General features: G+C 47.2%; 1 protein-coding gene across 1 annotated transcript; it reads right to left on the bottom strand.

Annotated features, from left to right (window-relative positions):
• Positions 1-52547: 52547 nt before the first annotated feature.
• Antp (homeobox protein H90) lies at positions 52548-117325 on the bottom strand. The gene is made up of 5 exons (XM_046624342.2): positions 116838-117325; positions 115586-115689; positions 67168-67392; positions 65942-66948; positions 52548-60174 (listed from the first exon to the last, which is right to left on the bottom strand). The coding sequence occupies exons 4-5, from the start codon at positions 66735-66737 to the stop codon at positions 59921-59923; spliced, it is 1050 nt and encodes a 349-aa protein (XP_046480298.1). The 5' UTR covers positions 66738-66948; positions 67168-67392; positions 115586-115689; positions 116838-117325; the 3' UTR covers positions 52548-59920.
• Between the last annotated feature and the right edge of the window lie 26854 nt (positions 117326-144179).

The following is a 144179-nucleotide window of genomic DNA, read 5'->3' as shown; positions in this document are numbered from 1 at the left end:
CGAGCTTGGGTGATGAAAAACAGGAGGAGGTGAGGAGCGCCTGCGGATGAGCGAAGGAAGCGGAAATTGGGGAATATATAAAGACGTTGTAGATTCGGACAGATTTGACAAGTTGAAATAATAGCAACCGACCGGGGACGAGGTCGAGCAATGGGAATGAACGAACGAATGAATGAGCGGTGGGATTAGGCGAACGGGAACGACTCAATTTAGTTGTGTGGATTATGAAGACGATTATACACGTTCGAATAGTAGCGCCGATGGATAATCCTCCGAATTGAGAATAATAAAGGGTTTTCCGAGTGGAACGTTTGCGTTCGCTCCCCGCGGTTCTGATCGATGTCAGTTTGACTGGGGCTACCCGCGGAGAGCGAGACATTGGATTGAAACGTCTGGGCAGCGGTCTGAGACGATGGACGAGTGTCACTTACGGGGGCCTGAGAGGTCGCCATTTTGAATTCCATGATCGGACAGCCGGTTCGAGTTTGAGGAATCGTTGGCGGAGATGAAAGCCCGCTAGTGGAGGAAGCCGTCACCCGTCAGGGTCGAGGTACCGGGGCGAAGCTCTCGTACGTCTGAGGCTGTAAGCGTGACGTCGAACCGAGGCGAGGGAATACACCTACCCTTCCTTCCAGGTCGAGGATAAGCGGCTGCGGGAGGGATGAAGGGAGGGCGGGAGGGTGAGGGACGAGGCGGAGGTGCGCCTCCCGCGAAGTCATTTATCATTGCGGAGCTCATTAAGGCCGAATCTGCCGCACACTGATCGCCTGGGATTACACTCCCTCCTCCGGCTCGTCCCGCCCCCGTTCGCCCCCCCGATCCACCTCGCGTGGTAACGCAGCTTCTCTTCTTTCCTCTATCACGGAGACGCCACCTACGCAGCTCGCACGCACTCTTACCGAGCCGCGAAATATGACCACCTGGTTCGATTCTGAGGGCTGCCATTCCGTTAGGTGGAAAATTTATGCTGCCCCCATCGTTTTCTGACGTACGCGCGAGGCCGCGGACTCATTTGGGATCTCCGTTTTCCCGGAGCCTCGGACACCGGAATTTACCTAATCGCGGTTTTCAGATGGAACATCCACCGTCACGGGTACAGATCGTCGTTCGAAGGGATGCCGCAGATAATTATCCGTTCGTCTGAAAGTTTTACTTCCTGAAAATTAGTCTTCTATATTTCGCCTACTCGGTCAGTCATAACAAAGTCCGCGATTGATCAGATTTGAATAAAAATGAAAGAGAAAAAGAAAAAAGAAAATTATATGAAGCATAAGAAGAAGAAAAAGGTGAATAATTAATTGCGGAATGCGTGATAAAAAATGTCTTTCCGTATATTCGGCCACCACCCGAGACCAGCGGCAGAGCATGCGATTCGGACATTGATCAAATTCCAGGATCAGGTTCGCCGGAATTTCTTACGTTGGTGTATATACGTTATACCTGCAGAAAAAGGAGAGAGAAAGAGAGAGAGAAAAAAAAGACGGTAGGGTTCAGGAGGAAATTTACTTTTTATCCGAGAAACGAACCGGCGAATGGCGATCGCTCACTTCGCACGCGGCGACTCCCACGAATTCGCGCTTGTCCGCAGGACCTTTCGTATCGAACTCCAAGTTCCATCGTGCACGCGGTTTTTCCCCCGGTTCGAACTCGCGGGTTTCTCAAAAGAAGAGTGCATTAGTCCGCCTTTAGGCTTCGTCGTTCGCCGCTGAGCTCGGCCTAATGACGCCGTGGCGTCCCTGTAAAGATCTTCGCTCGCGCGCGCTTTATTTCTTCTCTTCTTCTTCCTCAGGCCTGTTTTTTCAACCCCTCTCCCGCCCTTATTCACCGTCTTCCTTGCGCCGTCCTCCGCCTCCGTTCCCTCCTTCTCCACCCCGTGGCACTCCGGTTGCCAGTGATCCATCTCGGGCGAAAAAATCCCTCTATATAAAGGGAGGAAAAATGGCATTTGTTTTTGGACCGCGACGTCGAGCTCTCTGCTTCTTTTCGCCCTTACCCAGCTATCGCTGACAAAGAACCTGCTATCCACCGGAAAAGTGATCTCTGAAACTATTCCCAGAGGATCATCGATTAAGACCCGCCTTTCGCCGTTGCGTTCGTGGTAAACCTTTCGCCTTTAACAAAACTCGTTGTAGGTACGAAAATGAAAAAGAAGAAGTTAAGCTACGATATTTCTCTACCAGTCAATCAACGCGATCGGTGAACGAAGTTCGTAAGATCTCGGGGAATACAAATCCGTCAAACTTTTTGACCGTTTCCGTGGAATCTGTTCCTTCGACGAAGCCCAATGCCTTGGTACAGGGATGATTCGGGTCTCCCGAAGCCGGGATGCAACTCTCAAAGAGCGAGGCGGCAATCGAGCGACATTTGTCGCGAGAGCAAAGCAAACACTCCGGGCCTCCATCAACGTCGCGCGGAGTTTCTTTCGTCCGTTCCTCGCTCGGAGGCGGCGTTGGTGCTTGGCGCTATATTCGGGACGGAGACCCGGAGGCACTCTATCGCTTTTCGGTTTTTACCGTCGAAACCCCGGGGCCTGGGGCGCCCGGGAGTCGGGTGAGAAATGTTGCTACTTTTATTTTGCCAGTTCCCTACGTTAGCGATTTTTCCATCGCCGCGGCAGATATTTCACCGGCAATCTAAGAGTCTCAAATGGAGTCCACAATGAGCCAGAAATGGCTCCGCACCCTGATGGCCTCCACATCCGTCTTTCTTCTGTTCTCGTTCTCCGCGTGGTTCTTTCGTCCGCTCAGCTATCGCCGACTCATTCCTCCGGCACCCTTATTCTTCTATCCTGTTCTCACTTGACACCGAATCGAAGCCATAAGAGTCTTCCTGCAATGTCAAACATACAACGTCCTTCAACGATCATTGATCGATCGGAAAGCGCACTCTTGGCACGTTAATTTCCTTCTCCTTTCACGCATCGGTTTCATTTCCAATCTCTCGGCGAATAACAAGTTACCACAGTATCGTCTTCCAACGAGGGGCGAACATTCAAGGCGTAAACTTGCAGCCGCCGCAGAGACGACGACGAGATTTTCCTATGGAGTCAAACAAAACCGGGTTGCAAAAGGTTCGGTAAAACGAGCGAGCAACGAGCCACTCGCATGCACCACGGACCATCGGCGTTCCTGCAATTATAAGTCCATCAAGGATAGCAAACCGGTACGTTTTTGCCACGCCGCAGCGGCATGACGAGGAAGGACCGCAAGGATCGGAGCAAAGGCGCAGGAGGCAGGCGAATCAGGGAGGAAGGAACGTCGGGGCATCGAGGAGACGGCGTAACGTGGGCATTTCGTGCATCAAGAACGGTTGATGAGATTTTAATCGCGCCCCCGACCCCACCGCCACCCTTCTTCTCTCCTCCTTCCCCGGCCACGTTGGAGATGACCAACCCCTTTATCGTCCTCGAGTCGTGTAGAGCGAATTAATTTCAACACGGCGTACACGCTCCCTCGCCATAGAGAAATCACGAGGTAATAGCCAACCACCGTTAATCGAGTTTCTCTAACTCCCACTCAATATAAGATGGCGTGAAAAAATTCCACCGCTTTCAGAACTCAGGAATTTACAACCGAATGGTAGGAAAATTTTCCTAAAAAATGTCAAGACTTCTCCTATTTCCTTGTTTACCTTTACAAGGTACGCAAGCCCTGATCTTTTAAAAGTTTCTTGAAATATTTTTAAACAAAATCAGAACGACAATAATCAGAAATTTTTCGAAGATGTATTATTCCATAAGAATTAAGACCCTGCCACTACGATCATTCAAGTTTGCGATCCATCGCAGCTGTCATCTGGGAAAATGTTATCAAAAGAGTAAATGAAAAAGCGAATAGATACGTACTTACCGAAAGTCAAGTTGAAAAAAATGTTTCATTGCGGTTATCCCTCACTGTGAATTTGCAATAAGCAAATAGTCAGCGGCAGGTACGCGAAGTCGTGTATATGGTCAGGGCGATACGAAGCAGCAATGGGGAAGGACGATCCGTGTCATGGGAAGAGAATGGACACGGTATAAATATGCATGTATCCATCGCGGGCCGGCGCGGCGAGTTGCGATTGTTATATCTTCATCTGACCGGAGTTGGAGGAGGAAGGGTTGCTGCCCGGGCAATACATTCAAACTTGGATATAGAATTGCAGAGGCCGGCGGTGTGCGGCCGAGGGGACAGGCGGGTCTGCCAGGGAGGTTTCTCGTGTTTCATTTCCTGAGCTCCTATATAACTTTGTTGCTCAACTCGACACCAGATTAATAACACCCCTCCCCTCTACCTTCAACCGTCCCGCTCCGTCTCGTTCGCCCCACTCGCTGCTCTCTCTCTTTTTCTCCCTCTCCCCCTCGGCTTATCCTCCTCTCAATCCTTCGCGTTCTATCTCGCATTTTCCTCCTCTCCGAGCCCTCGACGAATTGGGCCCGATACGCAAAAATCTCTTATCCGAGCTCGGCCCGGACACGCCGAGATTGTCGCGGGTTTTCAAATTCACATGCCGGAGATCAATGCGAGTTGTCCACCGAATCGGGGTGACCATATTTTATTCCAAGATTGCATACACCGCACAGCTTTTCAGACCACTGTCCAAGGAAATGACCCGGCATGGGGCGGGGGGACATCAAGATAAAGCGTTCGGAAGGTGATCATTTTTCCTGACCTATTCGCTGATTGTGCATTGCACTCGGTTGTTGAGCCGTGTGCGAATTTCCAGGGCCTGTGTGAAAACACGCCATTCATTTTTCGCTTTTCCACCGTTGACCCGCGACTTGTGCAAGGCACTTGACCTTTCTGCGATTCGGTATCGAGGTAACAGTACGTTTCGCATTTCCACTCGTGGCGCGATCGTTCGAACGCAAAAGAAAGTCGGACTGTTCGCTTGTGTACCTACGAGAAAGGGCGTTACATAGACGTATAGTAGAACAAACCATCGGCTGATAGTTGTCGAGTTCACTCGCTGCCTTCCGAGACCACGCGATAATATATATCCGTACCAATTTCTCAGCGTATGTCCGTACATGTGAAAATTCGAAGTCGTTGATGCGGGTTCAGAACGAGTGAAAAATGCAAAAGTCCATAAGCCGAGAACTCGCGGTGTCCGATAACCTTAAGCTTTTCCTGAGTGACCAAAAGAAGAATCTCGGTGAAGATGACCACGCGGTGCTTTTGTGCACGACGTTCAAGAGGCTACTTCGGAGCTGCAACGATCAGCGATTTTTTTTTCCCTCCGTTTGCTTTCGGCATGCCTGAGGCGCCGCGACGCTGGGCATCGGGGATCGCTGCACGAACGAAACGGGTAGTGGATCGCGGGGTCCACGCTCTCGAGGATACGCCGCTGATTGCAGAGTTGCGTGCCTCCGCATGCGGCCGACTTTCAGGCCGCGGCCATCGTCGGACCTCCGCAACGTCCCAGCGTGTAATATAGGCGCATATACACGCAGAAATACGGCCCTTGGCCCCGCACCAACACCCCTACGTCATAGGCGTACGTGTCGCGAGGGTGATTTGACACGCGTCTATGCAAACAGTTGTTTTGCGGCCGGTCGTTCGGGCGTGGTCGAAACCACAGCCACGAAAAGTCAAGTTTTGAACCAACGACGAGGGGTTGAAATGGGCTAATGCGTATTTGATTACACGGCTGAAGTATATCCGTCGTATCACCGCGCAGAGGGATCTGATCAACGGTTGATCGGCTGCCATGAAACGCTGCGGCGTAAAAACCAATCTTGGATCACCGAAACGAGATTAAAAACTTCTCGGAACTAATGCACGAGTTTGACCGATGGTCGACATTCACCCGGTAATTTTTCAGGGTACGTTTTCTCTGGACACCCTCCATTATCGACGTCGAATGACGAGCGATTTCCAGCCAGAAGATTTGGCATCGCCGAATGAAAACGACAGTGCATGAGAAAACGGTGAATGCCTACTTCGGGTGAAATGATAATGGCACCGAAATAACGCTACGTTTTGGCTAAAATCACTTGGGTGACGGCCACGGAGTACACGGAGTAGTTTCCACACGTGGATACGCGTTTGTCAAGGGAAAAGACAAATGTCGACCATCTTTCCGCGTAGTTTTAACACGATTCCCGCGATGATCGCCGGTAAACGTCAAGCTGTCATACTTAGGCGTACAATAACTATGAATCAAAAGGCGTCGATACGTCCAGCAATATCGAAGAAAATTGCGGAGAATTTACCCCAGGCTAAAACACAGGCGTCATGGCCTCCCTGTCCCTAGACGCACTAGATGACAAATTGTCATTTTTACGCCCTGCGGTTTCCGTAAACGATCTCTGTGCTTCGCGTGTGATTTTTCACCCTGCGAAAAATCGCTGTAGGTACGCTACTTTTACCCCGCGTTTTGATTTTCTCAAATGTTGCGATATTCGTATATATTTCTATTGCAGAAGAGAAAAAGTTCCCGATACTCATTTAATTACATAAAAATTATTGCAAACTGACCCTCGCTTGAAACAATCAAACGCAGAAATCGATTCCAAAATTCTCAGCAACTTCATTGTTGTTTCAATTGCGAAAAATTCCGTTGCTGACTCTACTCGAGGATTAACTTGTAAAGCGAACGAGTGCATGTTACAGGGGTTGGTTTCAGTAACGAAGGTCGAGAAGAGCACGCAATGCTCGGGGTCCTCTAGCGCTTGAGTTTGTCGATAAAGTGAGAACTCGACTAGGCTCGAAGCACGCATAGATAACGGCAGCATCAGCCGCGGGAACCACGGCGTCCATCAGTCCGCCCGCTAATAGTCGGTCTTGTGGCACTCCGCTGACACCTAATGATGATGACGCTCATGATTATAGTTAACCGCGGCTACCAACGCCTAACCCGCACCGCTTTTCGTCGTTTCCCACTTATTATAACCGAATAATTCGTCGCTGCGTGTACAGCGTAAAAGGTGAAAACGTGTTTCTTATCAGTACAAATTGCTTGCAGTTAAATTATAACAATTTTCCATTCATAATCGTCTTGCTTGTTTGAAAATCGCGGGAGAGGAATTCTGTTTTTTGGAGAGAAAAAAAAGAACATTGCAGCGCCGGGTATAAAAGCGATGTGTAACGTCGTATATGAAGAAGGAGATGAAAACATGAGGTATCGATATTTTATAAAAGACCGGGCATAAGGCTTGAGATACGTACATAACTCCACCTTTGCATATTCAATTCAGTAGCTATCCAGATAGATCGTTGTACGTTACTCCGTATGTATTGACAAATGCCCTCGGTTATTAATTTAATTGCTTACAATTATAACCTGGCTCTAAATGATTAAAGTTGAACCAAAGCGAGCGGCCCATCAGAGGCAGGAACGAAGATTATTCTCTTATTGTATATATGTATACATATATATAGCTAGGGTACAGGCTCTGCGAAAATTTTATCAGAAAATAAGCAAAGAGAGGTTGATTTACGCTGGCTAAATAACAACATAAGTAAGAGCCATTCCGTTGAGCAAATTTTTATCGGCTTTTTTTATCCCGTTTCGAATCAATCAAGAGAATCAAATGTACGAAATTTAGTGTCCCCGAGTTTGATGATACGGTGAAATAATATTGAATTTAGAGAAAAAAAAATTGTTTCTTTCTTTTACCGTCAAGCAGGGATCGTAAAAACTTTTTGCCAAGGGTGTGAAGGAATCCGCGAAGACGTGTAGAAGCGAAGAACGACGTGTAGCAAGGGAGGCTCTGAGAACGACGGTGCTGTAATGAATTTGGAAAGTGCAATCAGTAGCGAGCCAGGGGCGGTTAGAGGGCGGTTCAGGGGCGGCTCAAGGGTGGAAAAGGGAGAGGCGGATGTGACGCGGAATGATGGAGCGCGGCCCGCGGAGAAAAATGAGAGTGGCGGAAAGGCGAGGGTGGTGGGACGCTGATGGATCGGTGGCCCCTCCCTGGGGTGGCCCGGGGGTGGCTCGGGGGGGTGGAAAACCCCGGCGATATTACTCATAGTCCGCGAGGTTCGCTGCTCGCTCCGCGGCGCTGTGCCGTGCCGGTGCGGCGATGCGCGCGCGTTTGTGTGCGTGCTTTTCCTCCGCTCGCACGGCCACCTCGCAGCCCGCATTATTTATTCATATTTCTATTTGGATAATGCCCGCCCTTGTCCTCCCTTCCCTTATATATTTTATTATTTGCTCAAACAATATTGACGGATTTTTTTGAATTACTAAAACCACTTCTTTCCCCATCAAACTCCCCCGTCGATTTCCTGCCTTATCAGATCCTCACCAAATTCATACACCTTCATATTTCACATTGTATATTTCCTTATGAAAATTTATGGATATAGTAGGTATTTTCACTGGACTGTATTATTTGTGAATTATCTGACATTGAAATCGTTCGCTTAAAATTAAATCGAATCATTTTAAAGATCGGTTTCTTCCAAATTTCAAAACATTTTTATAAAAATTCTGCAATACCTATACTACGCTACGTTTGATTTTCAACCAGAGTATGATCATAACATCACACTTGTAAGGTACGAACCACATTTGAATAGATTCAGACGATTTTATTGTCCTGATGTCGTTTATTTATTTTCTAGGTTGAGCTAAACTATTCTTCAGCGCTACTGGACAGAAATTTTATTCTAATCATCTATTATAACGCTGACTACACAGCACGAAAAAGCAATATAATCCGAGAAGGTTAAATCTCCTCGTAACTTGATTCAATGAGAAACGAAACAGCATCGCGATTTTATTTATCGGTATAATTTGTTCATTCAGCAGACCGAGGATCATGTACCTACCTACATGTTATCGTATACGCGTGCATGAAAGGTGTTACAAGCCGGTGTATTTGGTAGAGGATAAAAAGCGCGGTTGGTTCAAGGCGGAATGGTTATAGGTATAAGGTACTCGCCGGATCTATTGGTTATAGTTGAGGGCAAAACCTTGGCGTAGGTACCGCGTGATCACGTAGGCACGTTATAACATTCACGAACAGGGGGTAGTGGGTGCGACGGGGGACGCACACAGCGTTAAAGTCGTAGGTCCGCGGTTCGGCGGCGGCGGCGGCGGAGGCAGCCTCACCGACCGCCATTACTCAACTATTCACTGGGTAACGCAATCACACGTCACAAAGGCCTTTCATTTGCAAGCGCATTGTGGAAACCCGGCGATATTAATTGCCGCGGCTCGTTACCCGGTCCTCCCCCGCCCCGGTCCGCCCACCCCTCCACCTCTTCTCCCCCTGGAGACAGCCAGCCAGTCCATGTCTATACGTACACCTACACGTAGCCAATACCGACACACACCGTTCGTAGTCGTAGGTACCAAGAGACACTCACCACTCTCTCGCTCTCCCTCTCGCATCTCTTTGTCTCTGTCCCACCGCCCCGTGCCGCGCGTTCAACCCTCTGCCACCTACGCCGGAACGGAACGGAACCGAACGGAACAGAACAGAACAGAACAGAACGGAACGCACCGTGCGCGTTATGGAATGCGGGACCGAGAGCGCCCCGAAGGACCCTGAAAGCATTCTTGCGCGCGCGACGAGAGCAAACATCAAGATGCTCCGGATACTCCGCGTTGATTAGCTCTCGAAAGAGGGAGGCATGAATGATGGCTTACACCAGGCGATAGGGATCAGATGCTTCAACGACAGGATCAAATCCTTCTCGAACGCTCCCAGTCTCTCTGTGCTCTTGTTGTCGATCCCGTACCTGGCATGATCGTGGAGACGGCCGGTAATTATCCCACCGTTAATATTCGCCAAGGGGAAAGGCAAAGACTGTAGGGGCACGAGAAAGCGAAACGTTACGGTCCCGCTTTTTGTTTACTCAAACGTACCCCCCCGCCCCTGATATTTGTATTTCGAGTCTCGGTCGATCGCGCGAATGAGATTGAAAGACTGCTGGAAACTCCAGTGTCGGACAATGAGTTCCGGAGACGCTGGATTCCTCGACTCGGCATTCGTAAAATACATGAAAAATGCGATTCCGTGACGTTGTGGGTTTGACAAGAAAGGATGAAGAGGGATGCCGAAGATGCGGCAGATTGCTCGCGCGTTCGCCTTTGAATTGAATGATCCTCGTCAGCTCGGTGGGATTCAAAATGGGGTCCATCAGCGCGGCGTACAGGCGGAGAAGCGACCGGAGCTAGGCAAGCAGCTGGGCTTTGGCTTCGGGTTTGGCTGCGGCTGGCTGGCTGACTGGGCGTCACACTCTGGGAATCGAAAAAAGCGATCACTGACGTTTGACGGATCGAGGGCACACCGGCAGGGGCAGGGGGCGAGTTTTTCCGTGGCCTCTGTGCGTGCATGTCGAGGCTGGAAGAGAGGAAGAGAGAATGAGGGAGGGAGGGAGGGAACGGGATGCCCTCATCATCTTCCCCGTCGCGCCTCTGGACCAAGAACAAAGACATCAACTTGATGGATGCTCACCGCCGACTGAACCGTCTACCAACGCTCATCCTCAGACGAAACACACTTCTCTTCTTGCTTTCGTTCGGCAACAAGTCATCCCCGTCCGCTGCCTATTATCTACACTTCTTGCCCCAACCCTCCAAAGTGCCACCCTTTTCGAGTGACATTAGCCAAGTACTTAGAGCGACCTGGTTCACCCGGCGAGCCAACTCGGGCCACCTTCTCGCTCCGCGACGTCGGTTCTTTCACGAGCTGCGAAAACGTATGATCTCTGTATGCGGTTAACCCTGCGAGAAGGCAGAGAAGAAGAAGAAGAAGAAGAGGAAAATTAAATTTTCGCGACAAGCGAAAAGAAAGGTTCAACTTTATTGCAAACGGTCGCCCGATCTAACGAATATTACACTTTCGACTTTCTTGCCGCTCCAAAGAACCTGCCAACGATCTCGATCCCTTCCATTTCGAGAAATTATCATATTCAAACGCTGAAAGCACCTCGTCGACACGGATAATCACGCTTTTCGACAATAACAGCTGTATTTTTTAGCATAATATTCAGACGCAACGAACTCAAGAGCCTGAAGCCTGAGCAGCTGATAATCGCATTCGAACGCGTCGTCGTGGGTAACAGAAGACATTCACAACAGCAGAAAAACAAAAAAAAAAAAAAAAGTCTATGCTGACAGGAAACAAGGCAAAGCCGTCTATTAGTTGACTAAAACGAGATGCAGTAAGGTTTCGTTTTATGATTTATGTGGGAGTTTTGACACAGTCGGCACTTATTCCCATCAACGCTTCTTCGCCCGTGAAATTTGGACGGTGCTCGTTTTGTCTTTACTTCATCGAACAATATTTTCACCTTCCAATGGCTTCGCGCTCTCTGCTCAATTTACAAACAGTACAATAATTCACCCTCAAGAGCCAAGGCAGCGCACGATGTTCTTCGGAAGTAGCTCAAGGGGTTGAAGGCGCAATAAATGTTGAATAAGAAGTTGTAACCCGAACCTTTTCCACCCTTCCAAGCGTTTAACTGTCGTTAAGGAAGTGAAACAAATCCCGAACAGCTCGCTAACTCGTTACATTAGACCTTCGCTTATAATGCTGTCCAATATTTACCTGGGCACCCGAATTTCCGCCATAAATATATCCAGGCGCATCGAGGCAGGTACACGACTCAATCATCACTCCAGTCGAAGCCCATTAGGCTAAATGATTCGAGGTAGCCGGACGACGTTGCGTTACGCAAGTTTGGTTGACATATATTCTTACTTCAAGCTCATTGTTAGAATGGAAGAGAGTCGTGAATTTGATAAATAGATCCTAACGTGTGGCGGAACAGGGGATTCGGTGAGCGTGATTAAATTGTTCTGACAGGTTGAATATCGCGTCATATTGAGCTTGCGTCTTATCGAAATAAATTGCGTATTGTTCGAGGGAATAAACGACGGGATCCACGCTTAATTTGTTCACATATTTTACTAGACCGGCTGAACGCGAATCCGCTTAATCCCGGTTTGGATTCACGGATGAGTTGCTTGCTTCTCTCTTCTTATACACTTGCTTATCTCAGTCGTCTTATATCTGAGGTGATTTCCAGAAGAAGACGGGAGTCGGTTTACTCCATACGTCATCATGGACGTCTTGCCTATAGATTTTAATAGAAATATGCCGCGTTTTCCTGGCAACAAATCACGTCCCAGAAAATATCGTCGTATAAGCTGTCCGTAGGCTCCGCAGTAGCGACAGTAGTACAGAAACATCAGGAAATCACTATTTATGCGTGGCCAGATACGTACGATGTGTGTATAAAAATGTTTTCTAGGTACATACAGACATAATATACGAAGCAAGAAATACCGAGAGAACGCAAACACGAATGATGGATGACGCGGTACTAACTGTACTACTACCTACATCATCCGCAAGCAACACTTTGTCCGCCAATTTACCTCTATTATCATCCATCTGCTCGATGGACGGCGAAACAGTCGGTGTGAGCGGATAGACGATTTTATAAATAATCGAAAACCCGTCAGAAGTGCATGATAAGTGAACTTTTTTTCCCATTCAGCAGCCCTTTTTACACATTTCGCACAACTTACGCGATTTCATCATGTGAATATCGCGGCAGGCGGATCTTGGTGATAAAGATTGATCATTGGGGTAATAAATCATCCGAGTTTGGTTGAAAGGGATCGCGAAGTCGAGATCAATAGTACGGAATGGAATTTGGCATTTCGTGCGAGAATCTGCCCGGCTGTGATTCGGTGAGAAATGCATGAAACATAAGCGGTGTTCCGAGCAAAGCTTGACCGGCTTAGCGGTCCACGAAGCCGGCTGTCCACTCAGCCATTTTATATTTTCACGTCTCTCGGCGGTTACATTGAGCCGAGAAAATGGCGTTCTCGGCACCGTATTACAGATATTACGAAGCGGTAGCATAACGCGTTGTTCTGCCTATAAATACGGGAGCATGCCGGGGTCGGTCATCATCATTAGGTAGCAAACCATCGTGCTATTATACTTTATCTCTGTAACACCGCGCGCATGTAATGCGTTGATATAAGAGGATGGCGCTGGTCACGATTAAATATGCAAAAGTCAAATTTGAATAATGAGAGCTTAATGATACCTTGGCCGGTGCTACCGAAAGCGGTTCGAGGGAAAGCGGCTTCAAAAACGAAAGGTGCATCGATGCCGGTGACATCGTCCTTATCCTTCGTCCTCATCTCGCCGCGCTCACCTGCGTACGGACAGAACGAATCAACGATAGCCGAAGAATTCAAGAGCCTTGGGAAAACCGAATCTAAGTGGATACACCTTGATTATTCCCTCTGCGACAGCTTTTATCTATTTCAGAAGCACCGGCGGCAACACGGTCGACATCTGTTCAATTTGAAACGTCGCCCTCTTTCCGATACCACGACGTTGATATCCGAGACGTTGGCCGACCGAATAAACGATTTTAATCAGTAATCCATGCTGCTAATCGAACCAGCCTGTTCAACAAAAGCCCATCGCGAGTAGCGAAGAGCTTGCGGAGGGGCTGCCCTCGCTTACAAACGGCAAAACTGGCTGATATAAATAGTGAAACCCGGTTTGATGGATTGGAAGAGCTAAGTAAGGGGTTGTTTCTAATTGCGTAATTTGTTTATTTGTTCTGCTCCTCGGGTAAAGACAGTAGGACCGGTGGAAATTGAAAAGCATTAATAATTCCCCGGATTGGAAGGGGTTCCGAAGGATGAACTCAGAACCGAGTCCCGTACAAGTCGCCGCTGGACGCCAGGTCGTAATTTATTTCCTTTCGCTTCCGCCTCGCGGCCGAACGACGGGGGGCGTCTGGGGGCGTTGAGATGGGGGGCAAACGAGGAGGCCGGGGGGGCCACGGGGGGGGGGGGGGGGGGGGGACGCCATGGTCCACGGGCCGGTGAACCCCCTTCGCTTCGGGACCGACCAAATTTCAAGAAAATCGCTAGACCAACGAATGCGCTTGATAAATAGCTCTAATAATTTTCCTCCTTCCCCCTCCACCGCCGCCCTTCGTCATGAATTCCGTGATTTTTTTCCCTCAGTTTCACTCTCTTCTCTTTATTTCTGTTTACGCTCTGCCTTCCCTCCTCGCGCAACTATCTTACGCCGTTTCAGTTTGATCAGAATTGCAGATGACAAAATCGTTTTTATTGAGCCGTATTTTTGTTTTTGTCACATTTGCTGTTAATACGTGAACACCGAGCCCAGAAACAAGGTTTGGTTTTTTCTGCTGCGTTCGGGAGGATTTGTCAGAGGGTAGGAAAAAAATAATAATATGCCTGAGTAGATACCAAAGCTATCGTTGGAACTAATCATTTGTTATGACGAATATTAGCAGATTCGTATAGTTTATTCCGAAGTTTCAAGAGAGTAATCAAAAGTTGTCCAATCTAACAAATTTCCGCTAGTTCAAATTGCATAATTAAGCGAACGACGAAACTCACGTGTATATTTCTATTTCAGTAAGGCTGTTCCTACAGCTCGTCACGATATTCATTTCAGGCCATAACATCTGCCACATTCATTCACAGCGAATGATCAATGTCGGCGTTACGTAAAAATGCAAATTACATACACCGCATCGAATCAGTTTGTTAATTGTTTGTACATTTACGTATATTGAGTGGCGAAAATTTCTGGCATACGACAGAGCTATGCATGTATAATGAGATTTTGAACTAGAATTCGTAAAATACGCATATCGAGTTCCAACGTAATACGACGGACATCATTCGATGCCTACCAAAAGGACCAACTGCGCGAAAAATCGATACGCGATAAAATGAAATGAATCACTTTGCTGACTGCGCAGAGTGAAATGACGGGAACATTTATCGCAGTGAAAATACATGCGGGTACCGTAATACGAAACAAGTCAAAATCACATCTCACTGCAATGCAATTGGCGCATTCTGTATTCATACCGTTTGACATTATCTCTGCATCTCACTGGAAATGGCATTCGTCGTTATCATTATTCTGTGATAAAGTAACGAATAATATTCACATATATACTACAAAAATGCACCCACAAATCGAATGATTATACAAATTTTGTTGCAGCAGCATTGGCACTTTTGCCACTTCAATCCATAAAGCAAATGGGTGAGAAGTACTTCAGGACTTACGGCCAAAACATGAGTCGAATGAAAACTCCATGAAAAAATTCACCTCGCGACACAAGTTGAGAAACTGTCGGCAAAATCCAGGGAGTAATTTTCTCCACAGAATGAAGGGTGCCTCGAGTCAGGCTGTGTACAGTACAGGTAATTGTAAACGCAGTTAGCGAGTCAGCCAGTCACCCTTGCAGGTAAGCGGCGATGTCGGGGGTGAAGGGGAGCGGGTACAGCCGACCTGTTTCACTTTGTGCGTTACACATTCCCGCAAGTTGAAAACTTGAAAAGCAAGGAGCGAAGGACACTCGAAGCACCGCCGTTCCTGGATGTTGCGCGTAACTGGGTAGCCTCTTGCATCCCTTCATTGTGCAGAGCGGACACAAGGAGCTGTTGGAGACGATGACCTCGGCAAGGATTTACAACCTGGTCCTTTGTCCCATCCCCTCCGCGTAAGTCAAGGTCGGCTTCGCGGTAAGGACAATTCGCCATTCGCAGCGTGAGGTGACCCACAGCACCCTAAACATTGGATACCCCGTAACGAAGTGCTGCTGAATCGTCAGTGTCATTCAGCCTAAAAATTCGACCTCGAAAGCAAATTTTTGCTCACGAACTGCGAATATTCGTCCACGGTGGCGTGTCATTTCTAAGAAGCATCTCATCTCTCGTATATTTTTTTTTTTTTTTTAGTTTGTATAATTTTTGTGAATTCGTGGGGGTATTTTTTCTGACGAGAGTCGAGTTTCACACTGCGTGTATGCGAATGTGCGTGTGTGTGTGTGTGTTTGCGTCCGTGTGCGCGGGAGTAATATAATACCGGAGAAAGAAATATGTATCTCGGTTGCCGAAAAATAATTCCAATTTCCAATGCATCAACGCCTCTGAATCACTTTTTTTCCACACAGAAGCCGTGCCCACAGTGAGACTGAATAAAGTGTCGGAACAAAATAAGTAAAAATGGAACACAAGAAGAAGAGAGAGAGAGAGAGAGAGAAAAAAAAACAAAGAAAAATTTGAATAAATTTCTCGTTTTGGGGTGGAAGAACCCCGCGCGGTGAGTCCAACGCGTAAGATTTAGAGACTTATTCTTATTCGCGATGTAGATGGAAATGATGAAAATAAAAAAATTCCCGTGACTTCTCAGCATCGCGTATAGATACGTTTATACCTACGTAACGTGCAATTATTACCCCGATTTTTGAGCGAAAATAAAAAAAATTAAAAAGATAAAAAAAACTGGTTACGTTTTGTCAATCGATAACAATTGTGAAAGGGAAAGAGAGAGAGACACCCTTTTGACAATCGTCGATCTTCCCTCGCCAAATAATTAGTACTGCATTAAATACAACGCTGAGAGCAATAAAATTAGAATGGCATTTCGACAAAGGGGAGGAGGGTTAGCAGGCAGTGAGCACTGAATGTCAGGTGCTTCGCCGGTCGGTGGTAACTCTAATTAAAAAGCCATGTCCGCAGTGGCGTCACGGACGACCGGAGCATAAATACTTTTTATTTATTTTCCGTCCCCTCTCTCTCTCGCCGTTCTCTCGTTTTTGACGCGGATGCCCCTGGCGTCTGGTTTTATGCCGGCATGGCGGGGCTATTCCTCTGACAGATATACACACGCACGTACACAAACGCAGAGGTATAATAACGCGTCGTCTGCAGCGTCGTCCTGGATGCAGGCATCCTCGCGTTAATTTCGAACTGGAAAAAGTTACGCTTGGGATATAATAAGAAACATTTAAAAAACAAAAAAAGAAAACATTTAAATAAAATTGCCAACCGGTAGCGAAGAATTTTTATTTTCTCTTCGACGCTCTTCCCCACGCGCGTTCTCTCATCGTGCGTTTCATTGCTCGTTTTTCGAGTAGGTATACATTTTCTATTTTTTATTTATTTATTTATTTTTTTCATCTTCAAAAAACAAGCAGGTGATCAAGTCGTACGAAATTATTCAAAACTCTTACGACATTTAATTACACTGCATATCTACCAGCTGCCACCACAGGCGTGTCCAAGCCTCGACACACACGCATTATACACCTTGTGTTTGTACGGTATAAGACAGTGATATAAAAACAAGAGGAATACACAAACTTTCCAAAAGAAGTATTAAAACTGGTTGAAATAAATGACTCGAGTTTAATCCGTTGAAAATATTTGGTGCCTAAATTTCAGGAAAGTTTTGGTATCAAACGCATAACGCCGACCCGTGCAACACCGCCTCGCGTATAGAAAAAGAACGAAAAATGAAAATAATAAAAGAAAAAGAAAAAAAAATTCAGTCGGCCCCGCGGCAAGCAGAGACTTGAGGCAATTAATCTGTAGCTAACTTTGAACCTATTAATAGAATTGAAGAAGAGGGAGAGAAATAAGAAGTAGAAAATAAAATATAAAAGATATCGTTTCCGCAGACCATAATAATTTATTTATAAAATACATCGTGTTCGTTTCGTATCTCGGTGATAATGCGAGCAAAATATTCTTTCACCAGTACGAGAACCAGCCGAACACCGAAAGGTAAACGAATCATTTCCCCCGTCGTGTTTCGGGCAAGGAAAGCAAGAGGTCAAGGTAGACCAACGCGGACACGATATCCCGAAGGGTTTAATTGAAATTACTTATTTCCGTAGTCGCGCAGATTACAAGCGATTCAAGAATGGATGCCCATGCCTAACGAATCGGACGATTTGACGCATGGATATTAAACGATTTATCGAAGGACTCGGAGGAGGAGGAGGAGGAGGAGGGCTAGATGCAGGGTCGATTCGGAGATCCTTCAAATAATAGGAAGCGCTGAGGAGGCTCGTGTGTGCCTCGTGGATGCGCGTCGATGTGTGAACCCTGCGTCACGTACCCGGGCTATTCCCACCGACACAAAGATCGGCGGTATACCGGGGAACGGGGGGCAGCATGGAGGCGGGTGAAGCGCGCGGAGGCCGCCATGATATCAGTCTTGCTTGCGCCGACAGTTCGTCATTTGTCACTGTCGCAGCCATTAATAACTCCGCGGTCCTGTCACTGTGGATAATACGAGTGGGTCTCTCTCGCTGGGTTTGTAGCTGTAGCGATGCGGCGGTTCGGCCCGGCAGGGGTGGGTTCCGTTCAATTCAGTTCAGTTTAGGGGTTGCCACGGGGATTGGACGGGAATGCAGTGCCGTTGAGGGGACGCCGGTCCCGTCAGTGTCAATCTTAAAACATGGCGCTCCTTTGCCGCCCGTCCATCTTGCCCAAGACGCTTGATCCGGTCCCCTCGACCCTCCGCGATCCGATCGACGGTTAAATATTTCAACTTTCCCGTGTAGCGGAAACGTGTTTGAACAGGTGTGCGGCTCGATCCTGCGCGCCTTGCGAAGCCAAAAATATTCTCATTTCTTAAATTCCAAATCAGCTCCCTCAATTTCGTAAACATTAAGGGAAATCACCGATTAAGCGCCCCGAACTTACCACGGCAGGCATGTAATTTTTTTTTTTTTTTCTCTCGTCAATTATTTTTCTCCGTACATAGAAGTTCTCTCTACCTAAGATCATGAAAATTTCAAACAGGGATACGAACTATACGTGTACCGTCCGAGTCGCGAGCAATTGATATTTCGGTGTGAGAAATAATCTGCATCTAGGTACCGAGGAATATACGATAACTATACGAAGTAAAGAAGGCACGGAATCATTAATAATCCTAACTAGGAATAAGCAAAGGACGAATGATCGAGTTGTTGGATATGGGGAGGCGGGATGGAACGCGGCGAGTCGGTAAGAGCGATACGCGTACACCTATGCGTACCTGTGTACATACGTATGTGGATAAATACACGTACATACGCACGATGTGAAAGAAAAAAAGCAAAAAGGAAATAAAACCGCGGGTTGTGTACAAAATCAAAATAAATATATTTACAGATTATCCACGGCAATAACTCATGCGTGGTTTGAATAGGCGGCAGGGGGTCTCTCTCTCTCTCTCTTCTTCTGAAATGCTCTCGCGCGCCGCTCTCCTCTCCTCTCCTCTCCTCTCCTCTCCTCTCCTCTCTTATCCTTTCCTCTCTCCACGGTCCTCGTTCCCTCCAGATCCAACGCTCGCGACGCTTTGGCTTCACTCGGTGCTGCCGTTGGCGCTGCTTTGTATTCCGCGTCGCTCGTTCCTTCCCACCTTCATCCCCCCGACCGCCACCTGCCACCCCTCCAACCCTCCACCCGCCACCCGCCAGCCGACGAAGCCCCGTCTCACACTCGCCTTCGTCCTTTTCTCCGCGACTCCTTGAAGGCTTGGTGCTAAGGCCCCTTGATCCACCCCTTTCCATCCCTGGGACACCCCTCGATAGCTCCGACGCGTAACGACCAAAACCCCCCGCCCCCTCGGTTGATCCCTGTGAGCGCTCAACTTCGCGGATCTTTCGGGGAGATTTTCGAAAAAGAATTCATAACTCGGCTAACAGTTATATCCTGGGAGATTTTCTCCGGGGGGTCAAAGCTGCGCGATCCAAGACGCCCTTGAGAAACTGTAGGAATAAAATTCTCCGATCACTCGATGCTGATTTGGAAGAACGATCACGAGGATCGTAAAAAAAAAACAAAAAAACAAACAACACATTTCCCGGAGTCGGTTTGAAAATTAGCACATGCGAACGAGAGACGCGTTTGTACGCATCTGTGACTCTTCCGTTTGATTGGTGAACCGGGCCCGGATCTCGGGGGTTGTTGCAACGAAAAGGGAGGCAGAAATGGGGGGCGGGAACACGCGATCCGGCTGATCTGCAGCTCCGCAGCGCGGAAATCCCTGGTGGCAACCCGGGGTTCCAAAACATCAGCGTGATTGCGTTCCTCGAGCGAAGGGATTCCATTACCGGGGCGAGCCGCCCGGTTTCTCCCCTTCCAACCAGCCCCCGATACACACAATGGGACCCCACCCACCACCCCCGCCCCCGCATACCGACAAACACAACAACGACGGTCACGACCGCGATTTCTATCGACATTGTTCGACGATTCGTGTCTCTCTCCCGCTTTTCTCACCGCATGCACGCATCCGCGAATCAAAAAACATTTTTACCCCGTGAGTTTGATCGATGTCCGAGTTTTGAAATTGACCGTCTCAAATTTTCACCCTCGATATTCGACTGCGATAAATCGTCATTATAAACGAAGTTAAAAGAAAAGTGCATATTTAACCCAAGGTCTGACTCGTTTATCTAACGAACTGATATTATACCCCTTACAATTGTCAAGGACGCGGAATGCGCAGAGAGAGAGAGAGAGAGAGAGAGAGAAGGTTAAAAGTCGAAGTCTCTCCCCCCCCCCTCCTCTTCCTCCTCCTCCGCCATCGCCGCCGATTTTAATCGGAAATTGGTACACACCGATGTTCGGCCGGGTTTTCATTAACATTCCACAAATCCTGCAGCAACAAATTAAATTACTTCTGCATAGCTGCGGCCAACGGGTAGACGGGGGGTCTCGGGTAGATAATCAATAGGCCCGGGGAGGCGCGGGCTTGAACGGGTCCTGCCAATGGCAGTTCCCTCTGGAGTAGATACACTGACGACGAGGACCGGGAGGACGAGGAGAAGGAGAGGCGGGCGTGTGTACGACCTGCACGTATGTGCCAATGCTCCAGAAGCTCGAACCGCGTGGGGCGGGGGGGGGGGGGGGGGGAGGGGGGGACGCAGAAGGTAATGGGGTTTGCTGGGAGTGACACGGGGCTAACCGAGCGGAATCACGAGCCCCGAGGAATCGAATCCATGCGTCACCCGGGCTGCCAACACCACCCGTTCGGTCCTCCTCTCTTCGCCGAGCTTTTCGCCGAACCGAAGCTCGCGTAGCTCCGCGAGACGATCGAAAGGAAAATTCCCGAACCATCGGCTAGACGGGGTGCGAACCCCTGACTTCTATTCCACCCTCCTCGGAAGTCCGAGATGCAATTTCGAAATAATTGGGTATACTTTGTTAACGGTGTATCAAACAAAAAGCACGTCCCAACGTTCTACGTTTCACTTTTGGGATCCTGGCTTGAAATGCGAGAAAATCTGACGAGGTACCGAAAGCAATTCATCTCGCAGGAAGAGAATTGTGCAAAATCTTAACGTCCAAGGGCGGCGGGTCCGGGGGAGGAAAAGGGGAGGGGGGTGCGACGAGTATGAGAGAAGAATCGTCAAAGAACGAGACGTGGCACCGCGCTTGCGAGCTGGGGCGATATTCTCGTCTGTGTTGAAGCTCCCGCGGGCGTAAGTGATGGCGCGCGGCATTATCTATTGTGCGCCCATTCCATTTAATATTGTATTCCATAACGCAAACAAAGGTAAAATGCGAATTAATGTAGTCGATTTATCACGCTTTTGTGCGCGAGAGCTTGGGACGCGAGAAACAGAGAAGGAGATAGAATAGAGAGGGATGAAACCAGAGCTCAAACCCTCCTGTCAGCCTTTCCCGCCGCGTCTCTCGTACCGGGTTTCCGGCCCTCTTCCGTCCGCGATAGCTTTCGCGGCAAGGGGTTGCATCTACCCTCCTTCGTTCGGCCCCGGAGGCAATGCGCGCACCTCGTCCAGATTTTGAGGTTCCGACACCGTCCGAGTTCGACCCGGTTTGGCAAAGCTGGCAGATATTTTATTATTCATCGAGTGTAAGCCAGTGTTGCGGGCAGCCGTGACCGCCGGTCAGCGTGGGATGAACGGGCGGAAAATTGCGTGTCAAAATGTCGTTTCAATTCCACAACTACCGTTGAGGAATGGGGAAGGGGTAATTCGATCCTCGACAATTAGCAAGTCAATTGTACACCGCGGTTGATTTAATACGGAGGCGAAAGTACCCCATTACATCCCCAACCCTCCACCTATCGTGATGGACGTAATTTAGAGGCACAGTACTCGGCAAGGGATAGTTCATAGCTTCTCCGTGTATCGATCCTGCGACTTACCTACTTCCGGTTTCTTCTGCCATCCTTAATTTGTACTTCGGAAACCGTTGGAGATCGATAATTAACAGTGTCAATTTTCATCATCTATATCCTTACGTATATACGTAGCAGATCGCGAGGAAGAAAACGTATTTTCAATTCGTATAAGAGAAATGAGAATAAGGTGCGGCTGAGAGAAAAACGAAGTGGAAGAAAGAAAGGAGGGAAAAAAGCTACGCAGAGGCGCCGTTCTATTACCGAAACCAGGCAGCAAAACATTTTTCTTTGTTGCTTTTTGGAAGGTACGGTTGAAGGAGGATTGGGAACTAGCAGATGACGCTCGTTTTCCTCTCCCTCTTCACCCCTCGTTCCCCTCCCCCGAATCCCAACCTCGCGAGTTCTCTCGTTCCTTTCCCTTCTCTCACTCTATAGATCGTTCCACCTCCAGCTTCCAGCGGTTTGTAATCCCCGAACAGGATGCTGCAAGGATCACCCGCAGCCTTGGTACTCGTTCTTCTCAACCTTCGAACATTCCACGCCACTGCAGCAGAGCTCACTGTAACGCTTAAAAAAAATTCCACGCCCGTTATCCTCGCAGCGTGATCCATTCGTCGTCGATTTCGAAAGCAAATACGACATTTTCGGCGACGCGAGGAAAGGGTGAAAATGAAAAGTAGCGCGTAAAAAAAAAAAAAAAATAAAAATAAAAAACAATATAAAAAAAAAGCGGTTCGAGCTTTCGAGGCATCGCGAAGAGCTCTCAGAGGTGAGTCGAAGGTGGACTCAAGGTGGCCGAAGGTGCGGGTTGAGCCAAAGTTTGCCCCTCTTGCTCGGAGCGTGCGAGGGCGTCGGGACGCCCGGACGCCGGGGGTAGTTCTGCCGGCTAATGCGCGATGATTAAACTAACGTGGCTCACCCATCATTCTGCCACTACTATTCCGCTTCTGTTGCGTGTGTGTCTTACATACATCTTTGGACACCTGCACCTCTACCTATGCCCGTAGAACCTCCCAGGAATACGCCTGTGAGGCAACGTGGATTACAACAACTTGGAGTAACACGGTGCGAAGGTAAGACCTGGAATCGCGGGATAATCGGGACAAGTTTTGGGCAATTTGGGTGAGCTTTTTCCCGCCTCCGTTTCGTAATAAAAATCAAACGCGGTATTTTGAGCGATTCGGAAAAATCGGCACGGCTGCGAAGAGGAAGGGTATAAGCAACGTTTTACCAACAGCTGCGGGTTACGCGTCCGGTAAAGCGAATGGACCGTGACGCAACCGCGGGTGTCACGACGATCATATTTAGCGCGAGGGATACGCAAGGTGGTTAACCATCGGTTATTTATTAGCACTACTTAAATAACCATAGCGTGTTAATAGCCGGTGGTGGGGAGGGAGTCTCGGCAACGGGCCGCGGATTTATTTATGGGGGGGTATTTGTTGCCCGGTGTGTAAATTCCCGTGCAATCTCCACCGCCTGAAACATCGTCGTGAACTCCGCGGCGGCGGCGGCTGTTAAGTAAGAGCTGGCGAGCGTGCATAATCCGGCAGAGTGAGGGAGACGCGAAAAGACGACGGCCGCTTCTCTTCCGGCTCCGGAGCGTCTGTTTCGCGGGGAATCAATTTCACCACCGTAATCACGCCGTGCCGCGGATCGCGTCTGCGAGGAGTGAAAATTTCAACGCCCCCGTCGCGTTGGGTAGGAAAAACGGCGCGCTGACCCGCGGAGCGGTTATTATTGGACACGTGAGTCAAATATTTAAGGTGAACGATTTAAACCCGACGTGCCGCAGCTAAAGACGCGAGCACGTGCGGCCGAAAACACACCCGGCATTTTACTCGCAGCCCATACGTTACTCGCGGCTCGCGACGACGACGACGACGCCGCTGCCTTGTTTGAAAAGTCACATAATCTCGATTGATTTACAACCCCTTAAGAGCGGCCGCCCTCGGAGAGGGTTCCTCTCGACGAAGAACGACGTCGGGTTCCCCCGGATCCTCCGGACGTCGTTCGCTCCTCCGGGTTTATACCGATTCGACGCCCCGGTTTTTCTCACCGCGATCGTACGCACGAAAGAAATTCAATTTCCACTTCGACAATAGGGCCCAAAAAACAGCGGCGCTCATTGTCCGCGGATCGACCGCAACAAGGTGCATGGAATATTGTGATTCCGACTCCTCGATGCGTGCGTAGCGGATGCACAAAGAGACGCTAGATTCATCAATCACCGACCGGCAATGAGGGCGTCGGCAGGATTCATTTAGCTACTTACTCATTTATCATTATTAGAGACTCCATGTTTTCTTTTCGCCTTTTTCTCTCTCTCTCTCTATCTCTCTCTCTCTCTCTCTTCCCGCTTCACACCATTCAGATATGAACACAGGCAACGGGCTGCGATGGGCTTGGCCAGATCATTCTGCCTCGCTGTCGCTGCTCCCGCTCTTCATAATTTTTCCCTGACGGACAGATGGGCTTCGTTTTACACCTTTCCGAATCCCTGACACCACGCGCAACACACCCCCAACCAGCCCGTCTGAAACACGCTCTGATTATGTTGGCGAAACGAATTAGAACTCCAAACTTAATTTTTTTCAAGGAATTATAGCTGGACGCAACTTTAGTCTGAACTCAAATCATCTGCACGAATTTATTCCGCTAAGGGTTGGCTGTACGCTGGAAACTGTTATCACTATCCAAAGATACGATGAGCTCAGAAGCCGAATGGACAATTTTCGAAAAATATTGCAAATGCCAAAATCAAAACATGATACTGGTTACCACAGGCGCTATAAACTGCAGAGTGTTAATACCTATACCTTAAACGACGAAGACGAAATGCCAGTGAATACGTCTAGAGTTACACAGTTTGATTTTTTTTAGAAGAAAGCAGACGATTTGATTACGATTTCGCAGCTGTTTCGAAAAATTTCAACCCATCGAAGAAACGGTTTCGGTCTTTGCAGCCGCAAAACTTTAACCCTGCGCGAATGCGATGAAAGAAGCGGTGTGAGAGGCGTGACAGAAGAATAATCGCACGCGGCAAGTCCTTCCGTAAACCTTGACCGAGCAAAAGTATCGGTGGTAGAATAAAGGAAGAGAGCGAAGAGGGGAGTCTCGGACTTTTGGAAATAATTGAAGCGAGACGAATCGGTGAAGCGGATCGGTCGAATAACGCCGCGGGGTGCGTTTGGCATTTCCTGAGGGACCGCCGAGGTCAGGGGGGCAGGATTCGGTTATAAGGGTTACGCAGTTATGCAAAACAAACGCGGCCCGAGTCTTCCGATATACCTGCGCGATGCGTAAAGTCAAGGCCTGCGGCCGCAGAAGCGAAAGAAAACCGACAGGCGAATTCTCGGGCGACGCCGTCGGCGGCAAAGCCCGGCTCTTCCAGCCAGCCAAATTCCTCCGCACGAGGAAGGATATTGGTTCAAGCTTTGATTTACAGCATCCTACGTGGGCCAAAGGCTTGCCAATAAACCCTGCTCTTAGCCTTGCAGCGTGCGGCTTACCGAATACGCAAATTTCCGCCCTCAAGGTCGCCTGCAAGGGTTCACCTTGCGCTTTCCGTACCTGCGATTCAGTTCTCGCTCCACTTTCTGTCCGTTTGCACGCCTGCGGCTTCTAAATCCGTTTACCTCGAGTGTGTGATCCAGTTTTCCGCGCTTTTCCCGCGTACCTTGAATCAAAAGCTAATTTTTTCCTTTCGTCTAAGCGAGTTTGCGGTGCGTTCGGAAAAAAAAGGCCTGCAACGTGAGACTAAGAAACAATTTCATCTCCCGAGTCGACTACCAGTTGGACGATAATACTCGGACCGTGAAGTTGGTACCGAGTTAACAAAGTTCGTACAAAGTGTTGCCGGGTTGGGCAGAGTGCCTAAGTTGTATAACCGACTTACGCGTAAAGCTTCTTCGCCGAGATTCAACACGGTTATAATTAATAACAAACAAACCTAGCCGTGGCACCGGAAGCCTTAAGTAACAGGTAACTACCGAAATCAGGTTCAAGTGTTCTCCCCGTGTTAAGTCGACGTTTTCACGTTCCGTGATTAACGAGGGAAATTTGATAACGTTCAGCGACGCGTACATGACCGCGATTTTATATGGAGGTACGAGAGATGCGACGAATAATATTGAAATCAGAATTCGAACGATTCGCGCATCAGTTGTCGCAACTGCGTGTGCCGAGGTACCTAATTCGCCTCTCGACTTATCGCCCGCAGACCGCGATATAATGTGTAATTAGCGGTAAAGTGGCAACTTACATTACACGGCTATTATATTATTGGTCGGATCGTGTAACGATCATGGACAAGGTATTAAGATAAATTGCCGTGAGATAAGAGAACGGGGGAAGAAAAAAGTAGGAGAGGGAAGTGAGCAATGTTTTAGCATCACGGCTTATCCGCTGATATTACGGTCAATCAAGCCGCTGTTCTTTTTTCATCTAATATTAACAACCGCTATTATTACGCCGGAGCTTTTTCACTCGTTTTCGTCAGCACCAAGAGACACCCTCGAAAATAGCAGTACACAGCTGTATCGTATGGCAGTGAAATAAAAAAGATAATCGGCGAGATGTTTGTTGGCCTCACGACCGAAAGTCCTCGGTTGGACATCGTCGCGAAAATTCGTTATTTATTGCCGGGCGATAAGCGACGATAATCACCCACTTAAACACTCGACAATAACGACCGCGTGCGAACATGGAATCGGTTTATCAAACGGAATTTCCACCCTGTGCTTTTCCTTTTCCCGAGAATCAACCACGCGAAAAAAACACGCCGACATTTGCGAATTACTCGCGGCGCGATTCAATTTGCAATCTGATCATCGGTTCGATTTTGAAATTTTCACCGCACGAACGACGCCGCCGCCAGCGTGTGCGTTGTGACGTACGGGCGTCGCGATGGCGGACGGCGAGCGTCGGCCGTCGGACATGGCGGCCTCCGTCGGCGCCGCCTCGTTATAGAAATCTAGCCGGGAAGCAAAATTTGATACATTTCCAACGTCACGGCTCATTAATACGGGCCAGTTGTTCCCGGCCATTGCGATGCAGTTATATTTCTATTAATATTTTTGACACTCCGGATATTATGTACGTGGAATTGCACCCGACGAAGATTGTTATTAATACCGCGGCGTGAAATCGCATCGCTTTCAGAGGCGCGGCCTTCCAAGCCGCGCGTGAACCATGCGAGAATTTTCGTATTCCATCGAGATCTCCGCATATTGCATTCTCGTTCCCCTCGTTTTCATCATCAACTTTCGCATGCGTAACTTAATTACAGCAAAACCGCGCTTCTCGAGGTAATCGCGAATCATCTGCATATCCTACGCGATGCGTATCCTCGATAGGTGCACGAAAGGCGTTGAATTGTGAAAATAATTCCGGAAAGATTAAGCTCTCGCGATAGTGGTTCCCTAATTACTCGGCGTTAACTTTTCGCTGTCTATTGTTGCGTCTGGTTCTACTATGCGTTGAATCTCACGCACCGTGCGTGATGGAATATAATTTTCCTTCAATTTTGATCACGGTTAAACGATCGCTCGTCGATTATTGTTACAAGAATGGGCGGTGAGCTTGCACGAAGACTTATTTGAAAAGAATAAAGAGAAAAAACGCGTATACGTATAACTCGTGCCGTGCAGCGGTAGAAACAAACGATGCGACGGACAAACTCTAACCGTAGTTTGACTCGTTTTGAATAATTGATTACCTTGTCACGTTGTACTAATGGTGAATACTTTTCTTTCACTTACAAAACAGTCGAGCTCTGTGCGTATACGTACGTGATACGCGCATATGCAGGGAACCACGACGGAGAATTTATTCATTGATATGTCAACCGCGGAGTTTGAATGAGTCGCGCCGTCGTTCGAGATCGAGTATAACGCCTATAGATGCGTGCGAGAGACCCGTTTTACCACGATAAAAGAACAACTGTCTCTCTCTCTTTCGCGAACAATACAGTTTCGTTGGAATGAAAAATCGTCGTGCATACCGGCTCGCAGATTATCGGGGATCAAAAAATCACGAGGCGATTTGCGATAAGTCGCGTGGTGTCGCGGTGAGGCCTAAATCGACGCGTCAGGGAGAGATGAATTGTTCGGTAGTCTAATTAGCGATTTCAGACAGTTTTGATCGGATCGAAGAATCTCGCAAGGCTCGAATGAACGCATCGTTGATTCGAAAACAGTAGCGAGTGAAAAATTTCACACACATTCAACAAGAACTTTGTCGCCGATTTATACGGTGAAAAATCTCCACGCGATCCCGTCGTCATCGAAATATCAGCAGCTCTGTGTTGTAAATTCGGTATCAGAATATTCAAGACGACGTATATACGCTCGTTCACGGAGAGATGCAGAAATGAAATATAAGGAATATACGTACCTAAGAGTGTGAATGCCGCATGGGCGTCATTCTAACGAATAGGCTACAAACGCAACATCATTATTCTCTCTTTTTATCTTTCTCTCTCTCTCTCACTCTCCATCTTTATTTTCGTGTAGGCATAAAACACGAATGACCCTGCAAGCCGACGTACAAGCAACATAATCGCCTCCGCAGTGAGAAATAAAACTCGAAACGAAATGCGCCTACGCGTATTTCCATCAAACAATTTTATTATTCATTCAACGGATTGCGTCCGTGTTTCGAAATTTGAGTGTGCGTACACGGGTAATGGGATTTTTTTCTTTAAATTTATTTATTTATTTTTTTTCATCATCGAAGTTTCAAAAACCAAACATCGTGTAGGTACATATTCGTCATTGACAGACGCGGTCGGAAGAAACGATTTTGCAACATCGCAGCGAATCTCAGCCGAAGAGAAAGAATGCAGCCTGCGTAAACCGTATCACTCCACGAATCCGTCCACGTTATCTTTCTTTTAATTACGATCGTTCCCGACCCAGCGTTTTTAATCCCGCAAAATTGATCGACAATCCGGATTCCAGCTCTACGGAAAAACTCGTCGCTAACCGCAAATACCGCGTTCTTCGTAAGCAGGCGCGCAAGCGTTCCGCACCTTATGACAAACGCGCGTACATTTATTAAGCCCATTTTTGACCGCGGGGCGTAGGTGAGTAGGTGGGTAGGTATGGGTGTAGGTACGGTGTGTCTATACACGTATTTCGAAACGAATGCTTCGTGACGCGCCACCGCGACGCTGTCGTCAACGCTGCATGCGAAAAGTGAAATATTTCCGTCGTATTTTCACATACGTCCCCGACAAATGACCTCCTGTGCGTCTGACGGAAAAATCCCCCCCGCCGTCCGTCCATTCTGTCCGCCACTACCGAGCGACGAGTTAAAAAATGCTACCGAATATGTGACTGTTTTATCAACGAAACTCTACCCTGTCCCTCTCCACCCCCGCCCCTGCCCCCGTTTTCCCCTGGCTGACCAAATGCCCTCGGGCCGTTACAAGCTCCTTCCTCTTTCGCCGCCCCACGTCAGTGACATCGTCCATTTTTGGTACAAGAAATTATCGCAGAATATCATACGTATCACGAAGTTTTTGCTGTCGCAAATTGACCCTGGAATTTTCTATTGGAAAGCAGATCAATTGAATTGCGAAAGCTCGCGAATATGATTTAGCGAAGGAATAGAAGAGCCGGTATTGTTAATATTTATTCTAGGATTCAACGTCAGTCGTGAGATTACATCGATAATAAATATGTAATTGATCAATTTCACCGCGTAACACTTGTTGTACAAATATGGAAGATAATTCATTGACACATAATTATTCGAAAAGATCTTGGCATTTCGTTGAAAGTTAATATTTTTCACGCGACGATCAGCGAGCGTGTGCGGAGAGAAAAAAAAATGGCACGCGAGGTTCGGCGAGGTTTAAAAAATGTCTAACATTTGGCGGATGACACGTTACCGGGGATTGATTTACCATCCGGATAAGCCGGGATGGAGCAAAGAGCATCGTAGGTGGAATGAGAATAATATTTTCTTTCTTCGACCCCCGGAGACCCCGACTGTAACGGCAGTTGCCAGTTGCGCAGCGAGGGGTGGTTTCTTCCCTCCGCACTCCGCGGATCCCGTTCTCGCGGATGTTCGCGAACGAGCGAGCGACAAACCAAACAATGAGACGGTGCCGCGGTTGGTTTTATTTTTGAAAAATGGAAGACCCAGCCTGCCGAGCGGACTTCCGGAAGCCTCGGCCCCCGAAACCACCGCCGCCGCCGTCGCCACCCCGAATTTTCTCCGCACGGAGGACATAACCACGGGAGGATACACCGCGCGGTACGAATATAGCCGTGAGTGTGTGTAAAAATATTACGGAAAGACGTAGGCGCGTGTGCGTGAGTCACAGACACAAGCGGAGGAATCGTCCGTTTGCTCGTTCGCTCACTCGCTGCTTCCATGATTCATTGCTGCCGCGATGGATGATCCATCTTTTCCCCTAACGCCTGGCTAGTCAGCCCCGACCATCCCCTACACGCGGCTTGGTCCAGCCTCGGTTTTCTCTCTTTCCCTATCCTCTCTCTCTCTTTTTCCTCGACTCCGAAGAGCAATATTATCCCACGTCTTGTTATTTCTCCGTTATCTTCCCGCACCTCTGCAGCATGTTCAGACAAATTATCGCGTTTCCAAACGAACGCCTCGCCTCGCCTCGACGCGCTTAATTCAGCCGCACACTCCGGCGACCAGATACGAAATAAATATACGTTTGCAGAAATTCCCCGATGATTCGAGGACACCCTCGTTTGACGGGAGCCGCGAATATTTCTCCCGACAAGTGGCCGTAATTGGGCAAGTCGCGAGACCCTTGCGTCAAGATACACTTCCGAAACAAGGGTAGTCGAGATCGTCTCTGCGTCGGAGCTGCTAGCGACAGGGATGACGACGCCACGCGTCGGACGGGTAGCAACGGGGTAATTAACGTTGAGGATGGTTCATCAGTCAAGACTCCCTCTCCTCGTCACCAACCGTCTCTAGACGTTACCTGTCATCTCTTCATTAAATAAGCCTTGCCGAAAGCCCGCGATCCCAAAAGTAAACGTCTGTTGTTCGCACGCGAAACGGCGAGTGGATCGCGAAAGCACACATTGTGACGTAAGAATTTTTTCTCCTCAAGGTGATCCAGGCGTGAATGATTTTTCGTAAATATATTTGTCCACACGCGGAATTACAAAGCGGGACGTAACGAACGAGATACATCTGCACAACGGCGTGACGATGCAGGTTCTTTTGATTAACGAGGGGGCTGCATGCACCGAAACTCCGAAAGTTTTCACCGCAACGTACCACAAACACAATACACCGGCGGGTGAACGTAGCTTGCGCACATAATAGTGGAAAATGGAAAATTAATCTAGTGTAACGGGAATGCCACACCCGCGTGTTCATCGACGCGGACGAACGCGATAATACAAAAACAAAAGCGGAAGAAGCATTATCAGGATGCACGAGATGCGGATGCGACATATACCGGCAGAACAGCGGGATTGATTCAATTAGGCGGCAAAAGCTCGTGACTCGGGACTCTGCGGTGCATATTGGAAATCGAATTTATCAGGGGTAAAAAATTCTCACCCATAAATAGGAACCGGTCGTTTCCAAGCCGGTACTGCGGAGAGTCGGAGACCGGAACTGACCCAGTTCCAGTTCCATTTCCCGTTCCGTCGTAGAGTCCTGCGAAACCTCTTACGTGTCTGAGTGGTCGTGGTTCGTGCGCGCGGACTCACACAAGAAATGCGAAAGCGTGTAGACCCGACAAGACAATGCGGTCCGAGATCATAAATCCTCGGATGAGGTAGCTGCAGGACGAGCTGCACGTGTGTACATGAAACGAGACTGAAAACAGCAAATGTGCAGCCACGGAGTTTAGGGAAATGACAATGCTGCTGCACCGCTGAGTTATTCTTTCCACATCCAGCAAGAAATATCATGCTAACCAAAAACTCAGACCAACAAATAAAGAAACGCTTTGGGATAATGGGTTTCTGCAGAAACACGGCGGAATGAAATCGGACAGAAATTACCGTTTCCGAATCTTATCCTGATTATCTGAGATTGAAAATTCGGTGAATAATTCGGTATCGTGTCACCTCGAGCCTCGTACAATCTGTGCGAAGTGTGGGTGTGTCCGAAAGGAACGTCTCAATGAGTCATTGTGAACTTTGTTATTCATGTGTAAATGAAACGTCCATTCGAAATGAATAATTCATCACAACGATATTGATATTAATTGTATGATCCTGACTTTGACTGCGCAGAAATCAACGCGTTAGTTGCACAGAGCACAGAGAAAGATTCTTTTAGAAATACGGTATAAACCATACGAGACCTCGATTGATTTGAGGGATTTAACCGTGCAGGTCTCGTTTCGAAACCACGCCATAAAAACTCTCACCTGAATAAAGTTCTCGGGCGACCACCCTCTCCTCTTTTGGCAGACCATCCTGCGGCGTAAAACTTGGCGACAATAATCGTAAAGAGTAAGTAGAGAGCGAGGGGAAAGAATATAAAGGCACTTGGAGGATAGAGGAGAAGCAATGAAAGCAAGAGAGCAGCAGCAAGTGGCTCGTTCGTCAGCCGGTGGCTCGTAAACGTCAGTATAGTGTGGCGCCCGTAAGCGTAAACGTGCGATGCTGTGCAGGGTTTACGTAGCGAGTGTTTCCACTAGAATCCGACGCGCAGAACGGATAATAATCTCGCCTCTCGGCGTCATTTTCGCGACACCTTAAATCCCGAATGGATCCCGAATTTTTTTATCCCCCGAATCGAGGCGCACGGGGATCAGAAACGAGAAATCGGGGTAACAAAATGGCCGCCGTGAGACGTTTTCGAGACGAAAATCACCCCGGAAGACGGAGACGAGACGGATCCGTGATCGATCGATCGATCGTCAAATTGAGTTTCGAACAAGCGTTGAGACGGCGCGAAGTAACGAAAATAACGAGCGACGATGTACATATAATTGTATCGTGGGGTGCGGATAATTGGGTATTCATTATCTTCCGCGATAACATCGGTAATTGAAATGTAACTGGCATTAATTCAGCAAACTCGGGACTCCGAAGTGGGCGCGACGTCGGGACTCGGCGGGTTTCATTTATCAGAGCACAGAGGCGTAAATGAATATCAATTTAAATTAGCGATAAGAAGTCGATCCCTCTCCCTCGGTTCCTCACTTTCCCTCTCCCTCCACCTCTCTTTATTTCTCGCTCGAAATCAAAACAAAGCGGGATAAATACCGGGGGTGCGAGGGGGCGCCGCGCATTATTGAATGGAATAAAGGCGGGACACGCGGGGGTGAACGAATCGGAAATACCGAGGGCGAGAGGGCTGGGAAGGGGGAGGGCGAAGAGGGAAAGAGCTATCGCCGAGGCCGAGCGCGGGTCGCGGGCAACGAGCTTTGGGTAGTGATTAAACTGGGGGATGAATTCCACGAGCTGAGCTCTTGCTGCCGCGGGAAATACGCGGAGGGGCGCCGGCGGAAGGAGCGAAACACCGGCGTTCTGTGTTTAATCATGTCTGAGCGAACCGAGCTGGGGGACCTTCGAACGGGGGGTGGGATTTGCATAGCCGGGCCCTCCGTCCGCCGCAATGTCCTACCTTCACCCGCCATCCTCCTCCGCACGCATACACGTGCACCACCTACGTTGACAGAGATTGCGGAACCGGCGGACAATGCCGGGGTTCCTTGTGCGAGGTTCTGACGCGGGCTCCCCGATAGCTGGGGGTGCATGAGAATTCCCGCTGTTCCTCCTCGTGCTCGGAAAGTAAAGCCAAAGGTTGCCTGAACTCGAGGAAAGCTCTTCATCGAGATTCTAACCCATGCACGCTATCGCAGAGGACAATGGATGTAGGAACCATCCTTGTTCGTGTCGTAAGACTTTGGTGTGAAACATTCATTTTATAACATGTGAAAGCTGGTTAAATAGTCTTTTACAGATCATTGGAAAAAAGCGCAAAACGGGTGATTTCACCATTTGAAACGATGTTATTATATATTGGGTATGAGCGTATCGGAGATGCGGAAACATTTCATTCGGTAAATGTGAGACAAGGAATATTTTCAAGACGATGTCTTGATCGTTGTACACTTATACACAAGCCTGTGGGTATACCGCGTTTCGCCAAAGGCCAAGAAGGGCGAATCGTTCGGACATTGACCAAGACTCGACTGATCACGATGCAGGATCGAAATTACGAGAGAACGATGGGTCTGCGGTAAAAATAAAGGAAACCTTAACGGTGAACCGAAATTACGATAATGATTCGGAAGAGTTTTCAGTTAAGACATTACGCCCGGTAATATAATTTGCCTGCACGCGGAATATCCTGTCTTGTACGCGAGAAACGTGCAAGGCACGTAAAGACCGAGGGGATGAGGGCCGGCCAACGGGGTTGGAAAGGCGCCGCCGAATCGGGGACGCAGCTGTAATGACGATGAGCGTTAACGCGCGTTATGCAGATTGTTTGGAAAGAAGGCGAGATGAAATAAAAATTGAAACGAGAAAGTATACGGAAGAAATATCATCTGTATATTCCTGAAGAACGGGATAACGAATCAGGATAAACGAAGAGGAAAAACCAGCATCCTTGTGGAATGTGCATCGTTCCTAAATTTCCGAATTCCGAAGGGGTAGGTGAATGTCAAAAACGCGATCAGGTTCAGTTGCTTCGTTGTACTCGTGTACGGACGTGATGCAGTGCGCTGTACCAAGGACTGGATAACGAGCGAGGATTTCACTTTGTGTAACTGCATGTTTGAAGGATAAAAAAGAAATTGAGGATTAAAGAGCAGATCGTGAGGCGGAGAATAACGGGGAGGTGGTTAGGGTGAGATATAACAGTCTTTAGCCTGTAGGATCGAAATTACAGGATAGGATAATCGGGTGGTTTGTAAGAGCAGCAAGGAGACGAAAATTGGTACTGAATGAATTTCTTTCCATTTAATCCCTCCGCACGCCACATCCGCTGCATGACCGGGCGTTGCGCGTGGAGAAAGGGGAAATTAAAGAGATAGAGAGAGAGAGAGAGAGAGGTACGCGAGGGCTGAGAACTCGTGATTCAAGGTGAACAATAAAGAACAGGGGGATTGATCGTCGCGGGAGGCTTCGGCTCTCGAGGCGTGGGTACATCAAGGCGAGGCCCGTAACCACGTGGTTCTTGACAATCAGAAATGATTTTTATGAATCACCTAACGTGTCGTTCCTGATGAAGGTCCGTGTCGGTTTCGTGTCGGTTTCGTGTCGGTTTCGTGTCCGTCCGTAAGTCTCGCCTCGCGTTGGACAATCATCAATCTTTCCAGCCTTTTAGGATGTTTGCTTTGCTCCGGGCTGTGATGTATAGACGGACGGCCATGCACCATCGGCACGTTACAAATGAGATAAGCTGCCATATTTATACACGCAGAGAATGGCGCGATGTGGAACGACGCCGATGATACACTCCCAGCAACAAGGAACTATCCTAGAGATCAATAACCGCACGCGGATTTCGAGTCGTTGCAATTTTCTCAAAACCATACCGACCCCTGAACCCGCGGGAATTTTTAGACGCTCGTTAAGAACCTGTGCGGCGATATTTCGAAACCGGTTTACGGTCTAGGTGCCGGCGAGAATTAAACGCAATCCCGCACCTGTCGCAGCGTTTTTGAATAAAACGCACGTTTCCCAGTTTTATTCCTCACCCGGATGAACACCTCTGATGACCACGTTTTGCATATAACACGACGGCGCACTCTCGCCGTGTGTATAAACGAGCGTAATTACCCAGCGACGAGTGTATTTGGAATAAAAAATGAGGAGTGAGGATAAATTCGTAATCGAGGTGGAATTTTTTCGGACGAATGCTGCGCGTGTAATTAAAATACTCGACAACACGCGCGTGCACGATTTCAAGGAAAAACGTGGTACGCACGGTACGGGATCGATACCAGAGTAAACGGTTAATCTTCGGGATTCGGTAAAGAGTTCTTTTCTCTCGGTTTTGAGGAATATGAGCGTGTAGCGAGTGACACCCCGGAGAGAGATGGCGAGGAGGGAGAGGCTGATGGATGACAAATAGCTCCTCCACGGCGCGTCACTCTGGGCGCTGCTAGGGGCTGTTTCTCCCTTCTCTCTCTCTCTCTCTCTCTCTCTTCATCTCCGTCTCTCTCTCGTTCTCCCGGAGAACCACCCTCACTCGTTCCTTCCTATACGTGCGGCAGGGGGGTGGGGCGGGGCGGCGAGGGTGAACGGGTCGGCGGAGATAAAGTGGGACGTCTGATCCTCCGACGGAGCGAGCAAAAAGATCCCGGTGCTCGGCGTCCCGAGAGACGGGAGCCGGGAACGAGAAAAACTCCCCCTGCCAACCCCCCGTCGCCCCCGATGCGATGCGATGCGATGCGATGCGAGCGGCGCTCTCGGCCACCCTCGGGGAAGAGCGAGAGGATAAAGAAATAAAGAGAGAAAGAGCGAGCGAAGTAAAATGAGAGAAAAAAAAGGGAGAGACACGAAACGAAGGAGAAAAAGAAGGCACGAAAGTGAGGGAAAAAAAAGGGATGGAGAAGGAAACTTTGACGAGGAAGAATCTCCACTTCACTTCTTCCGAGCCCGGCATTAATGAGTTGGAGCCAATCTCCTATAAATAAAACTCCCGAAGCACCCGTCTCGCGACCCCCCGGCATCACAATAGCCACGCGAACGTCGCTGAGAATTTCCTAGCGATTTCTAGATCTTACCACCACGGGGAAGAAGAGGCAAAGTAAATAAAAATAAGAAGGAAAATCGCGTACCGAGAATAACCGAGAGGTCGATACGTCGGTGCGAGCTCTTGACCCGAACGAATACCCCAAGTTCCTCCGCAAGCTTGGAGCGAACCCTTCGCTCCGTAAATTCATCATTTTCTAACATGCAAGTACAGATGCGGCGTATTCCAGTGAATTAACGATATACGCGACGGTTAAGGTCTCGCCGACGTTGATCCGTCTGGGAAAAGCGGGAACTTTTTAAGCCAGGGTGAGCCGTGTTAGGATCTTTTGATCAGAGTTGAAGGGGGGAAAGGAAACCCTCTTGTACTTGGCAGTCTGTAGCTGGAATATGTCGCATGAGTAGGCGATGCACGATGCCTCGAGCAGCCACAAATCCGTGGATAAACCGAGGCGAGCGAGATGTCCCTGGCTCGTTTTCTCTCTTTCCAATTTTCCCTCTCCCACTCTCTCTCTCTCTCTCTCCCACTCCACCTCTTCCTCTTCCTCTCGCGCGGTTGCACCAGCGGATGAGAGACGTTGTTCCAGCTACACCGGGATGCTGCGGGCGAGAGGATGAGCGCGGAAACGAGAGGGAGGGAGGGAGGAAGAGGGATGGGCGACTGATCGAATGTCGTTATTACAAATGACGTGACAATCTAGAACACGAGCCGCTGTATATATATTGCGCGTTATACCCATTGCCTACCCGGTCCAGGCTTCGGGGCTGCAATATAAATAATGGACGCCACCAGCTACCGTCGACCTTCAACCTACAACCTTCAAATCTCGTTCTTCTTCTAGCGGTGCTAATGAAGTGAACAGGGGCGATTTCTCTCTGATCGGAATAAGACGGCCGACCCGGTTTAACCTACTAAATCCGCCTTGTCTCAATGCGCGATTTTTTATCGTAAATATTTTCGTATTGTTTTTTGGTAACGAAAATTTATAAAGGTCAACATCATTTGAAACAACGATTACTTACAGTAAAGGATACGTATCATCTGAATAAATTAGAAAAAGTTCTATATCATATTACGATACGAAGATTATAAATAATTCCGTGTATTTTTTTTTTAATCAATCTTGTAGCGATTACAGCCGCAAACCACATTGTATATTTATTTACTCTTCCGGGTAATCATTGTCTCATTCGGTGCATAAATTATTTGTCAAAAGGTGTATAGCGTTAAAATTGTAAATGGAAATCGTCTTTATTTCGTTAAAATTGTCTCCCTGAGCTTTCGTTATTTATTTTCAAATAGTCTGTCTTTCATTTTTATACATTTCGGTGAAGCTTCGACTTTTTAGTTTTTTAAATTGTTTTCCTGATAGTAACTTAACTTTTTGTGACAATTAGTGAAGATGTTCCGTCGATGACGTTAATAATGGTGACACGTTCGTTGAAAGCGTAGATCCACGTTGTTTCATTTTTTTAAGATAACTCAAACGAATTTTATGTTTTACTTCACACTGACTTGGTTTTCTTGTAATAGAATCTAAGTCGAAATACGTTATATGATGATGAGAATATTATACTATAATTTCGGGTGGGCATGTTTGAATCGTTATATTAAACATATTTTTCATTTTCTTTTGTCGGTCGACACTTGCTCATGGAATTTATTTCATTTTTCAATTTGTATTTTATACTAGGATTTGATCGATAAGGAACACCGAAACTGAACAACCCTATGCGAATCGACTCTAATTGTGAGATTAAAGAGTTTTCAGATTTTGCTAGATAAGTAGGGATTAGGAATTAACTGTTCATTTTATTTCTCTTACGAGAAAACATATTCTAATAGCCACGGCAAGTTTTTTTGATTCTACGAAATGTTTTTTTTTAAGTTCAAAATATAAGTTATTATTGGATTGTGGCGACTATAATGCTTTTGTAAATTTGATTCGATATTACCCACGAAATAATGGAGTAGCAAAGTGTATAAATACATTTAAATATATATACACGACTCTGAACTTTATTGCTTTCAAATATCTTAAGACAGATATTAATTCATTAAATTCACCACATTAATGTCAAGACTTCGTTTATATCGTGTAAGTACATGTATTTCATTTAATAAAATTTGCTCTGCCATTCCAGCGCAATTATTTAGATGATTTTTGAATTTGCAATGAAACATTGTTTTCCTTTGAAAAAAAAAAAATCCACATACTTCGTTTACGAATTGGATTTATCAAAGAAACAAAAATCGTACGAGCTCGTGTGTTTCGCAAAGAGATTGGATGAAAACGGTTGAAAATGAACTGTGATAAAAGGTAAAGAAAGACAGACTGCAGGTTTAATCTCTTCCAGTGTGTTACACAAACTTCTACACCGCTGATGGCCAGATGTTCCGAACGTTTGAAACGTTTGTTCGTATGAGAGTTTTTTTTTTTTTTTTTTATTATATCAATTTCCATTTGATTGTTGACGGTATTTCCTCGGAGGTTATTTCCTCTGCGGCATCGTTCTCGTTAAACGTCCTCTTTTCATCAGGTTTGTTATTTCTCAAGTCACGGTTTGAAACGCGTTCGGAGATGCATAGCTTTGACTTCTTAATCACGAGCCCTTGTCAAACGGTTGACGAAGACGAAGGGGCTTCTTTTTTCCGTTCCTCATCTCCACCGCACCAAGAGACCTTGAACCGTCACCTCAAAACGAAGGGGATCTCGAAGCGAGGATCGCGTGCGTACCTGGTTACGCATACCATGCACAAGAGGCCAGTACCAATTCACAGGTATAAGTCAGACGCGCCTAAACCTCGCCAATTTCTCACAGGCGGTCCGCAGGACTCTCGAAAGCTGCGTAAGAAAACGGCGGTTTTCCGCGCGAGGACGCGCTCGCAAAGAGGATACAATAACCGCTGGCTCCCTGGGCGAAAAAAGCTCTTTCGAAAAGATCCGAGGAGCGAGAGAGAGAGAGAGAGAGAGGGGGGGGGGGGGGACGGCTTCGAAGCGACTCCGTCATTAATAAAAGTGTCAATAGTGTCAGTGGACTAATGTCGGCAGTCGCTCGCTCGCTCGCTGGCTGACTGCCTAGCTGGCAACGGTCGGCTCGTCCTATCGGAGCCTAGAATTCCTCGGCGAGACCCTCTCCACGCAGCATCCCTCGCCAGACGCGGACGACGTTTCTCCTCGTCTTGCACGCGAGACGCGCAACGCTCGAAACCTTCCTTCGCAAAACGCACCGCCGATCACCCCGCTTGCATCGCGACGCGGATACTTGGCTCGGCTTCGTCCCGCCACGATTCGAACCACGTTTTCACCAAGTACTTCCTCGACTTGACGCACCGAGCAGCTGCACTTCGAAATGGCGAAACGCGTAACGCGTCTGCACGCCTGTTACGTCGAAGACGCCTCGGCCACCGGGCGCTGATTTTCCACTTTGCGCGTACGAATTTAGACTCTCAGACTCGAACCGCGTCGCGTTTCCGTCCGATCATCATTCAGAGGTCGGTCTTCCGATAAGGGTGCACCGATGATCTATCAACTCGGGCCGTCGCACGGGGGGCGGAATATCTAATCAGAGACGCGCTCATCCATCGTCGGGGTTGGGCGAAATCGGGGACTGTCACCGTGGACGTTAGCCTTCTCTTCTTTTCTCTTCTCCTCGCTCGGTGATTTACATAGTAATAATATATATCAGTATATAGTCCGCCGATGAGTTCTCCCCCCTCCGCATGTGTTACCGCACCCCTGCAACCACGTTCCTCTCCCTCTCCCGCTTTCCGGTTTCGGTAATAGTAGCCGTATGGAAATGCGCGGATAGTAAAGGATCAGTCTTTTTTACGAAATCCCTCCGCGATGCAGCGGTGCACTTAAACGCTTCGCGGGATGATTTAAGTGGCCCCGCATGTTCCGGCGCAGTTGTACCCGCGTCGGTGATCCTTGTACCGGGCTAATTGTCTAATTGCAAGGTCGACGCGGATTCCCGGTTATACCGTGAGGAAATCGTCAGCCCGATTGGCTCGAGGCTCCGAAATACTACGTGCCGCAAAGAGCTGTAATTTATATCCTGCAGGTCTTTTCGAGTTGAGCAATATTCACCGTGCACTTCATCGAGCCCGATGCAAAGTGTACCGAACACCGTAAATGAAGCAGATATTTTTTATTTCTTCTTCTAGGAACCAGACTCCGGAAAATCGTCGAAACCGGCAACGATTCTGGGTGCAACTCGACGTCGAAGGAAGCTAGCTGGGAGTTGATGCAGATAGCAACGAAGAGAGAGAAAGAGAGAGAGAAAGAGAGAGAGAGAGCCGACTAGGGGGCTCGGCTCTAACGCTATTAGAATATCAAGCGAAAACGGGACGCGCATAATAATTTCAAGCAACATAAACAATAAATGGGGTTGGGTTGGTTTCCTGGGGCTCGACGTGCCGCGAGAAGGGGAGACGACGTGTATTGACGTCTTGTTTTACGGTGGGACGTTAATGAACGAGCAGCTCTCGAAGCGGGGTGCGATTCTCAATCAACGAAGGCATCCAGAACCCCGGTGAGTTCCTCGATACGTGGTCAAACAGTCCCGAGAGTATCTCACCCCCGTTTTTTCGTTGCAGTAAAAGCTGCGTCTCTTGCGTCCAACGACGACGACGACGACGACTTACAACGCACCCCGAATCCGACGCCGACGCCGGTTGACGCGCTCCACTGACGCGGAGAGCGGAGATTAATGGCTTCGGACTCTGAAATCCTGGAAAATAAATAGCGAGGGACACGTCAGAGTCCTGCGGGGCAAGATCTCCCGCTCCCTTCCCGACTGCTCCGCACCCCGGGGACCTGCCCAGCTCCGCCATCATCCTGCAAGTCCAAGGCAGGCCAACCCCTCGGATCGAGGAGGGTATCAAGGCGCTATTATCGCCTCAATTGTATCGCCCTTCGGACGTCGCTCGAACCGTATCCCTGTTTTCGATAAAAATTTTCATCGACGATTTTCGACTCCGGTCTAATTCTTGAATTTTCTTATTCGTTTTCTTCGAACACGCCGATTTCGCTGTGATTAAAAATTTTTATCCAAAGCGTACGTTGCTTGTTTCAGGCTGCACCGACCCGATTGCAGCATCCGCTCGCATAACACTTTCTCTACACGTAACGCGCAGCTCCTCTCCGCAATTCTCAACCTAGCGTTACTGCCGCTTCGGCGTTTGGATTAATTGCTAATTCTGCAGGCTACCAGTTGCTGCTGCTCTGCCCGATGCTAGATCACGAATGTAAAGGTATAAGATAGAATTATCCACGCATCCCGTTTATGCGTTTACACGAGAGTCGGATACCGTCGGTTCCTCTGTCGTGAAAGAAAGTTAAATTATTATAGCAACGTTTGTAATCTTCATACCTAGCGAGATCAACGTTAGGTATAAAATTTGATCCGGAGAAGGGCGTCGGATTTTTTTTTATTTTTTCTCTCTCACATTTTTTTGCTGTTGAAAACTCGTCAGCCGAAACGCGACGGTTTCAACACCGCATCGAAGAAGGTTTGAACGTGTGTGCGTGTGCAACGTGTCCGGTGTGTTGGTACAATATTATAGGTGTACAAGAAAAACTCACGTGGCGCGATGGAGGGAAAAAATTGTAGAAGAGCAAGCGATATTAATAACCCGTGAGAGTAAAAAATATTTACTTTGTATTATGCCTGTTTTGAGGGCTGCGAGCGTGGCAGCTTGCCCTAGAGTGATTCATTGTCTTTGCTTTTAACCGGTGCGCTCACAGTCGGCTCTGTGTGTTGGCACGGTCCTGCAATATCTGTGTAGGTAATCCACCACACTCTGATCCTCGGCACACCACGGGCTACTTACACGGCACCGTTTCCTATCTCGAACTTAATTATGTCTCTACTTGACGGAGCGATATTTTACGTAACGCCGAACCGAACGAACGCGGTATCGTTGCCCGCGTGTAACTCACCGAGCGTAAGTAATCGAATTAAGAATTGTATCAATGTTTTTATTTTATTTTATTTTATTCTCTTAATCTCTCACCCCGATCAAAATTGTGGGGATAAAATCAGCTATCCGCAGCCTGCGCAATCATTGAATCACCCTGTAACCTTGATAGCTAGAATTTCGCTCTCATTAATCAAGCCCGAGCTCAAACTGGGAACGAAGATTTATCACCATAGGTGGCAAGAAATAAATTTGTTATGCACGTCAGCTGATTAAGAATTATACGCTAATCAAAGTCGGGCTATAAGATTTCGTAGTCTCTTACTGGGAATTTTGGTTCCTAGAATTTGGGATCGGAAGAAAAAAATTCAAACGTCGTTTGAGGGTTTGAAAATTTTCCACTTTCCTTCCATTCCCGAATACGGATCAAGTTTTCAACAGATTTTGTCAACTTCGGGATAAAATTTGCGATATAAACGAGGGAAAATCTATCATAGTATTAATACACGTTTAATACAACACCTGTGTGAATAGAACGTCTTGCACAAGCATTGTCGAGAGTTATAACATATCTAATTCTTAGATCGAGCAAAGATTGATGGCGCGGTCTTGAGACTCTCCGAGCGATACGTTGCGCGGTGTTCGTTTTCTGCGTACAAATATTTGAGAACGGCGAAATGTGATGCAGGTAGAGAAAGAGGACTTGTACGAGCGAAGGACTCGGCAATATCCGAGATCTACAATCCGCAATCTCGCGTCGAATCTACACACGACAGATCGTGCATCAGAATCGTTTGACGGGAGGCTGGAGACGTCGGTTACCGTTATGGAGTGAAGAGGATTTGCCCATCCGTTTCGTTTCTTCGAAAACACCCACGATATCGCGATATTCGCTCTCATCCTACTCCTCGTGTCTCTCCGTTCGTTAAAACGTTCGGTTACACGTCTCACGCAGCGAAAATATCATTCGGTATACCGAATGAAATTAAAGCCACGAAACGAGGAACACGAGATCTCGTACGACTCGAAGCACTGTGTACGCTTAATCCCACCCGCCAATCACGGCTCTCTGTAATCCACCCACTCCTGACCGGTGAAAAAGGTAAAAAAAAAACCACTTCGAGCAAATAGAAGAAATGGAACAAAATGCTGAGCCTAAATATCCGTAACCTGTGTAAAGAGCTTCGCGACGTCACTCTTTGCTGCATCGCTTCACGAACAATCAACACGTTTTTCCGTCGCGGAAGAGAATCCGTTTTTCTGTATTCAACCGACCATGAACGTTAATGCGTGTGCACCAAAAAAAAAAAACGGATATTTACCATCCCAAACACCCACATCCCTTTGTTACGCTAAAACGAATAGAAACAAAAAAAAAAGAAAGAAAAAAATAACTTTCCGAATCCTAGTATTAAATCCGCAGGTATATAAACTGTTCATCAAGCGATCGTTTCTCGACTACAGGTGATAATTACCATGAATTTCTAAAAAAGGTTTTTTTTTCTCCAAGTTCTAAGATCTCGTACCGTGGGAAAAAATTTGAGAACGGGATTTTCTCGATTTTTGAACCCGATTTACCCGCGCTAAGCAGCTGTACGTAAGTAGAGGAGTATAAACAGAATTCTAAGTTTAATCGAACTCAAAACTGGTAGAGATCTAGAAGCATTTGTTAGTAGGTTGGAGCAAGTGGGAGGGGAGGGTGAACGACCCTATAAATATATAAATTTCCAACGTGTCAACGGATCGGTAGAATCTTTGGCTAGACTCGGGTACACGGCCGGGTCGTAAATAACTTGATTACACGACGCACAGAATGCACGCAACCTACTGTAGACTGATTATGGTGTAGATTTATAGCGTATTCATTAGGAAATGTGTATACGGGGTCCGAGCTTCACTACCGGGGCAAAGAGAGGCGTCCATGAATTCCTGCCTAATATTTCCTATCGATAATGATATCGCTCCAGCTATTTCATATCGTCCTACTAATTGTATTGTTATTTTAATGAACATGATAAATCACCCGGAGCTTTTTTCGAATAACCCAATCAAATTCAACGGATCAGAATCTTCCTACGGTATGAATAAAACTAATATACGCACACGGAGTCGAAGCTATTCCGTGACACACGGTAGCACGTATTCACACACACAAACACACATTCGGTCACATTCACATTGTAAATTAGGCACGTTTGTTGAGCAATAAAATTTTTCTGCTTTTGTGAGCAGCACGCATGCCTTCTAATCACGTTCCGATTAGAACATACGTACGTGATCACATGTATCTGTATAAAAAGAATAATATATTCATATAATTCGTCGACGCTAAATACGTGTGCGTATTAACGTATTCATTATTACTCCCAACGTCTTTCCAAGCTGATATTATTACAACGCCGGAGAGATCGATAGTTATTTATAGGCGAATTATCTGCACTTTTTATACCGCGCTAAGATTTATTCGCAAAGATCGACTTGAGTTACATTTATATACTGGAAGAAACTGCGATGCAGAAACGATGATCCGCGTTATTGCCAGAGTTCAACCGCGTTTTCTACGTTCTCCGAACAACGGAGCAGGGTACAAGGTACGTTAACGGATTTCGGTTATTTACACCAAATTTAAATGTCGCACAGATTCGACTGGTGGTATTTTCCCACTCTAGTTTTTGGACTTGCGAGATTTTTTCCCTCGCCATAAGCAGCCTCCCGCATGGGGCGGAAATTCTCCAGCGTTTCGAAGCCAGGTAGGAGCCGTTGCGAATCCACGAAGACTCGGACGGTCGTATTCTTGCGTAATGCGAAAATTTCAGGCTCGCAAGGACTGCGATATCTGGAGTGAAGGGACGGCTTTGTTCGAGGCAACACGTGCTCGTCGTGCGGACCAAAGGCTACTTTCAAAACTGGAGCAATTTATGGGCTCCGACTAAAATTCTTAAGAATATTCGGCGCTCGCCGCCGGCATCTTTCAGCCTGCATGCAACGTTAGGCGCGATTGTTCCACTCTAACTATTCTCGTAAATCCTAGATCCCGCACATGCCGTACCGATGTTCAGCTTATAACGAGAGAAACGCAAATTTTCTATACCGGGAAACATGCGCATGCAAATCTGTTACACTTTCGAAACGTGAGAAAGAAATGCAAAGAACAAGACAACTCTCGTGCTGGAGTGGAAGTGAAGTGTGTTTGAAAATTGTTGAAAGTAAGTTACGACACTGTATTGTTGATAGAAAAGAGCAGAACCTAGGAAAAGTATATTTCTCTAAGTAAAACTTACCCATCTTCTAGGTTTGGCAAAAATTTGTGCCGAGTACAGTGAGTCGCAAAAGTATATCGCATCACCGACGAACACGTGGTTTTATCGTGACGTTTGTCAGAGCGCGTGTACGTGACAAAAACGCGAGTAAAATACGAATCAAGCACGATGCTAGAAATTGGCGATACAAGAACGAACGCGGAGGCGTAGACAAAACGTGTACGGAGAAAACGATCAATAATAAATCGTGAAATTTAGTTGAAAGTATGTCCGCGGGGGTGGCAGCACCTCGCCAGACTTTTTCAGGGGGCACATCAATGGCCGAATTTTTTTCGTAGATTAGGCTAATGCGATGGTCCTGATGAGAAATGGCCTGGCGAATAGGAGCGGCTCTGGGGCGGGCCGTGCCCTGGGAACAGCGTACCCTGGCCCGAGAACCACGACGTGGACTAAGTGCTGGGTGGAGCCCCGTCTAGGCACTACCTACCCGCTCGAGGAACCATCATCCCGAGGGTACCCGTTTCTGGTTATGGCCGCCGACCTTCCGCAGCGGGAGGAACGCCACTTTTGAAACGAGATTAGAGGACATAGGTCGTCGCGTCGCGTACGCGCCAGCTGCTCCGCACCGTCTTCGGAGGCAAGTTTTTGATTTTAAAATCGCGAATAATAGAGAGCGAGATGAAGAGAGAGAGAGAGAGAGAGAGAGAGAGAGACCACCAGTGGCTAAATACTAGCCGAGATATTAGTATTCGAGAACCGATGCTGCAAATGCGATGCAAAATAACGCCAAGTAGGTACCGATTCAATTGTTCGTTTAATTCTGGTCTACGTTTTATTCGTACAATTTGGTTTTTGCCACGCTCTGTGCGCAGCTATACCTGATCTCGAAACGTTTTTAGGCCCGAGAGAATTATTGGTGGCTGAGATTTCTAAATGCTCGAGGTATTAATAACGTGCCTTGGCTCGTGGCTTTGTTACCGCGGTTATATGCTTTCGTTTCTTCGCAATGGTTAATTACCCCGTATAACGGTGAAATTTACTCAGGAAAGCATCGCGGAGAACTACGCGATACACCAACGAGTACCTATACGTAATTGATTTAGCTGCGATATTTATTAAACGCAGGTCAGACGGTAGAATATTGTGATATAATGGTTAATTCAACGGTAGCAAAGACACGCAACGTACGTCTGGGATCAATCGTCGAGGAAATCGCTGTAGTAGAGAGATTAAAAATAAAAGTCGATCGAAGATAAGAGTCCATTACTCATTTACGAGCAGTAACGTGTTGACAACTTTCTTCGAGCTATCAGTTACGTCATCAAAACTCAGAACTGACAACACAAATACGAAAATTGTTCGTACAACGAACCGTGTGGCAATGCGGTAAAGATTTTCATCACGAAACAACGAACAACAATTACAGCGTAAATAAAACTAAATCGTCAACGATTTCAGGCATGAGAAAACAACGTTTAGATATTACTCACAGACCGTTCCAGCTGCTGCGATGCATCCCGCAGATGTCATCAGCGTCGACGGATTCCTTGGCCACTCATCTCTGCACAGGTAGTCAAAGTCATTCGAGTCCACGAAACAGCAACACCGCGTCACAAAAAGCTCTCGCAATTTATGAATCGCGCTGCACAAACGTGGTTTCGGAAGTCCGCACCGTTCACTGGCACATTGCGCACTATCTTTGATACCGTACCGAGAGAAACATCCGAGTCACTGACGAGTTGAAAACAAACAAGCTCCAGACTGGGACGTGTGTTTACCTGAGATCACCTCTGTACCTATGAACAGTTATTGTCTCACGCGGCACTGTTTAACTTCGAATCGATCACACGAAACGTCTTTTCAGCGGCGGCTGCGGCGTCTCGTCCAATTTCCTGTAATACTACTTACATTTATTACAAGAGAGAGAGAGAGAGAGAGACAGAGAGAGGGAGAGAGAGGGTGCAGAGAGGAAATTACGCGGCGCGTGATTTCACCGCTGGCAAATCTAATCAGCGCCGATGATTTATCGCAAATTTTCCATCGCCGGCTGCCAGGAGGAAAGCTCGGGTGTCTCGTCCTTCGGCCGAGGGAAGGACTCTCGCAAATACGAGACTCGGTGGCTCGTCGCGAGCGTTGTTCCCGTCGTGCCCACGGGACACTCACCAAGTGTCATAGGGGCATCCGGCTAATTGCGAGAGTGCTTCGCTGCTCGGAGCTACAAGCCTTTTCGTTTAGCCGTTGTTTGTGGCTGCCGTGGGATGCAGCCCTGGATCTTAATAAGGCCGGGCCGTGCCGTTGGGAAGTTGAACTTTCGCCCAAAAATTAACCTGCAGTCTGCAATTAGTTTTCCCTTTTCGAAACCGGTGTCACCTCTGATTTTCAGCGAAATTTTACACAAACAAGTCTCCGCCTACCGCAGCATTTGTTATTGTTAAGTCCGAAAGTCCTGCAGGTGAATAAAACCAGGAGCAATTTTATACGTACGTATGATATATGTAACAAAAGAAAAAAAAAAAAAAAAATCATTAGGGATGAAAAAATTTACAGAAAAATTAACGACTTGCGCACGACAGCCTGCAAAGGGAACGAATTTTTTTCACGGTTGAACAAACGAGCAGTCGGAACGTGGGTGTAATACGTCCGTCTGTGTACGTCTCGGCGATTCGAATACATGGATTTTCTGACGTGGAGACGTGAACATTGATTGCGAGAGGACTCCGTGGCCAGGGGAGGGGGGCGGGAGAGGGAGAGGGGGAGAGAGAGGAACGAAGTGAGAACGAGAACGAAACGCCGGGGAAAAGACGAGGGCACCGAAACAGGGGGCGGGGGAATGACGGGCGGACGATACTATTGATTTATGTTGTAGGTACAGTTTCGCGTTACATTCCGTTACCCTCCGACCTGTTCGTACCTACTTGCTAAAACTTTTACTCGAGGATATACCGCGAACGGCAAAGATATCCGCCGTTTGAACAGAGCCACGCTCTATCCCTCCGTGAAACCGACGTTCGCGTTACCCGTTAAACGTCCGCCTCGACGAAACGGTCACCGACTTTTAATTCACCGCAACAAGGTTCTCCTTGTGATGCACTTTGTTGATTCATTCCATTCCGCGATTTATTTTTCCTCATATTTTTCTTCCGCGAAACCTGCAGCGGCACGACGTAGATGCGGTATAAGCCGAGTATGCATCGCGGTCCTATTTTTTCTTTTTTTTTTTTTTTGTTCATAATCGCGTTGCAGATACGGTTGTAACAGAATTCGCAACCCGGTTGCAAAAATATATACCGCTGTCGCAAGCGAGTATCTGCAGTGTTATGCACATCTTCGTCGTGTGGGCTGGAAGTGAATTACGACCGTTTAGTGGCTACGAGTGTTTGGTTAGACTTGTGAAACGTTAACAGCACTCTTCGACCTCGGGTATAAATATCGCGAGTCGAAACGAACGGTTTGTCTCAATAACGAAAGGACCGCAGATTTAATCTGACGAATTTTTGTTCCGTATCAGGCACAACCGAATTGGAGGTATGAATTATTCGCTGCGCCTGTCAAAGTGAACGGACAATTCTAATGGTTAATCGCTGAATCCTCGTTGGTGACGAGTCGTCTTTGCACCCCGATTCCGTAGGGCGAACGCAGGTGGCATTAAAGCGGTGGACAATGTTTTCAATTAAACCAAACATGAATAACATTATGAAACGCTGCGCGAGGGGATGCGGAATTGATGCATTTCGTATGCAAAACCGAGGGTACAGTCTCGGCCAGCGTGCGGGGTACAGTCCGCACTCTGTGTCCCGAGTGAAAATGAGGGGTTATAGGTGGTCGGGCCGAGGCTCGACTTTATTGGTTTATCTCCCCATCCCCGGGAGCATGACACGGAGGCGGCACTGCGACGGAACCAAACTGCATAGAAGTGGTTAACACTCTATTAACACTAACGGCGGTCATACATAACGGCTCGCTGCTGGCAGCATAACCCAACGCGAGAGATGGAATTTATGGTCTGTTAATGGGGGTGCCTACTTTGTGCGCCTGTGCTCTCCGCATGTGTCGTGCGCCACGCGTGCGTTCGCTTCTTGTCTCCCCGGAATCGCATGCGGCAGGTATAAGGACGCGTAAATTTATCCCCACCGTCACCGGATCTCTTCGGGTCCTTTCACCTTAAAGGACAGCAAGGAAACTTACGCGAACCCTTCTTAGGGCTGAGGGCTTAACCTGACTTGGCCTTTGGTCCGGACGGTCGTCATTTGAGACACGAATCTGCTCTGAGAGAAATTTTTAGTCCCGGTTACCGTTCAGTCTATGACTATTTTTATTTCTTACCACAATCGAAAAATGCAGTTCTAGGTACAAGATGAAAGTTAGTTTTATACCTGTTACCAGAAAGTCTAGTATCCGTCACTATTCTGTTTTTAAAATTTAACGCTTGTGCAAGAATAAATTGACGTTAAAGCCTTGTTCAACTCGAAAAGTAGAGTAAACCTCAGAAACTGATTTTGCGTTGCAATTGCCAAAAAAGGATCGACGATAGCGCAAAATAGTTACGCGTAGCTCGTTTTTCGTAATTCCAACAGTATTCAAACAGTTTTTTAACGATACTTGTTTTACCGAATTTTTCTAGTTACTGTAACAAATGAAATTTTTCTCAGTGTGGCAGCGTGCTCCGGCCAAACTCGTACTTTCTCTAACAAATTACCTCGAATAGATGTTGACGTTGATACCTGCACTTGTCGCTACAGAGTTTCAGTGTTCGATGAACAAAAAGTGTATCAAAGCTTTGTCAAAGTGTTTTTATACGGATCGAAGTTAAACGGAACAACTTAGAAAAAGCTTTTCACCTTTTATGGACGTGATAAAAATCGAACGTGTCCGGCTTAGGTGCTGCGAAAAGTTGATATTCGGCTCGGGTTGCTTTTCTTTTACTAACCGCCAGCGGCGTTTACGATTCGAATTTCATGACAGGGTTGGCTGCGGGCCGCGGGAGTACCAATTAGAAATAATATATTCGATCCTGAAACGTTTGAGGCCCCCGAGCAGTGCCGAGCATTTTGAGATTTTCAATAGCTCCCGGAGGCTGGCCAGGAGGCTCAGCTGGTTAAACCGATTTATTATTGCCTAATAGTCGGGCGCCTAATTCCCGGACCATAATACACCCGGACTTAACATGCAGGTGATTTTAGTTAGCAAATCATGCTGCTGCGCCCGTCGATTATAATCGATAGCTATTATTTTCTTTCGCACGTCACTTAAGTGCCTCGAATAAAGTTATTATAATTTCGTTGCGAGCCGAATCGAACGAACTGACTTGTAAACTGAATTTGCGAAAAGAAAACCATGCGTCGCGCGGTAGTTGAAAATCGGCGATAAACGGGAAAACAAGTCGCTTACCGAACGACGAGCGAATGCAGCGGTTGCTGGAGTCCCAAAGTTCATCATGAAATCCAGCTTCTCTCAGGCCGAGGTAATACCGGCAAAGTGATAAAGCGGCCATAAATAAGCGAGGCTCTCTCTCTCTCTCGCTCCTTCGCCGAGTCTGCCTGCTCGGAGCTCTCTCTCTCTCTCTCTCTCTCCCTCACTCACTTCCTCGCTGCTTCCCGCTCCTCGAAACTTTCTTTCTCGCTCGCACTTTCACGCCCTGCGAAAAGAAGAGTCGTCGAGGACCTGCAACAGGGAAATCGAGGATATTAGCGAGAACGCAAAGCCCGTCAACCCGTCATCGAGTCCAACTCACCTCTTCCGCTGTCCTACGTTCCCAGTTATCCGCAATATTCCGAGATCTCCGTCCTCTTTTCTCGAGAGAAAAATCTCGATCATGATATGATTTTCGGATCTACAAGGAGCGGTTCTCGAGTTCGAGATTCGCTCCGTTTTAAATATTGTAAAAAAATTTCTTCGGGCAATTTTCCGTGCGCAAGCTTTCATCGGGGACGAACGAAGTTTGGAAAATCGAGCCGAGAGAGAGACGGGACCACCAGGGTGGCTGAGGTCGTGCGAAGAAGGCTTGTCTCAGGCCTGCAGGGAGGACTCGAGGAGGGCCAGGAGGGCCACGGAGGGCCAGGGGCGAAACCGACAGAAAAGCCAATAAATCATCCCGTCACGAAGCATGAGCCAAGGCGGAGCCTCTCGCCTCGTATTAGCCAATAATAATCCTCTCCGAGGTAGAGGCCATCTTGGATTATACAATGGGTGCCTCTCGGCAAGCTGCAACGCACGTTCGTTCGCCTTCCTAATGCAAACTCCGGTCCCTGCAGGGCCCGCGGATGGACCTCCGGGGGTGGACCGGCTAATTATTTTCCCCAAGTATCGTCCTCGTGCCCGTCTCTCCTCGTCGACGCGTGTAGGTGTGGAGGTGAAATTATTCAGGCCACGGTTAGGACCCCCGAGGTTTCGCCCTCCGATTCCGCGGTACGAGTTCCTCCCGAGATATTGGCCAAAGATTGACGACGCGACGACGGAAAATTATAAAACCGGCCGATCGGATGCTGACGTAAATTCGAAAGTCCTAACCGCGACTTTACGCCTGATAAAAGGTCCGACGACGTTCATATTCAACCACAATTTATTTCTCGTTTTCAAACACAGTTATTATAATTAATACCATTATTATTAATATGGACAGACTCTTATATATAATACAATATGGTTTAGACTCATCGAAATAATAGCAATATTTCCATCTATATTACTATCGTCTTAATATCGTCGTATAATCAATTAATGCGCAATAATTCATCGTTTGTTTTTAACCTTCCTTTCTTTATCATGTGTACACTTGTAGTTTACATACTGCGGGACACTACAAAATAATCCATACGTTATTTATGCGTAATTATACAATAATATCATAATTTTATTCTATTTATTCGTTACATTATTACTTTTTTTTCTTCTTCTTCTTCTTCTTCTTCTCCTCCTTTCATAGATATATGTACGAATTTATATATAATATATATATGTATATATATATATTTATTTATATATATATAGGTTTTTTTTTTCTCGTTAATAATTATATTCATTATGTAGTACGACCTACGCTCTCATTATGTATACCCCGAATTGTATAATCTTTGTAATCGCTTGTTTAAAAATTGAAGAAAATCACCCATACGTCTGTAACATGTCCGTGCATGCGGCAGGGAACAATTTGCAAGATCATAGTTTATTCGTCCAACGCATACCCGCAATATATCCGTACACAGAGTATATCGTATTTTACGGTATAACGTCTATCACGGATCATATCGTATCGTATCGTATCGTTATACATATACGTGCGAATTGAACCGTTTCTATACAGTTTATTCTCAACGCGGAGCAGGGTGGGCAGGTAGGTACATGTATATGAATGTATATCTATACAGTTATGTAAAAGCTTGGTAGGCATAGAAACGCGTATCTACGGTTATTCACCTCCGTGTGTTCGCCTATGTGTTTTTGTAGGTGTGTTTCCGTCTATGCGCGTATACATACAATATATATATACACACGCACGCACGCGCACACACACACACACACACACATGTTATTACACATATACCGTGTGCGTGCAAGAGAGCGAAAAGAAAAATGTGTCTCTGCGACTTCCGAAAATTGTTAAATAAATATCAACATACTTATCACGAGGAACTGTCGTACACACGAGTTTGCCCATACCTATAATGATGTATAGACTTTTAGCACGTGCGGCGACGGCAGCGTTGCGACGCTTAATATATATTGTCATGTCTTACTCTAGCGGCCGTAATTTTACAATTAATTACTTTAATCGCGAATCGCGCGCGTTCCGACTTTTCTATTTGTTATTCACTTACTCATTGTTCACTTGTTTACATTTTCTTCTTTTTTAACTATTTTTTTGCAGCTTTTATTTTTCCTCAGTATTTATGTAATACATTATTATTATTGTTATTATTGTTGCTGTTGTTTTTTTTTAATATTAATATTAATATTATTATCGTTATTAATGTTATTATTATTATCGTTATTACAATTCTCATTATAGTATATCATAATAAATAGTTTAATTCTCTGCTACCGTTATTTTGTATAATTTTTTTCCCATTTTTTTTTTATTTTTTTATTTTTTTTATTTTTTTGTTTTGATTTTTCATATTCTAATTCAACAGGTACCTACTTTACCTACGCGGTATCGTATACACAGAGTCGCGGCACGCGATTCGGCGCCGCGACGCCGGCCGTCACCTTAGCCGCATTGCTCCGATGATAATTTTGACGCAGGAGTGAAGATAAGGAGAGAAAAAAAAGAATTTCCGTATCCTTCATTCGCTATGTCATTATTTGATTGAATTTTTATTCTTGTTTGTTTTTTTTTTTTCATTTTCAGGCTTTAGATTTGCAACTGACGTAACCGCCTCACTAATTCACTAGCAAATGACTATGTCAAAATATCGTCGTAAACAATAACAATTTTTATATTGCAATGATTGTATCATTAATGACAATGAAATAAAGCAGCGTGAAGAACTGATATAGAAAAAAATTTCAAGTTCATAAAGAAAAAAAAAAAAAAGAAAGGAACACACCATTTCACCTCGTGTCCCACTTTTCCAAAGCAAAGAGTGTAAGATATCAGTCTTAATAAGGTGGAACTCTTAATCGGTGAGACCAGGTGAAAACTTTTTTTTCTTCTCCCCGACTCTCTCGTTCATGTATAGCTTCAAAAGCGATGTAGATATAACATATAGCCGTAAAACGACGCGAAATACGAATAGAATAAATTATTAAGAAATAAATAAATAAACCGAGATTGGACCATTATGCTATATAAATGAAATTTTCCCTCCCCACTCTTATTGTTTTTAAATAAATAATCACTCCGTAAACCGTTACGTGCACCGTGGCCTCACCGTCAACAGAGTATACACAAAGTGCCCTTAGTCATTTGTACATATGCATATACATACATGTATATATTCAGCTTCGAGTTATAAAAAGATGCAGGTTGGCATTCAGCTGACACCAGGAGGGTAAACATTAAGTATAGGTAAGTAAAAGTAAACGGATAGTTTGTTTATACGTATATGTATCTGTGTATGTATGTATCTTTATACCGAAGTAACTAAGTAAGATATAGTTTATTTACTCAGCCACTCGTATTTGTGTGTGTGTGTGTCTGTTAACCACGAGTAAGGTATACATAACTATCGGCACCTGCTGGGAGAGCGGCAACAGGAGCAGAGGAACTCTTCAACGCCGTGCTTACCGGGACAGGGAGGTGTTGTTATTCCAGCGTTTGCAAAATAAGATGCAATAAAAAAAAAAAAGAAAAAACTATCAAATATTCGCGACTTATCGATGCAGAGAAACGCGATAAACAACTTGTTAGCTGAATGTCTGATAGTGAAAATGCGAAAGGTAGGCGTATTGCATTTGTAATTGATTACTCGAGGAATTTTGAATTTGAAGGTGAATTTACAGAGAAACTTGTCCAATTTGTTAGTTTTTATTTCCACGAGGAAAATGAATTGATTATCGATTTCTAAGAAGTGATAACAACGGATCGTTGCCGCGTGTCGATCGCGTATATATAATGTAACGGCTCGCGAATTGATCGCGCGATCGGAATATTAAATTATGTACATCTTTGCGAAGCCTGAAATTGAAGTTTGAACCGCTTTTTTTTTTTTTATTCGATGCAATTTAATTTCCACTTAATATGTTCTTGTACTTTGACTGCATTCCTGTTACTTGTTTTACAAAGTAAAGAGGTTTTAACCACGGTTTAAACTTCTCAACGACCGACTCGAGTTTCGACCGTGATATCAGAATTTTCGAAATCGCTAAAAAAAAAAATAAAAAACACGCCTTAAACACGCCCTGCCCGTAGCAGTCGACGCTCTTTTGTTTCCTTAAATTTTAATTTTATCCTTAATCGAAAATTTTCTTTTTCTTTTAAGTTCAATTTAGAGCTTACACCCTATCCCGAACGCCTAAATATTACAATGTATCCTATATATATATAGACCCATATACACCTCGTACGAATTTTTTTTTAGCTCGCTATGTTACATCCACGGGATTCAATTACTTGTATATATATATATATATAATTACGTAATTCGATTTATTTACCAATTTATTACGCGACTGTAAATAGATTATATATTATGTACGGGTACAGTTAAAATATATAATTTTTGCATTTATAATTTTCACGTGTAATTCTAATAAAAATTATCCTTGTTTTTTTCTTTTTCTTTCTTTCGTCACTTTTCATACTTTTACGTACATTGGTTTATATGTTTATAACTGACAACCGTTCTCCGTGCAAACTCACGCGTTACTAAATACCGCAGCCTTGGAAAAGTACGCTGATTCGAGTTTCTCAGCAGCCGTTGAAGAGTTGCAAATTTTTCACCGTACTCTTTTATTTCTGTTTTTCCTTCTCATATTCTCCGGTTACCGACAAGCGATTCATGCGAATCTAGTATTTGCGAGCGACAATGTGCCTATACTAATATACACGACGATATTTGAATAAAACATTTTCGCGCCGAATGGAAAACCTGCAGTCCTTACGACAGACATGCAAATTGGACCGCTACAAAGTTCATGATTTCGCGGTTTTCGCAATGAGAAAAGCGTCTTGTTTAACAAAAAAGATGAAAAAAATTCTGCGCACTCATCGCCGGCAACTGAAAATCTCACAATATCTATCATCTGGTCCAAGTTCACAGAACGATTGCCAAGGATTTAACTTTTCGTTGCGGATTTTATAGTTTCTTTTTTACGTATATCGTTAAGGGTATAGGTATAGTATATAATACTTAGAAAATGGAAATTACATAAATAAATCTCTGAAGGAATAAAGGCTGGTCAAGATCGACAAACGATCGATTAACGAGCTGGACCAAATTACGTATATCGGTTTCGCACTGCGCACTTCACTAAAATACTGCACGCTTCGGGCGTCTGGTGTTTCTTCATGTATACATATTATATACACATAGATTGTTATTCTTTTTCTTTTTTTTTTTTTTTGTTTTTGTTCTTTGAATTTCGTTATCATTTATTTATACGTATAAACATATAATCCTAAATTTTTATCCTCATATATTTTTTAAGTATACAAACCGGAGATGCATCCCGCAGTTTGCCTCATACGTATTTCGGTAATTTTCGTTTAAATAGAGCTAGTGTCTATATGCGTAAGTATTCGCTATGTATGATTTATAATATAATAAGAACAATATATAATGATGGATGATCATTATCAAAGTTTAATAATAATAATAATAATAATGACAATAATAATAATGATAATATTTTACGTACATCGCATGCTGTGATAATGAACTACGTGTGAATCTAATAATTTTACAACACAGCACAAGAATTTTCGCAGACCGTCAAACGGCCGGAAATTGAGGCTGATGGGGGGAAAAAATTCAATATACATACGCATATCATATCGGATTTGAAAAAGATTCGAGTTTAGGACCACCGATTTCTAGTCAAAGGTACTCTTTTTTTTTTGCACACTCATAAGTTCGATGCTTTAACGCAATGGACGTAATTTATTATATCGTGAAAATATTCGAAGAATAAATTATTATTATTTTCATTGTTCTTTGTTTTTTTTTTTTTAACGATATCCTTCAGAAATCTGCAAATTTGAGTTTACCGGTTCATCAAAATGAACGAACTGCACTGTATTTGAAAATCGTAATAACGCAATAATAATTCTTACTACATGCTATTTCACTGGTAACTTGGCCTCACGTCCGCGGAGCAGGGTGAATTTAATAATTTTTCATCTTTCTTTCTTTGATTTTTTTTTCTTTTTTTTTTTGTTTTTTTTTTTAAATAGGGTAATGTATGTATAATATAAGGTAAAGGTACTTAACCATAATACTTAATTATACCAAAAAATTTCTTTTTCCACCGTAAATTAATCGTTCTCTCCTCGTATTAAATAGTTTTAAAAACGAATAATCTCAAATTCCTTTCATTCAATATGTACAGAACACTGCAGCTGTTATTACGCGCGTGTTATATCATATATCCGTGTATATATACATCCTATACACACCTACCGTTTAAACTCACTATATAAACTCACTTTCGAGATCAACCCAATATCCTGTTCACGCGTTCTGCGAGATACTGGGTATAACGCATAAGTTGGCTACACTTCTAGTAATATCAGAATCAATTGGGTAGTAGTAGTAATAATAATAATAATAATAATAGTAGTAGTAGTAGTAGTAGTAGTAGTAGTAGTAGTAGTAGTAGTAGTAGATGTAAGAGTAGTGTAGTAATAATAGTAGTGTAGTAGTTGTAAGAGTAGTCGTAGTAGCGCATAGTAGCAGTAGAATTAAACCGTACTGATGCGGCCGAGCAATTGTCTTTCCGTGTGAAATGAAGTTGTCAAAATCGGTTTGCAGCTCCTCAACGAAATTCTCGTTTATATAGGTACATTCGATGAACCGCCCTCGCGATGACGTTGGGGAGGAAAGATGAGTCGCTTTGCAACAGTTTCTGCTTAGTTCTTAGGTTTTCCGCTATTTTACACAACCCGGAAAATTTCTAACAGCCGTTTGCAATCCGCTTCGACGCTTAAACCATACGGTTTGAGTCTCATTATTTTTCTCTTGTTTTCTCTTTTTCTATCGCCCTCCCTTCCGATCGTAAGTGCGCGGAAAGTGAAGACAGATTCAAGATGCTCAAAGCAACGAACGAACTTCAACCGTTTGAGGGTTCGGGCATGCAATAGCAAATTTATCACCGTTGCACCGGGGGTTTGATTTTCTCGATTACAGAGCACTATGACAATACTGCAACTTCCGCGCGTACGTTGTACTACTATATTATATAATATAACGTAAGTCTCGTTAAAATTACTGTACAATAATTAAATAAGTTCGTCCGATTTCCGAGACGTTTGATTTGACGGTTCAATTTTGTTCAATATATATTTTTCGCGTGCTTCTTCTTTCTTTTTACTATCAACTTTTTAGCTGAGTTCTCTTGACAGATTTTTCTTTTTTTTTTTTTTTCTTTCTTTCATTTATATAAAATTTCCATTAAATTTCACATTTTTCCTTTACGTACGTAAATATTGTAGGTACTTCTTGCCCGTAACGTGAATTTAAAATCGTTTCAATTTTCATTCTCTCGTTTTACGGAGACAAAAAAATCGTACTTGGCACGTCGCGTGTATTTCCCACCCTTGCCGAGCCAGCACCGCGGTATAATAAACGTATAAGGGAGCTATCTAAACAATCTAAATTCTAAGCTGCCTATATATGAATCATACATACCGCTACATAATAAAGATGTATGTAAGTTACAGGGGATTAAACCGTGTTTTCTACCGTTACGCTATTAAATCCTAATCGCTGTAACTTCGCATATATATAATGTATATAACGCAACACATCCGACGTGTACAAGAGAATAATAAATAATAATAAACGCTTTCTAAATTTTACAATTATCGCCTGCGCGCGCGTGCGTCGGTCTGCGTGTGTGTGAGTGTGTGAGTGTTTCTGTCCTTTCTATCCCTTCGCATTATCTCCACCTTCGTCTTATCGTGGTTTCGTTAAGTTACGTATTTAAGGTATATAATCTTTACATCTATATAGGCTTTAGTAAATTATTCAATTAAACGTAATAGAGGTTAACGTGGTTCTGATTAGCATGTGATCCAGTATTTTTCCGTAGCATTGCGCATCACCGTAATACGTACATCGTACATCTGTCCCTTTGCATATATCCCTATCAGCGTATTTATATTCACTTTTCCGCATCCGGCCTCACCAATTCCTCTACTTCTGTACAATCTCCTCAACGTCTCTGCACGCTCCAACATCGGCTTGCGACTTGCGACTTCGATTTCGATTTCGGCCGCAGAGTTCGCGTATATGCGTTTATGCGTATGCACACACACGTACGCGTGTACGTACGTGAATAAAACAGAAATAAAAAAAAAAAAAAAAAACAACTCTGCCATTTCTCTACAACATCATTTTTTGGTACGAGCAACTTGATTAACACGACAAGATAAGCGTCATTGCTGTGTGTGGGGTCGGGGGGGGGCAGGGGGGGGGGGGTCATTTTGGAGGTCATCGGGGAGGAGGTAGTGCTGAAGACAAGGTGCGACCCTGAGAGATGCAGAGACCTCTGTAGGAAGCTCACCCGCGTCCAGGGTTCAACCCTGCGGCGAGGTCTGCGGCGAGATGTCCGTGTCGCCGTCGCCGGAACCTGGCTCGCCCTTCGTCTTGTTCTCCTTCTTCCACTTCATTCTTCTGTTTTGGAACCAGATTTTTATCTGCCTCTCGGTAAGACATAGGGCGTGCGCAATCTCGATGCGTCGCCGCCTCGTGAGGTACCGATTGAAGTGGAACTCCTTCTCGAGCTCCAATGTTTGGTATCGCGTATACGTTTGCCTGCCCCGTTTCCTCTCTGGAAAAATTCAAAAGCAAAAACACATTCCTCATCAAACCGAAGGTTATATCGGGTGTATATAATAGTTGTTTACAGGTACGTCGATCGCCGGAAAAACGGTTTTCACAGTCCGTAAACGCGTGCCGACCGAGAAGGTAGGTGCGATTTTTAAAACGCCGTGGTTGTAGAACTAATCCCCGCGTGGGGTTCAAACTTCTGAAACTATCCGTGACTGTGTGTAATCTGAGAGAGTCGGAGGTAAAGGGCGGGGAGTGTTCCAAGGTGACTAGACGAGTAGGACGATAAAGGGGAGGACAAGAACGAGGGAGAAGAAATTAGAAGAGGAGGAAAAGGAGGAGGAGGAAGGAGCGGCAGGCATTCGAGGCAAACGCCGCCCGTCGTGCTGTCGGCCGATGAAGACGGATCGAGGTTTCGCGGCCGAGAGAGACCGCGAGATCACCCGGATAAGGATCCGAGCTTGCGAGAGAAGAAGCGAGACAGACGAAGAAGGAGAGAAAAATATGGAGAAAGATACAGACGGAGAGAGACGACGCGGCCCCGCGAAGCGGAGGACGGTCTGATCCCGGTCGACGAACATGCCCTGCCCCATCGCCCCTCGGGCCAGACTCTCAAATTAACAGCATACCGATCCCGCCGATCCTCCGCACGCGGAGAGAAAGAATTCGGTAAAACTCCGCGGAATTCCGCAGCGACGTATCACGGTTTTAGCGAGCTTTCGCACGTCCGTCCATCCGTCCGTTCCTTCGCGGGCGAACGATTCCAAAGCTTAACCGAACCGCGGTGTCATTGGATCCCGGGTTCCTCCGCGGCGCCGTTGCGGAGCGGCCGCACCGGCGAGGTTTGACTTTAAACGCGCGTAGCGATAAATTAACGGCGTTGGGTTACGCAAGGATCAAATGTCCCTCGGAGTATGCCCGCGAGATTTATGGGTCTGCCTTGGAGCTGCTGCCTTCGCTCGAGCTCGCGCAGCGTGAACCGAACCAGCGCAACATGCCGCAACTCGGTGCGTGTGCGTTCCGTCCACACGGCCGGGGCTTCGTCCGTGATACCGACACCGGACCGACCGGGCCCCCTTGCTTATTATAGGCCAGGGTACGCTCGTCGCTCCTCTCGCCTCTCGCCCCCCCGATATCTTCTGGCGCTGCCGCGCCGAACCTGCTGCACCGGACCCAACTGGTCTTTCGAGCCGCCGCAGGACACGCCAGGACTTTTCAGATTAACAGCTAGCCGGATGTTGTAACCCGCTAATAAGGCGCGGTCCGTACCAGACTCTGGGTCCAATTAAACCAGTCTTGCATATACGCGGGCTTGGGAATCGGCGCCCGACCTTCGCGATTAGATACTAGAACTCGATCTCCGACGTTATCTCGGTTCTAAGATGGAACGGCTTTTCTCATTCTCGGGTATCCGCGACTTGTCTAACCACGATTTCAACTTCGTTTGGTTCAACACCAAACCCAACTCACAGCTCGAACCTTGGACCGGGACCTCGACTCGTTCGGAAGTGCGGCAAAAGAAGCGAGACGACAATTCAAGACCGGGACCAACTATTCATGCGCGAAAGCCTGCAAGCTTCCACCGTCGCCTCGCAGCTTACGACCGCTTTCGCCCCACCTAATATCCTCCGAATAAATCTTAAAGTGCCCAAGAATTGTTGAGCGAACTTTCGCAGCTCGTGTGGATACGTAAGTGAATTTAATGCGATCAAGAACCGTCCTACGAATTCCCATGCGCAATCATAAGCATTTCTGTAAAGCAAAAATAACCCCCTAATTACGAATTACCGTGCAAGTTCAAGGAGTGGTCAACAGGTCGTGACGTTTGACTATCAGGATCGTAGGGGGTGGTAATTATGGAGCAGACCGAAGACCGACTATCGGCGATTGTCGCGTCCGCTTCTGTACCTAACGAGTTTGGAACGCAACGGAATAAAGCGCCTCTCGGTGTCGAATCCGTACATTGAATCGTATGCCCGGAAGCTGTGAGTTTGAAGAGAAAAAAAAGCAAAAAGAAAGGGAAAGGAAGAGAGAGAGAGAGAGAGAGAGAGAGAGAGAGCAAGAAAATTCTCCCCGACCGTTAAATCGCGGCGAGGTGTACCAACGCGTAGACGGAGGGGGATTGCCAAGCAACCCCGCGTCACAACAAAAAGGGAATTATACTGCCCCGCCTGGCCGCGGGCCCGGGGGATAACGTATTCAAAGGGGTTAAAGGGGGCCGCGGTGAGGCGAGAGGGGAGCCTCGCGTTTTTGCCCCGAACGTCTGCAGCACGGCGGACAGACGGACGCCGGGATCCCGCAGACAGACTCCGGCTAGACCCCGGAGCGGTGCCGCGGCGTTTTGAGATAATGAGCGAAAAGCGGCTCCGCCGAGTCGTGGGCCAGCCGTCTAATCTCACCCCGAAACTCGTGCAGGCGTCGTCTTCGTCTTCCCGACTCGGCTAGCCGCGTTACGGGTCCTGCGGCTGATACTATATGCGGCATGGCCGCCGCGCACGAAACCGACGAGAGCCTAGCCGCGCGTAGTATCCCGTAGGATCATCCGTCATCGTCATCCCTCGGCTACTCCCCCCTCGCCTGTTACCCAAACGCCTAGCTCTCCTCCTCGGGACTAGCTTCATTTTCTTCGCTCCGTTCCCTCCTCCCATGCTCCAGCCCCCTTTTGAATTCCAAAGCCGCCACCATCGTTCCGGTTCAACCGACGAGAAATGCCGACCAAATTATAATTAAAAGAAAACTCCTATTAACGAGAACATCCATGACGGATTTTCTCCTTCTTCTTCTTCTTCTTCTGTTTCTTATTTTCGGACGAGAGGAGGAGACGGGTACCTACCGATGAGAAAAATGTGCGCCTCCGGTACACTGGCGAGTAAATCACTGCCGCTTGCGGTTCACCGTCGTCAGCAAAGTCCAACGAATTCAGCGCAAGCGGCCAGGACGATCGGACCGCGCGTGCGAAATGTTTTTGTCACGTCACCCGTCGCACTAGCAGAGCTTTCTTACCGAGCACTGAATCAGAAATAAACGAATTACCCCGCGCGTACCCGCCGCCGCCGATCTACACATGAATAACGTGACCGGGTTATAAAATATTCATGAGGGGATATCAAATCATAAATCGTCCCTTGGACCTTGTGTCAACAATATCTTTCGCCCTTTCTTTCTACACTTTTGCAGAGGTAACGGAGGCTCGCCTGGAAGAAAGGAACCGGTCGAGTAAAATCAACGTCACCTTTTCAGGTTGGCTACCGGAGGATGATGAGATTTGGATTGATCCTATGAAAAGAATCTCCGCGATCGTTGTTTCAGATCTTCGTAAAGCAGAGCGGAAGTTTCCAGTCATAATTTCCGACAGCCGACACAACGTATCTTTGAAGACAAAGGAAATCGAGGTCTCTTTCGTGTCGGCGGAAGTTTACCGGGATTCTTCGTAAGTTCAAAACTCGAATACAAACGATACCGCGGCCTCTCTTCTCTTGACATATCGCGTCTAATATTGTATTTTACCGTTTCAATTTGCGGCTTAGACAGGCTAATGGATGCGAGCTCGTAAAACATGAGGTCCGTTCGTTCACAAAAAGGAACGTAGCGATGTATTCGTCACGAGTGCCCGCGGACAGCATATCACAAACAGAAACGGTACACGGTTTCATCCATCCCCGGAAGTCGTGGCGAGGATATAGAAGAAATTTTCAAAAAATTTTTTCCTTCAAAGAAAATTATTTCCGAGTAAATTCTGCGGAAATTACCTCAGCCATACGTGGCATCGGACGCCTGGAGAATTCCGCGATCAATCTCCAGACGTCACGTACCTTTTTCTTACCTAAACTTTTTTCCGAGGCAAACGGATAGGAAGGCAACGAAATTCTTACGGTTTTTTCGAATGTGTTTTTATGAATGCGCAGGATTATATACCTAGATCGCATTGAATCTGCAGCGGAACGACGGGACGATGCATAATTCATCGATTTATTTATAAGCTCGACGGGAGGCTCGGGATTTTAATTTGTTACAAATAGCGAACAAGTTGCTACATACTTTTTACAAAAGGTGACGGTAATTCGAGTCGGACATGAAACGGGTTGAAAAAGGGGGAAAAACAGCGTGCGAGATGAAGCCAAGCTGGGTCCATGTGCCGACATCTGTGAGAAAGCTCGGAGACCCTCTCTTCCTGCCGTCGTTGCATTCGCGTCGTCATACATGAGGAACGGTAGGCCTGCTTATCGGCCAATCACGCGGCGAGGTTACCCTACCTCGCCGAGAAGAGACGGTACCCGCGCAAGGTATGCTTCGAATGAAATTTCAAAAACGCAGGGAACTCGTGGAAGACTTACCGAGAGCCTGGATCTTATCGCGGAAGGTCATTCGGTGGGTCGAAAACGTTCCACTATCAGTTCAAGCGACCCTCTTCTCTACTCTCACTGGCCTAAGCTCGAGGTCTCGATTGCACTGATGATTATTCCGCATTCCGCGAATTCGATGTCTCTTAAGCTCGTTATTATTTCTCCTCTGGGAAAAATCCATCATGTACGTTATCACGGAACGAAAAAAAATTCGCAAGAGGCGAGAAATCACGAGGAGTTTCGCGGAGAGCGAATGAAACGCGTTATGGCAAGGCCCGGTGACTTACGACTGAGCTGAACGTCATACTCGCGCAACTAGGCACCTACGGACCGACCTTCGTGCGGATTGAGAACCGAGGTTAGGTAATACCTCGAGGTATATTTCTCAGGAGTTGGGCAATATGCTAGGCCATAGGGGGTCCAAGGGTGGTGACGAAATAAGAGCAAACTCAGCGGGGGTCCGGACGCCCTACAACCTGTACAGTTAAGCATCCGATACCTGGCCGCCTCAAAGGGCGGTATACCGACCCAGACGTAAGTTACGACCGGGGCTATTATCACTTCGTTAAAACCGTCATAAATCCTCCCCTTGTTGCGCGCTCTTTCGGGTCTTGAGTCGCTATAGTTTTCTCCGCAGTAGCCCGGTTTCCAAAACGCATCCTTGGAAGTCTCCGAACCTCCTAAAAATCAACGCCTGCGTCTGTTGGCGGAATTCGACGTCGGAGAGATGGAGAAAAAAGAGTGATTTTGATGAGGAGAAATCGCGCGAGGTTTCGGTAACTCGATAGTCAAAGCACAGGCCGCTGAGCGATGGCATAAAACTGGATGGACAAGAATCTTGCAGTCTAGGTGCACGAGCTTCTGGTATGAAGAGGCATGTAAGTAAGGCGAGTATACTCTAGAAACGGTAAGCGAGGAAAAAGACTTTTATGGGGCTGGTAACCGCGCGCGTTGAAACTGACGGGCTAAAAGGTCAGGGTAATAAATAACCCGGATCGCTGCGACGTGTCTAGAAAAGTGGAGGCATTGTGCCGCGGCGATGCAGCACGCTCTCGGGCCGGCAATATCTGTTCGCAACAGTTGATATACAATCTGGTCTAGTTTTACGCACGGTTGCGGCACGGCCGGGCAGTTCTCTCGAACCGGGCTGCAGGTATCCCGCCGCAGCGATTGTCAGTACCTCGAAGCTACCTGGAAATAATTTCGAGAAAACGTACGCTCACCGGAGCGTTCAAGACTTTCGAAAAAGAGACGACGCGACACTGTGGATTCAAACGTCCAAAGTGGATCTAGAAATCGTTCGGGCTGCGGCAACCGCGAATCTCCGTTCGGCGAAGAAATACTCCGGCGACGAGTAGCCTAAGCCCTGAAATATCTCTAAGCTGGAAGCATACGATCTAGTATAGGAGGAATCCGCGCGCTTACCAAACTGACTCCTCATCCAGGGATAGAGCGGACTGGGAAGGTTGGCACCCGCGGTGCCCTGCGGTGCTCCTTGCTGCTGCTGTCCGATGGGCGACGTGACGACGCCCTGATGCTGGGGGGGAGGTTGCTGCTGCTGCTGGGGGTGCATGGCGGCCTGTTGCTGCTGAGGAGCGGCCTGCTGCTGTTGTTGGTACATCATGTGCTGCTGCTGCTGCATGTGCTGCTGATGTTGCTGGATCGGAGGTTGCTGCGCCTGCATGTGGGGATGCTGGGGGTGCATCTGATGGTGCATTTGCGACTCGACGAGGGGGTCGGGGCTGTCGGGTCCGTCGAGGACGCCACCCTGGTGGTCGACCGCGGCCGCCTGGAGCTTGCAGCTCGCGTAGACGATCGGCGTCGACGGATGTCCGTTCGGCGTTGGCGTGTGCCCCATGTGCCCACCCATCGCCGAGCTCGGCGACGACGACCTGTAACCGGCCATGCCGTCCATCCCCGCGTGCTCCTGCTGCTGCTGGTAGTAAGCTGCGTTGCGAATGTCCATTCGATCGTAGGGTGGAAACCTGGGGTACGGCATGCCCTGCTGTCCCGCCGTCGCCCCGTAGTGGTGACCGGGAACACCCTGCCTGAGGAGGCTCGGGTCGCAGGGGTCGGCGGCCTGCTGAGGCTGCTGCTGCATTCCCTGGGTTTGCTGGGGCACCTGTACGGCAGCCCCGTAGTGCTGCTGGTGCTGATGGGGGTGCTCGACCCCGCCATTGCGAAGGTCAGTAACGAACTGATTGGCAAAGTACGAACTCATGCTACCACTATCACCGCAAATCCACACCTTTTCACCCGCGCCTCTATCACCGCTAAGGCTCCGTTTCCTTATTTCGTTCACTCGATATTCCACTTTACTTTTCTACAATGCGGATTTCGTGCACACTTCACTGATTCTCGTATTCTTTAATATACTCGTACAGGTTTCATTCGCACTTATCCGGAACGGTGACGATACGGCACCGAGTTTTCTTTTTGAAAAAAAAAGAAAAAAAAAAAGAAGAAATATAACAATACCAGAAAATCACACGCACTTCTTCGTATATCACTTTTTACTTTTTATCCGGCGTCACCGGGGGTTTCGGGGCACGGTTGTGGGGCGGGGATTAGATTTTTCAACAATTCCAAATTGGGGATGAAAGAACAAAAGAAACCAACAAACTTGGTCACACCACCACACCGAGACTTACCGAGGGGCGTAGATGCTACTCTTGGCCGCACTAGAACCACGTTACTACCGTTTCCGGGCGATAAATAATAGCGAAGCTTCGTCCTCTCCGTGATAATTAGGCAGATAATTCCGATGATGTCGGACTCTCTTGACGATGGATCGGGGAGGCGCCGATGACAACGCGACGGTTGTTATGTCTCCTTCCTGTTCCGTGCTGCTCGCCGCTGTCGACGCTACGCCGCACCTGTAACACGTTGGGAAGAAAAATTCTATATTTACTCCGTGCGGTTTTGATCAGATCGGAATCAGCACTCAACTATTATTATACAAATGCGGCTTTCGAGCCGGAGCGCGCTCGCGTGGGCACAAAGCCGGCAATCAGCGGGCAAAGGGAAAACATCTCGCCGGAATGACGGAGACCGAACAGCGGCCGCTTGCTCCCATTGCGCAAAAGCTCACTTTACCAAAGTTTGACTGGTGAACCGAGGTCTGTTTCAGTGACAGACGGCGACGGGCACACGTGCTCGTCACGCTGACGGCCATCGCCCAGACGGCCCTCGTCTATGCCTGCAACCGTCCTACTTCCAGCCCTGCGTCGCGTCGTTGTGGGCGGGCTAAAACGATCGCTAAATTTGGAGAAAAATCTCACGAGTTGATTTTAATGGCCAGCCGCGTGTTGGCCGATTTCTTTCATGTCGTTACACTCTCGCAAGCTTTGACTACGACTGTGATACACTGTCGGCGTTAGATTTGTACAAAGTAACAGCTGCGCTATCTCGCCCACGTTAATCATTGCGGTCATCAAAGTCGTTTAATTTCCTTCAAATTGGCCTCAAGCTTGGTTCGGAGCCATGTCTCGTGGGTTTCTTTGCACTTTTACGTCAGCTCTACTGCCGTACAATCTTCAGCGTTAATACACGATGCTGCACTGTACGGATTAATTAATATTCATCTAAAATGTTTCTTTGTTTTGATATGCGCGAACGAATTTTTTCAGCGGACAGAATTTGCATGCAACGACGCATTTCACGTTAAATTGGAACTGCGTAGGTGAGCGGTGAATCTTATAGTGGATAATTTAATCACTGAGATTTGCAAACTCGGATTAATCTTGGTACGAACTTGATTAGAGGAGTAACTACAGTGAATAATAACAAGCTGTGAATACAATGCAATATGGTTGGAAACAAATTTTTCAAAATATAATACGCACATGTCCTGACCACGAAAATTGTGAATGCAAACTCTTTCGCACGGGTAAAAATAAAAGTTGCCGAACGGAACGCTGAGTGCCCGCGAATATGGATTCATCAGGTCACGTCTGGAGTATAAATAATTCAAATAACGGTGCTACGCCGTCTGTGTTTTACAATAAAAAAAATTACCTTTCTTTTTTTTCCCGACGAAACAAAAAATATGACGTTTTGTAAATTGATATATGTGATAATAATAAGTGATTCATACAAATTCCTCAAGCCAATAGACTCGCATGTAATAGTACAGACAAATGCTGCTATATCCACAGTGGATAACGAACACCGTGTATGTGCAGATGACGAGATCCTGACCAAGGGCTCGGTAGGCAACCGGAAAATCGAGATGTATTTTAGCTTGCATACTTGCAGGCGCTATCCGAGCAGTGTTGCTCATTCAGTGTATCTGATTTTCACGCCTGGTTAATTCTCTCTCGAGATACGAGAGAAAGGATTCGTTGGATTAATCAAATATGTATGTAGACAAGGGGAAAACATGGTCTCGCCATTCAAGTAGTTTTCAATTCAGTCGAGTAAATGAGATTACATCGGACGATGCATAAATTATTAATCCAGTGTATGATTTTTAAAATATAATTTTTTCACCTCTGTAACAATTAGAAGAAAAAAGAAGCACTTACAATTCCACTATATATTATCGTTACATTTGGCCAAGTAAAATAATTATCTTCAGTTGCTTCAACAAATCTTGTCTGGGTGTGTGTAACAATATCTTGGCAATTTTTTAATTACGAGTTACATTTATTTAGTTATAATGCAAAAATATTTTACAGTAAGAAATTGCACGATTTCTTTATCCGAGGGTACCGACTCTTATCTCAATCTTATCGTCTGGATTTCTCTGATACTTTCATTTGTCAATGCAGTCATATTATGTCATTCTGTGATATTGCGGCATTAACAATTTTGAAAAATAAAAAAAAAAATCAAAAATTAATTTCAATGCAGTCAAAGATATTCCACTTCAACTAATAGTACGAAACCCTTGAGGGACTTGTCCGAGATTAGAGAGCATATGTTACATAACACATCCGTACACCCGATCTAGATGTGCATAAATTTCATACGACGATGGTTTCATCGCCGGCAGGAATATCGCGGTCTTCTGAAACCCTGCGGGGGTTTAAAAAACAGGGGTGTAAAAGTATCGCGCCTCGCGGTCCTCGCTATGCACACATGTGCGAAGCGACTCAAGCTGGAAGGATCGGCGTGCGATGGAATATACACGTGGGCGTGGGGGTGGCTGGGAGTGGACGACCCTCGGGATTTCGAACGCGGCACGCGGGTGTCGGGGGGGGGTGGAGGGCGGGGGTGGATCGCGATTAACATTCCGCGCGTTCGCCCGCTGTTCGCGCGGCGCTTTCATTAATTCCCGCGTATTGATTCCCCGGATTGATGAATGGCCGCCGATAGCGCTTCTATGCGCTTCGCGCCTCCGCCGCCCCGCGTACCTGGGCACGTCCACCCCCGGGTCCGTTCTTCCGTCCGTCCATCCGGCGTCTGGCCGTCCACATAAATCGTCCCTCCTCCCAGCGTCCGATTCGAACTCAATTCCACGCGGCGATTGTCTTTGTATTTTAGTTGCTCGGGGTACCTGCAGTAAAATCGGCTTATCTTGCAAGCTCGCGAAAGGACGCTTTTGTTGCTCCGTTAGTTCGTTCGATCAGCGCTTTCGCGCCGAATTTTTAAAAAGCTCGGCCAATCTGCGCCGGAAAGTTGCGTCCGACTTACTTTTGGACCGGCTGATCGAGACCCCGTAAGTTTTTGGACACCCGGTAGACAAGCGATCATGGGTGGCGGCATCGGTCGGAAGGTTCATAAACCGACACACCGTTTCTGGGATTAAGACGTTGGCCGTTCCGCCGTGAGATGGCGATAGCGATATCCGTCGGAAAGTGGTGGAAAAAACGGGGTGGAGCGAGCTTGACAGCTGGGTGGGTTCGAGGCCAAGGTGATTGAAAGCAGGGTGGAGCGCCATGGAGCGCCACGTGACGCCATCGCTGGATATAGAAGATGACGTCGCGCTGCTACGATGGCCTCTATTTATCAAAATGGCCTCGCCAGCGGTCCCTTTGTTCTCTCTAGCTACTTCTGACGCTCAGCCCCGTTTCCCTCTCGTCTCGTCTCCTCGTCTATTCTTCCGCCGGCTATCTCGCCGCGATTACATTCGAGCGTAGCATCACCGAGTCGCGCCTGCAGTCTGATACGGAGTGAACGAAAGAATCGTTCGTTCGATTAAGGAGCGCTGCAACGTAAATCGAATCGATAGGCATAAATCCTGCCGGAGGTGCGTGCCGCCTGTGTGGGATCCACAAAAAAAGCCAACCACCCCGAACGGTATCGAGTCTCTCAAGTCCGAGTAGGTGTTATAGTATGCTTGGATATCGAGAGCGGCGGTAAGATGGACTGCGATTGAATTGATTTAGGACGTGTTGACTCGTGGAGATAAACGGCCAGATGGGCCTCCGATGACTATTGGGCCGTAAATGGCACTCGTAATGGGCCGGGGCGGACCGGGACCCGTGCCGGCCGTAAAACAGTCATAAACTAACTCCTCAAGAGCCAGTTCTTCAGGAGCCAACTCGGGAAGAACCGCCGAGGGGCCGTAAAAATGCTAAGCGAAGGAGCAGACGAGCCGATGACACTGACGGATCTCTAAGATCCTCCGCGTCTTGGTGGTAGGAATAATTCAGACCGAGGATAGGTGTGCGTGAGGCAAAACCAACCAAAAGCAAAATTTTTCCGCATTACGTAACCAGACGATGCGTCTGATTGAATTTGGCAGTTGATATGACGAAAAAAAACGACGGAATCGTTGTAAGACGTCTGCAGCTTGCGTCAATGACGCTTGGAACTTTCTTGCCCTCGGTTTTGAAATCGAACTCAAACTCCGAACAGATCACCGCGATACCGAGCTTCTGCAGCAGGCGAGCGAGAAGAGCTTTCGAAAAGTTATCTGCACGCGCGTGTTCGCCGATTAGCATAATCGCGAGTCCAGGAAACCAGTTTGCAAGGACGCACGGTCGAAAGCAGCGTCGCGCGCAAGTTGCGTGCGTGCGTGGCAATCGCGTTCGTAATTCTCCTCGGCAGCTACGCCATCGTCAGCTGACCCAGAGATAAACTGCGCAGCTGGCAGATACCGGACTGCAACCTCCGAGGTAGGCTGTCCGCCGTTTGCTCCGCGTTTCGCTTGCAGTGATTTCGAATTGGAAATCGTGCGAGCTTTTCGAGTGTCCAAAGTTTTCGAGAGCTTACCCACCAACGACTCGGTGGAATCAGGATGCGGATGGCGCGATTCGAGTGATAAATCCCGACGTTGATCGGACCGGCGATTCCGCTGCGATAACGCTGACGAACGTGTATAAAGATAGAGAGAACCGGTTGCCTCGAGTGGAACGCGTCAAGTCCAGCGTTTCCATTAACATTGGAATTACGGAATTTCGTATACATGTTTTCTACGGTCCGACGGTGATGCTGAGTAAGAAAATTTCAGGGTCACTTGTGAATTTGCATATAATCCGTGCTTAGGAGGAGAGCGAGCGGGAAAACAAACGAAAAAAAAAAATATGTATCAACACCGAGATAAAGGAAGCGAAATATAACACGCGCATTACACAGCGTCACGTTTGTTGCTACATTTCGCACTATCATATCTCTCAGGTAAAAATGACGCGGACCCGATCTGCGAACGGCGAATCGCTCGCTTGGTCAAACTCGCCCGACGGAGGCTAGATCGTATCTACGGATGCTTTCGTACCCGTATAATATACAGCGACGTCCGCGCACGCTGTCCCGTATACGTAGCCAGAGATTGGTTAAACCGTCCGAAAATTATTACCGCGTTGATCATTTCGGCCGTGGACAAAGGCGGGCGATTTTCTATTATCTCAAGCGCAGCTTGTATTTAATAAACAGAAAAGCGGCGAAACGAGGCGGCTCTCCCCGGTCAGGAAACACGGAAAACGCCGGTGAGAGGGAGGGAGGGTCGATAGGGCCGCCGGCGGTGAGCGGAAGATAAACGTCATCGATTACAACCTGCACTCCTGTAGCTTTGAGGGGAGCTTGGCACTCGCGTTTTAAATCCGCGCCTCACGCGCCAAGTTTCGGACGGACGAGTTACATCGGTGCGATGAAAAGGGGAATATCGGGGTTGAAAAATCCTTCGCATTCGCAGGAAGAATGACGAGTCGGTTTATCGCAAAAAATAATAATAAAAAATAATAACAGTAAAGAATAAATAAATAAAACGCAGGCTGGCACGCGGACCGGAAAACTTTTAGTGGAGTCGTTTTTCCCGAAGCAGTAGCGTCAGATCACGGAACTAAATGGAAGAGGGAATTAGAAAATAGAGCGAAAGCGTTTGTTGTCTGGCAGGTTTGCATAACGCGCCCAGCGGGAGGTCGAACACCTTGAACGGGCACCCTCGTGGAAGGCTCATCCCTAACTTTCACATTTTTTGGGTACAACTTTTGCCGCTGTATGGGTACACGGATATATACATTTTTTCTATCTTCTCCTTGTTTTCGAGTCCGGGGAAACGAGCCGCTTTCACTTTGGGCCCTAGAGATCCCCGGGTCTCGAGGAAGGTCAGTGGAAGTCAGTAAAACCGACATAAAATGCGGTGAATTGTCACTAGATACCTAGTTTAATCTTGTCAGGTTTAACCGGAATGGCTCGTAAAAGTCCCATGGTTCACTTCTTTCTTCTCCTCCTTTTTGCGGCTCCGCGCGAGTCTCCTGACAAAGTTCAAGCTTCAATCGCTACCGACCCTGGGCCGCGGCGGCTCGGCTAACGAACACGAACGCATGTGGTACAATTTTTTTTTTCATACTTGTCATTAAGAGAAAAAAAAAAGAAAAGAAGAGAAAACAATAAAACAAAATGAGAAATTTCCACGACGGTATAAGACGCACGTGATGTCAGTCCTGAGTCAAAGCGATTCTACTGTATCATCAAGGTAATGTTCTTTCGTCTACCAAAAATTCCTTCCCCGGACCGGGTTCCCGGCTATCGCGGTCACCGGATCGCTGCAGGCACTCCGAAACTCGAACTCGGTAATATTACGGCGCGCGGTGACTTCGAAATTAAAGAAACGTTTCACCGAAAACTTTCGGAGCTGTAGGTACGAGAGTGAAACGAGCTGTCCCGCATCTAGGAATAAAAGCGGTCCTTGTAATAATTTCATACGACGAGGGTCGCGACGATGAGGAGAACGGCGATGAAGAAGGGCGACGGAGGGAATTCGCGCGAACATCCCTGAAGCGTTGGGACCCGCACGGCTCTCGACCGGGCGACACCAGAGTGCAAAGTTTTGACGTCACCGCGTAAATCACCCGGGTGGAAGCCACTCGCTCGTTCAGAAAGCCTGCAAATTCTCTCTCTCTCTCTCTTTCTATCTGAGCGCGGTGCCGGGATACGGGCATGTTACACGTTCGTCTGTTGCCCGGCTGCAGCGTGCACATACGTATATTATATACCCACACGGCCCATCATCCAGAAATTCCAGCGATCCCGGAACGCTATAACTTTTAAATAATTACCCGACGGATTTATTCTGAGCTACGGTCGCACACATCAACTTAAATTAAAATTGCCGACACGTTTACGGCCCTGGGGGACCACCTCGTCGCTTCGCCTTGATACTGATTAAATTTTTCCCCATTGTGCGCCCGGCTTTAGGTACATACCTGTGTCCTTCCTCGTGAGCATACCTGCAGCAGAACTCGGGATGATATTCAAGGAAACGAATAAAGAAACGAATGAACACTCGTATTGAATTAATCAAATCTCGCGCAAGCTTCCGGGCTTCGACTCGTGCGATGGGCGAAGAAGAACGAGCAAAAGAAACGGTGAAAGGTGGACGAGCCGTAGATCGTCCGGTGATGTTTATCGGTTAAACGCGACCCGGGAAACCAGTAGGATGCCGGTTTTTCCCGCCCCCCGTATGCAAAGGTGTACGTACGCGTGTGTATATACCTACATTTTACAGCCAGCCACGAGGAAAGTGATAAATAGGACCACCGAAAACGAACGTAACTCGGCTCCGTGGAAACGAGGCAATTAGGAAGCTAGTTTTGTGTTGGTACGTATCGGTACGCAGCACGTAGTCGATATTATCCTGAGTTATGTCACGCAATTAGTAAGAAGCCAGGATCTGTCAACACCTGGCTCAGGTGGCGAAGAGTCCCAAGTTACTTGACTCTTGGCGTAATAACGAATCCTGCCGGGATGACGATTGTTATCGAGATGATATCTTTTCCGCGGTTAGTCCTGCATGTGGTGATCCTTGCGCTGTAACGGGACCGATTTTGTAATATCGTCGATTTCACCGTGCGAACGATACGACGAGGTGTGAGACCTGCATGGTTTAGATAAAATGGGTTCACCATCTCCGGACTTTTTAATCGTCGTCGTTTGATGACGGGAAATAATTAACGAATCTACCGTTGAAACAGAGTTGCAAGATCGATTCAATCGTCGAGAATCAGCCTCTGCCGGATATTCGGCCGCCGATGTTTATTTTATCTGATTAAAAACCAGCAGAACTTGTTTTACGATTTTTATGGGTATACTTTTTCAATTTTTTTTTTCCGCTACACCTGCATGTGTCCAATGTCAAACGTACGGAATACCAAATCAGCTAAATAACTACCGACGAGCGTACATCCTTCGCCAAAACTACAATCTCTACTAATTGGAATTTTTGTAAAATTATACTTCATCGAATGACGAAATCCCGTATCCTAGGAATATCAAATCGCTGCGTGACTCTCATTAACCGACGTAAAATTTTGGATCACGATACATCTGGCTTTCTGTTGTGAAAGCTTCGCTGTATACAGCCAAGCAAGCTTTAAAATTTCAAACCGTCCAAACTCTCACGCTTCTCCTCTCTTCACGTCCACAAAAACATATTCCGACAAAAAATGTGGCACTAAAAACAAGCATGCAGCAGCGCCGAAAATTTCATTTATATAAATCACGATACTCGTTGACAAGATAATAACGCTCTATTGAATATACGTTAATTTTTCTCCATTCTTACACCACCAAATTTCCCCATCGGTTTCGCTCAGTTTTAAGAACTCTTTTAAACAAAAATTTGTTCAAGATACAATTTTTAATTGGGACAGAGGAACGTCTCTTCAACGGTTCCACTCCGACCGAAATACCGTAATTACCAACGACTGTTACAGCGTTACAGCATCTTTAAACAAATCAAGCAGCGATATGCATACACATGTATATTTGTCGAGGGTAAAATGTGCAAGCGAGTGTTTCTCGAGTTGAAAGGGGGGAAAAAAAACGAAGTTTAGATTTGTTTCGGGGTAGCCTGAACGGCGGTGGTTCGAGTGCAGTCTTTCGGGGGAGTGTACCTAATGAAAAAATGTGATCCCCCGTGGCAGCTGGTTCTGCAGCAGCAGCAGCAGCAGCAGCTAGGGCTCGACGAAGGCTCGCCACGGTCGCTCCCAGGCGACGGTTCGGGTGGATCCGGGTGGATAGGAGGTCCGGGAGAGGAGCCGAGGGGTTGGCCGGGTATTGGATCCCGGGTTGGTCGGCAGGAGGGGTAGTTTGACAAGTTGACAAGAGCACAAAGGCCGAAGCACGGAGCGCGGAGCGAAGCCTGGGAGGATGAGGAGGAGGACGAGGCAGAGGATGGGGGAGAGGGGGGGGGGGGGAGGGAGGCGTCGCGACGCTCAACGTCCGTTCCCGCAGCGGTGCGGGAGAGGAAGACGGGGCAGCGGAAAGGGATGACGGGGAAGAAAATGGCAGGGCCGTGAACAAAAGGAAGACGCCACCCCGGCGGTCGTCTCGCCATCGGTTTCGAAGTTTCGAACAAGATTACCTATATAGACGCGTCGCTACACCCACTTCGCCGAAGGGGGAGGAGGGGGTGGCTAATATCCGAAACTTTCATTAAGGGCGTGCAGCTTCTCCGGAGAAAATACCCGCTTAATTAAATCTCCGGGTCGATGAAAGCCGGGCAGGGAGAACGAGCGCGAGGAATTGCGGATGAGAAAAAAATCAGTCACTCGCGTTATTCGGTGGATCGAATTCGATCGTTCTCATTCTTTACCTCGAGGTTTTTCGAGAATAATTCACGGAGCACCGTATGCAGAGTGTTTATTCTCGTTTAGAGAAGAATTCAGAGGTCGAATAGATAGAGAGGAACGTGGCGAAGGGTTGACAACGATTTCGCACAATGGCATGCGCTCTTCCATGTAAGGTATATATCGGATTGGCAATAAATATTTCTCCTAACCGTGCAGGTTAGGCGAACCACAATAGCTGCTGGTCCATTCAGAGCTCGCACGTTTGTTGCGTTGCGTATAGACAGGGTAGCCGGATACACCGGCTGCTCCCCCCCATTACTGTACCTACGCGGGAATCTAGCGTGATATATCGGGATGGAAAATACCTCACGAATCATTAAGAATATCGTTGTAACGCACGCCTATACCTCATCTTCCGACCTCCGAACACCCCACGCGTTACGGACAACCCGATATCGCCGATGATGAATCCGAAATTGACAGAGCGAGTGAATGATACACCGTGACGCGAGGGGTGTGCCGCAAACTTTGGTGGGTATAAATTATTGCCAACGAATGGTGCAGTCGTCGATCCGCAGTTTATTTGCTGCACTGAGAAGAGTTTCATGTGTTATAGTAACCAGAAAAATTGAGTAAAACAGATATAGTTAAGTAAAATGTTTGAATATTGTTGGGATTACGAAAAACGAGGTACGCCTAACCATTTTGCGCTATTGACGATCCTTTTTTGGTAATCGCAACGCAAAATCAATTTTCAGAGGTTTACTCTACTTTTTTAGTTAAATAAGACTTTAACGTCAATTTATTGTTGCACAGGCGTTAAATTTTCGCAACGGTTACAAGAAAATATAGTAAGAGCAATCGTAATGAGAAAGAATAGTAACGGATGCCAGACTTTCTGGTAACAGCTAGAAAACTGATTTTCATTTTGTACCTAGAACTATATTATTCGATTGTGTTAAAAAATAAAAATAGTTAACGACTGAGCGGTAAGTGGAACTGAAAATTTCTCCAAGTGTGGCCCCGAGTTTGAGGCGGAAATTACAAAGTAAATGGCCGGATGTCTCGTTACCCGGCATTATACGGAGCGAACAACTCTCGTGTAGGTGAATAAAAAGAATTTCGTTTGGTGGAATCGCGTCAGTAGCTATTGTCTCGTTAAAAGCCACCGACAATTTTCACCCCGCCCAACCAAACCGCGCATCTCGCGACTGAGTAGCTTTGTGTCGCGTGTGTCGCACAGGCACCGTGAGCAACGATGTTCCGCGTGTACGTGAGAGGAAATTTATGTGTTTACGGTTAGAAACCCTATCTCTAATCCCTGTCCCATCGTAGGTGGTGGTGGAAACTCCTGGCTGTTCTCGGTAGCGGGTTGAGGGTGAGAAGAAACCCCGATCAAAACAAGGGGTGGCGAAAGATCCTTTCTTGAGGAATGGCCGTCGCCGAGATGCTGGAACGGGTAAACGTCCGCACCCTCGTCCCGGCTCTCCTTTTGCTCTCGCCAATTTGAAGAGGAAGAATTTCGCGAAAAGAACGAGCAATCAACGTTGAACGAAGCGAGCAATTTCCGATGGACGCAAAGCTCGGGTATCCAGCTTTTGGTCTCTTGATTCTGCAGAGACCGTGTAACCTTTGACCTCCAGCGATAATAATATTCGGTACATGTAAGCCGGGCGTTCCGGGTCCATCCTGTCGCCCCGAAGGATCCCGGCCCTTCTCGCTCCGCGCAGGATCAGTAAATCAGAAGCGCAACGAAGCGTCCGCAGCGCCGGCAGCACCGTTCGCGGCTCGCAACGTCGACCCCAGGGGTTGGCAAGGTTCTGCGAAGGTTAGCCGCTGCAGGGCTGCGGAAGGTTATCCCTCTCATCCACGCGGAAGACGAAGGGCCGGGGGTGTAGGGCGTATTAGTATGCCAGACGTCTCTGTTATCTGCCCCTAATGAAGTGGAGCGACCCGTTGTCCTTCTTCCTCCAGGTAGTCGGGATCGTGGAACTGGACCAAAACGATTCCCGCTAGTTCCCCGTTCGAGATCCAGACTGGCAGATAGCGGCAGACGGCGGCGCGTTCTTCCGTCGAATCAGTTATCGAGGAAACAGCTGTTCGGTGAAAACGTCTCGATATACCGAGAGGTCGACCTGCAACCGGCTCGAGAAACGCGGCGACGACACCCAGGAGGCGGGATGCTTCACGGGCACGGATGAAACGGAAATAGAATATTCCTGGTCGTCGACTAGCCGAAATATATAATTCGTAGAGTTAAAAGCGGACCGCTGTCGTGAATAATATATTTATCTAAACAGTTTTTCTTTCATACTTTTTCTTCTGCCTCTTCTTCGGGCGAACAAGACTGACCCAGATGCATGACTAAGCGATTGCCGTTTCGATTATTCTAATGGCCGGAATTGCCGTGTCGTATACTCGTATAGAGCCGGAAACTGTTATTTAAGAAAGTTCATTCAATTATACGGTGTCGGTTATAAATTGATCGGTGAAACGAAATGTCCATACCCGGATAATAAAACATTCCTCGCGACCATCGCGACTCTTTCGAACCTAGCCGCACACCTAGGGCTGCACTGCGAGTCCAGAAACTCGTTTCGAGGACCAATGACAGCGGAGAGCCAGGCCCACCGTAAACGGTTCTACATTCTAATCGCATCCGCCATCCATATTATTCACGGGAACACCACGTGGCTGGTTATATGGGTTAGCCCAGCTCTCGTGTACGTCGAGATATTAAACATACCAGCGCGCCTCCGCAATCGTTTTAGTTACTTAGCTGCCTGCTCGACGCTGACAAATAGTTCAATGGATACACATGCGCACAGACACGCGCGTACAGATGTATCAAAATTTATTGGCAGTCTCTAGAGTTTTCTAGAGTACGTGCGGTTGAAGTGCGGTTGAAAGGTTCATCAATTAAAACTGGGTGGATGTATTCCGATTTTGAAATTTAAAAAAAGACCCCGAACCCTCGAGATCTCGGTAGACGGCGGCTTCGTCGCCGTATCGCTGGATCGTTGGGTGCTCTGTTAAACATCGAGAGAGATAATCGCACGTGGCGATGAAATAATCATAACTGCTTTTGGTTTCACTTGGGTAAATAATAATTTCGGTTCATCGATATACGCTTACGAATTACCTCGATAACGTAACGAATGTATAATAACCCGTCATCGGAAACATACCCAACACCGACGACGTCCTTGTATCCATAATGACGCAGTTGCCGTTGTGAATCCAGAAAGTATTCGCAAACACGTTCATATTATCACTGCTTTTGCGCGCGGGCGTGTGGGTGGGACGAAAAGAAACACTCGAACACGAGCGCGAGACGAATAGTGCCGCGTAAACTATCGCTAAAACCGCACTGAACTGCACTACCGCATGCGACGCGGCGACAGATCCGCGTGAAGGTGTGTAAGACACGTGAAAAAAAAACGGCGAGTGAAACGGCATAAAAAAAATCAGCATAAAACAAGGAGAATTAGTGTAATCGCAGTTAAACGAGACACGCAGCCGGAGACAACACTGTATCACTTTGGAAAACCGGTAGACGTGTAATGTCCGTGTATAATTATCCGGGGAACCGGCATACGTGCGCACGTGGTTCCGCGTAGGTATTGGAAACGTGTCGTCGGCAGTCGGCTGGATACTGGCTAAGCGGTTGCACGGTGGCTGAATTGATAGGCACACACAAGTGCCAATTATCTGACGGGCGGGTAACGGTCGAATACCAGCGATTCTCGTCGGCGTCTCGAGCCGAGGTCCGGCGGCATCGCTGAACCAGAATAACCGGGGAATCTGGCCTCTTCTGGTTTGCGGAAAAGTGTCAAACGCGCCGTCCCGACGCCGGTGGTTCGATTCGGGCAAAGCGAACCCGCGCGACTGTGTCGGAGATTCCGACCCGGCGAGTGCAAACAGAGACGAGGCTAGATAGAATATGACGAGCCGCGTACGAAGCGGCGGCACTACACCACCACCACTTGTGCCGTCGCTGGTTCCACTATAGCACAACACACAACGATGCCGACACTAATGCCGACAGCGGGACCACCGCCACCACCACCACCACCACTACTGCCACCGATGCTTTCGACTCGAGCCGATTTCGGGCCAATGCGTGAATGCTGCCGGGACTCGGACGCGTGTGCGACCATGTGCGTGCCGGTGTTGGGCGCGCGGGAACACGGCCGCGGGTCGGGGCTCGTTGTGCCCGTGTGAATGCGCGCCGAAAGAGAGAAACGGAGAGAGGAGAGAGAGGAGAGAGCGTATCCTCCCGTTCGGCATTGAAGGGAGCGAACGCGTCGAGCTGTCAGCGCACCCCACCCCAACCCCTGTACGCCGAAACCAACCCCCGAAACCCCCGGCGTTTCCCGAGTCCTCCTCCTCATCCTCTTCCTCATCCTCCTTCTATTCCCGTCCTCGTCCTCCTCCACGCTGCAACTACACACCGGCAACCGGCAAACACCGAAGCGCGAGAGAGTGCCGAACTCTCTCCTTCTCCTCCTCATCCTCATCCTCATCCTCCTCCTTCCCCTCTTTATCTGCGCTCGAAGTCAGTCCCTTTGCGTTTTCACCACCGCTTGGATCATAATTCTTCCTCTCCCTCGAACTACCCCCGCCTGCCTTCTATCCATTTTGCTCATTTCCTCCCTTCCCAGTCCCCCCACTCCCACTCTATTTCACCCCCCGAATCCGTCCGCCTGACTGACTGACTGCCGGACGAGCGGACGCCACCCCCGTTGCGAGCCGAAAATATCTGTTAGACGACATAGAGTCGTCATTTTTTCACTCTGGGTTCGGCCTCGGCGGTGAAAAAAACCCGGCCGCTCCTGGAAAGACCGAAGATCGTGGAGATGGAGGTTCTTCCATTATAGTTGTCAAAATGGTGATAGGGATCGGAGATTTTTAGCTCAGGTTCTACGGCGGCGTGAGCTTGGTTCGTTAAGTCGGTGCGACGCGGCAGACAATGATTAGAGAAAGAGAGAGTTGATTGAGAAACGAGAAATAGGTTTTTGTTTGCGCAAGCTTGTAACGCAGGAGATTAAACGCTCGGAGCGGATTAATCAGAGGCGAGATGGAGGAAAGGTTACGGTTGGAGGTTATCGTTTTTTTCAATACGCATGTTATGCAGCCGTATGTTACTGGACTCTGGCTCTGGTCGAAGTGTTTATTAATTCCGTACGGGCAATTAAAATTTCCGTTCAACTCTTGCCGACGCGGCGTATATACGTATATACGTGTATCACTTATGCAAGGTTACGCAGAGCTCTCAAGTTTTTCGATCGCATTTCCGAGCCGTACGATTAAGTAATACCCTAATTACGAGCGGTACTAATCTCGCGTGCGCCGAGAAGAAAAGTGAGGAAGGAGCGTAAAGAGGGGAACCCGAAACAACCAGGTTAAAAACTTTTGAAACGCCCATTCCAACTGCCCAAGTAGTTCAACTGATGGCTCTATCCAATCCACTCGCTCAATTTCTCATCCGTATTCGTTTCTCCTTCGTGGGGCTGACCCGTCCAAGGAATACAAGGGAAAGGAGCAGGGAATACGGGACGCGTCGAGGGAAAGAGGGAAAGAGGGAAAAAGGTAAGAAGGGGCAAAGAACAGAGGGAGACGAGAAGCGCCTATGATTTATCGCCGCCATTACAGAGCTGATAATTATATGCTGCCCCATCAACGCCCCCCTTTTCGGCCGTGCCCGCATGCACGAAAAGAGCGGAGAAACGGTAGATGATATCCTGTGCCCGACGATATTCACCCGCTTGCCAGCTTGGATTCGAGAAAACAGGACCCTGCGCTCCTCGCTGCCCCGAAAACTCGCCTCACAAATGCTCTGGGAACCGAGCAGCGAGCTCGTCCAATCGATCCGGCGTGATCGATAACCGATTCCATAGTCCTGGAGCTCCTTTATCCTTTCGAGGCTCGCGAAATTTTCCCTGGTTTCAGCGCGGCTCCTCGCGTTGAGTGGAGTAAAAGGGAAAAACCGCGTGGAAAGGCGAAACAGCGAATTTTTCCGGTGGAAATCTTGGCTCGTAACTTGGACGGGAGGAGTCGGTCGGCTGCAATGGTGCTCGTAAATATTGTAGAGGGTGGCCAGCTTCCTCCTTCGGCGAGTTGCTTCGGTTAGCGCTTAGTGTTCCCATAGGAGCGGTTATTACGCCGGGTGATCACTCGGTGAACCGCCGCTGCAATCACCTAAGTATTTCTTAACGACTTTCCCTCTGTAACGAAGTAAATTTACCGAACTAATGACACGTTGGGTTCATCGCGCGACGTATCATTTCTATGTGTTGTATCAGCTCGCCTGCGTGCAGCGATATTCGTTGATTGCGCTACACTAATTGACCTGTGGATGCTGTATAAAAAAATAAGAAGGAGTAAAAACAACGGGGCAGACGTGTCTTTATTTAATTTATCTTCGCCGAACTCCGCGTTACAAGCATCTCGTGTAACGTGATTGCAAAATAGCAGGGGCAAAATATCGGCTGCGGCGTCGTTCTTGGGTTGTTTATAAATATGATAATTGCGAGTGCATTGCCAGAGACGCAGACCCGCAGCTTTGGAGACGGTAAGCCGAGCGCGAAGGAAACATTCAATTAAACTCGTTTCAATATTGCTCAAGATTATACCGTCCAACGGATTATATCATTTAGCCTCTTTTCTGGCTGTTAAATATCGTTATTATTCTTAATAAACGACAGATGTGACCGAAAATGAAACGAAACAACTCACGCGTTCAAGTTTCGTCCGTCGAATCAGACGATTGGCCTCAACGTTGAGCGGGGTAAATTTCTGGCTGAAATTGAGACCACGGTCACGTCACCAACGATGATTGAGACATTGGCGAGCTTAATGCACCGTTACGTCACGCGCCGAACTGTTACAATAATAAATCGAGCGGGCATTGTTCCTCCTCTCGAGGATGTGTGCGCAACCATTTGACTGAGCGCCTGAGAGAGGGAGAGAGAGAGAGAGAGAGGCTCTGTCATTAGCATAACCGACCAACCAACCAGCCGATCCGATCCACCCGGCCTGAGAGTCGGGAAACACCATCAGCTACAACACGTGGAAGTCGTGAGAGGGATGCTGACCGTATCGCCCGTCCCTAAACTGGATGGAAGAAGCGCATAACGATCGACCAGATGACCACCTGGTGGTTAGGTTCTCCGCCAGTGAAACTGACGTGAGACAGGCGACGGAGAAGAGAGAGGAGGATAGGTTGAAACAAGCTTGGATTCGGGGGGTATAATCGAATCGAATATAATCGAGAAGGTCGTTTAGTGAATGTTATATCCGAGTTACATCTTGCTGTCACGGTACCATAAACGTAGATACGGGCAGCCGGTGAAGCGGCATTATTTATTTAATTTGTATACAACTTTTATCGCCTGTCTATAGTCATCGTTTTCTGACCGATTAACCGTTAACACTGTGCCCGTACCTTTGAAAACAAGAAGAAGAAGAAGTAAACATTTCTTCGGTATATTTTGTGCTGTGCGAACTTCGCTGAATAATTTTTGTTAAGACGGAAAACTTTTCGCTGTTGAACAAAATCAATTTGTTGATGCTTTCTGTAGAAATTTCTTTCGGTGGAACGCAACGTTTCTCAGCAAACATCAAAAGCTGTCGGACAATTACTCTGACGATGTGGTCACAGCGACATTTAATAAATACAATATTCTAATACTTACGAAAATTCGATATTGATCTTGTAAACTTAAAGAACTAATGTTTGTTTCATATTATTAAAATATTGAAGCAGCCTATTAATCAAATCGTAAGAGTCACTAATTATCGACAGCAATCAAAAGATATTTCACGCCTTGAATTTACGAAATTTGTTATTGGAGTGTCTATCTCTAAGATGTACATATATACTTATCTCACACGAGATATAATATAATGTACGCAGTTATTAAGATGGGCTCCAGTCATCTATCTAGTTAAATCAGTACAACTAAATCATTAGTTTTCGAAACTCAATTTTCAAATAATATAAATTTTGACTAAGATTGAAAGGGGCCTGCTTCATTGTATTTTCATTGATTTTATTGTTACTCGTGACTTTTAGGGGCCAGTGAATTTTTCTTTTAAAATTGATTTCAAGTTGCTTCAGCGAACAGATTCTCTTCTCATAAAGCCGAAAAACACAGCCAAAAAGTCATAGGATCAACCACTAGAAAAGCGAACGAGTCTCTGTAGTATTCAAGAGGAAAAACAACTCTGCGTACTTTTGTCACCGAAGTGAGGTGAGTCCGGCAATTTATCTCGAAAAGATTTTCCTCAAGAAACTACTGCGCGACTATGGCTGGTGGGTAAGTAACGCGAAATGTATAACAAAGCAACACTGTAAAAGAAGCATCGTGTTCTTTCGAACTTACTTATAATTCATCCTCGTTGACGCGCGCACTTAGCCGTGGTAACAGACGGTGTGTAGAAAAGCTGCGATATACCGAGCGTCTTTCTGTGTAGGTAGGTATGAGTTGTATATTCCGTGTACACAAGTGTCAGGCATACACGGATAATCATTTTGTGAACGAAGGTAGGTAGGTAGGTAGGTGGGTAGGATACCATGTGATAAATACACGCTGCAAGTATAGTGGTAGCCTTGTAAATAAGGCGTTTAACAAGGCGGGGGAGTGCGGCAAACTTTACGAGCCCAATAAAGAAGAGGAACATAATAATCATAACGTTGATACAACAGCTTTGGAACAACGACTCGTTTACGGCCCGTAATACGATTTGTATATTTAGTCAAAATGTCGACTACATCACACTGTAACAGACCCCCCAAAACCCCCGGCCAGGAGATTCCATCCATCTGCATAAGCCAGGAGAAAACTGGTCCGCGCGAGCGACGACAAGCTTCGGGCGGACCAGTAAAAGTCCACTTTGATTAATGGGAGAAACGCAGATTTAGTTATCTTGTAATTATTCTCTGATGTGTCTAAGCTCGGGTACTCGTAAAAAGAAGTAACGATCACACGGAGCAAAGTTCAGCGGACTTGAGCTTTTACTCATCGTCGACGTAATCGATCGCAACTGCATCTATGAAAACGATTTGGAGTTTATCGGTGGCTTCATCTCAACCGCTAGGGTGTTTGGTACCCCAAGTAAGAAGCCACGAGAGCTTTTGGTCGGCTGTACGTACCGAGGTGAGATTCGATGACTAAGAGCGAAAAAAGTTCGCTTAGCTAAGGAGCGTGTAACTTGCGAACTGCGTGGCGTTTGCCGGATTCCCTACCGCGAGTTTGACAGCACTTTTCACTGTACGAATTTGATCTCGCGGACGAACTCTCGTCTCTCGGATAGTCGCGTACCGGGTGAATCAAAGACGAAGACCGACAGGCCAGTCATCTGGCTGGTTCGCGATCCGTAGTTACGTGAAGCCCGGCGGTGTTGTCCACAGCGATGCAATTAGTGCGCCATAAATCCTTCGGATAACGAGACGCGGCGCCCCCAAGGCGTCACCCGAGGCGTCACCCGAACCGTCACACCGCGGAGATACTCGAGAATCTTGGTCGAGCCGCCGCCTGCAAGTTCGACCAAGAACTTACAACTTCTCCGGAGACGTTGTACCGGCGTCGCAAGACCAAACGCCGGAACCTCGGCATCCATCTTTTATCGTCTTTTATCGTACCGAGGTCTGAGACGAGCTCGGTTGAACGAATTTAGAAACTTTTAACTTGGAAACGACCGCAAGGACAGGATTGTGCATCTCTTCTCGAGGTACGACTGGAAACGAAAGTCTGCGTTGAAATCTTCGAACGTTGTGTTTCGACTCGAAGTCGAAATTCGCGTGACGCATTTTCTCCACCGTCGCCTAAATCACCGTCAGGGAAGTGAGTCATCCGACTCGACGCTCCGTTTCGCGTGGGAATTCGCAGGCGAATGTCCTAGTACAGCGGTCTCTACGTTTCTCCGCAGGATTTAGGACCGAATAGAAAGTCCGGGTCAAGGCGTCCGCGTTAAAATCGGCTGGATCGAGTTTAAACGAAATTAATAAGTCCGTGCGGAATATGGAGGCGAGATAATCAAACATTTCGCGTTATTCAGAGAATTTGCTCGAGGGTGGCCGTTTGGGCGAATATAATCTCGAGGTTTCGGGGCAAGAGAGAAAGAGCGAGAGAGAGAGAGAGAGAGAGAGTTCTCTAATCTCCACAGCTCGGCTTCACCGTGACAGGGTCCTCCGCTCTTCCGTCCTCCTCTCCTCCCGCCTCGCTTCTTCCTGTCTGTCGCTTCTCCGGGCCGCTCGGGTCCTCCATCCTTCCGCCGCCGCACGCTGATTTATCGCGATGGAAAATACGACGAGAAATGAGAAGCGAGTGAGCCCTCTCCCTCTCCCTACCCTTATCTCTCCCTCTCTCTCCCTCGCTCTTTTTCTCTCTCTTTCGCTTCCTCCCCGTGAACCGTTCGCGACGTCGGATATGCGGCTGGAGAATCGCGTCTGCAAGCAACGGCTCTCGGTGAAATACCGAGCTTCGAGCGAATAAAAATACCCCTGTGAGCGGTAGCCGAGTTCCATGGCGTCGTGGGAAGGTCGCGTCCGCGAGAAAATTTTGTGATTCAAACGATCGGGGTGAATAACAAGACGCGGAAACTGGCCTACGGGCATAAATCTGGCCCGCTTAAGTCCCTTGATTATTTGAGTAATGAATGTTTTGTCTGTCCGATACGACTGAGCCCGTGTTCTCCTACCTACGCGTGTCATAACACCTCCGTCCCTCCCGAACTTCCCTCGTCTTCCGCTCCTCGCCTAACGATAAATAATGACCGACGAACTTCTTCGCCAAACTTCTGTCTCCGTGAGGAGGGAAAAATTTATCCACTTTTTTAACGAATGCGACAGTCCTTGAATTGGGTCGTCCCGCCTGCCACTGATTATCGGAAACTTCGGTATTATACTAAAAATAAAAATTATATTATTCCGAGACTCTTGTTTGGCCGGTAAACCGATAGCGAAATTGACGCCGCGTAAAATACTGTTCAAGTATTCTTGATCAAATATTTTTGTAAAGTAAAGCATTTGTCGCGCAGCGCATCCGATGATTCATAGATCGTAGTATGAAATACCTCCGTAATAACGTTACAACAATCATCGTGACTCGTGCTTTCAGATTACTTGATATTTCTTTCTCAAATTACATTGTCAGCGTCGCTGTTCAGCCTCGAGAATGAGAGAAGATGGATCGTACATAAAGTTTTCAAGGTGGTGTATATGAGAGTGCGGCCGAGGCGCGGGCAAATCTCATATATAATCCCCGTGACTAATCAGGTTAAGAAATGAGTACCTACCAATTTATAAACACGTGAGTTTCAAACCGCCGTCTCTACAGGGGTTGAAACCTCCCGAAATCGATTAAAAACGTAATTCTCTCAGCGCCCCGAAAGTCTGTAGAAATTTTCTCGTTCCATCGCTGCTCCATCACGCGGACGAAAAATCGAAATCACCGAAACCGCAGCACGGTGAAATATATTTTTGCACCGCTGATCAGCGTGACAGAATTATCGGCGTGGATTCAGGTAGCCGCACGTGGCGGATCAGAAGGCGGGCTAATCAGGTTAAGAAACGACTCGGCATAATCCGCGCGCATATACCTGAAGATCGTGCATACACGCCTAACTGTGCGGTATATCGGTATAAACGTTGCAGTTGAAATGTGCCGTTTAACCGGGGGGGGGGACTCTCGGCAGGGGGGAGGGAGGGGGGGGGGCAGGCTTTAACACGTGATTAGCGCGCTTGTGAACAAGATCGGGCCGCAGATACGGCATAAATCTCACGCGCTCTCGACTCCGCTAGTTGGCCCGAGCCGAATCCTGCACGCGGTTGAGGCAGCGTCGGGGTGGCTTCCGCGTTACGGATCCGAACAGGTAACCCGGCTTTCCCTCTTCCCGTCTTCTCCTCTCCTTCCTTCCTCTCTCCCGCGTTTATCCCGAACGGCTCGTACGTGCGCCTCCGGCTTTTGCCGAGTCAAAAAAGCGCCGTTCGCCTCGCTTTTCTCTGGGGGTAGTTGTTCGGGGATGAGTGTAAAAGAGGCGCAGGGGAAAGTTTGCGCAATACAGCGCCCATTGTGCCGTGCGGTATTCGCCGCGCACCTTTCGGACGAAAAGAAAGTTTCGAGCTATACCTTGCAGCGTATTATACCTACACCCTGGTATTGCGACTGCAGTCACATTGTTGCGCTTATTAGGTCACCCGACCTTTTCCGCAGGGGGGAAAAACGAAACTCGTCTTGCGTCAACCGGCCTCGTACATAATATCAAAATTTACAGCCCTCGCCGAGCAGGGATTTTGGCCTGGCTAGTTTCACGCTCGACTCATCGTCGCTTTACGTGTTACTCATCGATGGACAGTCGGGGCGGAACTTTTGTCGAGTCGATATTAGTCGGAGATTTGTTCTCCGTCGATAAGTTGAGAAGAAACGAAATGGTAATAAATTTTCATCGTCACCGTGGTTTTCACCGTGCAACTCTTTCGATTCACCCCTTAACCATAAACGTAAACACCGGTGTTCAGAGAAGGGGTTGAAAGAAAACTTCGGGTGTATTATGCGTATATATTTTGCGGAAAAAGTGTTAGCAAAAACAAAAAGAACCTCAAAGCAAAGTGTTAAGAAATAGGAAAAGTTGCGGGACTCATCTTTTTCATCCCCCTAGACAGCGATGCAAATTTCTTCACGATTCCCTTACCTTCCCTTCTCTTTCCCAAACCCGGAGGGATTTCCGTCGAAAGTCGCAGGTGGTTGGGATCCCTGCGCACAACAGCGCGGCGCTCTTCCCACAGTACGAACTGGATCACCGCGGTAGAAACAGGATCTCAAGAATTTCGCGACTAGACCGCGTCGCGCGGTTATAATTCTGCAGGATAATGCACGGTGCAGAAACGGCGCGGATCGCGGGATAGTCGGATCTGACCAGGCTGGCGGAAATTCGATGCGGGTAAGTGCCCCGATTTATCACTCTCGTATTACGGTTAGGTGCCGGGATCGACGAGGCGATACCCCGATATCATTACTCAGCCGTGAGTGAAGAAGAATGAGATGAAAAAAAAAAGGAAAAAAAAAGGAGAAAAAGAAACAACAACGGCGCAGAAAAAGAGGGAGAAAATCGAACCCGTCCAATGTTTATTAATAACAGCTCGTGTAGCGTGTAGCCGGGGGACTTTCACGTGGTTTCTCAGCGTCGGTACGATCGGTAATCGGTTATCCGGTAATCGTCGTAATGATCGGTGTGCCCGGTTTGACGTATGGCGGGAGATAATGCGCGGCTAGGTGGACGGAGGGACGAACCGACGAACGGGCCCCGTGACGCCGGCAGATGCAGCCGACCGTGACGCGTCATTGATAGCCGCCCCCGCTTCCACTCACCGTCAAATTTTCCAATCACCTCTCCCCCGCCCCCCTCTGCCGTTAGGCTACCGCTATTTCCTGCCCCCCTCGCGTTCATCCTCGCCCCTCGTCGGTCCGGCAGCGAAACGGAAGGGACGCGAACATGGAGTTCGTGCGACGAAGGGGCCAGACCCGCCAACCAGGGACTCGTTCAAACGTCATGGAGGCGACGTCGCGACGCGAGACGCCGCCGCTTTTTCCGCATCGCGATTCCACGTAGGCGTAATCCGCGGTCTTTCCGAGAGTACGAAGAGGGGGTGGAGAGCGGTGATTCTCGTTGCCGTTCGACCGACCGCAAGGTACTCGAAAGGTGTTTTGCGAAGGGGCAGAGAATGATTGGCTTCTGAGAATATTCGATGAGAAAATGTATCGTCGCTGTACTCGAGGCGGGGAATATTGTTTGTATGATATTTATTTGTTTTGCCGGACAATTTGATCGGAACGTCGATGAGATTAGCGGACAGCGAACGTAGGCTGGAAACGGTACGAAGAAACATGTGTAACGCATTCTTCGGTCTTAATTACAAACCCGCGGTGGTCGAAAAACCGGCGAGTAAGACCCAGCGGGTCGGTTATGCAGTTAACAACGGAATTTGTGTTTTTGCTACGCTATGTACAAACTGTGTCTATCTCTTCCACGGAGGGCTTTCGGAATTCGCCGCTCATGCCTGTGCAGCCCTCGTTGATCCTACGGGACAATTACAATTAAACGCGGTCAGGCGAATTACCGGACACGTACGGTACGAGCTCCGTACCTACGGCGTTTGGAAACTTGCTACGAAATTCTTCGTATTTCATTATAAATTTATACTCTTATATTCGTCCCGCGCTTCGATTTTTATCCTCATCATATTTTTATACCCGCAGTATCAACGTCGAGACGATCACCCATCAACATTTTATTACCTCGTTCGAAGACGCGATCGCGTGTTTCTATTTTCCTACATCCGTGTACCTCGACTATCGTAGGTACATAATTGAATCTGTTCCGTAATCACGTCTCGAGATCCGAAACTTTTTATTTTTCCAGTACAATATAATGCAATAAACGTACAGAAAAATAAGAAGAATAAAAATAAACATTTATAAAAAGTCCCGCTCGTAAATACATCCGAATCACGACGCGAGTATTTTTACCACTTTGAGAACACATCCTCTGCACCGAAATACGAACTTGCGGGAGACTCGAATAACTCTTTTATACCCAACATCTCGAACGTAGTTTTCACCGTTCTTCCGATGCGCGAGTCCCAAGTGTTATAAAATATAATGAGCCATAAATAAATCGATTGATCGTATTAAAAATTTTTTTTCAACGGCGTGATTTGTTGCGCTTTATTGAAACACGTGTACATATGCGTACACGCGCGCATAAAGCACGCGGACACGTGATGTGGCGAACAGTTTGATCTATTCGAAATTCAACAACGACGCGATACGAAAAATCCTTAGACCTTTGGAAAGAACTTGGCGAAAGTATTCGCGCGATAACCTTTTTGGCTCACCTCCGTCGCTTCTTTTTACGTCGTCTCCGTCGGCGAGGTCGCCTCCTTGTGGTCCCCCTGGGCCAGGGGGCGATAGCTTTCGTCCGCGGTTTCAGGGCCGTTGCTAGGCTCCGGTCGGGCCCTTCCCGAGTGGCCGATTCCTTGGCCGGACTTCCCTGCACCGGGGGCCTTCGCTCTGCCCCGGCGCTGGGCCCCGTCGTGGTTGATACTTGTCGCCGCCTCGCCCTGCTTCCTCTTCCTCCAGTCCGGGGCTCCGCGAGCCGCTAGTCACCGATGATACCGGGAGGAAGTCTTTTTCGTAGAGGCGAAAGCCCGCCGCGGCATTTGGGCCCGATAGTTCGGCATAGGAATTATTCAAACGAAAACCGGGATCCCTGCTTCCGGGACTTTCGTCACCGCCGACAATTGTATCAATTTACCTCGTCGAGTGGTCGGCCGCGGGCTTTCTTCGGCAATGTTTTTGCCACTTCATCCCGAGGGACGATCGCGTGGTATTAAAAAATATTTGTAAATCTTGCCGCAGGATCAGTTTTCCCACTGTTTTGTCCGTTCGTCCATCCGCTCGTACCTCGAGTCGAATCACCGAGTCGGTCGAACCAGCACAACGCGTATCAAGACCACTCTCGATTTGCCAATAAATAAGAATAAAAAAATAAGCGAGCGATTCTCCTAGCCGGTCATACGTCCACGCATACGCTGCTACGTAATTACAGTCATTTTTCAATCTCCTGCCTCGGTTATTAAGGGCAACAGCTGCCCGTTGATCCTCGTCACGACGTAGGGGGGCAGCTAGTTGGAGGACCCCGTCTTTCACCGTCCGTTAAGTCACGGAATTATTTCACCCTCGGTGTTGTTTCCGAGGTACGTTTTATCACTGGGCATCGTAACCTGCATTGATACAAGCGTGTTGCGAGTGTGATCCGAAAGCTCGTCGAATCAACGCGAGTCCAATTATACAGTTTTCAGTTCACTTTTCAACGGTCGTTGATAAAATATCCGTTCTGCTCAGGGGGGGAAAAGTAAAGAAGACTCCGAAGACCTCGGCTTTTCACAAAAACACAATTTCCCGACAAGCAGAAATCCGCACGTGTGGCGCGACGTTTGTTCTACACTCGTGAATACTCCACGCGAGGTTTCTCTCCCGGTTCGGACACGGGACGAAAAGGACTCGCGGTAAAGAAAAATCGAGCCGAGAGAATCGGACCGATCTCAGAGTCGCGGTGCTGACCTGACCGCGTGATAAACGCGGACGGGGTACGCGATCACCGTATCTTTGCAGCGATGCGATCACTCTGATCCGCGCACTGTGTTCGCCCGCTTTCGCAGCCTCCGGCCGCGGGAGCGCCGCGACGCGGCGAGACGCCCTCCTGCACATGCGTTGAGCTTTTCCCTCCCGCGCCCTCCGTCGGCCCCCGGACGCCCCGACTGCTCTCTGCAACCCTCCGCCCCCTCGAAATATCCCGACAACCCTCACCAACCCCCGCTTCATCCCTCTGCGGTGGTGCGGTGCCGCCGAAGAACGATAGAGGAGAGACCTCCGCTCCTTATTCCTCGTGCGACAAAAGATTCGACTCGAAGTTCACGCGTCCGTTTCATCATCGACGTTTCTTTAAAACTGACGTTGCAGACGTCGCTGAATCGGAGAATACGCAGCTATGGGTGCAGGTCACGCGACGAATTCACGTCGACTTCGGTTTACAGAAAATTCGCCGAGGGACGTGACTCGGAAAAATCCGCCCTCGCCGGCTATCGCGTGTGAAACAAATAATCGATTTCAATTTATATCCCCATTTTATTGTGCGATTCTTATTCGCCGTCTGGGAATGCGAAGAAGATTTTATTCCGCGGGTACTTAATCGATCCTAAAAGTGTTTCTTTCTTTTTTTTTTTCTCTCTTTTCTTTTTTTGTATTTTGCCAATACTGACTCAACATCGAAAGAAATATATCAACCTGTACAACCTTTCTCCGTGACAACGCAAATTGTACCAACGTCACTGCGGACGCTGATTTCAAACCTGATAAAACTATGTCAATTGAGTGTAGTTTGAGTTCGTTTTTACAGAAGCAAACTGTACTGACTGGAATTGAGTGAACTTTGGCAGAAAATAATATACACATGCACGAGTTGTTTGCTAGAAAAGAATAAATGTATCATCCTGAAATAGTATACGTATACGGTTTATCCATTATGTAACGATTTCATACCGATCAAATATTTTCAACGCACGATTCCGGATATCTGGTGTAAGAATAGCGAGCCTGTATGAATAAATATTACATAATAATATCAAACGAACGATGAGTCAAAGATCAATGTTATTATTCATTTAACCAAACAGACATCGGATTTTGGGATTTTGTATGCCTGTAATACAAGCGAGGTTTGATAATTTTTCTAAACGAAAAACGTCAACGCTTTTCGTTCGTTTTTCCGCATCCCCCACACACCCCGATAACAAATGTAATTTAGTAGCGTAGCTCGGAGCGAAAACTCCAGCTGGGAATAACCATGCCGTGCACAATCGAACATCACGAATCAACGAACTGCGCGCCGTCTCTACGTTTACGAAAATTAATTATCAATTAATTTCATTAACTTTACGAGCCGCAGCTAAACAGGACAGCCGGTGCGTAATCAGCGAACGAAAAACAACCGAAAATAAATTAATTTTCGTACAGCGTTATTACATCGCGCAGCGCTCGACGCCGCGGGCTTTTATCGACTCGCGATTCAGCCGGGACTATTTACATATTTAACAAACTACACAAACACAGGCATCACCTGCGTCGTAAGTTCTCTCTCTCTCTCTCTCTCTTTCTTCTTCTTCTTCCTTTTCCAATTGCACAACGCGGAAGTTCTCTAATTGTCCGAGTTCAAAGCGAACGACTGCTGCGCACGGTCTGCGCGTTTCACGCACGATACACATCAAGTATAATATTGTCGAATTCAGCGAACGCTACGAATAACAAGAATTGGCGCGAGTCGCAAAATTGCTTTCGAAATACTTCGTCCAATTTATCGACCATCCGGCAAAGCGAGGATCGGAAAAATCGAGTCTCGAATTATCGTTCGGAAGTGGATTGAAAATAAGGACAATTAAAAAAAAAAAAAAAAATGAAACAACAAAAAAGAAAACATTGCATAGAGGATAATGAAAAAGAAAGAGAGGACACGAGAATACTGGGCAAGTAAAAATAAAAAAAAATTGCAGGAAATCCAGAGGAACCGAAGTAACCGTCCACGCGCACGAGTGCGCTGACGGATTCGGTCGTCAATCTTTCAACGAGAACCGTAAAGCTATCAAGCGGCGGTCGGCATCGCGCCCACCAGTCTACAACGCCGAACCGGGGCTGCTTGCGACGTCTGTAGAACCCAGCTACTCTCAAGCCACTTTTCTGCGCCGTCTTTCTCGCGCGAAGAGCGCCATATATCCGTCCCTAAGTCTGTAAGAGAGACAGGAAGTCCATGTCGAAAATAGCGCCTTTGACCAGGAGCTGGCTATCATCGATAATAGCAAAGCGCAGGTACGTCCTCGGAATTTTTTTCCTCCGAAACCGTCGTTCGTTCGTGCAGATAAATTCTAATATACGTTATATACGTACGCATAAATTATTATTAGCGTTTCCGTTTTTCGTTTCGTACAACAAATCTCAGTAATTCAAGTCTCGAATTGGCACCGGAAACTCACCTTCTCCAGCCGTAGGCTGTATCGTATACTCAATTATATCAGCGACTTACGTAAACGGAGGTGTTCTTACCTGAAACAGAAAAAGAATCGCAAGTTTACACACTTGTTCAATACGCGATACGTTCTTACGTAATTGTGGTAAATTTAGAACGTAAATTAGAGGCGTGAAATTTATTCACTCAACAGCGGTCGTATCAACCGTATAAGAGTGAGCTTTTTCGTGGTTATTTCTGAGAGGAAAATAACGAGAGATTTCGGGCAGCAAATAAGAATCGTAGCGTAGTGGAAGAGAGAGAGAAGAAAAAAACGAGTAAAAAAATGCGGCCGAGGTAGGTGTCAGGAACAACGTGTTAGTAGCTGCGACGAGGACGATGCTGCAGGGTAGGAAGAAGACCAGGGGCCGTGAAACAAAGCAGGAGCCCGTGACCCGTGTAATTGGACTCTCAAAGAGTCCTGGGATTTTCTTGTTTTAAAAAATAAAAAGCACGGAGAACCTCGGCCGTCGTGGGTCTCCTCCGACATCCGCTAATCGCGACTCGTCCTACCTGCCTGCACCCAAAGCGTATAAAGCGACATGTTGTAACGCGACAAGCAAAGGTGAACGCGTGTTTGATCAGTTGTTCCTCGATCAATTCCTCAGTCTGTTAGTCGCCGCCGCCTTAGCCGTGAGCTTATCATCGAGCAGTAATTTCCCACCGAATGGCTCACTGCTCGTCCCCCAGAGCGAAGACCAGGTATTCCTGACGAGCTGTTACAGCCAAATCCATACCGACTGCTTATTCGTTTGCAAGCTTTCCGAGACGCGGGAAAAGAAAAAAAACTGTGTCATCGGCCGATGTAGCGATCTTTAAATTTTAGTTGCTGAGAATTATTGAATGTATCTAAGCAATGGAAGGTCAAGAAGAGAGGAAATAGAGAGCGACAGGGGGCTAAAAAGGACAAGTAAAACAAAATATCACAAACGCGTGACTCGATATCCGTTTCCCTTTACGACTCGGTATAATACGTACCGGGATTTTTTATATCCAAACCGATTTTCCGCGGGTCCCGACCGCCCACGTTGACGCGTTGCCAAAAAGGATGCGGAGTTAAATGAAGATCTTAAAATCAAGAAACGCTAGATAAAAGAGAAAAAAAATCACACGAGGTGTTCCATTTTCTCGGTCTGCGGAACGACGATCGCGGTATGATCGTGACGTGTGGGTTTGTAGGCCTCTCACATGCAGCACCGCCGCGCAAGATAGAGAATTCGGGTTTAGGCAGGGAACTCTCGGCGGCAGTCGAGGTAGGTTAGGTGGTTTGGGCCGCGGAGGTATATGGAGCCCGGAGGCGAAGCGAGGGAAGTTTCCCTCTGTAGCGTGACGGGAAGGCGGGCGGTTGGGGGCGGCTGGGGGATGACGGGGGGCATGAAACGGAGGGTGGCATGCCACGCTACGTAGACGCGCGGAGGGTTGTCGGGGAGGGGGGGGGGGGGCGAAGAGGGGGATGAGCCCGAGTTGGAGCGATGGCAGAGTATTGATTTAGTGAGCTTCACCGTCTCCTTCTATTCGTCTCTTCGCCTCTACGTATCTCCCGGTGTTCTCTACGCGGTCTGCGCCTCCCGTCTACAACCTCTAGTCTCGATTCTCGCTCTCACGGTGATATAACACTCGGTGATCAAGAAGTAAGAAACCGTTCCGACAAGCCGTAGGTGAGGCGTACTTTGTTTAAGTTAACGGCTGGATATTTCGTCTAAATATTTCTCGCGATTTCCAGCGATAGAAATAAGGATCGATGATAGAAATTGCCTCATTTCGAGATTCATCTAGTTATAAGAAGGATCACAGATTCGTTAACGGGAGCGATTCATTAAACGATAGGAAGTCGAACCGAATCATTTTCTTCGATGATCGGTGAATTTGCTAATTTTTGCTAAACTCCGGGCTCCGCGGAAGGAATAAGAGACCGAGGGAAAGATATCTGTGCCACGGACGATGAGCAATAATATTTTATCTCGATAAGGTCAATAATAATTTTTCACTTACACGCGAAAAGGTTGGAAAGGGCAGCTTAGGAAGGCCCGGAATTACGGCGAGATTCTATCTCTATATACAGTTAAGAGGTGTTTACAGCGGGAGAACTGAATCTGTGGGTAAGTGCGAGAGAAGATGGCAGTAAATATTCCTGGGCCCCTCCGACGCCGAGAACCACACCGCGTCGCGACGTGGAATTCCAATTTACTCTCTTTCCAGTCGTTCGATTGCGTCCGTTCTGCCTCGAACGAAAACACACACACACACACTCACGCACACTCATAGACAATTGATTATACGTGTACAGCAAGGAGAAGCAGAGCGATGGTGAAATGGAGAATCACTTCTACGATCCCCCCAAAAATTTCGGGCTTCATTTTATCGAACGAACGAATTTCCGTCGTGTCTTGTACAATATAAGTTTACCGCTTTGTTTTACACAGGCCGACGAGTATTACGCTGTTGCGTGTAAATTAAGGGAGTTCTCTGAAATTGGTTTGTTTCGGGGACAAGAATGTTTCGCTTTATTTTATTTTCCAAATGGATTTTAAGCAGCACCTACAGGACGGTGTTAAAATAGATTTCGACTCACTGCTTCCGTCCGACCTCTTTGCCCCGCTACGCCTCTGACGAGAATGCAACAGTTGAAATCGGTTTTCAATCCGATGAAAAAAAAAAGAAACTAAAAAAAAAACGTACAAAACAAATCAGCTCAACGCTGCTGAAATAATCCAGTGCCCACAGTCGCTTGAAATACTTTATCGGGAAAAACGAAATTTTTCGAACTTAACAAAATAGAATTGTAACGATTGATATACGAGCGACGTAATTCGTGACACACAATTACCGAAGTATATCGATGAATTGATAAGTCCTAATTTTTTGAAAACAGGAAAGCCGTTCACGTAATATTGTGCAGTGAATTTTTTTTTTTGGCACTTTGCCACCCCGTTTCGATGCCCGTAAGCTTCCACGGTCTCTGCTGGTAATCGTTCCCTTTTATTTCAACGTCAGTCCAACAAAGCCAGCGGGGCTGCCTTTTGGAGAAGGGCCGAGTCCGTGAGTCGGGATCGTGGAATTAAGAAACGCAAGGGCCGTCCTGCGGATCGCGTGCCGTGTCCCTTTAAATTACGTTGTTTTTTAATCAAGTCATTATGACGCCCAAAGTAAGGCCCCCATCTTCTCGTGCGACCGCGTTGTCGGCCACTTAGGAGCAGCGGAGAATCGTTAGCCACCCGGACGTCAACCTCGATGCGCCCTCGCCGCGCGCCTCCGTCTTCATTAGGAGACATCTGGGTGTTTTCGTCCGAAACAATGGTTTCTTGGCTGGTAAACTTCAGCAAATTCGCGATAAGACTCTCGTACTTGTACCTTGTCGTCGCGGCTACTCGCCTAGACTTATCCAGGTATATATATATATATATATGTGTGTGTGTGTGTGTGTGTGTGTGTATCCATCGGTTGCCGCGGCATTTCGACGATCCTAAATATCAGAACAAAGGTTAGCTCGACAGGGATCACCCTCGGTTTTACGCTTTCCCTCGGGGGTGCTCCGGGAGTAGAACAGAAAAAGAGGAGAACCAGGACTTTGGGTGAAGAAAATTTTTCAACCTAGCTTTCCTAAAGGAGAAAAATTCTCCCCAGTAGGTGCTGCTGGTCAGATTCGGAGCTTTTGGTCTCGCCGTGACACTTTTTTGTTCTTTGGATGACGTGGGACTAACGGCACATTTGTCAGGATATCCGAGTACGCCAGAGTAGATGTTATAGCTTTTTTTTTTTTTTTATTTTTTTTTATGTAATCGTAATGGTTAGAGAGAAGCTTTTGTCGCCTTAAATGAATGGATCATCGCTTGAAACGAATTTGACGTTTAACTGAAAAATGATAAACAGACGCTACGAAGGAAACGAGCGTTTTAGAAATGAGTGGAAATGGTTTTGGATTTGGATTTTTGTTCTAACTTGGGAAGTGTAATCTTATTACGTTTGCATTTCAGTCTTGGATACGTGATACTCCGATTACAAAATTTGTTTTCTGATTCTGAAGGAATTTCTGAAACAAGAATCTCACATGATTAAGGAAATAATTTTATTTCGTAATTTTTACCATTTGTCACTTCCTGACTTCAAACAAACACCACCAGTGAATGTGGCTGTTTGGGAAAAAGTCCAGCCCAAATTTCTAGATCGGAATTCGTGTAGATTACGTATACATGGGGAAGTTGAGTGTTTTTCAAGGCAATTTTTAAAAGTGAGTTAATAGTTTCGGTTCAACGAATGACAGTATTACAGACATCGTCGATGCTGATCGGGCAAAAATAATCGTGGAGTATGTTAAGCGCAGATCGAAAGCCAAATAATTCTTCTCGGGAATCGGTTATTTCAGGTCGCGAGGAGACGTTCAGCGCTATGACTCGTGGATTTCCATCGGTTTTCGGCATGTTATCACAGCGAGCGTTTCCAGGCCGCTTCGGAGGACGTGTGGGAAACGACGGAGTGCGCGACACGGTAGCAACACAGCTGGCGCGCCCTCTCTCGTGGGCCAAAATCACCCGTCGCCGAGGGTATGAGGGTGGAGAACGAGGGTGAGAGTGCCGGCGGAAAGCGGGGGGTGGGGGGTGGGGGTTGGCTGCTGACGGCGGTCCGACCGATACGAGAACCGCGGGTAGCTGGAAATGAAAGGCCAACCCGATAGGCGATATAACTCATTTCTGAAGCGTATACCCCCGACCAACCGACCAACGGAGCGAGTACGCGCGATCACTTTCAAAGAAACCGCGTGTCGTATCGCGGCAAGGGGGTGAGACGGGTTGCCCGACAAAAATAAGCCGTGGTTACGAGCGAGGGGTTAGATTTCACGTAGAAAGTAAGAAACGAGTAACGCGTGGAATCGTGATTAAGAGAGAAAACTGCGTCGTCTCTACTCGAGAGGCGAGCGTTGGGGATGATCGGAAGCGAAGAGGACTTGTTTAAAAGTAAGAAAGTAAGTAAATAAAACGAAGCGGTTTTCTTTCACTCGAATCTCTGCTCTACGACTGCCTGGAGTATACTGCGGGAGATCGAGTCCCGGAGAAGCTTTGGGGAGCGGGGAGAGACACCGTTAGGCTTTTTACCATTCGTTTGGTCCGCGATGCGCCCTTGGGACCGGTAAGGGTGCGTGGTCTCCGCTCGTCCTGTGACGGGGGAAGTGAAACTCGCCCAGGCTTTGTTAGTTTTTCAGGCTTTTAACGAAAATTGGGCTCGACCCGTAGCGCTATAAACTCCGGACTTTCTCTGTCATAAAAATATAAAGGCCAAGGCGAGGCAGAGAAAGACTGAGGCGCGGACTCCTCGACGCGGATCGGGAACCCTGAGTCTTGACCCACGATCCGGTTTCTCGGGGTACCGATACTTGATATTCAAAACTCATCGTCGCCACGTGGGAGATGAAAACCTTTCGTAATTAACTCCATCAAAACCTGAATAAGTCAGGATACGTAATATCCGTGGACATGAGCTTGATTGAAAAAAGATTTTAGGAAGGTATATATCAAATTAAATTATCTTCAACACTGTATTTTATTTACCCAATTTGAATATCAAGACACCGTGTGAAGTGTAAAGATTCTCGCAATGATCAAGTCAGATAAGCTAAAACGAGTTGACCCACCTTTTTTTATTCTTTGAGACAAGAGTAGATAAAAATAAATACGTTCTGATTCCTGTTCGAAAGTTTGAAACTCGTGATAAAATTGTGGCTTGTAAAATAGAGTAAAAAATTGCTGCCGAATTTCAACCTGGAAATAATTTAGGCTAAGAGATCCGTTCGCTGTGCGAAAGAAAGTTTTAAAAATATTTTAAGTAGTAAAAAAGAGAGTGAAAGGTCAACGTTTCGAAAACTAATGGAATAGGGTTTCAATTTTGACGATTAAAATACTGTCAATTTGGTTGACAATCCAGGAGTCTAAACATAGTAATTTAAAAAATTGATCTATTGGAATATTATGAAAACGATACTTTCGAAAATCGATCGCCCGCGTCAAGCTCCTTGTTCGAGCTTATCTGGTGAAGGAAATAGCGAGACGGTCTGGCGCAGAGCCGATTTAATTTTAGGGTCATCGGGTAATGGACAGCCCTGGTATACTGCCGGGGAAAAACTATTCGGCCCTAGGAGCGTAGCGGTGTAACCTCCCCGTTGGGCGGACGTAACAGAAGGAGGGTTGCAAGCGAAGCTTGTGCTCGAAGCGTAACTGGCAAAAGGTCGGCCTCGGAAGGAGGGGTCGGCCGAACGAAGGGATATTGAGACGTCATCCCCCCGACGCGTCCACCACCCACCCTTACCGAGCTTCCGTCCGCCCCTCTACCCCTGCCCCGAGCCTTGCTGACGGACGGAAGCAAGAGGATCGACGCAATCCCGATAGTTTCGAAAAATTTTTCCCGGGGGTCTGGATGACTCAGAGATCGAGCTTTGGTGCGGAGATTAAAGCGAAGTGTTTTTCTTTTCTTTTTTGACTGCACAAATTTTTATCCTTGCATTGAATCTGTTTATTCAAGTGACGTACCTTGTTTTTTTTTTTTTTCTTTTCCTCTCATTCCGCAGGCACGAGGATAGAACCGTTCGAGGGCGGACGGAGGCTGTACCTACTTTCCGACAGCGAGGCTCTAAATTCCGTGGGCCTCGGGATTAGCTCTTCCAATCAGACGAAACATTGGAAGGGCGGGCTTAATTAAAATCTCCGCGAGATCGAGCTGCTAAGACTTTGTAGCCAGCTAGCTAGCTACCTACAGCTATAGATATACAAAGAGGAGGCTGCCGGATGGGGGGAATGGAGAATGGCGAAGAGCGGGTCGATCGAACGTGGCGTTTTGTCTGAAACGATAACGGACATTCCTCCCCGATGATTACCTTCCTCGAAACAAGGTGGGTGCACGTAAGGATGAAAAAAACATTTTCTGCTTTGTTTTTCGTTTCATTTTTCCTCTTTTCTTTTTTAAACTCGCGATATTTGCACCGCGCAGCTGACGCCTCACACGAATTATGGAAATATGTTTCGGCCCGTCTGATCGTAACTTTCTATAATCACGAGGGATAGGAGTAATACGTATAATTATAAGATAATCAATACCCATAAATCACAGGGTAGAAAAAAAGGAAGAGGCTAAAAACGGTATTTAAGAAAAAGATCGCGTCGATTATTGTAACTTTGAAATTCGCTATACACTCGCTCCGGTCTGGTAGAAAACCAGTTAATTAAACACGAACGTAAAGTCACGCGAGTGCGAATTTTCGAAATTCGAGAAGTAGCGCAGCTGCAGCGTTTCTCCTTTATCGCAGTTTGATTCTCCAAGAAATTCGCGATTAGCATGCTTTTTTGACACTATTTTGAAAATTCACGTTAGTTGAACGTCCATTAGACAACAACTGCGGGTATATTGCGAAGAAATTTGCGGACATACGTAACGGCAAAACGAAAGCGTTCGAAATACTTCCGGTAACAATCTGTTTGGGATTTGATAGAATTTATCGTTAGCGAGTACTAAAATAAAAGCGCTGAGGGTGCGGAGTTCCATTCCGTCGGCTGGAGGAGCGAGTTGCACTCGGGTTGCCGGCTGGGCGATGCTCGAGGACGAGGGGAATATACACAGATATACGTATGTAAACGGGGTAAATGAATTTGCATACCCGCTTGTTATTCAAATGCCGTTTCACTCTCTCGTGATTCTCAATGAAGGAAATTACCTGCTCACCGCGACTTATCTCGAGTGAGCATCCCTGCCGGATATAACAAACGGAGAACAAGCCGCGTCGTCTCCTTCTACGCATAGGCGGGGTTTAAATTATACCTGAACGTAGACGGACTATTGAATGCGTGCCCACGCGAGGTGGGCGATAAACGGTGGAATTAGCACCTAAATGCGGGGCCGAAAACACGGCGGCAACGAGGTTAATAACGCGAGTCATTATCGCCTACGTATAGCTTGAACTTCAGACCGATATCAACAGGTTTGAAAAACCTGGAAATCGAAAATTTGCTGGTTTCGGCCAGCGCGTAAAGTGGGCGGGAGTAATTATTCACTCCGCAATTAAAGGCTGAACGGTTATTGAAATCGTGGCTAAATCTTTACACGGATGGTAAAAGCTCGCGGCGAGCTCCGATCCGAATGCAGTAAAAGTCGGCTGATTATTTACCAATAAGTGTGAGTCATTTCTGACCGGTTTACGTACGTACGCTTATTGAGTGTACGCCGGGCGATAAATTTGCCCGTAGGGTAACTCTCCGAACCTGTATTTACTCTATTATGCAGGGCCGTTTTTATAAGCCGTTTACGTTAACGGCAAGTAATCGTTTAGATGCCGCGGCGAGATACCGGGGCGATAAATCGTCCAGAGGCCCCGCGGTACGCGCCGCGACGCCGTTCGGCGTCGATGGTAACGTTGTGACGGCTCGCCGTGGTGAACCTGAGGGGTAGGTCAGTGCCGCTTGGGCTCCGCGACAACGCGCCAAAAGGTGGCAGCACGAAAACACGTCGACTGCCATCTGGCGTCGTTCCTGCAAACCGAACCTCCGTGTCCCGGTTCAGCTCCTCTCAGACAGAGGGCCTTCCACCCGGCCTGAAACGCGCCTGCGTCACTCTTTCAACCGTCGATTTAACCCGCGAGCATTTTCAAGGGATGAAATCCCGCCGCCCGTGAAGCACGCGCTCCGCTCACCCCCTCGAGCTTTGCTACTCGAACTTGGTCAATTTATTCCTACGATGGAATTATTCAATATGGTTCGAACTTGAGTTTGACTGCTAGATTTTCTACCGCCGGGGGTGCAAGCTTCAGTCAATTTCAGAACAATTGAATTCCGTTTCACATCGATGCTTTCAACCCTCGAAAATTGCCGATTTGAGATCGGAAGTTTTTTTGAGAATCCCTGTTCGTGATACGAGTTCAAACCTTGTGCATGAATTATTTCAAGTGATTTCTGAGCCGTTGTTTCAGGGTTGATCAAAAGGAAGCGTGTTACGAATTCGGTTAATTGAAAGCTCGTGTTTTCGTTCGGGGATTTTGAAGACTCTTTTCCTTCGCGGAACGGATCGATGTGTTACTACGAAGTCTACTATCAGCCTTGAATACGTATATCTAAAGAAGGTTGGGAGCATCGGAGTCACCTACGTGTCCGAAATGCTTAAATACATAAATAGAGAGAAATATGCATTCGAAATACGATGAGACGCGAGGTGGCGATATTATGCGAGTCGCGACCGCGGTCCACCCATACGTGCATAAATGGTCCGGTTCCGCGTGTCCGACACCGCGTGCGGTCGTGTCGCCTTATTCGTCAGCGACGCGGCGGTGGTTGCAGGTAGTTCGCGTCTCTGCGCGTGACTCTGCTTATCAATCAGGGTTACGGAACGGATCGACCTACTGCGGCCGTTCCGCGGCCGACAATCGGTGCCGTGGGTGGTCCTCTCGTCTCCGATGGTACAGCGATCAGGTGTCGTGGTCTATTATTAACCGGGACCAGAGCACGCTGAGCACGTCTCCGCAATCGTCAGGGTTCTCCAGCTCCCGCGGAACCGTCTCTCTCTCTTCCCTCCTCCTCGTTCCCCTGACGATCACGCACCGATTTGTGTGCCACTGGTGTACGCGTAAAATTGCACACCTCGATGGAATATCGATTAGAGACTCTTAGCGTCACCCCCTCTCGATGTCCCGTGATCCCTTGACAAATACCGACACCTACAAACCCCCAAGTACCTACTACCTGAAAACACTCGTGTCGGTTGACCCGGTATCACGTTCGGCAACTCTTGATTTCTTATATACTTGTATATAACAAGCTTGGCGCACGTCACGATCAATTTCGCGAGGATATCTTTAATAGGTTTTCATCACTATCCAACTCGGCAGATACGTGAGTTACGATATCGAATAATCGGCGTTGGTATGCACAGTCGTACGAAAAATAATTAACATCGGACGCGAATCGCGAGTCAAACGCAAGGCGTAACGCGTGGCGCTCTATGTGTGTGCGTATAGCTACAAATTGTAGGAGGTGGATGAATACAAGTCAATATCCCCAGGCTGAAGAGAATGAAAATTATGCGAGGGAACGTGCAGACGGTTTTATTTCTTCTTACTCTTCCGACAATCTTATCATCATCATTGTGTTGTTTTCTATACTCCGCCTCTCGTCGCGGCGCTGTATAAAATACTGAGTAATTACGCATGCCGTACAAATAATACCTACACGATACTGAGAAATAATTATTAGTTGTATGCAGCGTGTTGTCTGCCAATTTAATGCGCAGAACTTTTTGATGCGTTAATTTTTTTCCTCCGTATCTTCCGACGATTTACATCGTTTACTGCAAAGATTATTGGGATAATTATAAAAATAAGATTTAAAAACGGGTATACCCGAATTTACCGTTACGTCGATGCGAAGCATTTGAATTTTGAAACGTGGAACGAAGATTTACAATCGATATATAGACACGTTCAGAGTAGAGTTCAAATAACCGTTTGTCCAATATCGTGCAAACGATCGCGCAAACTAACGAGCTGGAGATTGAAATCAAACGACGTGCATTATAGATTTTACAAGGAATATACCGTTTATTTTTGACTAAAAAATTTTTTGTATCTTTTCAGAACGAGGCCCGATCGTATTTCCATGTTTTTCGAGAAATCGCGGACGCCGCGTGCAAGAGCGACGCTTTAACCGCCGGTTCACCTTTGGGAAAGAAGGTTAAACTCGAGGCGAGCACCTTAAAACGGAAAGATGAATGATAGCGAGCGAAGGGGCATCACACAGCATCACTGGACAGGTAGTAATACAGCTTGCAGAGGCTGTAACTCATCCGGCGGTGCGCCGCGCGGCTAGCCCGCTGCACATAGCGTAGGGGATACGCGAGGGAAGGAAGACGAGGAACGAATAAAAAAGAAAAGGAAGAAGAGGACGAAAGGAATCAGAATGCACGGAGAAGCAAACGAGAGGGGGGGAAAAAAAATGCAGAGGCCGCAGCTGAGCGCAGGGAGGAAAAAAATTGACAAAAAATGGAAGGAACCGAATCAACCCGCCGATTCGCGAAGATATCGAGGGAAGCAATTAGCCCACATACGTATTACTACGCGGTTAGTATGAGCGCGTATTGCACGCGTGTGGAGCGGACTTTCGAGGCCTGGAAGTTCGGCCGGTTCTGCCGGGCCGAACTTGGGCAAAGATCGTAATCTCGGGACCGACGAGTTGGTTCGATTCCACCTGTTCCCCCCTGGGCTCGGTTGAGAAATTACATAAATAAAACCGCCTAATGACATTTCTCATCGTTTCGTCACTCGCGGGCAACAGACTAGTGACCGTAAAACACGCCTTTCCCCCAAGCTGTGAGAACCGAGCGCGTTACACCTTTCAAAACTCATCGGTCCGGCTGGTTATCTACGAATAATTGTTTCCTATTAATTAATTTTGGATTCTCAACATAGTGCAGACCGCGTATAGGAGAGGAACTCGCCGGTTTTACACAGCACCGTCTCATTTCCACGTGGGCGAGCACAACGGTACTTTTAACCGTATTTTTAACGTATTATAACGAGGTGCAGCATGTGAAAAATTGCATCCGAAATCATCTGAAAGGTGTCTGTCTGTGTTTCTATTTCGTCAGACTTTAGAGAGCTGAAATTCAATTTTCTTCACGAATAATTTACCATAAGATTTTCGTTCTTTATTCTGTCTTTCGTTTTTTTTACTTCGTAACAAGGATAAACTTGCTTCTGAAACTGGGACTTTGGCAGAGAATAATCAGCGTCTCATATTTTTAAACTTGAAAATTATAAATTATTACCACGTATACCAAATAGATATTATATATTCGCATATTTTATTCGCACAGGAAGACAATGGAGGCTGAGAATCGGACACGAGGATCCTCGTCCTGCGTCGAGGGCGTCCATAGTGAAGAGAGAGGCCGCCTCGTCATCACTCAACTGTCAGACGGCCAACCAATCCTGCCTGGAAGGTGCCAGAAATCGTAACTGGCGAGTCAACCAACCAGAAACGCTGGGAAAACGACGAGGGTGGATCGCAGATCTGATCCGATCCACCCTCAATTTTTGCTATTAAATTCATTGAAAAAGTTATTTTTCTCTCTCTCTCTCTCGCTACACGACAAGTACTACAATTGTCCAAGACGTTTTAGACGCAATGTAATTAAGTTTAGAATCTAGCAAAGAGACTGTCAGACCTCCGGATCACGGATTCTGCTGAAACTTCTAGGTATGGGGTTTCCGATGTGTAATTTTATTACCATTTGCCATTGGGCCTTCTTTCACTCAATTCACTATGGCTCAGATTGTTGAAAGAAAGACTGTTGAGTCCCACGAGATGAAACTGCGAATCACAAGCTCCATATTTTAGGCTATGGAATCCATGATCGAGAGGTCTGATAATCTCCTTACAAGTTCAGCGTAATAATTCAAAGGGCTTTTAGGGTATTCAAAACGATAATATCGCGGTTTATGGTACGTACTTGTTGATACGGCATATTAACCGTCTGCATACAGAAATTATACTAATCAAACGGCGTGTGTTTCTTCTATTGGTTGCAACGACGTGCACTTGAGCACGCGTCATTCTAGAATTATGCGTAGCAATTAGCGCGATTGTCCGTATATTCCACAATCACGACTACGTGTTTTATACCTAGAGCAATATCTTGAGAAGCATCGGAGCAGGGACACGGTAATGAGCACAAGAGCTATGCGGGATATGGGCCTAAGTTTCCATGGGGTATAAGGCACGTTGAGCGAAGCGCGTGTGGAGCGGATGTGGAACCATGTCATCGGGCTCTGGGAAAAGGAGCTGCTGGCCGACATCACGTGGTATACATAATTAATATATCCTTAACGATTTAGCCATGTAAATTTACCTCACAAGTCGCTCTTCTTCCTCCGCTTGTTGTTGTCTTATTCGGTTTAACTTGATAAAACGCAAAAACGAATCCAAGTGCTGCGCATCGCCTTACACACACTCATAACGAGAGAGAGAAAGAGAGAGAGGTTACCGTTGGTGTAATTCAGCAGTAGATGTTCTCAGCCGAGTTTCTACCTCGCTTCGAGGACCACTTGTGCCTCCTACCTGCCCTACCTACTCCTCAATGACGCGATCAGTCCTACAACTGTCACACAACCACGACGTGGCTTATTCCATCAATTTACGACGCTTTCGTGCTTGGAACGCATCATCAGCCGCTGCCAGATTCAATGGTTGAATGCAAACCAAGGTCTTAACGTTGAAACGGGAACGTCGAGAAGAATCAAAGCTCTGGACTGGCAAGAAGATCGCAAGCCATGCGAAAAGTTGTCCTTCAAATCTGTTCAACATTTTCTAATTTATTAAACGACCTTGCAATCCCCCCTTCTAATCCACTCCGCTCATCGGTGAACCATCGAGAGGCACAAAGGTGTAACGGTACCGTCGAAACGATAGACGCCGAAACAGGTAGGAGAAACGAATTTGGTGGCGGAGGAGAGGGACTGAAGGAGGATCGGGAGAGAAAGAGCGGCGGGGAAGAAAGGGGCGAGAAAAAAAAAAGAAATAATAAGTAGGTCCAATACAAACTCGCAGGCACGAATCAGTCCCTGAGGGCTCGAGGAGGGAACTACACGACCCCGGTGGCTATTATTGTTTGTTGGTCAATTCCCGTTCATTTTGCCGAGTGTTCTTCGGTTTTCTGATCCAGGTATATGTATCCGCACATCTGTATGTGGACGCAGTTCCCGAGCTATGTATGTACCCGTAATTACTCCGAGAACAGAGAATGCTTTTAAGGGGGCCGAAACTGCCCTTGCACCAAACCACCGCGAAGCTTTGGCCTCGACCAAGACCCACCGAGGGTGGCGAACCCTCAGACGGTAGGAAGACGCCTGGGCGTTATTGTTTCGCCATTGATTAGCCCTTGGTCGTGGAAGTTCCCCTTGCATCACGTGACGAGGATGGTGCAACGGTGTCTCACGTGTCACGGGTAGTTTACGTCTTCAAACGTTTCATGCGTAGAGAAATTTTTTTAGCAAATTGGAAGTTACTTAATTAAAAGCTTAACGCGTAGGAAGGACGTGGGTAATTAAAAGAGTGATTTAGTATTCGAGACATAATAGCTGTTTTGTAGGAAATTAATTGCCGTATCTTAAAATTAGATATTCCATGTGCCTGTTTTTAAAATTTAAATGTGTAGTAGTATTTATGCAGATGTCGAGGGAAAACATATTATAGTTTATGGAAATTGAGGCGCATGCATGACGTTATACATGCCAATGCCGAAATGGTAACGCTTATTTAGTCACGAATCGAAAAAAACGTTCGTTAACGTCAGAAAATGAACACATCGATCTTTCGAGGAAAGTCGTTCACCCGTGGGCGGTTAAACTATATTCAAAAGCGAGCGAGCGAAAGAGGCGAGAAATCAAAGCTGAACCGTAAAAAATTGAAGAACCCCTGAAGATAAAAGTTTCAATACACGGGTGTAATCAGTGATACCGAATGTGAACATCACGCCGCCGCCACCCATTCACACATCGGTGCTATTTATATTTGCATCACGTTTGATAAGAGAGTGTGTAAACGCGGGGCAATCAATGTTTATGGATTTCTCCCGCACACAAGCATTTCGCTCCACGCGAAATCGCGTATACCTGTAGCAATTACGAATCGCGTGATTTGTGGCAGTAACTCCTCGCGACGGCGGCGTCGTGACGCTCCCAGGTTATACCTGCAGGTGGCCGACACGAAGCTACCGTGTACTCCGACCCTGTTTTTGGAAACAAAATATTATTTCAGCGTATTACGTACGCCTGTCGCGGTATCAAGGTGCAACGGAAACCTGGGCTGCCTAGACCAGATTTGCCTGCACAGCACGCTCTGCTTCGTAAATCCCTCGCTTGTATCCGACACTTTGGTACCAGCGACGAGAATACAACCCAAGCGACTAGCAAGGCCGAACAACGCGTAGCAGTCCTAAAGCCGGACTTTTTTCAGACGCCGATGCTCAAGGAAATTGACTTCGTTGTAACAAAAGTCAAGACCAAAAAACGGCGGATACTTCGCACGTGGTAACGCGGTCGAGCCGAGGAATTGCACTCAAATTTTGAACCTTGACATTTTTTCACAACACACGTACTATTTACAACCTTCTCCGCTGAAGGAAAAAAAGGAAAATATGATTTGTGGTACCGTGGTGCAATAATTTTGGGACAAACGGCCGGGTATATAGCGTTTTACAGTCGAAAATTTCTCGGTACCCAAGACAGTCTCTTTCGCAGGTCAGGTCACGTGTCGGACATTCGGTTTAGACGAACCGGACCTTTGGCCTTGTTAAAGAGACAGAGTTAGATTATACCTCTGAGAAAAATGCTTTTGAGCAGGTACGTAGCATGAGTTTAGTGTCCGCCATGAGACGAGTTTTCAGAGATGAAACAGTGATAAGCTAAAAGAATAAAGTGAAGCTAAAAAAGAACGAATCCCGCGGAGAAAATAACCACGTCTCAACGACGTCCTACTCAACTCTTGATCTCTGGTATTGCGCAACGCGTCAATAAAACTTGGATTTAATTAAATTTTCACAACGGTATATAAGTAGGTAAGTATGTAACGAGGTAGGCCTGAATCTCAACAAGGTTTACGATCAGTTTCTAGTTTTAAGCCCGCAGTTAAGAAGCGAGTATTTTCTTTCACTTCTTTACCGAAAGGAACGAGGATTTGTCTGCTTTTGAAAAATTTAAGGGCGGCTCTTCGGCTCGGTATCAGTGGTGGTCCGCCCTTCTGTCGGGAGTTCCTGTTTATTCAAATGAGCTTTCGACACTCCTAGAATGATGTAGCGTGCCGCTAACCGCTGTCACCCACAAAGCCTGCCGTGGAATTGGTCCGAAATCGTGGCTGAATTGGCTCGACGAAGGTGTCGTGCAGAGCCCACATTAGCCGACCGGTTTCGGTATGAGCTGGATATACGTATATTAAAATTCGAGCAAGTTCACACGCGACTCGTCGCGGAGGTTGGCAACTGCAGGTAGGTGACCGTGCATGCATTCGCAGTATGTACTTAAGTAACCATGCATCGCATACATGTATGCCACGTGTAAATCCTCGCTTTGTACACCGCGGTCCGGATGAAACTTTACCCGCACTCAGGTTGTCGTTATACCGTAATATTATTCAATCTTAAAGGTCGTGTCGTTCAGACCGGGTTAATTAATTACAGAATTTGCATTGCACGGGCGTCTGACGAGATCGGTCGGATCCATGTGCGAAGAGCACGGAAAAAAAAATCAGTAGAAATCGGCAAACCAGTCTTAGAGACGAAAATTCTTGTCGATGAATCGAAAATTTACCGATACAACAGCAACTAATCGTATCCACGAGTGATGAGTGTGCATGAGTTTTAAAATAAATTACATCGATTTGTATAATATATACATTTCGCGAAGTTTTATTCGACGTGCGAATATTAGGCCTGACGCAATCACCGCACGGAAATCAGTTAGCAAATTTATTTTTATAAAAAAAATGTCTACAACCGAGAATATGTTTTGTCGCGAATTGACGCGATCGCGTAACGCATAATTCGGTTGATTAGACATTCAAACGATATCCTATAAGTCGATAAACGATCTTGCATCCTCGATGTAGTTGACAGGTTAGCGACTTTATGCGCGAATTAAAAAAAAAAAACAAAAAATTGATAGAAACAATGAGCAGACGATGGGATGAATGGATCATAAAGTGTATAATGTAAAAGACCAGGGACTAGAAAATAGGAATTGGCAAAAATGCAGCAGAAAAAAAAAAAAGAAAATAAAAAAAAAACGCAAAACAAAAACCGCTACACTCGACAAATACGCGCGAGCCTGGTAATTACGAGAGTCCATTTGAGGGGGGAGACAATAATTATAATGGTTATTGGGGTAGGGAGGCAGGAAGGCGGCCGCTCGGGGGTTAAATTACAGGTTTGCTGCGTGCGGCCAACGTATAGAGGCATAGGTTCGATAGATGGGTATCTGTGTGCCGCACACTGCCTCACTCCCGTACTTTTGTACACCACCAAGAACCACGCGGTGTGTACCCGGTATCTTGCTCACGTACCGTCGACCAAAGAACGACGACGCAACGGAGAATTCTGCAGTTGGGAGCCGGGCACCGGACGGAATTATACCCGGAGTGTAATCCACACTCCGGCGTACGACACTGAGCAAACAAATGTTACACACCAGATAATTTGACGTTTCGAAACAACGATTACTGCCTCTGGTCTACGTGTGCCTCATACTTGCTATCGCTGTGCGACTTACGCGATACGTTGTAGAGGAGTCTCATCACACCCTAAAATCATTGAGAAAGGGATTCGTGCTGCTGACTTACTGTTCCATCAATTACCTGTCAGTGGACTCGGAACTTAGATTCTTTCATTTGTAACCACATTCGAAATATCGATGAAAGTCAAAATTTGGAGCTCAATATCTTCGACGATCAATCGAGATTTGAAATGAGATTGGTGCAGAAATATTCTAAAGTGACACAAGTTTGACACAAGCTAACAGTTTCGTTTCTCTGAAACTTGATCCGATATTTTGGTGGTAAACTTTCACGATCACGATGCGAAGAAGAGTGTTCTTTACCGAGTACGAAGGAACATCAGCCGCGCTATGAACGTGGCAACGTGGTATAATACCATGCCTACTTCGCGGGGCTTCGATGAACGATTTATCACTCTTATTAATAGCACGGCAACCGGCTCTTATACCGATCGCATCCAGCTACAAGAGGCTACACCTAGAGAATCCTGCCTTGAACAACTGGATCATGCCCTGTCCTGCCGAAGCGAGAAATCCTTTCCAGCATTCCGTTCCTTGAGAAATATCCTCGTCCAAGGTGTGTACTACACACCCCCGTAGTGACGGTCACGACATCCGGAACACAAGGTGCAGCGGCTGGAACGCCCGGTAGAGAGAAGCAAATATAGCATGCGTATCGCGGATAAATAGCACACAACCAAGGACCTCGCGTTACAGCCGTGGAATATTGCGTGTAAGGATTGTTCGTGATGTTGGCTTGGTGTTCGGCTGGACACCTAATTATACGATTGTCGTTTGTTCGAGAGTCTGAGATATCAGGACGAACCGGACAGTCGGCGTTGGACTCTTTCCTCGACTTGGCCTGACTCGGCTCGGTTTGCTTTGCCTTGTTTCGCTTTCCTTCGCCTCTGCTTTGCTCGGCCCGAGTTTGCGGAGGCAAAGATTGTCGCGCGATTAGCGCTCGGCCAGTGATGTCACGCTGGAAGACGCATGGTGTCCGCGTTTATATGGGCTAACGCCGCAAGTGCGTAATCGCCGATCGCATCTGCCTGCACTTTGCGTCAACTCCGGCACCTTGCCCGCACTCGCCTTACTCCGGCAATCCTTTTCAGATCTACCTCTCTAAGTAATAGTCGGCGGATTATCGTACGCGTCTCTCTCTCCCAGGTAATACCCACACGCCAGATTCTCTGAGCATCCTCGTTACTCACCGACCGATAAAAAGATTCAGTCTCAAAATGAGCCGACGAATTTTGACGAACAAAAATAATACGGCACATCGGCTGCCGTGCATAAATCGCTGGAGATCGATAATTGATTCCGATCCCTCAAAGAGCCTAACCATCCATACTCGTTGATATTCAATTGACTTCGTCTCGCTGAAGACCATTTGTCTCTGCGTATGTAAGAGGCTTGCAAGATCCGGTTCTCTGACCGGCCGTTTATTCTCCGAGCTAACTTGACTACCGATGTATCGAGCCTCGAAACGACGGCATCGACATTGCAAGATCATTATATCATTTTCCGGCGCTACTTTTTCACGGTGTGAAATCTAATCAGCAAATCACAGGGATCGGATCAACCGGGCGGCATTTTTAGTCACGGTGAAAGTTAATTTATTGCGCCAGGGCGTGTTTGGGCGGGCTGCTCGATATCCGCGCGTGGAATCGCGAACCTCGGTTTGAAGCTAGCGTCGAAAAGTGCTGCCCGGAGAGCCGCAGCTACGTGGGAAAACGCTCGGCGAAAGAACCCGTGGCGGAACTGCTAAGCCGTCGAATCGACGGGCCTTAAGACCTTCCGAGGACGAGGACGTTCCGCAGCGACGTCCCGAACGTAGGTTTGTTCGCAATCGACGGGACGTTTGTATGGCAAGTCGTTGGCAGTTCTATCGTCGGCTTCGTGCTACCAGAGACCGTTTGGTACCATGGTTTCAATATCCGTTCGAACGCAGATGTCCCGCGCCATCCGATACCTTCCTCTTTTTATTTTTCTTTTTAATTTCATCCATTCATTTTTTACCTCTTCTCAAATACGCTCCGCGTGTACGCGGCCCGTACATAAAGTTTGCCTGACCGGTGCGCATTTGCCCTTTTCCACCATTCGCTCCCTCCACCCGCCATTCGTAGCCAGGAATTTGTACAGCTTAACCCTGCCAGGCCCTCCGGGACTCTTGCGGTCGTTCTCAAGAAGCGTCCGAGACCATGGGGCCGAGACTTACCACCGCGGTGGTGGAAGAGTCTGTATATTTTTATGAACTCTCCTGTCAGAAGAGAATTTCGTACCCGAACCCTTCCCTGACGGCAGTTTATCCATATTTTAACCAACAATAATTCTCCGAGACTCGAACTCTTCGAAAGATTTTTTACTTTATGATCTGAAATTTTGAGTATATACAAAGAAATAGGATGAGCTTTTTTCTGAACGCCAACTTGCCGCGCAATGTCTTTACTGACCTTTGCATCGGATACGCGAGGCTGGAAGGAGGGTTTGAGTTTTGAGAAAAACGAGAATACGAGCATGCGGCAGCGAAGTTGTGGTTGGAGAGCAAACGGCTGTGAATGATTCACCGCGTCTCATTACTCAGGCAGCTTTTTACTTTAATCACATTAATGAAGCATTTAATCTCACCGCGTGTCTTACAAGCCGACGGTGTGTGGCCCGGCCGGGTTCGCCGTTGACGAAGGAGGGGCCAGAAGAAAGGGGGAGAGGAGGATAGCGGGGAACGGAAAGAACGGGGCACGATCCGTAGACACCACAGCCACAAACTACGGCCTGTACGAACCGGCCCCGACAGCCGGCCAGCTTATTATATTCTTATTTCTCACAGGGCCCGGGCCCCGTCGCACCCCGCTGTTCCTCGTTCCACCGTTCCGCCGTTCCACCGTTCCCCGCAAGGTGCCCTGGTCCCTCCCGCAGGGCCCGCTAATAACCGCGGGCTTCTTTAAACTCGTTTGCACCTGTACACCCGCGGTCATATCTAATTATTTATGTATTTATTACGATTCCTTTTCTCTTACGATCCGCCAGTTCCCAAACTTCACTTTCGGGAATCGCTTGAGCACCACCGACCGACCACCCCTGCGTCCGTCGTGGCTCACACATGCAACACGCATCGCCGCGGTGGACGAGTCGAGTTCTCGATTTCTTGGAATTCAACAATTTTCGCTCAACGCATGAATATCCATGATGGAACTTCGTTACCTTACAGCACTGCCGCAGGGCGAGTCGACTCATGTCGGCATGGTAAATGGAATCCGCGAGTACCGGGTGCCGAGCCGCCCCTCGAGTGTCGCAACGTCACTTACCTGGAACAATAAATAACCCGCTATTATACAACACAACTCGCACATGTACCGGAGAGTCGGAATATGTGCTACTAATTAATCAACACCTTCTGTAAGCGAGGGCGCAAGGTCGCTGCCTTGAACGAACCCCGCGATGAGGTGCGAAATCGGTTAGATAATTAGTCGATTATTTATTAATACCGAATTTTGTTACATTCCATCGTTTTTTCACCATCGCACACGACGTGAAACAAAAAGGTCCGTACACGCGTTGTTTGTCACGTAAGATTTGATAAAAATACATTCAGGCACCGAATGGAATTACAGATGTTTTGGCAACTCGAAACTACACGTATTGGAACATCGGACAATGTACGCGTGCATCTTGCGGTGAAAATAGAAAAGTATTTCAACATTCATATTTTCAGCAAGTTTGCGAGGAGTTGCTCGTTCTCTCGCGACGCTTTAACGCGGAAACAGAACTCGTTTCGACACACCAGATTTACATCCGTGATATGCCCGGCCAGTTTATTCTAAGATTATATAAAATCCTACTGTGAGAACCCACCTGTACTCATTCATATTTATTCACTGGCAAGATGCCACTGTTATTATTATCAAGATTATTGTGACTTTTATTTTGCTAAAGAAGGTAGGCCGATTTGAATCTCTTCACGTCTCACTTTCCCCACGGTCTCGACTACTAAAAGTCTCGTCTCACTAGAGGTTCTTTCTTTTTACCTTAGAGTACAACGTGCCTGGCAATTATTTAAACGCGTGTTTTCAGGACAAGAGACCGCGACGTTACGGAATCGGTACTAGGCTTGTAAGGATAAACGTCTTCGCAAAGAACGTTCATTAACCCGTGATTCATGGATATGAATCGTTTCGCACAATGGGCGGATTTGCAGACGACCATCGGGATCTATTTCGCGTGTTGGAATCCGCCCCGGCGTCGGGTCTGTCAAATTTCACTGTATCACCGCGGCGAGCTTTTGTCTTGGGTTTTTTTTTTTTTTTTTTTTTTATTACCGACCAGGACGATTTAGCGAGCCTGAGTATTCCGTCTGCATTTCAATTCCGAAACGAGCCATTACGCGATAAAAAAGAAACAACGATCTCCCCGGCGAGAGTGAATTCTGCGCGAGATAAAACACTGGCAAACTAACCGAGTGGTTCGAGGTTCCGGTCGGCGGGGTTCTTAGGTAAATCACGGTCTGGCACGAGTTCCTCCAAATTCCGAGCGCTTCATTACCGCCTGCATCCAACCCGGGTCCAGATCATCCGGTAATCCTATTGGCCGAACTCGAAGCCAACACTCGCGCACTTATTGGCTGCACTTGGCACGTGGCACCGCACAAGCACACGCGGGTAAAGGGAGAGCCGATCATCGGTGTCGCGGCAGCCACGTTGTGAGTGCCCCCTACCCCCGGAAAAAGTGATCGGATCAACCCTCACCCCCTGCACCAAGTCGCGAAAAACTCTCCTCCGTCTCCGGATCGCGACGTAAACGCAACGCGCGATGTCCGACGAGCGCGACGTCAGACCATTTCAGTTTCACCGTTATCAATTTGTTCCCCCAAAGAAACAAGAGGGTTGGTTGGTTCGTCGGTTATATATGGATCGGCAAAACCGCGAACAGGTGTACCTATGGACACACTGGGAACATAAACCTCCTCGGTCGCGAGCGCTCGCATAAATATAACAAGAAGGAAGGTAGGCCCCTCGTGATGGTCGGCATTGCCCGCCGAGCCGTCACGACGCGAGCGATGGGGGGAGGCGGACGATGAAGGGGGATGGTGGGGGAGGGGCAGGGGGGCACACCGACGCCGCTGCGCCTCTGCTGTACGGTACCTGTGCCGGGCGCACACTTAGAGGATCGAGGGTGTGTGGGTGGTCATGTACGGCGCAACACGACGGCGTGAAACACTGGGAAACGGCGGAATGATCGATGGGATTCTGCGCTGTGGCAGGCGTGGGTGCCCTCCGCTCCCCGTTCTTCCCGGGCCGCGAAGCTCGCCCCACGACGCCGGGCGTCCCCCCCCCCCCCCCCCACCATCGCGGAAAAGCGGCGTAACTTCCCCACCGACGCCGGGTGCTCGCGGCCCTTTGACGGTCGGCAAAAGCTCGCTCGCTCGCTAGTCGGCGCAACTTAGTCGGGCGGGAAAGGGTGGGGGATGGAGGGGAAGGGACACGCACGTGGTCAGGACGGGGTTACGGCTCCGTTCCCTAGATGGCGTCGCGACGGTGGCGTCGCCAGCACTGTCTATCGGAAAAAAGCTCAAGCTCTCAGACCCGGCGGCAATGCAGCTTGGCGTTTTGAACGGGACGAACAATTTTCACGACCATACGATTCCCCGAGCGGTGATCAGTGATGAAATAGGCTTAAGCTTGAACGCAGAATTTTATTATCAATCGTTGCGCAAAAACGGGCATGATTATACTTTACGTAATCCCTGCTGTGGGGAAGGGGCGGAGGACACTTTTCATACCCCGCAGGATCAATTAAAAATTACGCAGCCAGTTTGCGTAGAGTTCTACGATCTGCCTTATAATCCGCGGCTCTCTTACCCGTATACGTTATACATATACGTAGAGCTACGTGTTCGATCGCGGTATAATATGTATTTATTCATCCGCATGCGAAACGCCGACTCTCTGACACTGCTACCCTCCTTGTACGGCTGTGTTTATACCCGACTCTTTTCGTACCCGGCGGCACTCTCCGGTTGCCGCAGTGAGGTGTAATTAACGCGTTGCGAGGCCGCTCACGCACCGTTTTCCACGCACACCGTCGTCCCGAATGTTCACCGACTGAACTCCCAGCGTCACTCACACCGATCCGGCCGCGGCGCACGCGCTCATAAACCACGGACACCGCGGGCATGCCAGAGTTTCCACCCGCACACAAGACGACCACCCATGAATGTGCCCGTGACCACCCGCGGCCTTCCCGTGGCTTTTGTCCCGCGAGTTGAAATTTTTTCTCGGCCAATCGCGAGGCCCGAGTCACGCCAAAACTGGAGCTGTAATCAGGTTGCGTTCACGCTCCTCGTGCAGGTGTCGAGGTATTCCAGAAGCGGCCGGGCTTCGGCCACGTGGCTTTCAGGAATTCCTTTTGATCGGTGCGTGAGAGCGCTGGGTTAAACGTGTTTATGTAAGTTGTGGCGCAGCCCAGGCAGCGCAGGGCAGGGCAGGGCAGAGATACGCTCAGATTATTAATCGTCAATTTACGAGGGAAGAGAAATTCTGGTACGTTTCACAGAATGCAAATGCCAACGCCGCGTCCAGTAGGCACAAACGAACGAGACGCCCGACGTCCGGATTTCAACCGGAGTGGGTCCGAGCGCTGCCCCAACCGAATTCCTAGCTATATCACGCCTCGAGCTCCCTCTAAGTACGTATTTTGTGAGCATGGAACGTTCCTGCCGAACGCGGCCCGAAACAAAATGATTACTTTCTAACGTTTCCCGTTCATCCGTCAACGTTGGTCGTCATGGCGCGTTCACCGTTGTCCAATACCGGCACGATTTTTCCTCCCGCATCTCAAGTGGGTAGGACAGAAAACCGCTCGTCAGATTTCAAAGCATCCGGACGTTGAACCGTCGTAAGTCTGTCGGTTTCCTACGCAATTGTAGTGCAAATATTTCGCGACGGAGTGGCGGCGCCGGAATACAGACTAAATCCGAATACGTACAGAGCGGTGATTTTCGAACCAAACTAGTTTTAATTAAAAAGAAACGCTGTGCAATCTTCCTATTAGCTGGCACCTCTTCTGAACCACGAGCGCATCGAGCCGAGTCGAATTAAACAGATCGTGAAACACGGTATCTACGCGAATGACGTGTTATTACCCTCTTTGGAACATTAAGTATACGTGTTGCAGAGGTGTACAAGAATATCGTTCGTAACCTACTAATCTGCGTTTAAAGGAAGAAAAAAAGGTCACGCAGTCTGTGTGTCAAAACGTAAAGACATATGCTGACCTAATGTTGGAGTGTATTAATAAAATAAATTGATTGACGATCACGAATTGGCGAGCATGGTGTTGTTGATAGTGGCGCAATAATCGAGACGAAATTTGTTGAAAGGTGGATAAAGAGGGAAGTCATTTCTCTGCTCGCTCGTATTAAGGCCAATTGTTTTCTAATTACAGCAGCGTTTTACCGTCATCGTAACACCCGAGGATGCGAGGGTGAGGGTGAGGGTGGTGGCCCTGCGGGTGCCGCAACGCGTTGTATTTTATGGCTGGAAAGTAGTGCAAAGCACGGCGTGCTGGCAATTGATCAATATAGCGCCACGGCCACCGCCACCGCTGGCAACCCCTTCCTTCCCTCCCTCCCCCCCGTCCAACGTCGTCTCTTCTCTTTTCTCTCCAGCCCAAGCTTTCTCCCCCGTTTCGTTCACCCCCCCCCCCCCCCCCCCTCCCCCTTTCCCCGCCTCGGGCACCCGTGGTGCGTTCCCTACCGCCGCGGGGAAAACGAACGAACGAACGAACGAACCCCCATAACAAGTTTCTTACTCATCTTTTTCGTTCAATAACTCTCCATCCAAGATGGCCACCACGGGTCGTCCCTCATTGGCCATGGGATGGGGTGGTCGCAAGGTAGAAGCCGAAGGGTGCTGCGGGGGGTTGAAACCAGTGACGCCATCTATCTTCCGTTGCCTTGGCTCGGAGTAACATAAGGCAAGATAAATTGCGGGATCTCCTGGGTTCTTGAACCTTTCTGGCAAATTGCATAAGAATATCCACCCCCGTCGCTGCCACCAGCCACCCAGCGACCCCCGCCTCACCTCCACCACCCCCTCGCTCCTCCAATGGAATTGGAATTAACTTGAATAAATCAGCCCTCCACCACCTCAAGACACCCTGAGCTACACGCGCTCGGCCCGCCCGCCTTGCCCCACGGAAAATACTTAAAAACCGTCCTTGCCAAACTAGGTAACGTTATCCGAGGAAAAAGGGAGAAACGGAATATCGTTCATTCCAAGAGTGGGTAGGTATTTTACCTTCAATCTGTCGGAGCATTCGCCGGGGAAAGGTATCCCTCGTATTCCTCCCACCAAATAAGAGAGAAAAAATTAAATCCCTGAACATCTCTCCGAGGCAAAAGGAAGTTCGAGCAATCTTCCGGGTCTTTTGGAAGTAAGCAATAGCGAGGAACGAACGCGCGCGCACTTAAAGGGGGAATCGTTTCACGGTGCACAACAGTGTCGAGAGTGTATACCTACGGCATAAAGTGATAATAATAATTTAGTGACGATTAGGAGAAATGTGGCTGTTGATGGTGTTCCATCTCCCCATTCCCATGCTTGGATGTGTACGACACGGAAATCTCCTCGTCTTCACGGTGTAGGTGTCAAGTTCCATTCAGCCGAGCAAATGAGCGATAAAACCATTCATGGTCTAACCACCGTTCGCTGGTCGTTCGAGTCGTTTCAAGGGTCGTAAAGTAATGCTGACATCTGGTGGCATTCGCTCGAACACCGTTCTCCTCCTCTTCGGGTTGAACAAGGACGGACCTATACTGGTTTTCGGAGTCCTGCCAAAGACGCGGAGAGGGAGGGAAGCGTCTAACCAGCGCACGCGCCTCTCCGCGGCCCATTGATCGAAAGAACTTATAGCTTGTAAAATTGGTGGAAGAAGAAAGGAGGCCATAAAAACACAACGAGCTATTCCATCTTCGAGATACCGACGCAGAACTTCCGCTCTTGCTCCAAATACGCCCGATTTCTCACCGTCGCAAGGGGAATCACCGAATTCGCAAGCTCATCGTCAATGCGAAAAAAAAAAACAACTAATCGGTTGGATATTTTATGTCTCATTCATTCTGAAGTATTACCGTCTTTTCAATTCAGGTACACACATTACGGATAAAGCAGGTGCTCCTGAAAATTAGATTTTTCATACTTGACGCAAATGTTCAAGGGTTGGCTAAGCAGCTGATCTTCCTTCGTTGGTCTATGAAATTTTAGAAAACTTTGGATTGGATTGAACAGAGGATAATTCTTGGTTTTTTCACGTCTGTTTTTTGAGTCGCTCTGTGTACAGAATTCCAAAATCACGACACAAATCCATTACTGGAAATCCAATAGGACATCTATCAAGAAGTTTCCAAGTGTTTCCAGAGGATAATCAAAGTTGTTTAATTGGCTTTGAAGACACGAAGGAAAGACATGCACGAGACTCGAGTAGCTCGGTTAAATAGCGTCAGTCAAATTACTTCTTGACGAACCGTTAATGAGCCAGAACCAAGGATAAATGAATCAAGAATTAGATAACACATGCAAAAAACGTATTGTCATAAATTAGCATCGGCCTATAGACAAATGCAAATACACTAGAACGCCTTTTAACGCATGGTTAGGTAAGCAATAAAACGTTTCGTGCTGTGATTTTGAAGAAAAAATTATAACGACGAACAACGTATAAGCAATTCGTTTGAATACAATGGTGTCGCAGCAGCAGCAGCAGCAGCAGCAGGTACCACAACAAGAGAAAGGATTACCCACTCGGAGCAATAAGAGTAGGACATAAAAATACGGAATGCGGTGGGAGAGCGCAGGGGCAGCCGGTGATTTCACCCAGAAAATTGTGTTAGGGTAAGGTTAGTGAGCTCAAGGCGCACTTTACGATTTGTTTACACCCGTGGGTTGGCGGCGGGCTGTATCAGTGCGGGAATATCTGTAAAAGCGCCGCGTCCGTCGAGATTGAGCGCTCGGCGTGCGTGCGCGTGTGGGTGGGTGGGCATCGCATCGCATCGCATCGGTTGTCAGAGAGGAGCGCACGGTGCGAGAAGTGGTTGATTCGCGTGTACGGAGAGGCTGCGGCCAATACAACGATCCGTACGTATACGAGTGTAGGGTACACGAGAGCACGAAGGGCCACGTGATCGTGCAGGCCATAAACGCGCGGTTATGCGCTCGTAAAGCGAACCCCACTCAGCGCCGGCACTTCGAGCTCATAAAACTCTTGTTTTACGATTATGCCGGGTATCTAGTGGCCCAGTCGGGACTACGGAATCCCGTGGTGGAAAACCGGGGGCATCGGGCCTTCCGACAGCGCCTCCCTCGCGACGTCATCGACCGATGACGCGTCTCCCGTGACGCCGTGCCGGCGGACGTCACGGCCGGAGAGACGGAGAGACGGAGAGAGAGAGAGAGAGGGAGAAGCGGGAGTACCGGCTGAGGAACGGAGAGGGACGGAAGAGTGAAAGCGAGGTGAGGCGAGCGGCGTGACGTCACGGCTCTGACGCAACGACCCGACGCCCGGATAGAGAAGCCATGTTTGGTACGGGAAGGAAGAACGCGGAGCCATTATAGAAGGGGCGCGCCTAGCCCCTCCGTCCGACCGGCCCTCCGAGGAACAGCTGTCAGCTGAGGACCCACCCCGCCTCACCCCGCTCACCCACTCGCTCACCCACCCCAATGTTAAAATATTCCGTCGCTGAGAGAGAGAGAGAGAGAGAGAGAGGGCGAGGAGAAAGGGAGGAGGACAGCGTGCGAGAGTTATGGCCGCCTCCGAGACTCAAATAACTCTCTAATCCACCGTCGCGTGTCCGTGTGTGAGAGCGACAACGCGTGAATGCGTGAGCCCCGGCACACGCGTGTTTCGTTTCGTCGATGCAGCGGGTTGGCGGACGAGGATCGACGGGAAATCACAGCCACCACTACTACCGAGGCCACTTTCAGACGGGGGAAAATGGAATAGAACTCGCATTCAATTTCTTCGGTGAGTTTAGCAACAAAGTTTTAACTCGATGTTTTATACCGCGCGCTTGTAACACGCGTGTACATCGTTCGCATGCAAATACGATGACGCCGGTTTAACCGACATATGTAACCGTGTTTCCATTTACTTCACCTTACGTACCCTTCAACTCGTTTCATATAATAATGAGGCCTGAATCAACGTCCCGTAATTTGGAAATAGATATCATAGTCATTTCTCAGTGGACAGTAATAAGTTATGTCCGTGCTTTAAGTGCGTTCTGATGTGATTTGTCAGAATGTGGCTGAAGCAGTTCATTTTACATCGTATCGTATCCTGTTATATTTGCGAAGTTCCAAAAGTCGCACCTGATTATCCAGGATAACAGAAGCTTGGAATTATTTTATTTTTCAATTGTAAGCTGTTTTACTGCCCTTCATCGATCAAGAAGCTTGGAAATTTACGAATTTACCGATTTACGAATTTGCGAATTTATTGCAGCATTGAGGTAACCAAATTCGACGGCTCAAAAAGCTCCAAATTTAATTTGATTTTGGTTTGCATTTGTAAGAGAGCTTTAACTTTCGCGAAATGTACAATGTACCTTTTACAAATGTCTCTTAATTTGTATGTTGAATTTGCGGACGTCAGGTGTAGTATCTTAAAAAAATGCCATCTCCTACGGAGCAAAGTGCTGTACCAAAATACAAACGACCCGATTTTATTTAGGAAGGGGATAAATGTCACCCGCCTTGTCAATTTTTACACAATTATCAACACGCGCAACTTTGACCAGGGGAATCTAATTGAGGGTTGATCAAGCAGCCTCGAATTGCCCCATAAAACGAGATCTCAATAGCTCGAGGTTGGACGCCCGGGATGATGGATCGCGAATTGAATGGAGTGCACAGGTACAAATAACACGCGTTAAAATTACTCGAGGCTGTCGCGTGATTGTTGGAGGAATTAAGAAAAGAAAAAACGGATACACGAAGAAGGTGGCCATCTCGTCCTCGCTCGTTCTCGGTCCCCCGCCCTTTTAGGCGATGGTCCGACTCGCTTTTGGGATCTCTCACTCGCTCTCAAAACTCGCCGAGCAAGTTAGACTCGGCGGTCTGCATATAGACAGTTTGGTGAGTCGCTTAAGGCGGAGCAACGCTGGAAGCGTAAAGAGATAAGTTTAGTTGGCTGTTTAAGCGTTATACACTCAATCTTTTCGCTATTATTATCTCGTAACCGCGGGACTCGAATGATCCTCGAGGAATCCATAACTCAAACACACCGAAACTTACTTACATAAACCAGCGGCATTCATTCGCGTCCGAATCACTTCTAGCTTCCAATTGATTTGTCGCATTATTACCACGCCCGATAGCGAATCGGCAATTACACGCTTAATTCTCCACAAGAGGTGTCCGAAAAACATTGAACGCGCGAAGATGTCATTTGGGTTTCGATTCAGCAACGCTGGCCGAAGGATCGGATCGATGGAGGCCGGCGTGGCTACCAGCTCGATGCCTACTGTGTATCCCGCGTCATTCATCACTCATTAATGAAAATTTATTACCTGTTGCACGGCCAGCGAACGGCACACGAGGCTCGGCGTTAATCCACCTGCTCGAATGGAACAAACATTATTCGACGTACTATTTTCAGATGGTACGCAGATAATATGAGCGGTGGGTTTTACGGGGGCGATTCACGGCTAAGATTACTACGTTATACCCCACCGTTCGTTTACAAGTTCGTTAGGAAAGGTGGCTCCAATAAATTTTCACCAATTTTACATCACCGTCGTGAAATATTCCAGGCTCGTAGTCCCGGCTCTTCTACACTTTCCTCGGCGTAAAATAACATTCAAACTACTAAAAATACACTCGTACTCGAGACAAGGTACAACTTATCTTGCAGCGTAAAAACAACATGTGAAAAATACCGTTACTAAACCTGAGTAAGCTCCGAATATGACGGAAAAAAACGAGTCGAAATTTATCGTGCGCTTTACACCAAGCTGCAGGATGCGTTACGCAGGGAGCATAAGAGAACCGGAGGTACGATATTGCAGGGAACGGATTATCAGTCGCGTATCACTCGCAAGCTCGCTGGCCACTTCGGGTGACCTGCGTTCCGAGAGTCCTGCGAAGTGTCCTCAAGGTCTGGGAAGTTGAACGAAGTGGATACATGACTCGAAGGCACCGTTAGGGACGAGACTGCCATACAGCCGAGTGGCGCAGGTACGGCAGTGGCGAAAAGGGCGACGTTTGAAAAAACCGGCGGGCAGGTTGGGCAAGGCAAGGTCGAATTCGGGATCAGGATTAGCCGGTGAACGAGGGAGGACTCGCGAGATTGTTATACGAGGAAGGTCAACTGCGACGGAAAATTAGAAGCTGTGTAGGAAAAATCGTGGGTAAAAAATACACCGCAAACGGACACAACCGTAAAACCATAAATCTAACGCTGCTGTTTTTCGGTTGTAAAAAATAAAAAAAAATACAAAGGCAAATATACCGTATGCCCGAGAGAGAGGAAAGGCTCTGTTACTACCGACGGAGGTAACGAAGTAGGAAGAGGGGCGAGGGAGAAAAGAAGGAAAGAAGAGAATAAGAACCACGAGCTCTGGTCGTCCCGGGAACAATGCGCGTCGCGACGAAGAATGCGGTCCGTCGGGCTGGCGATCGGCGAACCGGCGAACCGGCGAACGACGAACGTGGTCCACGCACAAAGATACTTTTATGCAGGCTCTCTTATATATTATCGCTACTCGAACCGAGACGAGTGTGCCGAAAATTTTACAGTTTTTTTCGATTCCGTGTCAACGGATCGCAATTACAATCCGATAATGAGAATTCCGTGTTCGTATTCGAAAAGACACCGTTTTCGCATGTTTTTTTTTTATATTTTTTTTTTTTTTGATATTTTTTAGCGCCAAAAACCACTCAGCATACATCACCGTGTGTATAAATATTCAAAGGCGAATTTGAACCGCTCACGTAACACTAACTGCCAATTCATTATTTATCGATTCCGTACAATGCAATCGAGTGGCTTGGCAACTTGCTTCTTCGTCATGGCTGTGTAATAGAGTGCGCGAAAAGGCGAATTGGGTCTTCGGCCAAGTGTTCGAAGCAGGGAGAGTGCAAGAGGGAACGAGATACGGACGGCATTGCGAAGTCTCGCAGGCAAACGTCAAAGTTCAAAAGACGAATGGCCAGTAGCGCTGACCGACGTTGCGTGTACGCCGACATATTGAAATACACGAGGTGGAAACTTTTAAATCATTGCCTTCGTTGCTATTCTCCACTCCTCGGATCGTTCGAGTCCGGCAACTGAGTCTAGGGCTCGACGTGTGGGGAACTTTTCGACGAGTTTCAAGCTTACCGAACAGCTTTACGGGTACCACTGGGTTTTCGATTCAATTTTTGAAACGAATTTCAACGAGAAGTCCAACAAATATTGCAAAACAAATGAGAAACGTGTACCTACGCTTTTGCGAGCGCGTGCCTAACGAGGATTAGCACTGATATAAATTTGTCAGTGGAAAATATCGAATGAGAAGAAAAGCAATGGTTGCGTGGTTACAACGCGAGGATCGATCGTCGGGATGAAGATATCCCTCGCCAATTCCCGATGCACTCGATAGCCAGCGTTGTACAGTGTGTTATATCGATATAATTGCAAGATACTCCGTTGATTTATTGAGAGAGACGCGAGTTCCTGGCCGCATCATTTATTGCGCTTCTGAACGGCGCTGCGGGGAAAAAGTGTACACGAAGAGACCTGGAATGGGAAAGAAAGCAAGACAGAGAAAGAAAGAGAGAGAGAGAGAGAGAGAGAGAGAGAGAGAGAGCGAGAGAGAAAGGGAGAGCCTTACACTGTAAAAAATTTGGTGTCAAAATCAACACCATTTTAACACCACGCGTAGTCCCGAAAAGTCCACTCCGTTGGTGTGCATGCTTGGTGTTAACAGACGGTGTTAAAAGTTTGGTGTTCCGAAGTAACACCGATTGCAGTAACACCCGAAACCTGACACCTTCAGAATAACACCAGAGTATTGACGCCCAGACAATTATGACACCATGAAAATCAGCACCAAGGAATTTGAACCCTGCGAAATAACAACATCGAAATGGACACCATAAGAATCCGCACCGCTGAATAAGCACCTTGCGAATGAACACCAGCGGATTAACACCCTGGCAATAACACCAAAAAACTGACACCCAGTTGATAACACCAGAAAATTGACATCCGCAATATAGCACTATACAACAACAAAAAACAACTCCAAAAAATTGACACCATGGTAATAACACCAGAGAATTGGCAAACCGACTATTTTTTCTTATATGAATATAGGTATATGCATATATGACACATGAGGTAGGGTTTAAAAATAAAATACAGTGATTCATAAGATAATCCAAGTCAATATATAATTTCTATTACATAGGTAAACACCTTACATGTGCTTTCAAATATATACATATATAAACTTATTTTTGCTTATACATATATATATAATATATATAACCACATGAACCTTAGAATAATCTTACATATTATATATTTGATATCAAAAGTACAAAACTTATTTTCTCTTTAACAACAAATTGGCTAAATAATAATTAATCATTATTGTTTGTACTTTCCGTTCTGCGGGATAGGAACTTTTAAATACCGTATGCATTTATATGAACATATGAATTGAGTGACACGAAACGGCGTAAAAACTAATAGTACAATATACATATAGATTATAATTATGATAATGATGAAAATAGTAGCATATAGGTACGTTTAAAAAATATGACATTTCGGCACTACGAACGTAGTAGTTTTGTGATAACTTTGATGAAATTCATAGGCATATTTATGATCCAACAGATTGAGATCGATTAAACTATAGGTCTTTATAATTTTGGGTTCGACTACAAAAGCATGGTACTCGTCACTAAAATATTTTGTTTTACATTTGGTACAAATAACGAATGGTACATTGCGATGTACAAAGATATGAGTGATGACCTGAAATACGGGTAGATCCGTCTGTTCATCAATATGGGTTGCAATTGAAAATCCGACTTTATAAAGAAATCCAGAAACTACTTTTTTCACCACGAATATTCTATCGGATGGATTAAATTGAAAATCGCTTCTCGCTAACAAAAATTCAGATATAAAATTGTCATACCTATCAAATTTGCCTCCGCCTGTGCCAATAAAATTTCTTTCTTTTGTGTCTTAGGACAGGCATTGCGGAGGAAGATCAACTGTCCTTGCGCACTTTCCTCATTGTGAGGGTACACATTTTTGGGGGTCGAACGTTTTCTTTCTGCTCAATTTTAACTTCTTTACTTGGCACCTGACGACGTCTATTGAGGGTGCGCAGTCTCCAGGAGATGTAACCTGACCGGCCTTCAGGGTCATAGAATATTTCCTGAAATTTAAATCAGTAAATGCTAGATAGTTTTATTAACACATAAATAATTCGCTACTGTATATGATCCTGTAAAAAATATCGGGCTAAAGTTTCACTTATATATAGATAAAATATGTTAATTCAAAATTTTTTTCAAAGCCAATGCCGACTAGAATGTGGCAGTATTTTATTCCAATTTAATAATTTATTTCCAATAAATTCACCAAATGGAGATAGGTTAGTGTACACCGAGCGTTTTGGTAATTCAGTACGCGGAATGAAATGATAATGCTTGGTTGGTACTCAATTATACAAGTCAGCACCAAATGGTTTAAAGTAACACCATAGAGCGTTGAAAGAACCCTAGATACTATTCAAAGAACACCAAATAGTGTTAGATGAACAGAAAATAGCATTTAACGATTTATTGGAAAATATTATTTATTAACACTTACCTGTAATAATAAAATCATTCTATTCCAAGGGCTTGCCATTGGGAGTGAGCACTTTTATCTATTTAGTCTCCCCGTTGTATCGTCCCTTTCGCAACTGGAAAGATGTCCCGGTAACAATGTCACCACTATCCGGTGCATCCTGCACATTTGCTGCTTGCTGCGCACTATCAATCAACACATTTTCCATTTCAGGGCCATCCATATTAAGCAAAGTCACGGTAAAAACATTAACAAAATCTGATTCCGACATAATTAGAACCATACACGAGGCAGACAACACGTTTTACCTGAAATGCGAAGCGACTGCTTGTAAGCGCGCGTGGAGGAAACTGAGCTTCTCTGACTGCGGGCTAAGGACTTGCGGCATGTTAAAACTTGTACGCGTAAGAGCTTTCGACATCAGATTGACACCATCGGTGTCAATTCAACATTATATCGGTGTCAATGCAACACTGTGTCGGTGTACACGCAAATCTGTGACAGACTTGGATTTTGAGGTTGACACCATCGCCGTCAAACCAACACATTGTAAACAATCGACGGTGTGAACTTCTATAAAACTTCTATAGACTGCATTTCGGTTTGGAAGCAACACTATTTGGTGCTTTTTAACTTCCCGTTTCTCCATTTTCGGAGAAAAAAGGAAATTATTGTCATCACCCCGAAAATGAAAAGTTAGGTGTTCACTAAATCTTGACGTTTCAAGATCCAGAGAATCATCTCCGACCGCTTTCGGACGGACGACTGTGTGTGTGTATGTGTGTATGTATATACGTATCTGATCAATTTTTTTATCCGACGATATCTCAAAAACGAGGCACCGCATTTCAATGATTTTGGTCCCAATCGACGCGGCTTTTCAAAACTTAGAACTGATTAGATTTTTGCTTTGATCGGTTCAGTACTTTTTGAATTATTCGAACAACAAATCTCCGAAATATAAAATAAAAATATCCTGAGAATGGATCAACGGATTTGAATGAAAATTGGTACCATGAGATTTCTGGGGTCGTTGATCACGAATATGGGGTCAGATTTGCAAAATCTAAAATGGCGAATCCAATATGGTGGAATAAAATCTAAAAATATTCGGATTTTGGTAGAAATTAGTAGTCGGAGGTTTTTTGGGTCACCGATAACAAATCCAAGGTCAGAATTCCCAAATTCATAATGGTGGATCCATTATAGTGGTTCAAAATAAAAGAAAATCATATTATCTTCATGTAATATGGTATCCAAGGACTTTCGACACATCAATCACGAATCTGAATTTGTAGTTCGAAATTCGAATTGGATATTAATATTTTTTTATTCCGTCAACTTGGAACCTGCAGTGTGATAACGGGAAGATCGAGGGCTGGCTCACGGTCAGCTTGTTAAACACACGCAACTCGTCATTTTCGACACCATATAGTGCTAAATTTTGAATTAGCGAATAAATGTTGCCCATATAATATATACTAATTTATACATACATGCGTATAATCTGATATAATCTTATTGGATCAAATACGAATTGTAATTTGTTTGTTTTTATTTAATTTTATCGTGTTAGGGCGGACTATTTTTTTCCCGAGTAATCTCGCGCACGGTGAGATATAATCACTGAATACAATTCTCAAGTTATGTACGAAGATTTCCGACATCTAGACAGTGAGTATACCTCGTACCACAGACGAGGCTCATTGTGACTATGAGAATTTTTATTTTGAAGATATACTAACTTCTGAAGAGGGTAAATCAACACCTTGATCATTCAAATTGCACCGAAATGTGTCTGTTTGAGTAAAAAACTGCAGATGGTGTTGATTCACGTAAGATGACATCATTTTTAATCCCAACAACATTGCCGGAGTATTTCATAAACTTTATTGGTGTTATTCGTGACACCGAAATTCCCAGCCAATAACACCGAGCTTGCTTACTAACTTCTGAAGAGGCTGAATCAACACCTTAGTCATTTAAATTGCACCAAAAGGTGTCAGTATGAGTTAAACACTGCAGATGGTGTTGATTTAGTTAAGATAACACCATTTTTAATTACAACAACATCGCCGGAGTCTTTCATACACTTTATTGGTGTTGTTTGTGACACCGATATTCCTAAACAACAACTCCGAGCTTGTTTACACCGCAAATTTTTTACAGTGTAAGTAGCACGAAGAACTGCTACGGCAGCGCTAATGTCACCCCCGTCTCGGGGGTTTCGAGATAAGAAGCCACCCCTCCCACCTCCGCCTGAGTTATGGGGACGATTTTTATTATTCGCTCCCGCGTTTCTCGACTTCCTCCTTTTCCTATCTGCCGTGGCTCATAGGCACCGGCATGGTATGCAGCTTATATTTTCAACCGCGCGGCATAAAAGCGGTGTTGTATAAACTCGACGCGATATTTTTCGAAGAAGTTTTCTTACTTCATACTCGAACAAAATTGCCTAGCTTACAGGTTCAACGACCCAAAAAAAAAAAACCAAAAAAAAAAAAAAAACTCGTCGTGGATTCCCGAAATACTAGTTTCACCTCATTCCCAGAGAAAAAATTTAAAAAAAAGAAAAACCTGTTGAAGTTAAAGTAGGTAAGACATATATATATATATATATCTTTTTTTTTTGGTCAAGTCAAACGATTACACGTGCACCGCAGTACAACATGTCGCGTAATTGCGACCCGCATCATGTCTCACGCATTGGGTAATCAGCTGCAGAAATAACTGCGATTATTTCAAACGCGTGTAAGTAAGGCCGCGTTATTCGTCGCGCAACGAGCCATAATGGCCGTCGAGGAAATTTCTTTCAAGCTGATATCGTCGCCGTTGCTGGTGTTTCTGTTTCACTGGTCCCGCTATCTTTTTTCGCACTCTTGAACACCCCCTTGTACTTCCTTCCCCGTTTATACCCCGAACTCCTGGCACCCAACCCCCGCTGTGCTTAAGCTATTACACCAAGTTTCGCGTAAGGGAGCTAATAACCTCGAGTAAGCGTCTTTTCAATGCAACGCCCCGCGGTGAACGAGTAAATTTTCATAAATTTCTTCTGCAAATTATGTTCCCAGCATTGTGTCAGCAGGGTGTATATAGCTGCGTGTCATATATGGCGAGAGCGAGCGTAGAGCTGCATCGTAGGCTATTGCATAATGGAGGACTCCTACAAGTTTTTTAATAAGAATAATATAACGGTAAGCGTAATATCGCGAGCAATGCAAATGTGCGCTACTTGAAAATAAAAAATTGAAAAGCGGTAATCCAGTACGCGAATGAAACTTGCATACACGGATGCAGGAATAAACGAACGTATGGTCAATAAAGCTTCCGGGCTTCCACGCTGATCCGGGTGGAGGGCAAAGTCGCCGACGAAAGCAGTTATATTATATACATATACGTGTATGTGTATACATATATGTGCAGGGAGGAGAGCGAGTGACTCGGCGTTGCTTAGCAACGTTCGGCGCACAGCGGGGCTACATTAATTGATCCCGAAAAAGAGGAGAAAAAATCATTTGAAAAATAAGAGGATTGAAAAAAAAATAAGTAGAAAAAAAAAAAAACACCCACACACACGCACAAATGGAGGCGGAGAAAAAACCCACAGAGATGGAGAAATAAAAGGACGAATATATCGGTTTGCTGCCGGCCGAGAACCGGCGCGGCGGCGTTTGTGAAACGACATAATTAAGGAAAGTTGGAGAGGCCATATTGACATGCGCTTTCGGCCGAATTGAACCTGTGTAACAACATAATCCGCTGCGAGTTTCCCCCCCCCCCCCCCGATAATGGCGCCTGTCGCAAGAATCTGGCTCCGGATCAATTTCAACCCCTTTCCACTGATAATATATTTCGTCTTAAGGATGAATCAGGGAAATTAGTACAATTCTCAGGATGATCATAGGCGAAATGCACCCATCGAGGGTAGAGATAATTTTACGCTTTATTTTACTAAAAGCTCTATATTTCTTGTATCAAATTTTCGAAGAACGTTTCGGTCAAGCATGACGCGGTCGACGAAAGAGTTTACGGTTTGACTCTGGTATTGACCGACGGAGAAGAAAATGTGGAAAAAAAAAATTCACAAGTTGGCGGGGTGAAGAGCAACTGTGAATAACGAAGTGGTTATTAAAGAGAAACACGGAAAGGGATGGCGAGGAATGGTTCTTCGATTCATCATCGTCGGATACGCGTGCGAATGAATCAGAGATCACGTGTGAGCATACGGATAGACCGAGTACCTATGTCAGTAAATAAATTACACTACGTATAATCTGTGTGTATACCTAGGCCAATCCGCAATATCAATTTCCCAAGGGAAGCCAAAAGGTTCCTTATTACTTTGGCTCGGATCCAACCAAAGTAATTACATACTTCCCATATCCGTCTCCACGTACACATTCGTACAAGCACCGGCGAGCCTGCAAAGCTAGGCTAAAATTCACCAGAGTCCATAAATGATCCGGCGTGTTTACACGGTGGCTGGACTATGATTTCGAAATGGTCAAAACACCGTTTACACACGCGTGTCAGGAGGCGGAGCGCAATCGGCGATAACAATGACGGCGCAATGTAGGTAGGTACCTTCTCTTTTGAACGGTCAAGCCGCGCGTGTAGGTGCAGAGCTCGATGGTTACGTGAGGGCATGCGAAGGGTGGGAGATGGGGGGGGGGGGGGGGGGGGGGAGGAGGAGAGGAGAGTTATGAGGCTGCACAATTAGCAGTTCGCGTGAGAGAGATCGATTGCAAGCGACAACGTGTAACCTACATCAACGATGTAACGGACGGTTGTATACCGGCAATTACAACTGCAAAAGGCCGATCGGTATGCGCCGTCGCCGATTCGTTCCCCGTAAACGTCCGAGGCGAAAATTATTTACCGAATCAATTATTATCGGAACGATTTTCGCCCCGGGGGTAAATTTTCCAAGATCGAAAGGGGTGAAAATCGGGCAGTCTTACCTGTCAAACGTCCAGATGATCCGTCGCCGGTGTTTTCGAACGGTATCTCGGTCCTCACTCATGTTTTGTCACATTATAAATAACAACACCGGGTGGATATCGAATCTCCCCGTAACACTCGCGGCTCTGCTTGTCCATCTGTACGGGAACGCGCAACAAGAGCGGTAGAATCGCGACGGGAAGATCGGAAGAACGCAAGCCGTCGTATCTCAACGGCACGTGGCCCCGAGGTGACTAAGGAGGCGTTTATGAGGTATAAGCGATTCCACGGATAAGATTGCCGGCCGGAGCCCGAGGAAGACGGACGCGTATTTCAAGCACTTTTAAGCCGAACTCTCCTCCCGCCGCAGCCGGAATCCCTGCTGCAGCTCGTCGGATGAGAAGGACCGCCTGCGACTGTCTGATTTACTATGGTGGACTAGCCGCATCCCTGCCGACTATACTCGGGGAAGGGAGAAAGACTGGTTCGTGACGGCGAGGCGGGTTGCCGCCGATGGACGGGGTGCCGAGTGCCTTCGTGCATTGGGGAGAAAATCGGCAGGGCCCGCCCTGTAGGGCTTCGTGGTCCCCTCGACGATTATGTCGGGGTGCGTCCCGGTTCGGGTTTTATTCACGCGGGCGACGGGCAAATGGCGGAGGAGAATGGTCCGCGGGTTTTTCGAGGATCGGAGGACCGCCCGATGTACGGTTAATTTCGAACTTTTATTTTCATTTTTTTTTCCGTCGATAGTTATAACCGCGCGGCAGGTCTCGGTTTAACAGAGTTTTCGAATATCGTAAATCCGTATCGACTACCAGTGAGCTGTGATATTTACGACGCGAGCTGGTGAACTGCGCAGTTTTAATTTATTGGAATTTTTATTATCGTGATCTGTTGTTACCTATCTCTGCGGAGTTGTTGACCTTTTATTTTTCCCGCATCTTGTTTTCCTCCAAAACGAGACATGCGGTCCGCGGAATTTTTTTCAAAAGGTCTCGAGTTTGAGCCGCAGGTGCTTTCGGGGGAAAAAAATTTCCACAAATTCCTCGACTGACGGCATTTTTTGAAAAACAACTTTTGGTCAGAGCTCGAACGAAAAAAATACCCGAGGTATCAGGTATGGGGTGGAGCCTGGAACAGTTCATCATCCAACCCTCACTCAGATCCAGGGGTGGCTGCATTGGTTCACAGATATTCTACAATAGGCCCCAGGGTGCATCCCAATAGGCTAAGGTCTGCGAACGGGGCACGGAATAAATTTCCTTTCATCTTATTTTTTGTATGGGAGGGTGAAAAAACGCTTTTCACGGGCTGATGAATTCCTTTGGTGAAATTAATAGTATTTATATATCAATAGAACGCAAATGTATACGAAATTGATTAACGGCTTTTAAAAATGGGCAATTTTTGTCGCCGACTGTTTGAAAATGCATGCGCTAGGTTTCGTCCCGTGCGCATCCCTCGCAATATGCTCGGGTCCAAGTCGTATTTCACCCGAATTATACGTATCAATTCTAGTCTTTCATTCGGGTTGATTTCACGTCTCACATTCGCATGAATTATTCACAATATCTGTAACGTACGTGACTTGCAATATTTCTTCCAACGTTACGAATAACTCGCGTGCTGAAAAAGTCAAAAAATACACAGGGCGCATACAAGGGACGTGCAAATTACAGACAATTACCGGTCCGCGTTTAGAAGGGAGGCTCGAATTTTCGGGTGAATTAGAGAAAATTAAAGGCGGTCGGAAACTCGGTTATTAGACCAAGTATAGACCGTAGAAGAAAATCTCAAAGATTCGAATCCATCGAGTGTTTATCGCGCAGAGCACAGTGTAATAACCTAACGACATAATTACACGCTGTTTTACCGCCGTTCATAGCGGGCGCTATTCACGGAGGGAAATCGAGTATTTAGCCTCTCGAAAGTGGAACGAATGAGTAAAAATTCGTCAGAAATCGTTAGAGGAAATGAGAGATTCGAGGGATGTTACAAAAATCGTGTCTGGAAAAATGTTCAATGAATCGCAATGTAAGAACTGATGAGCAAGAGAGCGACCGGTTTCAAGAGTACAGCGCAATTGTTGAGACCTCAGATGATGAATAAAGTTACCTCGAGGCTATAAGTAATTCAAGATCATCGAGTTGTAATATCACAGTGCTCGTCGAGTCTCGGGGAGCGGTTTTTGTTATCGTTTTTATATTTGACGAACCGAATCATTATTCGGAGAGGATAGATCTTGATACGCGGAGTGACAGACGGGTACAGCTTTGGCTGACCGCATGTGAATTAAGCAATCGGCCCGTGCAGGAGGCAACGAGCGACGTTAATCAATCAACGTCAGTTGCACTTTTAAGCAGTATATAGAAGCGGCGATACGTATATAGCCGGCGCAGCTCCGTTGCATTCTTATTTAGCTAACTGTACTGTACGAGGAGTAGAGCCGAGCCGGCAGCCTAGGTTCGTCGATGCCCGCAAGCACCGCTTCTCGTCCTAGACCGCGTCAAACGCGATCCCTGACGGACCGGATTCATCCGATCAGTAGTAGAACAAAACATCGGCAAACATCGACAAAACGCCGCGAGTTGACGGCAGGAATTTTTCGAACCCACTTTCAAGGTCGAATTTGAACCCAATGAGCTCAATTACGCGGCAACGACTCGAGCATCCAGAGAGGTGCACGTTACCATGGTTTTGGGGTGTAACGTTGTTGGTTAACGAGGAGCTCCCAGTTTATCAGGACGTCGTCTCGAAGGTGGAGGTGCGGGGGTCGGAAAAGGCGTGGGTGGCTGTGTACCCGCGGATACATAACCTGCCCATCCACTACCAGACTCCGGGGCGAGTTGTCAGCCAGGTTGGCGGGGTGGAGACGCCGTCCTAGCCCAGTGCAAGAGCTGAGTAATATGGCCGGCAGTGTATTACGCAACAGTACGCCCGCCTGACTGCAGGGTTAGGACCTTCCGCACCCCGTTGACTTCACCCACCTCGCCTTACCGCACACCATATCCCACGCCGTACCGACGCCCGACCTCCACCTACCCCTGGTATATCACTAGCCAGCGCCGGGGGGGTGATTAACGACATCATCCCTTCCACTTCGGGCGATTCATAACTGTCGCCACTTCTGAACTCCAATCTAGTCGGGACTCGGTGATTCCTTACGATTTCACCCCGGAGCCTCTTTCGCTATTTGCGGCTCATAAACGGCCGTCTGAATTCACCCTTTAATTGAACATGCTCGATGGAGACTTCAAGACCACCGTCTAGCTCCGCATGCTCTCGGCACAATGGTGAATTATGACGGGTACTTGCGACCGCGGTAAAAGGCGCGTCGAGGCAAGGCCGCAAACACCTGGACTCCGGTGGTGGTGGGGGGAAGCTTTTAATGGAGTGCCGGAAACGATGTTAAGTCAGAGGCGTGGAAGGGGTGTCGAGAATCACGCGTAAATGGCCGGGACCCAAGAGGAGAGATATTACTTCCTGGGAAGATCGCGACCTTGTTTTAACGATCCCTCAGATTTTCATACATCCAATGACGAATTTCTCGGGTTGCATCGCGTGTGTCGAATTGTTCACGGATCCTTTACGACGATCTCTTCGGTGATATGGGATTACATTTTTACATCCAACCTCAGGGGCTTCTATGCCTCTTAAATATCTATACCGAGTTGAAAGCGACGCAGCTGTTCAAAGGAGAACGAAAATCTGGAGGTAAGCCAAAGTTGAGAAGGTTAAGTCGAGTCAGTTAACTTGGACTTTCCTCAGAGGAGAACCTAATGGCTGTATCAGGACGGGTGCCTGATGGACGGTTTTCGATGATAAATTTGTCGGACGCTTATAGGAGCCGATGAAAATGTCCCATCGATTCGAGGTCCGCTGATAATGGCATATTTCCCGTGTTTTCTTACGTCAAGATATTTCGATCGACGCTCCCGATCGCGAATTTGAGATCGCTCGGTGACGGGCAGGAGCGTCTAGGGAGAAATGCCCGCTGATATAGGAGCGCAATTTATCGAATGATAAATTCCGCGGAGATAGGATCGCGGCTAGATTAAACGACAATTCCCTCCTCCTCGCCCCCGTCCCCAGGCTCTATCTTCCCCGGGGCCTCCCTGCCCCCGTCTCTCCTCTCGAAATAAAATATAGGGTGGAATTGCAGTTCTGGCGGCTACGGAGATATATGTATACCACCGCCTCATCACCCGTCTCATTCTCTCCCCGCAGATTCTCGTCCCTCCGTCCTTCCCTCGTTCCGATTCGCCCTTCCACACTATTCCGCGTCCTTATCTCCCGCCGCAGACTCCCCCGCCCCCATGGTCCTCCTTCACCCATACTTCTCGCCCCGAGGCCCACCGCCCAAAGTCCTCGGAACCGCACCTCCGCTTCTTGTATCAGGAAGCCACTCAGCCTGCCAACCGCGATTTCACCCCCAACGTCCCCCCCCCCGGCCGCTGTGCCAAGCCGAGTGTGTCTGCAGTGTACACAAACCCACCCCCGCAGGCAGGGTCGGCGGTAGACCGAAGACGACGCGAATTTTGCGGTGGACAATTAACTCCTCCGAGGTGGTAACGCATGGCAGACATCCCCGGAATCAAACGTCCGAGGTCTGGCACCACCTGGCCGCATCGTAGTTTCATTTCTCACGGATTCTGGAGTCTGGTTGACGGGCTGCAGTTATACGCGAGGGTTCTTTGTTTCTTCGATGATAGGTAATTGCACGGGCGTCAAGGGACCGGGAAAAAAATAGGGAAGCCTCGCCCCTCGAGCCGAAAATGTGGTCTTTTGTTTTTGAACCGAATATACGTGGGGGCGGGGGTGAGGGCCGTAGACCGTCAAACCGCTTTATTGGAACAGCAGAATGCTACTAGCCCCCGGAGGGTTGCGCAGATGTACGTCGATCGGTATAAACGCCAATTTCTGGGGTACTCGAGTCCTCCACCCTCCTCGCTGACACGAGTTAATTGAAACGCACTCGCGACGCCTGTCGATGGATGGAAGTTTTCCTTGAGCCGTCGAGCCGCGTAGCTTCCGCTTGTTCGCGAGATTAGCGATAAGATGTCAGATCCTTAGGGACAACGATTCGCGTTTATCTTTCCGGTTTTGCGCGCGTACATGTTGTACCGACGCGTTGTAGCGTCCTCGAACGAAAGTTGCGCCCTCTGTAGGTGTTTCCCGGCAGACATCCTGCCACCCCTCGCTCTCTCGCAACCCTCGAAAACTCGGCGGTGTATGTCCGTGTGCGCCGGGGGTTGAGCGGAGAGAAGTAGCAGCAGCAGCAACAGCAACAGCAGAAGCAGCAGCAGCAGTGTGCTGCCCGCACCAGGCCCCCCCTCGCATATTTCACCCGGAATTTACGAGCCTCGATACGACAGGGAAATTGCAAGAATGGCGGAGTAATCTATCTCTCCGTTGCTCTCCGTCGGCCCACTTCTTTTCTTGGGGGTTCCTCTCTCGGACTTCTTTCTATACACGCCCTCCGCGGATCCGGGAAAACTCCTCTATCTCCCTTACAGATAACTCGGATTTGTCCTCTGCCCCCGAACGGGGGCTGATGTGGGCAGCCTAATTGTGTTCTGCCAAGATAACGCCCGATCTATCTCCTTATTCCTCACTACCGGCGTATATCGCTGACCCTTCCCCCATAAACCTCGAGACAAATACCGAAAAAACACAAGAAAAAGCTTCTCGAGCTTACAGTTCTTAACGTGGCTTCGAGGAAGTCAAAGTCATGTTTGATACACACGGCAAAAACGATACGAAGGATTATTCATCGACTACAACACGGTTCGCTGACTTGACTGTGAAACAAATATTGCTTAGACGATCGGGCTTAATTGAGTTCAACAGAAATGATCCTATAAAAGATTTTCTAGCGTGGCAGCAAAGCATCGTGGAGAGAAGCTTAGCTTCCACATAAAATGCAATCACGTAAGCGTCTCGAACTGATTCAAAAACAAGCTATTACTAGTTTTCATTTCACGTCACGTTTTACAATGGAGAAATGAAAAATTATATCTAGCCTATCAACGTGGGATCTAGAATGTGCGATGTTCGGAATACACACGTAACATGTAACACGCAAAAGTCTGCTTCAACGGTAATTGCAGCTAATGGGAAATTTCCTCAAGAAGTTGTTAATGAATGAATAAATCTGCTGGATACGACTCACCGTCACGCATATCAAATAACCATAGCTAATTACCATTACCAAGACCTCTACACAATAATTATAAATAGGTATGGTATAAACAAGGGAACGCATTAGGCGCTAAAAGATCCTCCACATACACGGTGTACGAGAAAAGCCGAACCTGCGTCGACTTCGTGCCGTGGCGCAAAGCTCGGGGGTTCCGGATTCCACCCCCATCGACCCCGCTGGTCGGTTTAATTTAACACAGCAGCTGTAATCCCATCCATTACGCCGGCGGTAATATACGATCGCTCGAGATTCATACTCCGTTTTTTCACTAATTAACAGACGGGACAAATCGCTCCACCGAACTTCCCTCCCTCCCGCCCCCTCATAACCCCCGCATCCCACGCGATTCTAACCCCTTCGCTTCTCTCACGCCCGCGCCGACCGGGATAATCACCCCTATATTGCAAACGCTCGCGCCAGGATTTCAACCGACCAATAAAGCACCGCGTCCTCCTCTTCCCCTGCCCCTTACCGCCAACCAACGCCGTGTGTAACGACGTGCATTTCTTGCCGAGGATCCAGCTTGGAATCCCCGTTCAGGTATGTTGCCGGCAAAGTCATCGAATCAACGGCACGTATGATACGCCCTGCAGGGCTTGATTAATAAAGTGCATAGGTACTCGGACGAGTTCATATATCTCTCGCGACGAAACGGATTTACCACCCGAGTGATAAAAGCGAAAAGAAAAGGGAAGTGAAAAAGAAACTACGCGTACAGCCATCGCGATACCAGACGGAGAAGAGATCGGCGAAACGGTCTTTCTGCAAGAAAACGTAAAGATACGCGGGGCAAGAAATCGTCGTCGGTTACACGTAACAACCGTCAGCTCTGCACGGGCAGGTAGGTATTTATTGTAACGACCTCACCGGTGATAATTACTCTTATGGAATTTGTGCAATTTGATTTTCATTCCCGTTCCATACCGTGCCAGAAATTATAATTTCATACGCTGCAGGGGTTTCAGGGAATTTTCCAACACTGTTGCGAAATCGCGATATATTTTTTATAATAATTACCACGCGCAAGTATTGCGGACGTTGCATCGGACAACGCGTGTTCCAAAACTTCAACCACGTGGCTAAGAGCTCGGGAGATTTTTTATACCGCTCGTGAGACGTTGCGAGTAATCGCACCTCCTCGAAAACGAGCTTGCACAGACCCACGTGGATCTCGAGGATCTCTGGAAGCCTGGATAGGATAGAGAAAGAGAGGGAGACAGGAATAGGGTCTCGAATAGAGGAAGAGGAGAGGAGAGAGAGAGAGAGAGAGTTAGCGGTTCTCGGTACAACGCGAGAGTCGCTCGTATATGTCGCGTCTGCGCACTCTTGCAGCGCGGTGGACACGGGCAGGGGATTTAATTGGATGGACACCATCACACGCTGCTTAATTAACTAATTAATTTCACGCGGGATGCGAACACGAGAGGACCCGACCATCGCTGTGTATCCATCCTGAAACCCAGCTGTACGCAACCGCCAACCGTACAGAACCGCTTTCTTTCGACCGATTTTCATTTCGTCCGAGAGTGCGGATCACCGCATGTGTATAAGTTGATCCGGAGACCACGAGAGTGAGTCGGTCGGTAGTTTCAAACACTGATTCATTTTATAACCCTTCAGTGCGACAAGGTTGCGTCGTTATTCTACGTAGGAAATACTTCGGTAAGATTCGACGAATGCTTACTGAGCAAATAAGCGAATAAGAAACAGAATAAATCGATTTGGACAATTTTTTTATACTTATTTTTGGAAAACCTCCCGACGTCTCGTCTAAAACCTCAACCCTATTACGCGGATCGAGAGAAACTCATCGTAAATATATTTCCATAAATTTGCGTTTATGTTTCGAGGATTGCGGGCTGGTAGAATGTAGCCCGAAAATTTAGCGGGATAAAATTTGGCGAAATGAAAGGGTTGCGGGGAGTTATTTCGGGACATTTCTGATATCCGCAAACCCTCGCGAATAATAGACGTCGTCGTCAGCGCGGGGCTCGGCCGTTGCGGCGCCTCCGGACGGAAGGGGTTTTCAGCGTATTCTTGGCAGCAGTGCGGCAACTTTGCACCGTAGCCCGGGGAAAGACGGGACGCCGGGGGGTGGAACGGGGGAATGGAGAAAAGAGGAGGTTGCCGAGGGATGGCGAACGAGCAGTGATACCGAGCCGGGGTATGAGATGTTGGCTACAACGGCAGTATATCCGTCCCGTGTCGAGTCAGCTCGCGCGCCCCGCCGACCAAAGCAAATATTTGGAGCTTCGCCACTAAAAACTCGAGCTCGCCAGCAGACGAGTCGATTTGTTTTCCTACGTCACGGCACCAGCCTTAAGCGTATGCGTTCTTTTTTCATTTCTTTGTGTTTTTTTGTATTTTTTTTTTTTTTTGTTCATCTTTTCCTTTTCATTTCGAACCTGCACCTCCCGACCAGCATGGGGTGCTTGCCCCCTCATCCACAAATTTTGGTCTTGTACGAGGGCACATGAATCTCGTTACGATCTTCATTAATCAATTTTTCAGGCTGTATGGCATAGAGAGAGAGGTTGAAGGGGTATAACGATGCGGGAAGTTTCCTTACCCTTGATAAGTTTTTACGAACGCTTTTACCGAACATGGAAAACCACGTGATGAATAGGGAATAAATAATAACAACTTTATGGTTTGACAGCGAGTAACGTGAAGAACCAGCAAGGCCAATTATTGTTTATTTGAAATGCCTACGTGGGCTTGAATACTTGATTGAATAATTCAACACTCGGATACGAGAACGGCTCGAGCATCCGTCCATACTAAAATCTTTAACGAAAGTTAATCCCGGCGTGAATCAGCGCTGCGATAAATTTGGAAAATTGGTGTATCTTGATCGCTCGACGATTTGTGTCTCATTATATGTTAAAAGTTTGTCAAGCACTGCAAGCCGAATGAAGACATGATCTTACCCAACATAAAAATGCAAATATCATCATTCAATGACCGTGAATAATTTTACGGTCAGTTTATGGTCAATGTTACGCAGAAATTTAACAGTAAATCTTACGTATTTTGATAACTGCGAAGCATCTTTATATATAAGTCACTGGTGTGAAACTCGCGAAAAGAAACGTGAAAAATATCAACGAAATAGGCAGTTCTGTCGAGACTCGAAATATACAGTGAAATCTGTACAGGTCAAAGAACTCGAAGGTAACCTAAACCAACTCCAGTCTTACACACTCGACTATCCGTACATTAGGTTTCATATGCACCTCCGCGCGCATCTCGGTGCCTATACCAAATCTCATCACGTCTGTGTTTCGTACGTGTTTATTCGTGGGCAACGCTTGAGCGGAAATATCGTCCCGTCTCTCTTCTCCAAGGTATTTGAGAGCCAGCCTCGTCAATCGAAAAACATTTGCCCTCTCCTCGGAATTATTGATAGTCTTACATTATACAGGTATTAATAGCGTACTAATGCGACTCGTGATAGTTCGATAGTTATAAATCAAACCTGTCATTCAACGCGATCGGATCTCGTGTCACCGAATTACTATTGTTGTATTTTTGTTTCTATTTCCCCCTAACACGATCGTAGATCTTCTCGGACTGGATGTTTTTCTTTCTATTTCACCAAGAACGATGATAACCCATAACGTGGTCGGTATGTCAGCGGTAACGCGATTAAAGCGCAATGTCTACTTTCCGAAATAGGGAGTCCGTATAGAGGGAGACTATAAAAGCCAAATTGAGCATCATCGGACACGCCTCATTTGCGTCCGTTTCCCGGCGACGTGGCCGCAAGGAAGAATAACAGTGATCGAATACCGGGGGGAGTGT

This window comes from Neodiprion pinetum, chromosome 1, assembly GCF_021155775.2.
Source record: "Neodiprion pinetum isolate iyNeoPine1 chromosome 1, iyNeoPine1.2, whole genome shotgun sequence".
NCBI lineage: Eukaryota > Metazoa > Arthropoda > Insecta > Hymenoptera > Diprionidae > Neodiprion > Neodiprion pinetum.
This window is presented reverse-complemented; position numbering and strand designations above follow the sequence as displayed.

Coding starts and splice junctions, on each gene's coding strand:
- Antp (XM_046624342.2), bottom strand. CDS start 66,737: ATGAGTTCGTACTTTGCCAATCAGTTCGTTACTGACCTTCGCAATGGC. Junction 60,175..65,941: donor CTGGATGAGGAGTCAGTTTG/GTAAGCGCGCGG, acceptor GAATTTTTCCAG/AGAGGAAACGGGGCAGGCAA.